This window comes from Triticum urartu, chromosome 7A, assembly GCF_056163025.1.
Source record: "Triticum urartu cultivar PI428250 chromosome 7A, HENAU_Tu73, whole genome shotgun sequence".
In the NCBI taxonomy this organism is placed as follows: Eukaryota; Viridiplantae; Streptophyta; class Magnoliopsida; order Poales; family Poaceae; genus Triticum; species Triticum urartu.
Genome location: NC_141879.1, coordinates 55635905 through 55780083, shown reverse-complemented (window position 1 = coordinate 55780083; position 144179 = coordinate 55635905). Strand labels below are relative to the sequence as shown.

The window sequence follows — 144179 nt, the reverse complement described above, 5'->3', positions numbered from 1 at the left end:
TTCCAACAGTCTCCCACTTGCACTAGAGTCAATAATCTAGTTCACATCGCCATGTGATTAACACTCACAGGTCACATCACCATGTGACCAACATCCAAGAGTTTACTAGAGTCAATAATCTAGTTCACATCACTATGTGATTAACACTCAATGAGTTCTGGGTTTGATCATGTTGCTTGTGAGAGAGGTTTTAGTCAACGGGTCTGAACCTTTCAGATCCGTGTGTGCTTTACAAATCTCTATGTCATCTCCTAGATGCAGCTACCACGCTCTATTTGGAGCTATTCCAAATAACTGTTCTACTATACGAATCCAGTTTACTACTCAGAATAATCTGGATTAGTTTTAAAGTTTGCATCGGCGTAACCCTTTACGACGAACTCTTTTACCACCTCCATAATCGAGAAAATTCCTTAGTCCACTAGTTACTAAGGATAACTTTGACCGTTGTCCTGTGATCCATTCTTGGATCACTCTTGTACCCCTTGACTGACTCATGGCAAGGCACACTTCAGGTGCGGTACACAGCATAGCATACTGTAGAGCCTATGTCTTAAGCATAGGGGACGACCTTCGTCCTTTCTCTCTATTCTGCCGTGGTCGAGCTTTAAGTCTTAACTTCATACCTTACAACTCAGGCAAGAACTCCTTCTTTGACTGATCCATCTTGAACACCTTCAAGATCATGTCAAGGTATGTGCTCATTTGAAAGTACCATTAAGCGTTTTGATCTATCCTTATAGATCTTGATGCTCAATGTTCAAGTAGCTTAATCCAGGCTTTCCATTGAAAAACACTTTCCAAATAACCCTATATGCTTTCCAGAAATTCTACGTCATTTCTGATCAACAATATGTCAACAACATATATTTATCAGAAATTCTATAGTGCTCCCACTCACTTCTTTGGAAATACAAGTTTCTCATAAACTTTGTATACACCCAAAACTTTGATCATCTTATCAAAGCATACATTCCAACTCCGAGATGCTTACTCCAGTCCCTAGAAGGATTGCTGGAGCTTTGCATACTTATTAGCATCTTTCAGGATTGACAAAACCTTCCGGTTTGTATCACAGACAACCTTTCCTCAAAAAAACGTCGAGGAAACAATGTTTTGACATCCTATCTGCAAGATTTCATAAATAATGCAGTAATCGCTAATATAATTCCAACAGACTCTTAGCATCGCTACGAGTGAGAAAGTCTCATCATAGTCAACTCCTTGAACTTGTCGGAAAACATCTTAACGACAAGTCGAGCTTTCTTAATGGTGACATTTACCATCATTGTCCGTCTTCCTTTCAAAATCCATCTGCACTCAACAGCCTTACGACCATCGAGCTGTTCTGCCAAAGTCTACACTTTGTTTTCATACATGGATCCTCTCTCGGATTTTATGGCCTCGAGCCATTTATCGGAATCCGGGCCCACCATCGCTTCTCCATAGCTCGTAGGTTCATTGTTGTCTAGCAACATGACTTTCAAGACAGGATCACGTACCACTCTGAAGTAGTACGCATCCTTGTCATCCCACGAGGTTTGGTAGTGACTTGATCTGAAGTTTCATGATCACTATCATAAGCTTCCACTTCAATTGGTGTAGGTGCCACAGGAACAACTTCCTGTGCCCTGCCACACACTAGTTGAAGAGACGGTTCAATAACCTCATCAAGTCTCCACCATCCTCCCACTCAATTCTTTCGAGAGAAACTTTTTCTCGAGAAAGGACCCAATTCTAGAAACAATCCTTATTGCTTTCGAATCTGAGACAGGAGGTATACCCAACTGTTTTGGGTGTCCTATGAAGATGTATTTATCCGCTTTGGGTTCGAGCTTATCGGCCTGAAACTTTTTCACATAAGCGTCGCAGCCCCAAACTTTTAAGAAATGACAGCTTAGGTTTCTCTAAACCATAGTTCATACGGTGTCATCTCATCGGAATTACGTGGTGTCCTACTTAAAGTGAATGTGATTGTCTCTAATGCCTAACCCATAAACTATTGTGGTAATTTGATAAGAGACATCATGGTATGCATCATATCCAATAGGGTGCAGTTATGATGTTCGGACAAACCATCACACTATGGTGTTCCAGGCTGTATTAGTTGTGAAATAATTTTCACAATGTCTCAATTCTGTGCCAAACTCGTAATTCAGATATTCATCTCTATGATCATATCATAGATCTTTTATCCTCTTGTCACGACGATCTTTCAACTTCACCCTGAAATTACTTGAACCTTTCAATAATTCAGACTCGTGATTCATCAAGTAAATATACTCAACATCTACTCAAATCATCTGTGAAGTAAGAACATAATGATATCCACTACATGCCTCAGCACTCATTGGACTGCAGACATCAAAATGTATTACTTCCAACAAGTTGCTTTCTGGTTCCATTTTACTGAAACCGAGGCTTTCAGTCATCTTGCCCATGTGGTATGATTTGCATGTCTCAAGTGATTCAAAATCAAGTGAGTCCAAACGGTCCATTTGCATGGAGTTTCTTCATGCATATATACCAATAGACATGGTTCGCATGTCTCAAACTTTTCAAAAATGAGTGAGTCCAAAGATCCATCAACATGGAGTTTCTTCATGCGTTTTATACCAATATGACTTAAGTGGCAGTGCCACAAGTAGGTGGTACTATCATTACTATCTTTTGGCATGAACATGTGTATCACTACGATCGAGATTTCAATGAACCATTCATTTTAGGTGCAAGACCATTGAAGGTATTATTCAAATAAACAGAGTAACCATTATTCTTCTTAAATGAATTACCGTATTGCGATAGACATAATCCAATCATGTCTATGCTCAACGCAAACACCAATCTCGATGGTAGAGGGAGCATGCGATGCTTGATCATATCAACATTGGAAACACTTCCAACACATATCGTCAGCTCACCTTTAGCTAGTCTCCGTTTATTCCGTAGCTTTTATTTCGAGTTACTAACACTTAGCAACCGAACCGGTATCTAATACCCTGGTGCTACTAGGAGTACTAGTAAATTACACATCAACACAATGTATATCCAATATACTTCTATCGACCTTGCCAGCCTTCTCATCTACCAAGTATCTAGGGTAATTCTGCTCCAGTGGCTATTCCCCTTATTACAGAAGCACTCAGTCTCGGGTTTGGGTTCAACCTTGGGTTTCTTCACTAGAGCAGCAGCTGATTTGCCGTTTCATGAAGCATCCCTTTTTGCCCTTGCCTTTCTTGAAACTAGTGGTTTCACCAACCATCAACAATTGATGCTCCTTCTTGATCTCTACTTTTGTGGTGTCAAACATCGCGAATATCTCAAGGATCATCATATATGTCCCTGATATATTATAGTTCATCACGAAGCTCAAGCAGCTTGGTGGTAATGACTTCGGAGAACCATCACTATTTCATCTGGAAGATCAACTCCCACTCGATTCAAGCGATTGTTGTACTCAGACAATCTGAGCACAAGCTCAACAATTGAGCTTTTCTCCCTTAGTTTGCAGGCTAAGAAAGTCGTCGGAGGTCTTATACCTCTTGACGTGGGCACGAGCCTGAAATCCCAATTTCAGCCCTCGAAACATCTCATATGTTTCGCGACGTTTCAAAAACCGTCTTCGGTGCCTCAATTCTAAGCCGTTTAACTGAACTATCACGTAGTTATCAAAATGTGTATGTCAGATGTTCGCAACATCCACAGACGACGTTCGAGGTTCAGCACACTGAGCGGTGCATAAAGGACATAAGCCTTCTATGAAGCAATGAGGACAATCCTCAGTTTACGGACCTAGTCCGCATAATTGCTACTATCAACTTTCAACTAAATTTTCTCTAGGAACATATCTAAACAGTAGAACTAAAGCGCGAGCTACGACATAATTTGCAAAATCCTTTTGACTATGTTCAGGATAATTAAGTTCATCTTATGAACTCCCACTCAGATAGACATCCCTCTAGTCATCTAAGTGATTACATGATCCGAGTCAACTAGGCCGTGTCCGATCATCACGTGAGACGGACTAGCCAACGTCAGTGAACATCTTCATGTTGATCGTATCTTCTATACGACTCATGCTGGACCTTTCGGTCTTCTGTGTTCCGAGGCCATGTCTATGCACATGCTAGGCTCGTCAAGTTAACCCTAAGTGTTATGCATGTGTAAAACTGTCTTACACCCGTTGTATGTGAACGTAAGGATCTATCACACCCGATCATCACGTGGTGCTTCGAAACGACGAACTTTAGCAACGGTGCACAGTTAGGGGAGAACACTTCTTGAAATTTTAGTGAGGGATCATCTTATTTACTACCGTCGTTCTAAGCAAATAAGATGCATAAACATGATAAACATCACATGCAATCAAATAATAGTGACATGATATGGCCAATATCATATAGCTCCTTTGATCTCCATCTTGGGGCTCCATGATCATCTTGTCACCGACATGACACCATGATCTCCATCATCATGATCTCCATCATCGTGTCTCCATGAAGTTGTCACGTCATCTATTACTTCTACTACTACAGCTAACGCTTAGCAATAAAGTAAAGTAATTACATGACGTTTATGTTGACACGCAGGTCATAAATAAATTAAGACAACTCCTATGGCTCCTGCCGGTTGTCATACTCATCGACATGCATGTCGTGATTCCTATTACAAGAACATGATCAATCTCATACATCACATATATCATTCATCACATCCTTTTGGCCATATCACATCACATAGCACACCCTGCCAAAACAAGTTAGACGTCCTCTAATTGTTGTTTGCATGTTTTACGTGGCTGCTATGGGTTTCTAGCAAGAACGTTTCTTACCTACGCAAAGACCACAACGTGATATGCCAATTGCTATTTACCCTTCATAAGGACCCTTTTCATCGAATCCGATCCGACTAAAGTGGGAGAGACAGACACCCGCTAGCCACCTTATGCAACTAGTGCATGTCAGTTGGTGGAACCAGTCTCACGTAAGAGTACGTGTAAGGTCGGTCCGGGCCGCTTCATCCCACGATGCCGCCGAATCAATATAATACTAGTAACGGCAAGCATATTGAACAAAATCAACGCCCACAACTACTTTGTGTTCTACTCGTGCTTAGAAACTACGCATAAACCTAGCTCATGATGCCACTGTTGGGGAACGTAGCAGAAATTCAAAATTTTCCTACGTGTCACCAAGATCTATCTATGGAGTCATCTAGCAACGAGGGAGGAGTGGATCTACATACCCTTCTAGATCGCGCGCGGAAGCGTTCAAGGGAACGGGGTTGATGGAGTCGTACTCGTCATGATCCAAATCACCGATGATCCAAGCGCCGAACGGACGGCACCTCCGTGTTCAACACACATACGGAGCAGCGACGTCTCCTCCTTCTTGATCCAGCAAGGGGGAGGAGAGGTTGATGGAGATCCAACAACACGACGGCGTGGTGGTGGAAGTAGCGGGATTCCAACAGGGCTTCGCCAAGCGCTGCGGGAGGAGGGAGATGTGTCATGGGAGGGAGAGGGAGGCGCCAGGCCTTAGGTATGGTTGCCCTCCCTTCCCCCCACTATATATAGGGCCAAGGGAGAGGGGGGGGGCGCAGCCTTGCCCCTTCCTCCAAGGAAGGGTGCGGCCAAGGGGGGGAGGAGTCCATCCTCCCCAAGGCACCTCGGAGGTGCCTTCCCCCTTTAGGACTCTCCCTTTTCCTCTACTCTTGGCGCATGGGCCTCTTGGGGCTGGTGCCCTTGGCCCATGTAGGCCAAGGCGCACCCCCCTACAGCCCATGTGGCCCCCCGGGGCAGGTGGCCCCACCCGGTGGACCCCCGGGACCCTTCCGGTGGTCCTGATACAATACCGGTGACCCCGAAACTTGTCCCGATGGCCGAAATAGCACTTCCTATATATAATTCTTTACCTCCGGACCATTCCGGAACTCCTCGTGACGTCCGGGATCTCATCCGGGACTCCGAACAACTTTCAGGTTACCGCATACTAATATCTCTATAACCCTAGCGTCACCGAACCTTAAGTGTGTAGACCCTACGGGTTCGGGAGACATGCAGACATGATCGAGATGACTCTCCGGTCAATAACCAACAGCGGGATCTGGATACCCATGTTGGCTCCCACATGTTCCACGATGATCTCATCGGATGAACCACGATGTCAAGGACTTAATCAATCCCGTATACAATTCCCTTTGTCTATCGGTACGATACTTGCCCGAGATTCGATCGTCGGTATCCCGATACCTTGTTCAATCTCGTTACCGGCAAGTCTCTTTACTCGTTCCGTAACACATCATCCCATGATCAACTCCTTGATCACATTGTGCACATTATGATGATGTCCTACCGAGTGGGCCCAGAGATACCTCTTCGTTTACACGGAGTGAGAAATCCCAGTCTCGATTCGTGCCAACCCAACAGACACTTTCGGAGATACCTGTAGTGTACCTTTATAGCCACCCAGTTACGTTGTGACGTTTGGTACACCCAAAGCACTCCTACGGTATCCGGGAGTTGCACAATCTCATGGTCTAAGGAAATGATACTTGACATTAGAAAAGCTTTAGCATACGAACTACATGATCTAGTGCTATGCTTAGGATTGGGTCTTGTCCATCACATCATTCTCCTAATGATGTGATCCCGTTATCAATGACATCCAATGTCCATGGTCAGAAACCCGTAACCATCTATTGATCAACGAGCTAGTCAACTAGAGGCTTACTAGGGACATGGTGTTGTCTATGTATCCACACATGTATCTGAGTTTCCTATCAATACAATTATAGCATGGATAATAAACGATTATCATGAACAAGGAAATATAATAATAACTTATTTATTATTGCCTCTAGGGCATATTTCCAACAGCCCCTCCCTATATCTCTCTACCTCTCCCGAGCCCGTCACCATGGCGGAACGCTACCCCGGAGACGAGGCGGCGGCCAACGGCTTCGGCCGCCGTTCGCTCCGCGAACAGGAGTCCTGGCTCCTGTTCCAGGCGAACATCCCGGCGCCGCCGGACATGCGCGCCGGACCGACGGGGTGGAGGCTCAACGCCGGGGGAGTGCCCATTCCTCCGTTGCCCGACGCCGTGGCGAAGCCGAAGTACTTCGCCGAGGAAGTCGAGGTCGTGCGCGCCTCCCTCCCCGACGCCCAACTCTCCCTCCCCCAGTACGCCGCCGACAACCACGCGGCTTGGGCAGCGTATTTCGAGCGCCGCCAGCAGCAGCGCTTGGCTTCCACCAACGGCGCGCCGGTGGTCGGCGGCTGGCAGAACAGCGAGGGGCGCCACCTGTGGTGGGGCGTCCCCGGCCGCACACTCGAGGGCGTGCTGATGTACCTTGAGGGCGGCAACGACCCGCCGTTGGTGTACCCGGCGAGGGCGGCCGCCCCGGCGCAGCACCGACGCGCCGGGCCATGGGCGCCAAGGAGGTTCGGGTCCTCCTCCTCTTCTTCCTCCTCCCGATCTTCATCGCACTCCTCCGACACTCCGGCCCTGCTCGGCGTCAAGACCGAGCCCGCGGCGGAGACGCCGCTCGGCCAGCGCACTCGCAGCGCGGGCATCGTCATCAACGAGGGCGGCCGGCGCGCCTACTCGTCGGCTCCTCCTCCGCGCTTCGTCAAGCCAAAGACGGAGCCGGGGCTCGCGCCGGTGAAGAAGGAGCCGGCCGCGCCGGTGACGACGGAGCTCGACGACGACGATGCGGCCCTGGAATGGGCGCGCAGGGACTTCATAGCGATGGAGAAGGAGCGCCTGGAGAAGGCGAAGGAGCGCCAGCGCGCCGCCCTGCTTCGCTTCGCGGAGCGTCGACGCGGCCGCGACGAAGGCGGAGTCGTCGTCATCTGCGACAGCGACGACGACGACGACGATGCGCCGCCACCAGTCCGCCATGGCGACGCCGGGCAGGGGTTCAGCAGGGGGCGCCCGCGTCAAGGAGGAGAAGGCCGACGACGACGATGGCGGCGACGGCGGCGACTTCAGCCAGTTTTTCCTTTAGATTAGTTTATGTATATGTGCTATGTAATGAAAATCCACGAACTTCGCCGAAATGTACCGAAATTTATCGTGTTTGGCCGAATTTTATCGTGTTTAAGCCGAACTTCGCCGAACTTCTTTTATTTTAAAACGTGCCTGGGGGCGGCCCTGGGGCGGCGGCTGGGGACCAACTCGCCCCCAGGCCCAATTTTTACGCCGGCTCACCCCCAGGCGACGATTTTAGGCGCCCCCTGGGGGGCCAACGGCTGGAGATGCCCTCATAAACTGTTAATTGATTAATTGTTGAATACAACTTGATTGTAGATTTCAAAATTAAAAGAGGAAGACTATGAGCATGCATAATTTTTACTATGATAAAAACATATTCAAGAGCATTAATGAAGATCATTTTTTTCCTTGCAAAAAATGATGATACAATTCAAAAAAGAGAGGGATTCGTAGCGAAAATTTGCCTCATGGGTATAATGTGATTTTTTATTTGCTAGTTCTCTTTTTCTTTTAACCAAAGTAATTACTACTAAGTTTGAGTCCACCCTTCAGTTTCTTTCCATATTCGCCAATGTCCATGATGTGAGGACTCATCGGGCACGAGATTTCATGGGGCCTCCTGGGCCACCATGTGCGATTAGCGTATGCATATTTTCACCCTAACCATTTGCCATAGTGGCTGCTAATAGTGGCCGATATAGGGGGGCAGCGTTCGAGATGCCCTAACCATTTGCCATAGTGGCTGCTAATAGTCTGGTCTTGTACTAGTAGTGCTACTGTAATTTAATAATGTTCGACTAATAGACTTAATTTTTTTTTAAATACTGTAGGTGATAGGAAATTCTTCATGCTGCCACTGACACTCTTAGCCATCTTCCCACTCAATCTCAACTTCTTCGTCTACGTCTTCATTCTGGCATTTTAGTATACGCTTCTTCTTTTCTTCACTTGAGTTCATCTTTTTATCATCGTCAATACCTTCTGACTTTTCTGTTTGTCCACCGGTGTGTCTTGTATGATCCATGCCTTGTTTTAACATCCATGGAGGTAAGACTTTGGATCCTGAACCAAGCAATAATATCCCAACTTCAACATTTGTCTCTCTCCGACACGGAACTACAGCTTCCGTACTCTGGAACATCCAGTCCCTCCATCCTCTGGATCTGCGCCAACAATGGCTTTAACGGCTCTCATCCAACTCAGCAAAGATATAATATTTAAAGTCTGCCCGCCTACGTCACCTTATTATACTCGCTTTAATGTTTTGGTAGTACTAGCAAAAGGCCCATGCACTGTAATGGGAGAAAAAAAATCATAATATTCAATGGACATGATCATATCTTACTACATCATCGACATACACCACTCTAAATTTCGTGAAATCATGAACATTTTTGAAAACTCGTGCACATATTTGACATCATGAAGATTTTTCAAATTCCTGAACACTTTTACAAATTTTGAACATTTTCTAAAATCAAAAATATTTTTTGAATTCATGAACAGTTTATGCTATTTGCAAACATTTTTTAAAATTGTGAAATTTTTTAGACAATTTTCTTTAATCAATGAACATTTTTTTTGGAAATTGGTGGAACCATTTTTGAGATTCACAAACATTTTTTCAAATGCATAATCATTTTTTAATCAGCAAACAACTGACGAATGAATAAACTATTTTGTAAGTCATGAACAGTTTCTAAATTTTTAGGGTATTTTCACTTTCATCAACATTTTTTGAATTGGCAAAATTTTATTCAAGTTCATTAACATTATTTAATACATGAAATTTAAAAAAAATCATGAACATGTTTGGATTTTTCGAATTTATTTTCAAAATTGCGAACTTTTTTGAGTAAGTAAACATTTTTTGAATCCACAAAGATATACGACTTATTAAACATTTTATTTCAAATACAACGTGTATGTAAAAAATACAACGTGTATAAAAATGTTGATCATCTATTTAAAAAAGTAAACGTTATAAAAATTTAGCTGCTGTACACAAAAAATGTACATTGTGTGTGAAAAATATGTGTACTTCCACTAAAAAATGTTCGCCATGTATTAAAAAATATTAACCATGTATCCAAAAATTATAAGTCTTGCATTCTAAATAATATTAAACGTGTATATAAAAATGTAGATATATACCAAAAACAGTACAATGTGTATGAAAAAATTAGACATAAAAGAAATAGTTCTAGAAAAATGTTAATCATGTATAGAATTTTTTAGAAATGTATACATAAAATATGTTTCTTATCTATAGGAAAAATTTAGAATGTATATCGAAAAAAGTTGGGCTAGGGATACCACTAGTATACATCTACATTTTAATTTTATTCAATAATGCGAGCACCAGGATTTGAACCCTAGTGGGTTAGAGGTACCACTGTCCTCCTATCTATCCAACCATAGGCTATATTTTTGTGCGTGTGGCGTCCTTCCCTTTTCGCGACTCTCGATTCTGGTGCAGCCTTATCATTGGCCCAGAAAGAGCCAAACATAATCCGTAGGCTCTGCCATCGCGAGTTGCGCCAGTTACGGATCCCACAGACGCGCCTATGTCTCGCTTTTAGGCTATAACAAAGAAAAACCAATGAAATTCAGCAAAGAAACAAAGAAAACACCAATGAGAACCAGCAAAGAAACAAAAATAATGAAGAAAAATAAGAAAATGGGAAAGAAATAAAACAATTTATGTAACGGAGAGAGAAACAACAGAAAATCGAAGGAGAAAAACCCAGTCAAATCGGGAATAAAACAATGGAAAAACAATAAACTAGAGAAACCTGTGAAGAAAAAAAACAGAAATAAACAAGGAAAAGAAACCAAAAAAATAGAGCAAAAATGTACGCTACCAGCTAGTGAGTGCGCGCGCCTGGACGATTGATGAAGCACTAAAACCGGTCGACCCAGTACTATACAGAACAAGAAAACCCTTCAGGCGAGACAAATGCTAGTCTCGCCATAAGCGAGATATAGCCTTCATTTGTTCCCACTACCCACACACCAATAAAAATCTCAAAGTGGTGGTGGAACACGGATGAGGTGCACCCACACTGGCTTTAGCAGAGCATATCTTGTTCTGGCATCAATTTCTGATTATTCGGTATAGTATTTCTACAAAGGTGTGGCTAGGTCTCAGTCGACCGGAACTTAAAATAAAAACTGAAAAAAATTATGCATGGATCCCAATGTAAGATCGCACAAGCATAGCGTCGACAAGTCCAGATTTAGCAAGTTGTTTCTGCAAGTCCTTATCTTTTGAGAAGTACTGGATGAGCTTGTGCGCCAGGACATGTGACGACTTTGTCATTTCATAGAAGAGATGAGAATCCATCACTACGCGGAGTGGCCACATTAAAAGAAAAAAACACTTTGTAGTTGCAATCTAGCTAGGCTTGTTTCAGTGGACAAGATCGAGCAGAGGTTGTACTCCCGGTTGTTGTCGTCGCTGTCTTTTGTTTCCTCTGAAAAGGAGATTTAACCTTGTTTTTGTATCATGGTGATCACACAGCCATTTGTAGTTCGCTCTTGTAAGTAGCCACTAACAGTGAAGGTTAGCACCTTGAAAAAGGTTGAGTAATCCAAAGACGATGTGTGTCATGGATGTTTCCATCTAAAAGAGCAATAAATAGTCGTCAATAGTTAAAATCGCACAACCACGGACATAGTAAACTTTGCACATGAGCATGTAGAGCATGTCAGGCATTGACACGTAGAGTAGGCTCTGACGCTCCTAACACATCTGGGACGAAGCAGGTGAGGAAGTGAAAGCGAAAACGGACAACGAAAGCCGACGACTGTAGATCGATGTTCTGTTGTTGTCCACATAGCCATGCTTTGATCGACTCTAAAAGTTGAAAAAGGAACTAATGCGGATGGCCAAAACCCTCAAGCCAACAATGACAAAGAAAGGAGCGGTCGAAAGCTGGACGTCGTCAGCACCTGTAACCATGGTGGCAGAGCACAGTGATGTCGTCCATGGACACGAGGTAGTGTATCTCGTCGGTGGGCATGCTCATTCAACTTAACCAACATTTTTTATGCTCTAAGTTGGTGAGTTTGTGTGGCAAAATTTAATATGATATAAAATCAATTCCGTACATATAGCACCAATCTCATGTTAAAATTAGTTTAGTATGTAAAATGAAATATATATATATATATATATATATATATATATAATTACTCCATTGGGAAACATATCTCCATTTCCGCATACACAACTTTGTTGCCGTCTCGATCGTTAGGTACAACCTCAGCTAGCTCCCATGGCATTCTCCTCCCCGACCTCCTCATCCTGGTCACCGGAGCATGCCAAGCCCACCCGCGTCCGAGCTCCCCCAACAGAGCGCGCCCACGACGGAGGCGACGAGGAGGACGACGACGTCTCGCCCTGGCGGGACGCCTCGCGGGTGCGCACTGTCGAAGCCCTGAGAGCCATCTGCAGGAAGTACTCCATCCCCGACGGCTTCACCCCGCTCCTCGCCGGCGACCGGTCGGCGCGCGCGCCGCCGCCGCCAGGGTCCGTCTGCATGTTCGTCGACGCGCTGGAGGCCGGGATGCGCCTGCCCCTCCACCCTTTCTTCGGCGTGGTGCTCGACCACTTCGGGATCGCGCCGGCCCAGCTCGCCCCTAACGGCTGGCGCGCCCTGGCGGGCTTCGTCGTGCTCTCCCACTTCGCCGGCACGCCGCCGTCGCTGCCCGTGTTCCGGCACTTCTTCTCGCTGGTCGCGTTCCCGCACAGGCCCTACTCTCTCCGCGGCAAAGACGCCACCGGCGCCGGTTTGCTCTTCCGTCCGACGAAGGCCAAGAACGCGGGGTGGAAGGAGGAGTTCTTCTTCATGTCGTCGTCGTCGGCGCCGTGGCCGTGCCCCGTTCAGTGGGGGAGGCCATTCAGGTCCGCCACGTCTGATCCGTCGCTCACCGGCCCGGAGAAGGCCGTGGCGGCGAGCGTGCTGCGCGCTCGCGGTGGTTCCCCGATCGATCTCACGGCGTATCTCCGCGACAGCAACTTGGCCGCGGCCAAGATCATCGGGGCACTCTCACCGCCGACGGCGACGCCTACTCCTCAAGGTGAACTTCTGAAAAGAGCGGCGCACGCGCCAGCGGAGGAGTCCACGGTGAAGAGCGAGCCGGACTGCGATGCGCCGTCGCCCAGTGCGCCGTCGTGGTCCCGAAAAGAGAAGAAGCGGAAGCGGCCGGAGCACCATGCAAACGGCGAGAGCTCGGCGTCGGGATATCTCTCTTTCCCGCCGGGCTTCTCCCCGCATCTCCGGAAGGCACGGACCACCACCACGGCCAAACACGGGAAGCAACACCACGGCTGCGACGACGGGGACACGAGCGGCTGGAAGGCGGCGAGGCAGCTGCTGCAGGGCATCGTCACGCCGGAGCGGCAGCGCGAGCACGCGGCGTCCAGGCCGGCCGACGTCGTCGCCTCGAGCTACGTGTCGCTGCTCCAGGTGAGGTGAATTTACTTACGAATCATCCATGCGCTTGCTGAGCATTCGATTCCAGCATGATTTGTTTGTTGATCTGGAGTCTGGACTGACACACATGCATGCCGATGCCGGTCTGGACCTTGTCCTGTAGACAGCGAACGAGGTGGCGTTCTCGCTGGGCTACGCTCTGGAGCTCGAGGAGAGGCTGAGGGACGCCGACGAGCTGCGGGCGGAGCTGCGCAAGGTGAAGGCCGAGCTCGCCGAGACCAAGGCCAAGGCGGCGGCCGTGCGGGAGTCCCGGCGACCCAGGGCGCGCTGACGAGTGACGAAGAGCTCTTCCTGGACGCCACGCCATGGCTCCTGGTGTCTCCACGGTGATATGCAGGCTGATGGACCTATTTATTTATCTGTTGTTGTTTGAATGTTGACTAATTCATTCGGGTGTCTACACCATTTCACCAAATTACTATTAGAGTACTGATGTACCTATTTATTTATCTTCGAGCTGCGGATTGACATATTTAGGCCTGTCTGGATTGAATGTAAAATTTGTGTGCTGCCCCGGTATATATGCAGTTCAAACTTGAGCTAAATATCGGGGAGCACACGCTAATTTTAATTAAGTGTGATGTGTTGCGCTGCACGTCACTATATTCTCAATTCATTCCTATGTATTTATTATTCATGATTTTCTGCACACATTTAAATTAAATTTCCAAAAAAAAGTTCTGCTTTTTGGCAAAACTACAGATTTTAAAGATTTTTTTACTTACATAACTAATTCAAATGGAGTATTTATACCAACTTCACAGTCTTCGAAACACATTAACATACTGGGCTGGTACTTGTGGCTTTCTATAGGTGGGCACAACAGCTTGGAAACTTTTCACATGAATAATCCACGTGCAGAAAAATGTTGTTAGGTCGCTTATTCAAAGAAATTAGCTCAAAGTTCCATGTTTTTAGAAAAATATAAAAATCTTGCAAATCACAAATGTCAGTAATGAAATAGAAAAGTTTTGAGAGAAACAATTGTTTGAGTTGCTCATACATGTTTTCAACATAAAATTCAAAGTTTCTAAAAAATATCATAACTGTTCCCATTGGGGAAAGTCTTAGATCCTTTTGCCTAGTGGATAGGAGAAAACGACTTTTCAGGATTGGTTTATCATTTCTTCAGTTTAAAATCCAAATGTCCAAAAGTCATAAAATCTAGTAAAACCCTTAAATTTTCCTAGCGATGAATTGGGGGGGTTTATTAGCGTTTTGACCAATTGTTTGGACAAAACAACTTTTAAGATTGATGATTCATATTTTTAGTTCCATTCGAAGTTTCCAAAATGCAAATAATCGTAAATATTTGTGTTAGTGTACTGGGAAGAACAATCAGGCCTTCTTGACCTATGTTTGAGGGAAAACAACCGTTTAAGATTGGTGATTCGTATGTCAAATTCAAAATTTAAAATTTTATAATGAGCTATAGATATTATAATAAAATATAATACAACTATTACAGTGATTGGCGATTTTAGGGACCGTCCGTTCACTATGATCAAACGGTGGAGAAATAGGAGTTACCGGGAGTTACTAGACTAAAATTACATGAAATTACAAATAATTGTGGGACCATTACAAGATTATGGTGGGGCTAATCATTTTCTAAAAGGGTAAATCCGTCCAATTTAGTGTGCAGCGCTGGGAGAAAAGGAAAAGAAAATCTAGCCCTGCACGCTTCGTCCCCAATCTGTCGATCCCCTCTCCGCTCGCCTCCTCCTCTCCCAGGTCGCTGCGCCGCCGGCTCAGCCGCTTCTCCTGCGCCTTCTCCTCCTCGCTCCTCTCCTCATAGATGAGTCCTCGACCAGATCGGCGTCCAGCGCAGGAGGATCCGGATGGTCGTGGTGGTGGCATATTAAGCGGCGTCGCCGGACGAGCTCCAGGCGCGGGGAAGATATCTCCACGGGCCCGCGCAACCACGTCCCCTCGCTGACGTCGGCATGTAGTCCGCCCATGCCGTCGAGGAGAGGGAGCAGCCGCGCCCGGAGGAGGTCGTCCCCAACGTCTACATAATCCAGTCCGGATTTGTGGAGAGCCCGGCGCAGCACCGTCTACAGGTCCATATCTCTTACTCTACCTTCTTCCTTGCAAAGGCAAGGCTTCCATTGCTCTTCAATTCTGGTTACTAGTTGGAAACTGTAAAAATATCTGACGAAGCACATCAGCTTTCCACAGTGGCCATGTAACTAAATTCTGAATGTTGCTTCGTTATGACGCGTAGGAGCCCAAGCAGCACCAGGCACATTTGAGTTTCCTCTCCCAATGCCAGCAAGTCCATCAGCTGCTCCTCTTACGTTAACACGCACAGGACTAAACATACCATTCCCATCGCCTTGGCATCTGCAAGGCAGATACTACCTTCAGTTCCTGAAGCACTTGTCCTATCATGCTCCTGCCTGTAGTCACAAGAATTACTTGTAAGGCAACAATTTCTGCAAGTATCAGGAACTATTGCTTGCACTCTGTGGCACAGGAGCATCTGCATTAACAAATCAGCAAAGTTTCAGAGATGGTCTTACAGGGAAAAAAGCATTTATAGGGGAAAATCCCATTTTACAGGGATAGACTAACCTGAAGCCAAAGACCATCATTTATAGCTTTGCAAGGAAATTCAAATTCTTCAAGTTGCTTTCGAACACTTAACAGTGCATCAAATGACATATTGTAATAGAGAAGAGAACCCCTTTCAAATATATTCATGAAAGTATTATGCTTGATGGAGCAGGTGGGCAACTCCCTTTTGTCTATGCTTTTATAAATATTATTAATTGACTTGATTATTTGCAAGTGTGTGATATCTGTATTCTGTAAAACAGGTCATGATTGATTCTGTAGTTGCTGATTTGTTTTTTTTGCTTCCAATGCTTTGTTACATTGATAAGGGTCGGAGCTTCAATGACGAATCCACTATTCGCAGACAGCCCAACTCGACAGGCACAAGCCATGTCGACAGCCGAGGTGGCACTCGGGGGCATGCTCGCCTCGGCAGTCATCAAGGTGGCGAGATCAATTCTACCATTTCAGGCAAGATCAAGCTGCACAGGAAATTGAGGAACGATCTGGAGAACATGAAGATGATGCCAGAGTCGGTGGAGGTTGTGCTCGGCGACGTTGAGAGGGAGTCTATCAAGCATAAGTGAAGGAAATATGCCCTAGAGGCAATAATAAAGTTATTATTTATTTCCTTATATCATGATAAAAGTTTATTATTCATGCTAGAATTGTATTAACCGGAAACATAATACATGTGTGAATACATAGACAAACAGAGTGTCACTAGTATGCCTCTACTTGACTAGCTCGTTAATCAAAGATGGTTATGTTTCCTAACCATGGACAAAGAGTTGTCATTTGATTAACGGGATCACATCATTAGTTGAATGATCTGATTGACATGACCCATTCCATTAGCTTAGCACCCGATCGTTTAGTATGTTGCTATTGCTTTCTTCATGACTTATACATGTTCCTATGACTATGAGATTATGCAACTCCCGTTTGCCGGAGGAACACTTTGTGTGCTACCAAACGTCACAACGTAACTGGGTGATTATAAAGAAGCTCTACAGGTGTCTCCAAAGGTACATGTTGGGTTGGCGTATTTCGAGATTAGGATTTGTCACTCCGATTGTCGGGGAGGTATCTCTGGGCCCTCTCGGTAATGCACATCACTTAAGCCTTGCAAGCATTGCAACTAATGAGTTAGTTGCGGGATGATGTATTACGGAACGAGTAAAGAGACTTGCCGGTAATGAGATTGAACTAGGTATGGGATACCGACGATCGAATCTCGGGCAAGTAACATACCGATGACAAAGGGAACAACATATGTTGTTATGCGGTCTGACCGATAAAAGATCTTCGTAGAATATGTAGGAGCCAATATGAGCATCCAGGTTCCGCTATTGGTTATTGACCGGAGACATGTCTCGATCATGTCTACATTGTTCTCGAACCCGTAGGGTCCGCACGCTTAAGGTTACGATGACTGTTATATTATGAGTTTATGCATTTTGATGTACCGAAGGTTGTTCAGAGTCCCGAATGTGATCACGGACATGACGAGGAGTCTCGAAATGGTCGAGACATAAAGATTGATATATTGGAAGCCTATGTTTGGATATCAGAAGTGTTCCGGGTGAAATCGGGATTTTACCGGAGTACCGGGAGGTTACCGGAACCCCCCGGGAGGTATATGGGCCTTAGTGGGCCTTAGTGGAAGAGAGGAGAGGTGGCCAGAGATGGGCCACGCGCCCCTCCCCCCCTTTGGTCCGAATAGGACAAGGAGAGGGGGCCGGCCCCCCTTCCTCCTCTCTCTCCTCTTTTCCTCCCTCCGCGAATCCTATTCCAACTAGGAAAGGGGGGGAGTCCTACTCCCGGAAGGAGTAGGACTCCTCCTGGCGCGCCACCTCTTGGCCGGCCAGCCCCCCCCCCTTTGAGCCTTTATATACGGAGGCACGGGGCACCCCTAGAGACACAAGTTGATCCACGTGATCATATTCTTAGCCGTGTGCGGTGCCCCCTTCCACCATAGTCCTTGATAATATTGTAGCAGTGCTTAGGCGAAGCCCTGCGACGGTAGTACATCAAGATCGTCACCACGCCGTCGTGCTGACGGAACTCTTCCCGACACTTTGCTGGATCGGAGTCCGGGGATCGTCATCGAGCTGAACGTGTGCTAGAACTCGGAGGTGTCGTAGTTTCGGTGCTTGATCGGTCGGGCCGTGGAGACGTACGACTACATCAACCAAGTTAACGCTTCCGTTGTCGATCTACAAGGGTACGTAGATCATACTCTCCCCTTCTCGTTGCTATGCATCACCATGATCTTGCGTGTGCGTAGGAAATTTTTTGAAATTACTACGAAACCCAACAGTGACATCCGAGCCTAGGTTTTATGTGTTGATGTTATATGCACGAGTAGAACACAAGTGAGTTGTGGGCGATATAAGTCATACTGCTTACCAGCATGTCATACTTTGGTTCGGCGGTATTGTTGGACGAAGCGGCCCGGACCGACATTACGCGTACGCTTACGCGAGACCGGTTCTCCCGACGTGCTTTGCACAAAGGTGGCTAGCGGGTGACAGTTTCTCCAACTTTAGTTGAACCGAGTGTGGCTACGCCCGGTCCTTGCGAAGGTTAAAACAGCACCAACTTGACAAACTATCGTTGTGGTTTTGATGCGTAGGTAAGATTGGTTCTTGCTTAAGCCCGTAGCAGCCACGTAAAACTTGCAACAACAAAGTAGAGGACGTCTAACTTGTTTTTGCAGGGCATGTTGTGATGTGATATGGTCAAGACATGATGCTAAATTTTATTGTATGAGATGATCATGTTTTGTAACCGAGTTATCGGCAACTGGCAGGAACCATATGGTTGTCGCTTTATTGTATGCAATGCAATCGCGTTGTAATGCTTTACTTTATCACTAAGCGGTAGCGATAGTCGTGAAAGCATGAGATTGGCGAGACGACAACGATGCTACGATGGAGATCAAGGTGTCGCGCCGGTGACGATGGTGATCACGACGATGCTTCGAGGATGGAGATCACAAGCACAAGATGATGATGGCCATATCATATCACTTATATTGATTGCATGTGATGTTTATCTTTTATGCATCTTATCTTGCTTTGATTGACGGTAGCATTATAAGATGATCTCTCACTAAATTATCAAGAAGTGTTCTCCCTGAGTATGCACCGTTGCGAAAGTTCTTCGTGCTGAGACACCACGTGATGATCGGGTGTGATAGGCTCTACGTTCAAATACAACGGGTGCAAAACAGTTGCACACGCGGAATACTCAGGTTATACTTGACGAGCCAAGCATATACAGATATGGCCTCGGAACACGGAGACCGAAAGGTCGAGCGTGAATCATATAGTAGATATGATCAACATAGTGATGTTCACCAATGAAACTACTCCATCTCACGTGATGATCGGACATGGTTTAGTTGATTTGGATCACGTAATCACTTAGAGGATTAGAGGGATATCTATCTAAGTGGGAGTTCTTTAAGTAATATGATTAATTGAACCTAAATTTATCATGAACTTAGTACCTGATAGTATCTTGCTTATGTATGTTTGATTGTAGATAGATGGCCCGTGTTGTTGTTCCGTTGAATTTTAATGCGTTCCTTGAGAAAGCAAAGTTGAAAGATGATGGTAGCAATTACACGGATCGGGTCCGTAACTTGAGGATTATCCTCATTGCTGCACAGAAGAATTACGTCCTGGAAGCACCGCTGGGTGCCAGGCCTGCTGCTGGAGCAACACCAGATGTTATGAACGTCTGGCAGAGCAAAGCTGATGACTACTCGATAGTTCAATGTGCCATGCTTTACGTCTTAGAACCGGGACTTCAACGACGTTTTGAACGTCATGGGGCATATGAGATGTTCCAGGAGTTGAAGTTAATATTTCAAGCAAATGCCCAGATTGAGAGATATGAAGTCTCCAATAAGTTCTATAGCTGCAAGATGGAGGAGAACAGTTCTGACAGTGAGCATATACTCAAGATGTCTGGGTATTGTAATCACTTGATTCAACTGGGAGTTAATCTTCCGGATGATAGCGTCATTGACAGAATTCTCCAATCACTTCCACCAAGCTACAAGAGCTTCGTGATGAACTATAATATGCAAGGGATGAATAAGACTATTCCCGAGCTCTTCGCAATGCTGAAAGCTGTGGAGGTAGAAATCAAGAAAGAGCATCAAGTGTTGATGGTCAACAAGACCACTAGTTTCAAGAAAAAGGGCAAAGGGAAGAAGAAGGGGAACTTCAAGAAGAACAGCAAGCAAGTTGCTGCTCGAGAGAAGAAACCCAAGTCTGGACCTAAGCCTGAAACTGAGTGCTTTTACTGCAAGCAGACTGGTCACTGGAAGCGGAACTGCCCCAAGTATTTGGCTGATAAGAAGGATGGCAAGGTGAACAAAGGTATATGTGATATACATGTTATTGATGTGTACCTTACTAATGCTCGCAGCAGCACCTGGGTATTTGATACTGGTTCTGTTGCTAATATTTGCAACTCGAGATAGGGACTACGGATTAAGCGAAGATTGGCTAAGGACGAGGTGACGATGCGTGTGGGAAACGGTTCCAAAGTCGATGTGATCGCGGTCGGCACGCTACCTCTACATCTACCTTCGGGATTAATATTAGACCTAAATAATTGTTATTTGGTGCCAGCGTTAAGCATGAACATTATATCTGGATCTTGTTTGATGCGAGACGGTTATTCATTTAAATCAGAGAATAATGGTTGTTCTATTTATATGAGTAATATCTTTTATGGTCATGCACCCTTGAAGAGTGGTCTATTCTTATTGAATCTCGATAGTAGTAACACACATATTCATAATGTTGAAGCCAAAAGATGCAGAGTTGATAATGATAGTGCAACTTATTTGTGGCACTGCCGTTTAGGTCATATCGGTGTAAAGCGCATGAAGAAACTCCATACTGATGGACTTTGGAACCACTTGATTATGAATCACTTGGTACTTGCGAACCGTGCCTCATGGGCAAGATGACTAAAACGCCGTTCTCCGGTACTATGGAGAGAGCAACAGATTTGTTGGAAATCATACATACAGATGTATGTGCTCCGATGAATATTGAGGCTCGTGGCGGATATCGTTATTTTCTCACCTTCACAGATGACTTAAGCAGATATGGGTATATCTACTTAATGAAACATAAGTCTGAAACATTTGAAAAGTTCAAAGAATTTCAGAGTGAAGTTGAAAATCATCGTAACAAGAAAATAAAGTTTCTACGATCTGATCATGGAGGAGAATATTTGAGTTACGAGTTTGGTGTACATTTGAAACAATGCGGAATAGTTTCGCAACTCACGCCACCCGGAACACCACAGCGTAATGGTGTGTCTGAACGTCGTAATCGTACTTTACTAGATATGGTGCGATCCATGATGTCTCTTACTGATTTACTGCTATCGTTTTGGGGTTATGCTTTGGAGACGGCCGCATTCACGTTAAATAGGGCACCATCAAAATCCGTTGAGACGACGCCTTATGAACTATGGTTTGGCAAGAAACCAAAGTTGTCGTTTCTGAAAGTTTGGGGCTGCGATGCTTATGTGAAAAAGCTTCAACCTGATAAGCTTGAACCCAAATCGGAGAAATGTGTCTTCATAGGATATCCAAAGGAGACTATTGGATACACCTTCTATCACAGATCCGAAGGCAAGACTTTTGTTGCTAAGTTCAGAAACTTTCTGAAGAAGGAGTTTCTCTCGAAAGAAGTGAGTGGGAGGAAAGTAGAACTTGACGAGGTAACTGTACCTGCTCCCTCATTGGAAAGTAGTGCATCACAGAAAACTGTTTCTATGACACCTACACCAATTAGTGAGGAAGCTAATGATAATGATCATGAAACTTCAGAACAAGATACTACTGAACCTCGTAGATCAACCAGAGTAAGATCCGCGCCAGAGTGGTACGGTAATCCTGTTCTGGAAGTCATGCTACTAGATCATGATGAACCTACGAACTATGAAAAAGCGATGGTGAGCCCAGATTCCGCAAAATGGCTTGAAGCCATGAAATCTGAGATGAGATCCATGTATGAGAACAAAGTGTGGACTTTGGTTGACTTGCCCAATGATCGGCAAGCAATTGAGAATAAATGGATCTTCAAGAAGAAGACTGACGCCGACGGTAATGTTACTGTCTACAAAGCTCGACTTGTCGCAGAAGGGTTTCGGCAAGTTCAAGGGATTGACTACGATGAGACCTTCTCACCCGTAACGATGCTTAAGTCTGTCCGAATCATGTTAGCAATTGCCACATTTTATGATTATGAAATTTGGCAGATGGATGTCAAAACTGCATTCCTGAATGGATTTCTGGAAGAAGAGTTGTATATGATGCAACCAGAGGGTTTTGTCGATCCAAAGGGAGCTAACAAAGTGTGCAAGCTCCAGCGATCCATTTATGGACTGGTGCAAGCCTCTTGGAGTTGGAATAAATGCTTTGATAGTGTGATCAAAGCATTTGGTTTTATACAGACTTTCGGAGAAGCCTGTATTTACAAGAAAGTGAGTGGGAGCTCTGTAGCATTACTGATATTATATGTGGATGACATATTACTGATTGGAAATGATATAGAATTTCTGGATAGCATAAAGGGATACTTGAATAAGAGTTTTTCAATGAAAGACCTCGGTGAAGCTGCTTACATATTAGGCATTAAGATCTATAGAGATAGATCAAGACGCTTAATTGGACTTTCACAAAGCACATACCTTGACAAAGTTTTGAAGAAGTTCAAAATGGATCAAGCAAAGAAAGGGTTCTTGCCTGTGTTACAAGGTGTGAAGTTGAATCAGACTCAATGCCCGACCACTGCAAAAGATAGAGAGAAAATGAAAGATGTTCCCTATGCTTCAACCATAGGCTCTATCATGTATGCAATGCTGTGTACCAGACCTGATGTGTGCCTTGCTATAAGTCTAGCAGGGAGGTACCAAAGTAATCCAGGAGTGGATCACTGGACAGCAGTCAAGAACATCCTGAAGTACCTTAAAAGGACTAAGGATATGTTTCTCGTATATGGAGGTGACAAAGAGCTCATCGTAAACGGTTACGTTGATGCAAGCTTTGACACTGATCCGGACGATTCTAAATCGCAAACCGGATACGTGTTTACATTAAACGGTGGAGCTGTCAGTTGGTGCAGTTCTAAACAAAGCGTCGTTGCGGGATCTACATGTGAAGCAGAATACATAGCTGCTTCGGAAGCAGCAAACGAAGGAGTCTGGATGAAGGAGTTCATATCCGATCTAGGTGTCATACCTAGTGCATCGGGTCCAATGAAAATCTTTTGTGACAATACTGGTGCAATTGCCTTGGCGAAGGAATCTAGATTTCACAAGAGAACCAAGCACATCAAGAGACGCTTCAATTCCATCCGGGATCTAGTCCAGGTGGGAGACATAGAGATTTGCAAGATACATACAGATCTGAATGTAGCAGACCCGTTGACTAAGCCTCTTCCACGAGCAAAACATGATCAGCACCAAGGCTCCATGGGTGTTAGAATCATTACAGTATAATCTAGATTATTGACTCTAGTGCAAGTGGGAGACTGAAGGAAATATGCCCTAGAGGCAATAATAAAGTTATTATTTATTTCCTTATATCATGATAAAAGTTTATTATTCATGCTAGAATTGTATTAACCGGAAACATAATACATGTGTGAATACATAGACAAACAGAGTGTCACTAGTATGCCTCTACTTGACTAGCTCGTTAATCAAAGATGGTTATCTTTCCTAACCATGGACAAAGAGTTGTCATTTGATTAACGGGATCACATCATTAGTTGAATGATCTGATTGACATGACCCATTCCATTAGCTTAGCACCCGATCGTTTAGTATGTTGCTATTGCTTTCTTCATGACTTATACATGTTCCTATGACTATGAGATTATGCAACTCCAGTTTGCCGGAGGAACACTTTGTGTGCTACCAAACGTCACAACGTAACTGGGTGATTATAAAGGAGCTCTACATGTGTCTCCAAAGGTACATGTTGGGTTGGCGTATTTCGAGATTAGGATTTGTCACTCCGATTGTCGGAGAGGTATCTCTGGGCCCTCTCGGTAATGCACATCACTTAAGCCTTGCAAGCATTGCAACTAATGAGTTAGTTGCGGGATGATGTATTACGGAACGAGTAAAGAGACTTGCCGGTAACGAGATTGAACTAGGTATGGGATACCGACGATCGAATCTCGGGCAAGTAACATACCGATGACAAAGGGAACAACGTATGTTGTTATGCGGTCTGACCGATAAAAGATCTTCGTAGAATATGTAGGAGCCAATATGAGCATCCAGGTTCCGCTATTTTTTATTGACCGGAGACGTGTCTCGATCATGTCTACATTGTTCTCGAACCCGTAGGGTCCGCACGCTTAAGGTTACGGTGACTGTTATATTATGAGTTTATGCATTTTGATGTACCGAAGGTTGTTCAGAGTCCCGGATGTGATCACGGACATGACGAGGAGTCTCGAAATGGTCGAGACATAAAGATTGATATATTGGAAGCCTATGTTTGGATATCGGAAGTGTTCCGGGTGAAATCGGGATTTTACCGGAGTACCGGGAGGTTACCGAAACCCCCCGGGAGGTATATGGGCCTTAGTGGGCCTTAGTGGAAGAGAGGAGAGGTGGCCAGAGATGGGCCACGCGCCCCTCCCCCCCTTTGGTCCGAATAGGACAAGGAGAGGGGGCCGGCCCCCCTTCCTCCTCTCTCTCCTCTTTTCCCCCCTCCGCGAATCCTATTCCAACTAGGAAAGGGGGGGGGGGGTCCTACTCCCGGAAGGAGTAGGACTCCTCCTGGCGCGCCACCTCTTGGCCGGCCAGCCCCCCCCCCCTTTGAGCCTTTATATACGGAGGCACGGGGTACCCCTAGAGACACAAGTTGATCCACGTGATCATATTCTTAGCCGTGTGCGGTGCCCCCTTCCACCATAGTCCTCGATAATATTGTAGCAGTGCTTAGGCGAAGCCCTGCGACGGTAGTACATCAAGATCGTCACCACGCCGTCATGCTGACGGAACTCTTCCCCGACACTTTGCTGGATCGGAGTCCGGGGATCGTCATCGAGCTGAACGTGTGCTAGAACTCGGAGGTGTCGTAGTTTCGGTGCTTGATCGGTCGGGCCGTGGAGACGTACGACTACATCAACCAAGTTAACGCTTCCGTTGTCGATCTACAAGGGCACATAGATCATACTCTCCCCTTCTCGTTGCTATGCATCACCATGATCTTGCGTGTGCGTAGGAAATTTTTTGAAATTACTACGAAACCCAACAATAAGTCCATGCTTCTGTGGCTGAATCGGCTTAAGGATGCCGCGAACGACATCTCCGACATGCTTGAAGATTTTGAAGATGAAACGGACTTCAACCTGCTATGCAAGATTCTGTCGATTTGGTCACTATCAATCTTGATCTGAATGATGTTGTTTAATAATAGATGAATATTTTGAGATAATGAACTACATCTAAAACTTTTTTATGTAGTGAAGTAGATCTGAACCTCACTGTTGGAGTTGATCTTTGAGTCGATGTTAAGTAAAAGCTACTTCTGCTTGTTGATGCAAGACCACCTTTAGATTCGAAAATGTCCCTGCCTTCTTTTGTTTGACCAATAGTAAGCTATGTCCACAAATACCATGATTTGATTGAGGGGAAAGTGAAGTAGAACTAGTCTGGTATCCCAAGTGTAATATCAGTTTCTGCATTGTTTTTCTCAACCACCTGATTGAAACTAGTTTGTAATGCCATTTCCGCCCCTTTCAAGCCTTCCATGGTACTGATACACCGCATTGTACCTCTTGCAGTGGGCAGCCACGATGAAGAAGATTAAGATGCCACATAAGATGAGATCGATGCAAAAGCGCCTACAAAAGATGGACTGTGATAGTTATGGTGTTCAGCCAGAAATTCACTGCAAGGAGCGGCAAGTTCCTGACATCCAGGAAACAGCAGGATATGTGGAGGAGGCAGAAATCATCCGCATGACTGATGATGAAAGGAAAATCTTGGATTGCATATCTGGGAGCAATAGTTATTTCCCCCTGCTTTTGATTACAGTGATTGGAGTCAGTAGGTAGTGATTAGAGTCAGTAGGTAATACAGGACATGGTAAATTTCATTGGAATATAACTTGCAAGTTGATGGGTTCAGAACCTTTGTGCTGTGAAAAGGAGTTACATTCTTCTGATTATGCCACTGGACTATGGCCATTTTCCCTTCAAATTAGCTAGGAATCTGTCTATTTAGGCAGTGTATGGCGCCGTATAGAATGGACAGTAATTATGTATAGTATTTCTTCGAAAACCAGAATTGGCTCAATTTGGAAGAATGGCTGCTTTATGTGAATTTGTTACCCTCTTTGCACGTGTTGCTACAAGTGCATTACCATGCGACACATCATTTGCATGATGATCTAAATACCTTTCGTATGCTTCTGGGCAGGACATGTCCGAAGAAGACATATATGCATGTCCAAAGAAGACATATATGCATGTGGGTACATGGATATCGGCGAGAGGGACTTGGGAGAATATGGGTCATCGCCCAAAAGGAAGAAACTTGCAGATAACAATTCGGCAGCAGTGACGAGCCTCTTCAGTAGGCTTTTGGTTTTTCTACAATTTCAAGCTTTAGAGCTGAATTATTGTCCCAAGTAGTGTTTACATTATTTTCGAACCAACAATCACTTCATTGAAGAGACAATTGTGAGACTATGTTTACAATAATAGGCTTTCAAATTTGAGTTGTTGCTCATTTTTTAGATGAAAGGTTCCTTTAATGCCCGCGCACTTAATTATGGCTTTTACTATTTTTGTATTGCATATGCTGCACTAGTCCAAACCAGTTTTATGTTCATAACGTCAATTAAATGACCAGTTGTACTAAGAATGTCACTACATTTTGGATTGATGCAAATTTGCACAGGCACATTTCACGAGACAGGCAAAGAGTATTTGCTTAAAAATTTGGTGCAATTTGTCAAAATGCATATTTTCCATCATATATCTGTACATGTACCTGGGTATAACCAATCAAGATAGCACATTGGTTGAATCAGTTTCAGAGTTCAGGGTCAGTACATGACAAGCCAGTACTGAAATGATCACCTATCAACAAGCTTAGGATAAGAAACAACATTTGAAAAATGAGCAGGACTCGACCAACTCCAGTTGAAATAGTGCTACATAAGACCAATTCCACAAATAATGTATAGAAGTAGTAGAGCAAGCGCAACAAAGTATCACTAATAAACATATAAATGGGAGTCTTCTTCACAGAATGCAGACCTTGGTCGCAATCAGTCATGATACATATGATAGGGTACGTACTCTGATTACATAGCATCCCAATTAATCCATCACACTCTACAAGTTTTTTTTGCAGGTACACTCTATAAGTTATAACAACGATAGTTACTAGAATTGCAAGTAGGGAATGCAGCTCTCTTCTCTTCATTGCTGGAGCCTTTGTCCATCCAAAAGCTCCCACATATCCTTTTTCTTCACATGGCAAACCTGTTTCAGAGAAAGCAGAGGAGGTTCAGGATAGCGGCACACAAATTTCCTTGCTGGAATCTGAACATTACATAGCAGGTTCACAAATGTACTACTCATATTGCGGCACACAACTCCAAAACAGCAGCTTCTTAAGCTCATGATTTAGATGCTGTGTAAATTAAGCATGCTAGGTCAGTTCTGAACTACATATGGCAATCTCACTCCAAATATGTGCATATTTTAACTACTGAAATTAATACTCCAAATATATGCAATGCAACCTCGAGAAATGTGAGAACACAACACCTAGGCATGACATCTGCAATTACAACTCACTGGCTACGAATACATCGGTTCACGGTAATAGTAAATCACAGAAGAAATCTTATCACAAATAACAAAACCACTCAATCTACTAGACGTGACAAATACATCTGCAATGGGTGTGACATCTGCTTTATAACTACCGTAAACTGAATCTAATCTTACCAAAACCGCAATGGGTGTGATATCTACTTGGACACTTGGAGGTGTTTGGACCATCGATCAGCATTATTGACTTGTTGATTTTCAGAAACTAGATGATTTTTAGATCATTAATTCAGAAACTTGTTGATTTTTATATAAGTGATTTCAGATCATAGCAAACAAATTCAGAAACTGCAAAGCGATCAGGCCGGTTCCACTATCACCTACACCTACACGCGTGCGGAATGTGACTTTGAATGTCTGAATGGAACAAATTCAGACATTCAGTGATGGATGACTATGTGGTTTACTGTGCACATGCAATGCAAAAGAGAGAACAAAGAAAGAATGGCATGAAATACAGAAGTACAGAACCTGAATATTCTGACGGATGAATATCTTTGAATGTCTGAATTTGTTCCATTGTCGCCTACACGCGTGTGGAATCGTCAGAGGCAGACGGCGGCGCAGGGGGCTGGGAGGGATACTCGTCCTGGGCGAGAATCGACGGTTATAGATAACGGGGTCAGAGGATGTACATGAAAAAACAGGGCCGTCCTCGGCGGCGGCGGAAGATTAAGCCCCGGAGTTTACCTTCCTATGGATTGGGTCGCGGGCGTTGATGGCCGTCAGTGGCTGATCCAGGGAGGAGGCGCTGCCGTGGGGAGCGCCTATTCGACGGGGCGATGCTCGGGGCGCTGGGGCAGCAGAGGAGAGCAGGCGGCTGCGGCTGTGCGAGGGTCGGCGACGGCGGCGGCACGAGCGACAGGAGGGACGCCGGCGGCGCCATGATCGAGGGCAGGGTTGGCGGCGGCGCCTGTGCGAGGGGATTGAGGAGCCTAACAACGATGAAGGCTGTACCAGGGATTGACTAGCGACTAGATTGACCTGCTAATTTACAACTCTATCCTTTTCACACAAAAAACTCTTTAAATCATTTCTTAGATCCGACGGTTAGAAAAAAACAGATGCGGAGTTACACGAAATTACGAGTCGTAACTCGCCAATCACCGTAAAAGAGCTCAAAATATAAATGTTCCTGGTAGTGATTCGGGGGAACTCCACTAGAGTTTTATTGCTGACATTTTGTCCGTTCTAAAACAATCGTGATTGCTACTAGTGAAGGTGCATCCAACAATGCAGAATCAGCTACCAGTGGGCGCGTGTAGGCCTGCCACTGATAATTGTTATACTAGTGGCGATCACATTTTTCACGCTCACCATTGCTAACAATTTAAGAAAAAAAAATAGGTGGCACCTTTGGCGGCGGCTTTGCGTAGTGCAACTCTGCCGGCGGCCATGCCTGGGGCTTCCCCGTCACGTTGCCCACATGGATGCCTCTCCTAGCGCCGGTGACATGCTTCCCTGTCACTTTGCCCACGACGGCGTCCTCTCCTCACAGCGGAGGCCTCAACAAGGCATGGCCGGCACCTGTCCGTTGCATTGTGTGCCCATGGACTTGTCCTCTCCTGCTTGGTGACACTTGTGTGGGGGCTGCTCTCAACGGTGCTGACCCCTCCCCATGGCGTGGCAGACCCTGGTGGTGTCTGCTCCCCGGTGACCCGCAAAAGAAACATGGGAAGGATAAGAGAAGGAGAAACGGGCACATGTGTGACTGGAGAACAATAAGGAAAGAGAAGAGAAGGAGGAGAAGAAATGACTTTTACGGTTAATTTAGTTCTTTATCACAAATTGTGCCAAGCTTTATTGTATTCATTTCATTTTGACATGCAGTTTCTACCAACTTAATTTAAATATGTCAGGAAAAAATTATGAAAGTGTGTTGTATTGAGATTTGATATTATTACCTAAATCTTACTTTGTATTCCCTTCATCTAAATCATTTTTCCAATTTAGTATATGCTATTTGACAATTGCTTCATTCATGCGTGTGTGTGTGTGTGTGTGTGTGCACGCGTGCACACACGCGTGCGTGTGCTTTCTTTACCTATCTGTAATAGCCAATCTGCGACTTCACAATTGGGCTCAGCTTTACTACTCCATGCTTTCAATTTGATGCACATTGACTAATGCTTACATGATCTGCCTATACTTTTCATTTTACACATAATCTGCCCATTGACTTGCTCTGAAGCGCAAGAAGAAAAATCGCGAGAAAGACGACGGCATTAAGAATCTAAGAGGTCAGGTGGAGCAATAGCTAAGGGACACTATCAGTGCACTGGAGGGTCAAGTGCACTAGCCAGCTGAAGCAGCAACTTGCCCAGGCAGCTCAGGTGGAGTTGCTGGCATTGTTGCCGGTGTTAATCAGATTGTATAGGGCGGCAGATGGCATCGCCTTCCTCACGTGTAGCCAGAGAAGCGGCAGAGAAGCATGGGATCTGTGGAGAAGCTTTATGCAGTCCCGAGGGGAGGGGGCCAATGCCCCCCCCCCCCTCTTAAAATTTGGTGAAGAATTTTCTATGCATCATAGATTGGTGAAAATAGAGGCCCTCACCCTAGAGTGGAGTTCAACGTGATTTTGTATGAACCTAAGTAAAAATATGCATGGTAATAAAAATATAGAGAAGATGAATAAAAATATTTTTTTTGACATTGTGGCTTTCTTTATTTTCAACTCAAATATAGATGCACCGTCCACAATCAAACTACGAATGAGAGAGGAGGGTTCTCTGTCCACATACCTAGAGGTTCAACCCTAGCCCTACTAGCTAGTTCATGAGCTACGCGATTCGTCTCTCACGCACAAAGCTAAAAAATAACTTGTAGAAATCATTTCCTACATTGGTCGTTTGAGTCGTAGAATTGAATCCTATAGGAATTTTTTCTATGGAATCGTCTGTACTACATTTCATTGAAAATCTAGCATCCACTTCAATCTCTTTTTTGCTTCCCTTGTTTTTCTGTGTCATTTCTATGAGATTCAAGTGGGCATGCCACTCCAATCCTTTATTTTCCCTATTCCCGCGTTTTGAGAATTGGAATGTGATACTAAGTGGTGGTGGGCTGGCTATGTTAGGGAGCGATTTTTTTAGCAGGAATTGGCATAGTGATCGATTGATCCATACATGCGTTCATCGCTTGCAGCGGCGGCGCATTTAGTTCAACCCTAAAAGCGCGATGGCAGAGAGGTAGGAGTCGCATGCCCGGCTAACGACGGTCTTCCAGCCTGGTGTGCGACGTGGTGAAAGCCAAGCATGGATGGGTTGGTTCTGTTGTTTCCGTCGCTTTGGATCAGGTACTAATTCTTTGTTTTCCGATAATTATCAGGTACTAAGTCTTTTTTTATAAAAGGTACCCCGCCCTTTGCATCTGGAGGATGCATGCAGCCATATTATTAATTATTCATAAAGACAATACAAGGTGATATATCAATAAGTCCGAAGCCACCATCTTGACAACACCGTTGCTACTCCTATCCCCTTGATGAAGGCGTGCTGAATGTTCGGGACTAATACCAAACAGACAACGCACGAAAGCCTAACATCTAAAGCCGGGTGTCCTATTCAAGCCACTACCTGGATTGGGTCCCACACCGATCTAGCACGCTCCCAGTGAGCACCGCACACTGCAAGGGCCGTCACCTTCATCTTCCCTCGGTCCATCCCTAGAGCAGAACTGATGCACCGATCTTGCCAAGCCTCTCTGCCATCAACGCCACCATGACGCCAAACAGCTTCCTCCTCCAGCGCGAGTCCATCTCTAATACGCGCCCATCGCCGAACCTCCGCGGCGCCATGCCGCCGGGATCCGCCGCCGGCCTTGCGGTAGATGCAACACCGCTCCTTCTCTTGTCCCCTCCAGCCAGCACGTGCTCCAAAATGATGCCCCCAGGAGGGACAACAGCATCGAAGGTGCCATCATCGTCCGATCCGGTAGACCCAGATCTAGGGTTTTCCCCGAAGCATCACGAGTGGGGCGCCATGACCTACAAGAACGATGACTCTAGAAGGGAACGACATCGTAGACACGGCCATCATCCGCCATGACCGTAGTCGGCACGGTTTTCATCGGAAATCCCCCCCCCCCCCCCCCCGATCTCGCAGTTGACTGAAAGCTAACGGAGTTTCACCGTGAAGACCAAAGCCCCCGTCGGCACGCCGGCAGGAAGCCTCCAGCCGCCCCTCACCAGTCCTCCACGCGCCACCGGTTGCCACGCCGGGGGGGATCTGGACAGGACGCCAGATCCGCAGCTTCCAACGCCCATCTCCAGACATAGACTATACCGAGGGGAAGAGAACCATGCCGACCATGGATCTGGCCGCCGCCGCACAGGCAAGGGACGCCGCCCTACTTGCTGCTCGCGGATCCATCACCGGCGTCGCCCATGTCGCCTCCGGGTGATCCCGCAGCCCCCGCCGTGTCCGGCCCTCCACGCGCAGGATGAGGCACCGCAGCACCGCCGCCAGACCTGCCCACACGCAGGACAAGGTACTAAGTCTTTTAGTATGGAAAAGATGATTCCATGTAATGAGTTACATCTAATTGTTTCGTAACCAATGTTTAGTGTTCTAACATCTTACTTTGGTTTTGGTATTTTTGTATAGGTTGAGTTTAGTTGTGATCTGGCCAATTTTATATTTTTTTGTGATACAATTTCTTGCACGCTATCATTTTGTACATCAAACATTAGGTCCATCATCCACTAGAGCATGTTAGCGCAATTTCGCTTGCTTGATGGTAAATGCAATTTGGCTTGATCTCCTCTGCAATCACCCATGTTGACTTGTATTTAATCAATGCTTGATTTCTTGTGCATTATGGCCCCTTCGGCCACGCCAAGAGGCGAGTCGTTGAGATGACACCTCTCCTAATTGGGTGATTTTTTGGTTGCGTCTAGGAATGCTAGCGTCCCGTGTCCTAGTTTCGTCCCGGGCCCCCAAAATCTTAGGACCGGGCTTGTGTACAAATATTTTTCGCGTCTTCGTGCATACATACATGGATCAAAGAGCGTTCATAAGTGTGTAGGGAGTAGGGCTATGCTAGTAATATCATGCACAAGCTCAAAAAATTATGCATGTGCGCATACGTGCACGCCTCTTTGGTTGATGTACTAGTCTTCATGATTCATGACTAGGTGACCAGATGAAGAGCGGTCCAGAGAATCATCCGAAAAAATTGGCAGGGCCAGCTATAGACGAGTTCGACTGCACAATGAAAGGTATGTTATGACAGGTAGTCCTACACCTAATGAGGTTGCTTCGGGTGGTGGTGGCCAAACCTTGATCCAGATGCAGAAACAAAAACAGAGCCGAGAAGACGAGGGTGTGTGTTTAATTGTAGTGCAATCAAACACACTCGTATAACTGATCGACAACGAATTAACGAGTAGTATTTCGTCTCAATGTGCTGGAAATAAACATCATCACGGGGGAAAACGACATCAATCGATCACATCAAACGTACGTGTGGATCCTATACAACATTACAGCACCGACTGAATTTGAGAAATCAAATCGATGTTATTCATAAAGTGAATAGTTAAATCAGCCAAAAAGCCACGACGGTATTGTCGATCTAGATACGTACAGAGATATTACAAGTACACGGGAAAATCAGCCGGTAAGATCAATCATGGTTGATCATCAACTAGTTAATTTCCTGCTGAATCCTATATCGAGGAGAAAATCCGATCTGTTGATCACGCCAGAACCACATGCACGGTGGAGCGGTGCAGCCCGAGATCGCGGAACGAGGCCGAGCCGGCGCGCACCTCGTCGGATGCACCGCCGGCGAGCTTCACGAGCCGGAACGGCCTGCGCCCCGCGCCGCCTTCCCCGAGCAGCACCGAGCGGCAGTACCGGAACAGCGCCGCGACGGGGCGCCCGGCGCCGAAGCTCCTGCACGTGACGCGGCCGTCCGGGAACCGCACGCGCAGGACGCACGCCTCCTCCCCCTTGGCCGGCTCGCGGTCTTCTTCTTCCGTCTTCATCGTCGTCGTAGCATGGGAGGGCACGGTCGCCGGCGCATTGGGTGGCGGGGCGGCGAGGCCGACCGAGGCGGCGGCGAAGGCGGCGACGAGCTCCTCCATGTTGAGCACCATCTTCATCTCCGGGCTGGTGGACGTCGACGTCGAAGCTGTGGCAGCAGGGCGCGGCGCGGGGAGGCTGTTGTTGCTGCTGCCGCCGCCGGACATGGTGAGGGAGGCGGAGAAGGCGGCGACGAGATCCTCCATCTTGGGCATCGTCTCAAGGCTGGTCTCCATCGCCATCGATCGCTGCTGAGTTATGCAATAGGTTACGTCGGTGCACACGTGCTGCCGGCCCTTTTGTAGACTCTGTATAGGGGGAGTCCGAGACGGGGTTCGACTTGGGGAGAAGCCTACATGCACACGGTCTCTTTTTTCCGTGGCTAGGGAGGCGTACGCGTACGTGTCACCATGGATCGTGTGAGTCGGAGCTCCACTCGGAGACGGACTTTCTTTCGCGTTCATTACTTCTTCCTCAAGCAACGATCCGACCCAGCCCTTGTGCAACCGTCAGCCTGCCCCGGCCATTCAGCTTGCCTGCATCCCCTGCGGCTAGCTGACGGGGGCAGGCCACATGCCGCCGCCCCGCCCTTTCCTTGACATCTTCCCATCGTGGTATTTGTCGCCGCTCCCATACAGAAGCCGGCCTGACCTTGTCTTAATTTCACGAAGTGTATACTAAAGACCCTACCTTGTTAGCTAATGATGTGCTGGAACTAATTGTTCCGAAGATTACAGATGCTATGAATGAAAGGCTGAATGCACCCTTCTCCGCGGAGGAAATTTCAGATGCATTGTTTCAAATAGGACCTCTAAAAGCTCCAGGCCCGGATGGTTTTCCATCAAGATTTTATCAGAGGAATTGGTCCTGTTTAAAAGTGGAGATTGTTGACGTTGTCAAGTTATTTTTTGTGACAGGATTTATGCCAAGTGGGGTGAATGATACAGCTATTGTTTTGATCCCAAAAATAGCTCATCCGATATCTTTGAAGGATTTCAGGCCTATATCTTTGTGTAATGTAATTTATAAAATATTCTTGAAGTGTATGGTGAATCGTTTGCGGCCGCTACTTATGGATTTAATTTCAGAAAATCAAAGTGCATTCATTCCCGGACGGCTTATTTTTGATAATTCTATCATCGCCTTCGAATGTATTCATCATATTCAGCAAGGGAATAGTGGAGGTAATTCCTTTTGTGCATATAAGTTGGATTTATCTAAAGCTTATGATCGTGTTGACTGGGATTTCTTGGAGGGAGCTCTTATTAAGTGGGGTTTCTCTAATCTCTGGATCTCGCGGGTAATGGAGTGTGTTCGCTCTGTCAAGTATTCAGTAAAGTTTAATGGAAGATTACTTCAACAATTTTCTCCTACCCGGGGTCTCCGTCAAGGTGATCCTTTATCACCGTTCTTATTTCTCTTTGTTGTTGATGCTCTATCTGCTTTATTACATGATGTTGTACAAGAGAAGGGTTTACAAGCTATTAAGATTTGTCGAAGAGCTCCTCCTATTTCTCATCTTTTGTTTGCGGATGATTCACTATTATTTTTCCGTGCGGAGCCGGATCAAGCGGCAATTGTCAAAGATGTTTTGAGCACTTATGCTACAGCTACGGGTCAACTTATTAACCCATCCAAGTGTTCCATCTTATTTAATGATGATTGTCCTGATACGGTTTCTGTGGAGATCAAAAGGTTTCTTGGTGTGACTCAGGAAGTTTTTGATGCAAAATATCTGGGTCTTCCTATACCAGACGGGCGAATGCATAAAGGGAGGTTCGAATTCTTACAATCACGTATGAGCAAGAGACTTGTGGATTGGAGTGAAAGATACTCATCTTCGGCGAGTAAAGAAGTTTTGATCAAACCTGTAGCCCAGGCCATCCCCACCTATGTAATGAGTGTTTTCAAACTTCCTTTCTCGGTATGTGATGATTTGTCCAAGTTGATGAGACATTATTGGTGGGGCGTGCAAAATGGTAAGAAAAAAGATGGCTTGGGATAAATTGGTTCTACCTAAATCCAAAGGAGGGATGTGGTTCAGGGATATGAGGGCGTTTAATCAAGATTTGCTTGCTAAACAAGCCTGGCGACTCCTTGTTGCACCTGAATCGCTTTGTGCAAGACTACTATGGGCTAAATATTATCCAAATGGGAATCTACTGGATAGTTTTTCCGAGTAACTCGTCAGCAGTTTGGAAGGGTATCGAACATGGATTGAACTTGGTGAAAAAAGGTATGATCTGGCGAGTCGGCAATGGTAATCTTATTCGAACTTGGCGAGATCCATGGATTCCTAGGGGTATGCCTTTTACGCCTATTTCCCCTAAAAGAATTTGTCGTCTAAATAAAGTTGCTGATTTTCTGGATGCTAATGGTGAATGGAAGGTAAATTTATTGGAACAATTTTTCTGTCATGTTGATGTTGAAGCTATTTTGAAAATTCGTATGTCGCCAAGACAGCGGGAAGATTTTATTGCTTGGCCTTTTGAGAAGTCGGAATCTTTCACAGTTAGGAGCGCCTATCATTTAGCTATGGGTGAGCACATGGACCGTTTCTCGCAAGGAGCAAGCAGCACATGTCCTGGTGGTGAACGTGGTATGTGGAATATTGTATGGCGTGCCTTGGTTCCTCCTAAGATGAAAGTTTTTGCATGGAGGGTAATTACTGGTACACTAGCAACTAACTTAGAGAGGAATCGACGTCATATTGGTATAAGGGCAACATGCGGAATGTGTGGGCGAGAAGATGAATCGTCATTTCATGCTTTACTAGTCTTCCCCAATGCGGCAAGCTTATGGGACGCAATGAAGGACCGTTGGCCATTGCCAAACAGGTATGATATTGCATGTACGGGTGATGAATGGTTTCTTCACTTGCTTGCTGGTCAGCAGAGCAATGTCCGGGATATGATCATTATGGTGCTCTGGAGGGTTTGGCATTTACGTAATGAAGTCATGCATGCCAAATCTATTCCACCGATGGAGGTGTCTTGTGATTATCTATGCAGCTATCTTAGCTCTTTGCTACAATTAGGTAGTATGGGTGTGGAAGAGGTGATCAAAGGTAAAGCTCCAATCTTGATGGAACCAGTGATTGAAAAAACTCGGTCATCATCGTCATGCCTTCCTTGGCCGGCTCCTCCGCCGGGCTGGGTAGCTCTCTCTGTTGATGGTTCTTATTGTGCGAAAGACGGAGCTGCAGGATCAGGTATGGTTTTACGTGATGACAAGGGTGGTGTTATTTTTGCGGCTTACCGACGCATTTATCACTGTAATGAGGCGCTGGAAGCGGAGTTACATGCGATTATGGAAGGAGTGAGTCTCGCAATTCAACGGTCGAATCGACCAGTTCAGCTACAATCTGATTGTTTGGCAGCTTTGTCAGCACTATCTAATGATTCACTGGATAGATCAGCATATGGTCATCTTTTGGCAAAAATCAAAGGTTTAGTGGAGAATAGGGTGTTTGTTCGTGTTAAAGTTTCTCGTGATCAAAACAAAGTTGCACATTGCTTAGCAAATTATGGTAGATCTGGGGATAGCACTGCGTGCTGGCTTAACCAATCCCTTCCTTTTATTTCTGAACTTGTTGCTAAGGATTGTAATTCTGTGAGTTTGGAATAAAACACCCTATTTCCATCGCAAAAAAAATGACAGTCGGGGAGTCTTCGTGCATGGCCCCTAAGGACCAGCGCCCTGGAGCTGCAGTTGTCATTGTTGAATCCTTGAATCGATTTGAAGAACCTCACACCAAATATCGCCATTGCGTACATACGTACGATGAGCCCTAACCTTGCCGCCCCGAGGAGCTGGCAGGAATCAACGTTGAAGCTCTGTCTAATCTGTCCCAATGGGCGAATTTTATGAGGATTAGAGCCTGGAAGACTGACTCAAAGAAGAAACGCCGCCCCTGGGAGAATTAAAACCCTATATATCTACTAGTTAGATCCGATGCACCAGAATTCCCCTCCCCGCCACCGGCCGCTAGAGCGACGGGCGAATAGAAGGCGAATCCACGGGCTTGCCGGTGAAGATCGATGGGAGGAAGGTTTTCCCTAGCTAGTCGCCTTCTAGAAGGAAAAGAAAAGCTCTCGTTGCCTGTAGGACGTGCTAACAATGAATTGAACGTCTTGCCTCCTACTACATGTGGGAATTGCTCCATGAATCTTCTCTTGGTGGATGCTTATCGTGTAACTGTTTGGGATTTTTCCTTTAAATTAAGTACAGATGGCCCTGAATATCCATTTTTGAGCCCAGGCTCATCTGCCCAATCAAGAAATGATTCACAAAAAATACAAAACAAATTTAAAAAATCAAATTATTTTTTGCATGGTAGATAATTTGGTACATGAGGTACACTTCAAATTTAAGATTATATGGACATATGAGTAGCTCTCAGCAAAAAAAACAAATTGGGTCATAACAATACATGAACAGTAAAAAATTACAGATCCCAAATTTGTCTTTTATGCCGAGAGCTAATCAGATGTCCAAATGGTCTGAAATTTGAAGCACACCTCACGCATCAAGTTATGTACCATGCAAAACAAATTGAATTTGTTTGAATTTTTCTAGTGTTTGTTTAAAAAAATCTTCACCGCGGGTGCAGATGAGTCGCTGCTCTCTAGTTGGTTCCTCCTAGTTTACACATTTTTGTCCTACTAGATCTGAAATAACTTGAAGTGACAATTTGAACCATGAACTGTGAAATATTTATCTCCGTTGATTGATTCCCTTGTCAAGCATATGCTCATTTGGTTGGTGTCAGTCTTGGTGACACGAATTCGATATTTGGTGACGCGAATTCAATATTTGGGTGTAGTTTTAGCTGTTGACCCAAAGGATAACATGCTGATGGGAGGCCTGCATCAAAACTAGAGGGGCTTGGCTTGAATTATTTCGGACGTGTTTAGATCAATATTTTGTTTTTAGTTGATGGTGGTCAACTACAGTATAGCACTTTTCTTTTTGAACCTACGGTTTGCAAGAAACAAATGTTCTCACCATTGTAATAGTAGTAGAAAATTGGCATGTCCCCAGTACATAAAAGATCCCACTTTTTTAATAAGAAAACAGCATAAGTGAGTCATAGCATAAACAGTTATATAGCATAAGTCCAACAGATCCAATATCCACCCACAACGTTAACTTACAACACAACATTTCCCTCCAGAGGGCAATTACTCGTATGAGATACACACTTTAACTACACCATGGTCGAAGTTGCAAATGGATTTTTCATACTGGTCGCGGTCGAAGGTAAGATCACCTTGGAAGGAGAAGGTATGACCATCAGGATCATGCTCAGGATTAGTTGAGACGCGGAGGCTCAACTTGATTATCAAGAGCGGATCTAAGTATATCGGAACAGCTGCCCAAGACCGTAACAGTGGAAGCTTGCCGCCAACAACCTCTGCTTTGTTCCCTTCTTCACAATAAAAGAGCATGGCATTCTTGTCGTCGTAGAATTGATGGTGTGCAGTGATTTCGCCGTAGACATAATAGATGGTGCCACCCGTGCTAGAGCCAGCACCAGCTATGAAATCAAAGTTGACGAACACCCTTGCTTGTATAGCACAGTAGAGCGGCACAAAAGTCACATCTATTTTGCGGCCACAAGCTGTCAGGATGGTGCGGGTTATAACTTTGTTGCACGCGTACGGGTTTACTCTGAAGACCAGGTACCCATCATCAATTCCATTATCTCCATCTGGGATTTTAATTTTAATTTGAAAGGCATCCTCAATGGCCTTGCCTTGTGCACGGAGTAACAAATTTCCCTGTGTATATATTGTCAACCGGATAAAACACGATTGAAAGGAGATACATAAAACAAGTACTCCCTCAGTCCCTAATTAACCGACTCAGATTTGTCTAGATACAGATGTACCTAGACAATAAAACGTGCCTAGATACATCCATATCTAGACAAATCCGAATCAGTTAATTTAGGACCGAAGGAGTAATAAAAAATATTAGTACATGAATGCATAGACAATACCTGAGAATCCACATCATGTTGTTGACCTTTCGGAGAGGAGTAGTAGTAGGCAGAATGATCGTTGAAGGCAGCGAAGGTGCCCGTAAAGGGAAAGCGAGGACGCACAGACAACAGCTCCACCAGGTCCCGGGAAAAATAGTAAGCCGCGCCCACATTAGGGCTATCTCCACCATAGTAAATTGCGAGACTCGGCGGAGGCCAATCTGAATCAACTTCTTCGTCGTCGGAGTCTTCATAGTTTCTGCGTTCATTATCGTCGGTGTCTTGGAGGTAATACTCAGCCTGTAGGTTGATGTAATAATCATAGTAATCGGCGTCAACAGATTCTTTTTGTTCGGTTCGCTCCTCAGCAGTATTGACAGTTTCTCTTTCCGCCCCCCTTGCACTTTCCCGTCCTCTTCCCATTCCTCTATTACAGAAAAGTCGTCGAACAGCGTAATGAATAACACTAAGGGGCTCAGAGATGCAAGCCTGTTTCAGTAGAGGATCGAGAATTGTAGATAATTAAGAAATAAAAATATAATACTCCCTGTCCGTAATTAGTTGTCTTCGATTTGTCGTCTAGATACATCCGTATCTAGACAAATCTGAGACAATTAATTCAGGACGAAGGCAGTAGTAATCAATAAACAGTCATGCTTCCATCGAGCTACATCGATGCGTTGAAAAACTATTTTGTCTAGCTACCAGGTTCATAATCAAAAGGACGGATACAGATGTCGCAATACCTGCAGATCACACAAGATGGTCCAAGAAGATGCTCTTTCGGGCCTCCCTCCGGCGGCAACCGTCTGCAGCATACTTCTCACGGAGTTGGCTAGGTTGTCGGCGGCTCTTGGCAGGTTATCAAACCCTAGATTGACCTTACAGTGCTGGCCGTCCTGATCCGTCCTGATCAACAATTTTAGTAGAAGCAACTAGTAATTATCAACAAGATTCGATCAATATACGTACTCGCCCCCCCCCCCTCCCAACGATCAACAATTTTAGTAGAAGCAACTAGTAATTATCAACAAGATTCGATCAATATACGTACTCGGCCCCCTCTATACTCGAATCCTAGCTCCGCCACTGCAAGCAGCAGCATCACCAGTACAAAAAATGATAAAAAAATTCTAACATACACAACACCATCGACAGTACAAAAAAAGTTGTTCATATACTAATACCATGCATCCATCCATCCAGCAAACAAGCTAATAGCAAACAGCAGAATCATGGTTGGTTCGAACACAGAGATGAAAGTGGCAACATACTAATAACATCCATCCATTCACAGTAAGCAGCAAGAATTCATCCATCCATACTTCCATAGTAAGAAGCAGCATACATCCATCCATCCATTCACAGTAAGCAGCACAAATTTCTTACACGCATCAAACAACATGCATCACACAGAGGAGAGACGAAAAGAGAGGAGGTAATGCTCGCTTGTGAACTGCTCGAAGCAGTCCACCGGTGATGGACGGGGGGTTGGCGTCGGCAGAGGGCCCAGGTGGGCGGCTTCGGCAGAGGGGCCAGAAGGGCGCGGGCGGCACAGAGGAAAAGGAGGAAGAGAGGCCGCGGCAGGAAGGCGACGACGGGGCCGTCGAGGCGGTTCCGGCGGCGGCGGCGCGGTTGCCTCCCGCAACCCTAGCGCTGGATGTGGAACGAGCGCCGACAGAACGACGAGTCGTGCGAGGCGTGGAGATGCCAGTGGCATTTAGGCCGTAATTACCTGCTCCGATTTTTTTTTTTAAGTGAACTAGTAGGGTCTTCATTCAAACTCAACAATGTTCAGAATACAAATAACGTCTGGTAATAACCCTAGTCACAGATGGCGACCAACTGGGAGCGAAACTGCGGCCTTAACTAAAGAATGAGCTTCATAGTTACATTCTCTATGCTCAAACAAGAAAGAGACATCTAAGAATTCACTTCGCCTGTGCTTGATTTCAGCTAGTACAGTTTGCATAAGCTGACGCTGCTCCTCTGTTGATGTTCGTCACGACCTCAAGGCAGTCCGACACTATTACTAACCGGTGGATATTCAGATCCTTAGCTAGAGCCAGTGCTTCATTACAAGCATGCGCCTCCAGAGATGCTGCAACAATGAGGCCATCAAACACAACAGCCGAGGCTCCCAAGAAACAACCGGGGCTGTCTCTACATATTACTGCTGCTGCACCACGATCCCCATGGCGAGAAAGACCACCATCCACATGAAATTTCGCCATTGTTCCTGCTGGAGGAAACCATTTGCAAGCACGTTGAGCTGGTCGGGCATTGAGAGCATTAGGTTGTCGAGCACTAGCGATCCCAAGGTCTTCAAGATATATGTTGATGAAGAACCAAGTTGTCACTGGACTTTGGAATCGATTGTCATGTTTGACTCTCCTCCTGGCCCACCAATGGCTCATAGTATCCAAACTCCTTTGAAAAATCCAACTCTTCCTCTTCCCCCCATGCAGCGTCATCCTTGCAAACCGGTCTGCAAGTACCGTCTCGGGCCCAACATAGTATCCAAACTCATATTCATCCGCCTTAGGTCGGTCCAGGCGAGCAGGATTTGTCTCGTAGGCCGCTGCCTCTCCGTTTGTCTCCTCAATCACGTCCTCCTTGTCATCCAGCACCGCAGGATCAACCTGCTCTGCCCCTACTTCCGTCGCCTCCCCACCTGCCGCCTCGCTCGTCCCATCCTTCGCCATCGGTACCAACAGCCATGGTTCAGCCATCCAAGAGATACCATGCATCGAATCTGGGTAGATCTCCCGTGCGCCCGGAGGGATCATGCAGCCGGCATGAGTTGACGTAGACTCTAGCGTGATCAGTAGAGGAGATAGTTGAACCTAGCGAACCCTAGGGGAAAACCGCCTCAGGACGGGAACTGGCTGGACCCTCCTCCTCCAATAGGGGTAGCTCTTTTCGTTTCCCGTCCAGTCTGCCTAGGGCCATCACTCTGGAATACCAAGGCATCTTTCTTACTCCACTGCCCGTGAGACAGGTGCTCTAGCCCGGTGGTGAGGGTTGGCAGTGGCCACCCCACCCGCCCGAGTTTGATCCCCGGCGGTGACGAATTTTCGGGTGTCTCATTGTGCTACACTGTAGCGTCATTGTTCATTGTTCATGATAAATAGTGTAATAAATTTCGCAAGTGCCTCACGACGTCTACGAGCCACAGGTGAGGACAACATGCCCCTTGTTCCTGGTCTCACTAGACGTATTAGAGATATAGGTTGTAGGTCTAGTTTAGGTGCATAGTCGAGGCGTGAGTTGTGGTGTGTGTGCGCGCGCGCGCATCCGAATAGATGCTACATCCTGTATACTCAGTTGAGGCTAAAAAAGAGAGGTTGAGACGGTAACCTCGCCACGAAACATGGTGCACGATACAGTTCCAGAGGGACTCGGCGTCGGAGTTGCGGCATCGTCCAAATCCAGTTAGTCAAATTGAGACCACATGTACGATGCCTGTGAGCATCAAGCGCCATAAAAGCGACCAGAAAAAACCCCAAAGAATGTGCTCCCGGCAATCAAACTCGCAGAAGACTTGATGTTCCTTACCACTTGAGCTCCCGAGTTTAAGCGATTTTTAGGTAGAGCAAACATCTATGAATTAAATGCAGTGGTAGATAAAAAATCCGAAATTTTCAACCATTTTTTGAAAACTTAGTGAACACTTTTTTAAAAAAGGAAAAATGTTTGGAATGGCGAACAAAATTTCAAAACATGAACAATTTTAATATATATTAAAAAAAACTTAATATACCCCGACCATTTTTAAATACAAACTAATCTTTTTTGTGATATACGCTGAACAATTTTAAGATACACGATGAAAATTTTTGTGATACAAGCTGAACAATATTTAAATACACATTGAACAATTTTTTATATATGCTGAATTTAAAAAAACACACACAAATGAACCTGTTTCTTAATATAGGGCGAACATTTCCTTAAATATACAATGAAGATTTTTGTATATAAACACACAATGAACTTGTATAATACACGAAAAAAGAAAAAAGAAGTAAAATGGAAAAACGTGAAAGAAAAGAAACGGAAAGAAATAAGACAGAAACAAAAACAGAAAAGAAACCGAAAAGAGAAGGAAAACAGCGCGACCATGGGCCAAAATAACCCAGAAGAGGCCCATGTCGGAGAATATGGGCAGTTTGCTCTTGTACAAATCCTTCCACCGCCAAATAGCTCCAGCCCATTCTTCTTTTTTTCTCGTTTTGAATGTCCAGCCCATTTCTGTTCTTATCATCGCCGTCATCACCTAACCATCCTCATGCCGGAGGAGAAGCAGGTTAAAGATTATTCTTTTTTTTAGGGAAAGCCATCATGGCTAGCTTTACTTAAATTTGAATAGGAAATACATCACCCATCAGTTTGAAAATAAGACAGCCGGGAGGCTCATCCGTCCAACTATAGGTAATTTTATTACAATAAGTGTAATCAGCTAGCACATGTGCCGCTTCATTGCAAGAACGATAGCAATGTTTAAATACGACCTTCCCAATAAGAGATCCAATGTCCACACATTCTGCGAAGATTGTTGCACTTGCATCCCACCATCTTGTCTGTCTTGTACAAGAATCAATGACTATCAAGGAATTTGATTCTGCTTCCACACGAGGGATACCTAGAGAACTTGCTAAGGCCAGTCCATCGCGCATTGCCGGAGCTTCAACATTTACCATGTACGGTGCATAGGAGATATATTTGCATTGCACAGCTAAAAAGTTACCTCTTGCATCTCGAAGCACTGCCGCAGTTGCACCAACACCTTCATTAAAAAAAAGTGATGGATTGTTCTGAACGTCAGCGTAAATCAGAGTATAATCCACCAAGCAAAAGGATAAAAAATGCGCATGACCATGAAGGTGAAGTGACACGTCATCATAGTGGAACGTAACCTAATATCTCTATGAATAAATCAGTACAAAAGCACAGACAGCTTCTTGCATCGTTGAACTAATAGTGTAGTGTCTGCACAATAATTGCAAAGACAGGCGTAGTCGAACTCGATACCGCCCTCTTATATATTTGCAAGGAAGTCGAATCCATTATTGCTGAGAAATAATGATAGTTAAGCTTGGACCTGAGGAGTCAGCCTGAGGATGATGACAGCTTCGCGTAACAGAGCATGCTGCAAGAAGTATATTTGGTAATAGAAAACGAAATGCAGCGCTGCGATGGACAGAACAACGAACCTATATATATATGAACACATGCAGATTGCTATAATTATATATGCTAGCCAGCCAATAATATAGCTTTGTTTTGTTTGCAAGCACTTACAAATTGAAGCCAGCCAGTATTTTCTAAATTAAGGCAGAGACCTCCGATCCCTATTGCATCGTTGAAACCAGTGGTGTTGTATAATTTCATAGGCAGGCAATAGTCATATTCGCTGTCGCCCTCAGCTAGCCCCTCGTATTTGCTAGGGTTTAAGTGGGAGTTATAATTAAGTATAGCTGCAAAACCTGTCCAGAGAATGGAAGTTCTTTTTTTTTTTGCGGAAATCAGAGGAAGGAAGTTGACACGAGCTAAACATGCAGATTATAATTACTAGAATTCCAAAACTGTTGGCTAGCCAACAGTAGCTGGCCAGCAGGTTTGACAAACGGACTGAAGTCGGCATCTATTATATTCGTGCATGCTCGTTGATTGAATTTTCGTTCGTTCTGTATATAGCTCCTTTAGCCAGGAGAGATGAACGGGAAACAAATTTTCGACGGCAGTAGAAAATAGAGGAAGTCGTAGTCAGCCGATGCATGTCTGTCCGGACCAAGGGTCGATATTCCGGCCCTGCGATGAGAGGAGCGGTTGATTATTACTACTCGTACGTACTTCGTCGACAGAGTTGCACTCCTCATTGGCTAACCGCGGCAGACGAGTCGAAGTTTCCATTGGCCTCGCTTCGATTAGCTTCCAAGAGGAGTGATCTGCCTAACCTAACCACAGTGGCCCCACCTCGCTGAAATGTCCACGCATCTGAAGACGACATTTTCTTCCATCCTTCTGCGCCGCGTCGGGAAAACAAATTGAAGTCAAAATGGGTTCACCTGAGCAGATTAACTTTCACGCTGTTTTTATTACTCCTTCCATGCATCCACTTTTGTAAGACGTAAATGTCTAAAACGTCTTACAAAAGTGACCTCGCCATTTTCGGGGCTGCTACTTTTCCGTCAGGCACTCTTGCAAAGTAGCAGCAGAATTACCTGTCAAACTAAAGTGGTAGCAGAATCATCATCATAGACTTGTTGAGCACGAAAGAAAAGAATCCCGGCGTGCATGCCAAACCTGCCGGGAAAGAAAAAATAACCGCGGGCTTGGGAATCAAGCAGACATGCCTAACTTAATTCCCAAGTCCATTGTACATTGCCCCCTCCTCCAAGCAAAGCAAACCCCGGCAAGGCACGTGTACGGACCACGGCTGGCAAGCGGGCCCCACGCCGCCCCTCCGCCCGCGCCTACAAGTAGCCAGGCCAGACCGCCTGCCTCAAGCTGCAACTGCATACATACAGCCAGGAACCAACGAGCAAACACGTACGCCAATTCAAGGTTTTGAGATAGCATCCATGGCGGCGGCGACGACGACGATCCAGTCGGTGAAGGCGCGGCAGATCTTCGACAGCCGCGGCAACCCCACCGTCGAGGTACCCCAGCCCGATGACCGCATCGACCGCTGGATCGATGAGGGAGCACTGCCGCTATTTGCTCTGTTCTGAACACGTTCCTTCCCCTGTCTCTCTGAATTTGATCTGGGTTTCGTTCAGGTGGACATTGGGCTCAGCGACGGGAGCTTCGCCAGGGGCGCCGTGCCCAGCGGCGCCTCCACCGGTACGCTCTGTTCAACCTTCTCCAGGGTGTTGTGACATTGTTCACTTTCCTCAACGTTGGCTTTTATCAATCAGGGATCTACGAGGCCCTGGAGCTGAGGGATGGAGGCTCTGATTACCTCGGCAAAGGTGTTCTCAAGGTCGGTACTTCACCAGCTACCAATCCTTCCAATCTAGTAGCTATTCCAGCCAATTATCGCATACTGAAGCGACGCTGATTGGACCGTGACATCTCTGAATTTCAGGCGGTGAACAATGTAAACGCCATCATCGGGCCGGCGCTGATCGGGAAGGATCCGACCGAGCAGACTGACATCGACAACTTCATGGTCCAGCAGCTCGACGGGACCTCCAACGAGTGGGGCTGGTGCAAACAAAAGGTACATATCATCATCGGTTTACTTCCCCCCACCTTGGCTATTTCCACTGTTCATACTGACAATTTCCTTTCTTTGGACGCGACGAAAAGCTCGGGGCAAACGCGATCCTCGCGGTGTCGCTCGCCGTGTGCAAGGCCGGTGCCATGGTCAAGAAGATCCCTCTTTACCAGGTCTGCAAAAGCTCAACTACCTACACAGGTCATCGGTTGAATTGCTACAGGATTTTGTACTGAAGTTAGTATCGTTTGCTTGCAGCACATTGCAAATCTTGCCGGGAACAAGACCCTCGTGCTGCCCGTGCCTGCTTTCAATGTGATCAACGGAGGCTCTCACGCAGGAAACAAGCTTGCCATGCAGGTAAGGATACTGCTTGCAGTTGCAGGTCATGAATGAATGAAGTTTTCACAACATGTTTCAGATAAATACGATGATTCTCATATAATTGTTGTATGTTGTATATACAGGAGTTCATGATCCTCCCAACTGGTGCCTCCTCGTTCAAGGAGGCCATGAAGATGGGAGTTGAGGTGTACCACCACCTCAAGGTGAACACAGCATCTAACCCTTTTGATGATGTCTCTGAACTTCAGAAAATATGCAGTTGGAATGAATGCTGACACATTTTGTATGCAGAGCATAATCAAGAAGAAGTATGGTCAGGATGCCACAAACGTTGGGGATGAAGGTGGCTTTGCGCCTAACATTCAGGTAAAGCCCATACGTTTCCCTGCTGCAAGTATAACAAGTTGTCTCAACTTATGTCGAATACGATGAATCCAAGTGCCGACAAACTTTTTTTTTATGTCAAATAATTATTCAGGAAAACAAGGAGGGCCTGGAACTGCTGAAGGCAGCTATAGCTAAGGCTGGCTACACTGGAAAGGTAAAAAAAATCTCTTTGCTTAGGTCATGGTTCAGCCATTTGATTTATTTATTGTTGCATAACATTAAATTTATCTACGTGTGGCAGGTTGTCATTGGAATGGATGTTGCTGCTTCTGAATTCTACAGTGAGAAGGACCAGACCTACGACCTTAATTTCAAGGAGGATGTAAGATTTCCAACTTGCTCCCCTGTTCTCATAATGCTCAACTGCCCTTTGTGCAACTGTAGATACCTATAAGTTTGTTCAAGTAAAAATCAGAGCAGGCTTAGCATATTGTCTTAACATCATATGACTGAACTGAACAGAACAACGATGGTTCCCACAAAATCTCAGGCGACAGCCTGAAAGATCTGTACAAGTCCTTCGTCTCGGAGTACCCCATCGTGTCGATCGAAGACCCGTTCGATCAGGATGACTGGACCACATACGCCAAGATGACCGGCGAGGTTGGGCAGCAGGTGCAGATTGTCGGAGACGACCTTCTTGTCACTAACCCCACGGTAAGCTACATATTATCAGTATATCACTGGGTTTACCAGAGAAAAATATTTCTACGAGCTTGACCGATGCCTGTTTGGATTCTGCAGAGGGTTGCCAAGGCGATCAGTGAGAAGACCTGCAATGCCCTTCTCCTGAAGGTAGCACCATCAATCTCTGCCTGAATCTGCTGATTCTTTTTTCCAAGGAATAATAATGCTAATAATACCAGTTGTTTATGGTAAACAGGTGAACCAGATAGGCTCGGTGACAGAGAGCATCGAGGCCGTCAGCATGTCCAAGCGCGCCGGGTGGGGAGTGATGGCGAGCCACAGGAGGTAATAAGCACTGCAAATTTGGAATGCTTTTCAATTTGCATTTGCCATATGATCTGTTTGCACTGAACATTCTTTCTGTCATTTGCAGTGGTGAGACAGAGGACACCTTCATCGCCGACCTCTCGGTCGGCCTGGCCACGGTACAGCACCGCCTTCGGCTGGACCAGAGCTTGAAATCCTTTCACTTTTTAGTGCATGAATTCATGGTTCAGTGGTGATGGTCATATCTTTCTCCACTTGCTTGTTGCAGGGCCAGATCAAGACTGGAGCTCCCTGCAGGTCTGAGCGTCTGGCCAAATACAACCAGGTATATACAGTGGCGAGCGACACCATAGTCATCTTTCCACATGCTGCATGTTCTGTGTTCTGAGGCTTCTTGCTTGTGCTCGCTGCAGCTTCTGAGGATCGAGGAGGAGCTCGGCGACGCGGCGGTGTACGCCGGAGCAAACTTCAGGGCGCCGGTGGAGCCCTACTGAAAAGGAGCCTGCTTGCTGCATAGGTCTGAAGGGAGATGGTCCACGAGTTCTTATGGTGCTGCTAGTTATACTATTATTACTGCTGTATTTTGATCCAAGCGTTCTCTACCCGAGAGCTAATAGTTGTGATTACTCGTACGCTTTTGCTGTTGGCCGATTAGTGGTGTGTTTCTGTTCATCTGAAATAAAACAGTTTATGCTCTTCTGACGAGTTTCGATAATTATTTATCAATAAACTGAAACAAACTGCATCCATAAATGAAAAACTATACCGCTTGGTACTTATCAATCAACTGAAACATGAACCGACAGTGCCTACTCTGCTTGCATACCCATCAATCAACAATACATATCGACCACGACATCAACATAATCAACCGCATTATAAAGGTGCAAGGCAACACAAGACATGAAAATGTCAGTTCCAACAAAACCATGCACAGTTGGGTGCAGCAATTCCTTTGCCCCATATGAACGGATGCACGATCAAATAAATACGGAATGGCTCCTAACTTACATGTTATGTTACACGCACAGCAGGAGATTTCGCACTAGGCGCGAGCAACAAGAAGCACCCTGGACACGTAGTCTTCGCCCTTCTGCTTGCATCGTTTCTCTAGACACCCTAAAGTTATCCAAAAGGCTTTCATATGAATAATAACGGCATCGGAGTAGGTGTTCAGCAGGCCACGAGGACACCGTCGTAATACCTAACTAATGGCTGCAGGACCAGGTTGAGCTATCACAGTGTTTCTCTCATTCTACTCGTGCTCCTCCAGTACACTCCAAATCATCCTGCAGACAAGCACAGAAACAAGAGGCAATTATGTTCCTTCTTTGCTGGTTGCACACTTGCAGTGATTATAGCAAATGATGTCTGTTATGTTTACCAGAACAAGGACAAGAATAGGAGGACGATAAGAGCAGCTATCTTAAAAAGACGGCGCTTCTTCTCCCGTGAAAGATGGTTAAATATCTCTGTCACATCTACAAGATGCTGCCGCCGCTGGTACCTGCAAAGACAAAAGGTTACACTTATACGCAACATATAAGACCAAGAATGGCACATGCAAAAACTTGCAGTGAGAACCTCCTAACCAAGTAGAGCTAATCATGAGTTCAAAAATGGATATAGTAAGGTTATATGTGACACCATGTGTTGTGGTAAAAAAGATATTCAGGTAGCACAAACAGTAAGTGCGCGAATTGACAGCAGGTCAGTGTCCTGAAGTCCCAAAGTCAATATATGGAGACAAAAGCAGAATTTTAAAGGTGCAACTCCTATTCTTAGCATCTCTGCAGAGCATGTATGGCCAATTTTAGGTTAGGTATAATTTACAGCTGTATATGCCTAGCAGCTTGTGATTCCAACCAGTGACGCCATATTTGCAAGCCCATTAAATAAATCTACCTTTCAGAGATTTTCACACCAACTTACATGACAATATTGTAGCACAGTACTTAGGTGCATCCAAATATCGTAGGAAAATAAAATAATTTCCAAGAACTTAGATCATGAAAACACCTTCAGAACATTATGTGTAAAGTACAAAGACTGGAGCAGGAGAAGACTTGGGTCCTTATCTCTAAATATTTCTATCAAAACTAACAGTCTAACAGAACATAAAAATAGATGTATCAGTCTTCAGCACCCATTTCCCCACTTTCTTCTGGTTCTCAATTCTCATGTACAATAAGAAATGAAGCATATTACTATTTCGAACTTTCAGTTAATCTGTTAAACTATGCATGGTACGTTATGTAGCAGCTAATGTTCAATAAACAATATACTGACCACAGCTTAGAGTAACCATATCAGTCGTTTAAAAAATGTAAGGCAAACAGAAGACAAGAGTCACTTACAATGTATAGTTATAGTACACCATTGGGGCAGAAAGCAAGAACATCGCCCAATGCCCAGATAAGAGGAATAATGCACTTAGAAGTGCTTGCACTATAAATTCTGGCATAACCACTTTATTGATTCGAGAGGATGAATCAAACGGGTTGATATAATCGAACTCCAGATCTGCCAAGCACATCAACTGTAAAAGAAACATAAACCGTCAGGAATAAGAATAACTTTCTGGCTAATCTTACTTATGGATGTTGTTGATTAACATTAAACATGAGTAACGAGCCATGCAGATTCCACCTAAAGCAATATGAGCAAGGATGAACGATCCACTTCACATGAAACAAAAACAGTCAGATTCTACGTTTAATGAGGAACATTAGGAAATACTAAATGCCAAAGCAATTCGGCAATCAAAATCAATGGAAATACTCCTTCCGTATCAAAATATAAGACGTTTTTGCAATATAATTTGAACTGCAAAAACATCTTATATTTTGATACAGAGGTAGTATATATCAATGACTTTCCCTCTGTCCTACAAGAAAATCAAAACTAGTTTGCTGAAATGTTCATCTCCCATGAATGGCGCATCTAAGCACTGAGGAAGTTGCAGCTAGAACCAACAATACAGTAGCAAAAGCTAGATAATGGAAGACAGAAAATGGAGTTGGGAAAAGTATACAGTAACAAAAGAAAGAAGAGTTGGGCAAAGGTAATACTCTGTTTATTCATTCCAGAGGATGAATCAAAGTAGTACAAAAGCTAAGATACTTCACCCAATTAAGGGCAAAGATCAGAAACCATTACCCGAGACTTAAACACGGGATGTTTGACATCAAGCAAGCTGCAAAGATATTCTAAGTTTATAACCATCCACTAGCTGATTCTGATCTCTAGAGGTATCATGATAGACCAACAAGTAGCAGGACAGAGGGTGGAACTCGTATAGCCCTACCAAACTGGGACAAGAGCATTGATTGCACATTTGGTGAACAAACAGCACCACAACAAAACCTTCAGTACGACCTTACAAAAAGAGATTCATTTACTGAACATACTGTGTGCTAAGTACCTAACAGAGCACCTAATGCGTCTACCAACAAAACAAATGAAATCGATTTTAAGCACTGAAACTGATTTTCAGAGCTGCAAGACTAAAAACGACGGTTGCCGGGCGTTAATTCTGGGTTACTACAGGCTAACGCAGGACGAACATGTGGAGATCTGGACGCAGAAACCGCGCACGAACCAGCGCCAGCAGCAGAAGACGCAGCGGCACCCAATCCCCTGGCGCTCCTCCGCCAGCCAGAAGCTCCAAATCCGCAATCCGCGCCTCCCCAAACCCCGGATCGCCGGAGAATTCGGCTCGGAGAAGGCACAAATCCGCCGCCCTCCCCTTCCCAAAATCTCGCCAAAATCGCCAGGGGGTTAACAGACGCCAGGGCGGAGATCGCGTCGGGCCCAGGGGCTCCGTACAGCCCGAGGCAGCTGCGAGCGGAGACGAGACGGGGCGGGGCGGGGGGTCTCTCTCACCTGGAAGATGACGAGCACGATGAGCGCGACGACGAGGAAGAAGGCGGCGAGCCAGACGAAGACCATCTCGCCTGCCCTGGCCGCGCTCCGTCTGGTCGGGGGTCGGGGGCGGGGCCGTCGCGCGGCCGCCGGCGGGGTGAGCTGCGACGCGGGGGGGATGGGGGGGAGAGTGGGGGAGATCGCTGAGAGACCCGATGCGCGTGGCTTGCGAGCTGGGTCGGGAAAGCGAGGCCGAAACTTACTGCAAACGGTGGAAAGGGGCGAGATGAGATGGGACTGAGCTGAGCTCACGCCGTGCGTGCGTGCGCCGAGAAGAACATTTTCACCGCAGGGAATCCGCGTCGCTTCCTCTCGAGGGCAGATCTCGCTCTTTTGAGTGAAAGCGTGTCTCGCCGGTTTTACACCTGGATTTACTTTCCAAGACTACCAAGGGCATCTCCAACCGCGCCCCTAACAAGACCCCCAGGCCATTTTTTTGGCGCCGGCGTTGAAAAAACGGCCCAGTCGCGCCCCCAGAACGCCGAAAATCGCCGGTTCGGATCTTTTTTCCGCCCGACGATCACAGGCCGAACCCGATGATGAAGCTATGTGCCTAGGGTAGGGGGCACGGACCTGTTCAAAGGAGCCCTACCCTAGGACATCCCTAGGAGAAGTCGCCTTTCAATCGACTTCAAGGTATCCCACTCGACGGATTCAACACACTCGATCAAGAAGCTATCACTCGACCATGAAGGCAACCACTCGACCGCCAGGAGGCCTGTAGTCACTCCGCAGGCAAACGGTTAGCTGTTAAGTAGTCTTTATGGTCATTATAGCACTTTATTAGGGGCGTTACCAGTAACGCCCGACCTTAAATGTACCTTAAACCCTGCATTACTGAGGGCAGGAGGGGGCCGGCGAACTCTATATAAGCCACCCCCCTCCTCAGTATGAAGGGTTCGCACCCCCTGTTATTCACACGCCATTAATCCAATCGACCGCCTCCGGGCACCGAGATGTAGGGCTGTTACTTCCTCCGCGAAGGGCCTGAACTCGTACATCTTGGTGTGTTTACAACTTCCCAATAGCTGAGATCTAGCCTCTCCATACATACCCCCCTACATCACTGTCAGAGTTAGAACCACGACAATTGGCGCCCACCGTGGGGCCGGAATCTTAGCGCCTAATTGGAGAAGTTGCAATTTTTTCGATCCCTTTGATCATGGTTTCGTGCGGAGTTTTGGTGGAGGGCCGCGAGATCCGTCTCGGCGCACTCACGTTCATCGCCGACGACTCCGCCTGGCTCCAGGAGGCACCACTCGACATCGACGCGCTCCCCGTCCGCGGCGCGACGCATTTTCGCGCATGCGTTCGTGGCATCCTTCTGCGACAGTCGTCGACCCAGTATCGGTCGGCCCCCGTATCGTCCCCTCGCTCGGTCTCCCACCGGCGTAAGCGCTCCGGTCGGTCGAGACTTCAGAGGTGGGTGAGCCATGCCGTGGCTCGCCAGTCGGCCACCCCGCAAGTCGCGGCGATCGAGCCCGACGAATCCCTCTGCGGCCTGTTCGACCTGTCAACTGGCTCCGCGGAGACCGCATCCGAGTGCGACAGTAGCGACCTAGCGGCTGAGGTTCTGGCGGTCGATGGGACGCACAGTCCTCCTGGTTTCCCTTGCGCTGGTGGAGGCACGGGTGGGGGCGACCCGTCGCATCCCCACGATGAGTATCTCCCCGAACCTCTCACATCATCGCAGCGAGAGGAGCTCCGCCGTCGGAATATGGACGTGCTCCACACTCCTATTGTCGGAGAAACCCCCGAGCCCTGGGCCTTGGAGGACGCGCGCTTGGCTAACCTGGCAGAGCGCACTCGACTGGAGAATCTCCAGCGGACACTCGACGAGCAAGCGCGTCGGCGGGCTCCCGAGTCCAGTCGACGTCAGCCAGCTCCCGAGTCCAGTCGGCGTCAGCTCTTCCCGCCGCCACAGGTATACCGAACCCCAGTTCAGAATTTGGCCGCTGCGGCCCGTATAGCAGAATCAATTCAGCCCTCCCAGTCGGAGGCGGGCAAGGGCTTGTTGCAGATCAGAGCGCTGCTCCGGGCGGCGGGAAACCAGAATTCTGCTGTCTCTCAGTTGCGGAACAGGATCCACAGTCGATCCGTCGCGACGGATACAGTCGAGTCGGCTCACAGTCCGAGATCGCCCCCGAGGCGTGAGGGACGTGGTGACCGGCATGATCAGTACAGGAGGAATGAGCAGTATGATCACCGATTCGACCATGATCCATGATGATCGACGTCGAGTGCCAACCCCTCCCCCGAGGAGTGGGTCATATGCGCCTCGACGGCAAGATGACAGACGCCCTCATAGTGTGGGGCAGAGGGTTCCACTCGACCCCAGAGACCCGAGTTTTGATGCGAGATCCATCCTCGTTCAAGGTCTGGTTGACAGGAACAGAGCTCATCGAGAGGACCACAACAGAGATGCGCCTGCCAGCAGCAGAGCACGTGCTTCAGGGCCAGAGTGTTTCAGTCGAGCCATAAGAGCCGCAGTGATTCCTCCCAATTTCAGGCTGGCGACTGGAATCAGCAAGTTCACCGGCGAATCTAAGCCTGACACTTGGCTCGAAGATTACCGAGTGGCTGTCCAGATTGGCGGTGGCAATGATGAGGTGGCCATGAAGCATTTGCCTCTCATGTTAGAGGGCTCAGCCAGAGCGTGGCTAAATCAGTTGGTGCCCAGCAGTATTTACACCTGGGGGGACCTCTCCCGAGTGTTTATCACAACCTTTGAAGGAACATGCAAGCGACCCGCTGGCCTTACAGAGTTGCGGTCTTGCGTGCAGAAGCCGAATGAAACTCTGAGGGAATACATCCAGAGGTGGATCACACTGCATCACTCAGTGGAGAATGTGCCAGACCATCAAGCAGTTTGTGCCTTCAAGGAGGGCGTTAAATACAGAGAGTTGAATCTGAAGTTCGGTCGAACTGGAGAGATGTCTCTGAATCGGATGATGGAGATTGCCACCAAGTACGCTAACGGTGAAGACGAGGACCGACTCCGGAGCGGCAAGCACAAGGCAGTCGCCCAAGAAACCGGAGGAAACTCAAGTCGGAAACAGAAGCGGAAGGCCGAGCCAGCCGCTCCTGGGGAGGCCCTGGCCGTAGCCCAAGGAAACTTCAAGGGAAAACCCAAGGGCACCTGGAAGCCCAAGAAAGTCAAGGATCAGGATGGAAACGATGTTTTGGATCTACCATGTCACATCCACACCAAGAAAGATGAAGAGGGTAATTTTATTTACCCAAAGCATACCACTCGACAGTGTCGGCTCCTGATCCAGCAGTTTCAGAGCAAACAGTCCAAGGATAAGGAAAAAGAGTCGGACAGAGTCGGGGACAAGGAAGACAGTGACGATGGATACCCCCAAATCAATTCCACCCTGATGATTTTTGCTGATGTCGAGAGCAAAAGTCGACTGAAAGTCATTAACCGTGAGGTGAACATGGTTGCTCCGGCGACACCCAGTTATCTGAAATGGTCGCAGACTGCCATCACCTTTGACCAGTCCGATCACCCTATGCACATTGCCACCCCTGGGAGGCAAGCTTTGGTGGTCGACCCAGTCGTCGAAGGCACTCGACTGACCAAAATCCTGATGGATGGTGGCAGCGGCTTGAACATACTATATGCTGAAACATTGAAAGGGATGGGCATTCCGATGTCCAGACTCAGTACCAATAACATGAGCTTCCACGGAGTTATTCCTGGGAAGAAGGCCGTGTCACTCGGACAGATTGCTCTCGATGTGGTTTTCGGCGATTCAAAGAATTACCGCAAGGAAAAGTTGACATTCGAGGTTGTTGACTTCCAAAGTGCCTATCATGCCATTCTGGGCAGGCCAGCTTACGCACGCTTCATGGCTCGGCCATGTTACGTGTAACTCAAACTGAAGATGCCTGGCCCCAAAGGCGTGATCACCGTTACCGGCAATAGGAAGAAAGCTGAGGAGTGTTTTCAAAAAGGATCGAAGATTGCTGACGCTCAGATGGCAGTTGTTGAGCCGCAAGAGTATCAGAAGACTGTTGATCCGAATGAATTGCTAAGAGCCAAGAAGCCTGCTTCAGAATCTGCTTTTCAGTCGGCCGGTGAAACTAAGACAGCTCACATTCACCCGACCGACCCCGACGCTGCTCCGACTCACATCTCGACGACGCTCGGCTCCAAATAGGAAGAAGCGCTCATCCAGTTCCTCCGTGAGAACTGGGACGTCTTCGCATGGAAGCCTTCTGACATGCCTGGAGTTCCCAGGGGGCTGGCTGAGCACCGTCTACGAGTCGACCCGAAGTTCAAGCCCGTGAAAGAACATCTACGACGGTCCGCGTCCAGAAGAGGAAAGCTATTGGCGAGGAGGTGGCTCGGCTCTTAGCAGCGGAGTTCATCCGAGAGATTTACCATTCCGAGTGGCTCGCCAATGTTGTCATGGTCCCCAAGAAGGACAAGTCACTTCGCATGTGCATTGATTTCAAACATATCAATCGGGCCTGCCCGAAAGATCATTTCCCCCTCCCTCGCATCGACCAAATAGTCGACTCGACTGCGGGATGCGAGAGATTGTCTTTTCTAGATGTCTATTCCGGGTACCATCAGATCCGTCTGTATGGACCCGACGAGATCAAAACAGCTTTCATCACTCCATTCGGATGCTTCTGTTACGTCACCATGCCGTTCGGCCTCAAGAACGCCGGAGCCACGTTCATGAGAATGATTCAGAAGTGTCTACTCACTCAAATCAGTCGGAATGTGGAGGCATACATGGATGATATTGTGGTCAAGTCACGGAAAGGTTCCGACCTGCGGGCTGACCTTGCTGAAACCTTTGGCAACCTCAGGAGGTATGATATCAAGCTCAACCCATCAAAGTGCACGTTCGGAGTTCCAGGTGGAAAGTTACTCGGTTTTCTCGTTTTCGAACAGGGGATCGATGCCAATCCTGAAAATGTTGGCACCATACTCCGGATGAAGCGTCCTGTACGCGTGCACGATGTCCAAAAGCTTACAGGCTGCTTGGCCGCTCTAAGTCGATTCATTTCTCGTCTCGGTGAAAAGGCGTTGCCTCTTTACCGACTGATGAAGAAGTCTGACAAGTTCGAGTGGACTCCAGAAGCTGACACAGCATTTGCAGAGCTCAAAGCTCTGCTCACCACCCAGCCGGTGCTCGCTGCCCCAATCAGCAAAGAGCCTCTGCTGCTTTACATTGCAGCCACAGGACAAGTTGTCAGTACAGTACTCACGGTCGAGCGGGAAGAAGAAGGAAAGGCCTTCAGAGTTCAGCGCCCAGTCTATTATCTGTCTGAAGTTTTGACCCCTTCAAAACAAAGATACCCTCACTACCAGAAGCTTGTATATGGGATTTACATGACCACGAAGAAGGTTGCACATTACTTCTCTTACCACTCCATTACATTCGTCAGCGACGCCCCATTGTCAGAGATTCTGCATAACAGAGATGCAACTGGTCGAGTGGCCAAGTGGGCGATTGAACTCCTTCCCTTAGATATCAAGTTTGAAGCAAAGAAGGCTATCAAGTCCCAAGCAATTGCAGATTTCGTCGCCGAGTGGATTGAACAGCAACTTCCGACTCAAGTTCACTCGGAGCACTGGACCATGTTCTTCGATGGATCTAAGATGCTGAATGGTTCCGGTGCTGGGGTAGTTCTAGTCTCCCCCCGAGGAGATAAGCTCAGATATGTTCTCCAGATTCACTTCGATTCCTCCAATAATGAAGCAGAGTATGAAGCACTTTTGTATGGGTTGCGCATGGCCATTTCACTCAGCGTTCGTCGCCTCATGGTCTATGGCGACTCAGATTTGGTGGTTAATCAGGTGATGAAAGAGTGGGACGTCAGAAGTCCGGCTATGACTGGTTATTGCAACGCAGTGAGAAATCTAGAAAAGAAATTCGAGGGGTTAGAGCTTCATCACATCCCCCGACTGAAAAATCAAGCAGCTGATGATCTGGCGAAGATAGGCTCCAAGAGAGAAGCCATTCCCAGCAATGTGTTTTTGGAGCACATCCGCTCGCCGTCAGTCCAGGAGGATCCCTTCACAGAAGAAGCCCCACAACCGAAAAGTGCCACAGATCCGACTGAAGTCGAAGTTCCTGCTGTGGTCGACCTAATCATGGAATTCTTGGCAATCACTCCCGACTGGACGATACCGTACATCGCGTATATCCTAAGGAAAGAGCTCCTAGAGGACGAGGAAGAGGCTCGACAGATCGTCCGCCGATCCAAGGCCTTCACAGTCATAAAGGGGCAGTTGTATAGAGAAAGCGCGACTGGAATCGGTCAGAAGTGCATAACACCAGAAGAAGGTCAGGTAATCCTTGACGATATCCACTCGGGGACCTGTGGTCACCATGCGTCCTCTCGGGCCATTGTGGCTAAAGCATACCGAGCGGGATTTTACTGGCCTAGAGCAAACGAGATGGCAAAAGAGATAGTCGACAAGTGTGGAGGGTGCCAGTTCTACTCCAACATGTCACACAAGCCCGCGTCAGCCCTGAAGACCATTCCACTCGTCTGGCCCTTTGCTGTTTGGGGACTAGACATGGTTGGTCCACTGAAAACAGGCAGAAGTGGATTCACTCATGTGCTTGTGGCAGTCGACAAGTTTACCAAATGGATTGAAGCTAAGCCTATCAAGAATCTTGATGCTTGCACTGCTATCAGTTTCGTCAGAGGGCTAACATTCAGATATGGAGTCCCGCATAGCATCATCACTGACAATGGGTCAAACTTCGATTCGGACAAGTTCAGAGCTTTTTGCGCCTCTCAAGGCACTCGAGTCGACTACGCATCGGTCGCCCATCCCCAGTCGAATGGACAAGCTGAAAGAGCAAATGGTCTGATTCTCAAAGGACTAAAGCCTCGACTGATGCGTGATCTCAAGCACGCGGCAGGTGCTTGGGTCGACGAGCTTCCGTCTGTTCTGTGGGGATTGAGGACCACCCCTAACCGGTCGACTGGAAGAACTCCATTCTTTCTGGTTTATGGAGCCGAAGCGGTTCTGCCAAGTGATCTTCTTCACAACGCGCCCCGAGTCGAGCTTTACACCGAAGATGAAGCAAAACAGGCCCGGCAAGATGCAGTCGACCTCCTAGAAAAAGAGAGGGAGATGGCCATGATCAGATCGACCATTTATCAGCAAGACTTGCGTCAATTCCATGCCCGGAATGTGAAGAGTCGAGCCTTCCAAGAAGGAGATTTGGTCCTCTGAGTGGATCAACAGAAACCACACAAGCTTGCTCCTACTTGGGAAGGCCCCTTCATCATCACCAGAGTCCTCCACAATGGAGCGTATCACCTCTACAATGTTGATCGCCAGGTCGACGAGCCACGAGCTTGGAATGCGGAACTACTCCGCCCCTTGTACACTTGAGCTCTCCATTGGACGAGATGTAATAAGAAAAATTGCTGCAGTTTATTTTTATCAAAGGCAAGAGTGTTTCAATAATTGCTGTCACTCTTGTTTGCTTACGAAATCCCCCAGTGGGTGACTTAGCTGCGAATCCGCTTCGCCTAAGTTTGAAAAAATCCTACCGAGTGGAGAGCGATCCTCCCACTCGGGGGCTTAGCTGCAGTCCAGCACTCGCCTAAGTTCTCCCACTTAGAGACTTAGCTGCAGTCCGACACTCGCCTAAGTTTGAAAAAATCCTACCGAGTGGAGAGCGATCCTCCCACTCGGGGGCTTAGCTGCAGTCCAGCACTCGCCTAAATTCTCCCACTTAGAGACTTAGCTGCAGTCCGGCACTCGCCTAAGTTTGAAAAAAATCCTACCGAGTGGAGAGCGATCCTCCCACTCGGGGGCTTAGCTGCAGTCCAGCACTCGCCTAAGTTCTCCCTCCTAGAGACTTAGCTGCAGTCCGGCACTCGCCTAAGTTTGAAAAAATCCTACCGAGTGGAGAGCGATCCTCCCACTCGGGGGCTTAGCTGCAGTCCAGCACTCGCCTAAGTTCTCCCACTTAGAGACTTAGCTGCAGTCCGGCACTCGCCTAAGTTTGAAAAAATCCTACCGAGTGGAGAGCGATCCTCCCACTCGGGGGCTTAGCCGCAGTCCAGCACTCGCCTAAGTTCTCTCACCTAGAGACTTAGCTGCAGTCCGGCACTCGCCTAAGTTTGAAAAAATCCTACCGAGTGGAGAGCGATCCTCCCACTCGGGGGCTTAGCTGCAGTCCAGCACTCGCCTAAGTTCTCCCACTTAGAGACTTAGCTGCAGTCCGGCACTCGCCTAAGTTTGAAAAAATCCTACCGAGTGGAGAGCGATCCTCCCACTCGGGGGGCTTAGCTGCAGTCCAGCACTCGCCTAAGTTCTCTCACCTAGAGACTTAGCTGCAGTCCGGCACTCGCCTAAGTTTGGAAAAATCCTACCGAGTGAAGAGCGATCCTCCCACTCGGGGGCTTAGCTGCAGTCCAGCACTCGCCTAAGTTCTCTCACCTAGAGACTTAGCTGCAGTCTGGCACTCGCCTAAGTTTGAAAAAATCCTACCGAGTGGAGAGCGATCCTCCCACTCGGGGGCTTAGCTACAGTCCAGCACTCGCCTAAGTTCTCTCACCTAGAGACTTAGCTGCAGTCCGGCACTCGCCTAAGTTTGAAAAAATCCTACCGAGTGGGGAGCGATCCTCCCACTCAGGGGCTTAGCTACGGTCCAGCACTCGCCTAAGTTCTCTCACTTAGAGACTTAGCTGCAGTCAGGCACTCGCCTAAGTTTGAAAAAATTCTACCGAGTGGAGAGCAAACCTCCCACTCGGGGGCTTAGCTGCAGCCCAGCGCTCGCCTAAGTGTTTAAAAACCCTACCGAGTGGAGAGCAAACCTCCCACTCGGAGGATTAGCTACAGCCTAGTGCTCGCCTAAGTACAAGACTCAACCCAATCCGCGAGTCGACTACTAACTCCGAGTGAAGATCAAGTTCCACTCGACGAATCAAACCATGATGATGACCAACGAGAAATCAATTTCAGATAAAGCTTAAAAGGTCCCAGACCTCAAAGTACTCGAGCCCTCGGCTCAGCAAAGTATAACTGTTACAAGTCCACTCGGCATCCCGAGGCAATTTAAAGTTTTTTCACTCCTCAGGAGGAGGACTGGAAGGGCGACGAACTCGTCCAAGTCAATCCCGTCGGCAATGCGGGTGGCAGCAGCGATGAAGGTCTCCATGAAGTCTTGAAAGCTGTGCTTCCTGGTATTGGCGACTTGGATGGCCGCCAGCTTTTCTTCTCGTGCCTCCTTGCAATGGACGCGGACCAGGGACAGAGCGACATCAGCACCACATCTAGCTGAAGATTTCTTCCACTCCGCCACTCGACCTGGGACTTCGTTAAGTCGAGCCATCAGAGACTCGAGGTCGTTTTGAAGCGTCGTCCCAGGCCAGAGGGATGCGTCGGTCCGCGACATCGCAACTTTCAGCCGAGCCAGATAGTCAATGACGTTGGCAGTACGAGACTCCAGACGGAGCACGTTCATTGCAGCCTCGTCCTTCACGAGAGAGTTAACAGGGTCCAATCCTGGTTCCACTCGACTGGTCTCCTCTTCAAAGTTCTGGCAGAATTCTGCAAACACGATTCAAGGGTAAGACAGTGGCCGTACGCAGGCTCGACAACTACAAGACAGCCGGGTTGGAATGAGTACCTTCGAGCATGACAAACAGCTTCTTGGCGAGTCCACCAAGATAAGCCTCCAGATCTTTTACCTTCCCCGACAGCTCACCCGCCTTGTCGTGCAGCGCCATCTTCTCTTTCTTCAGTCGACTGGCGTCCCGATTAGCTGCCTCGAGAGCAGTCTTCAGTCTGGAGTTTTCCTGTTCAAGAGCTCCGACCGAAGCCAGTTTCTCTTCCGCGAGCTTCGTTTTGCTCAAGGCCTCCTTCTGTGCCTCTGCAAGATCTTGGTCCTTCTTCTTCAGAGCTTCCTCCAGTTTATCTGCGGCACGTCGAGTGGAACCAACATCAAGAATGGACGAGAAAGAAAAGTTACCCGTTAAGAATGGAGAACCTCACCAGCCATACCTTTTGCTTCTTCTTGCGCCTTCTTCAAGTTCTCCTGAGCAAGCTTCAAGTTAAGGTTGAGCTGGACCTGCTGATTCTCCAACTCAGTGTAGCGAGCTACAAGTTCGCAAGATTTCTGCAAAAGAAAAATCACTCGACAGACGTCCAAGATAAGTTGCTTCCGAGTAACTAAGAGACAATGGTGACGTTTCTAAGACCACAGCCGAATCAAAAACATTCGACAGTAGTCTCGGGGACTACACCCAGTGGGTGCACTCAGCGTGCCCCCACTGGTTTTTAAAAAAAAAGAGAGAAAGAGAGAAAAAGTCGACTGCCCGCAGTCGACCGGATACAGTCCCACTCGACCTGGACCGACCAAACCTAGTGAAGAAATACAGCTAGAACAACACAATGTAAAGACTACAGTCGACTGCCAGCAGTCCACCGTAGTCTCGGGGACTACACCCAGTGGGTGCACTTAGCGTGCCCCCACTCGTCCAAAGATTGGCAGACACACCCAGTGGGTGTACAGATACAAAAGATCTCCGGAAAAGAGACTCTTCAAACAACATATCATAACAGACCAAGTGTTGAGTCGACTGACCTGGACGTTGCTCTGAAGAGCCGAACTCACGTCATAGGCTGCTTGGCTGGCCTCCCGAGCCATCTTCACTTGCTCCATCATGATCCCCGCCTGGCGTATAGCCTCCTTTGCAGCAGCCGCTTGGTCCTCAGGGACAGGGTATGCGGCAAAAAGTGAAGACGGATCCGCAGTCGACAACGAGGGCCGCGCACTCGCCAGAGGAACGGCGAAGGTCACAGAAGCCCGAGCGGCGTCACCACCATCCCGAGCCACGGCCTCGGACGCCGGAGCGGATTGGGGGGTCTTGTCAGCCGACGCCCTCTTGTGCCTCCTCACTCTCAACGGACCGTCGTCGTCGTCATCCGGGAGGTCGATAACATGAGGAGGGGCTACAAAGGAAAAGTTCAGTCGACCAGAGTTGCAGTAAATGATCAGTCGACTCAATATAGAACGTCAGTAACCGTACCAGGGTTGGAGGTAACAGCATCCTCCATCTCTTGGTCGTCGCCCTTGGCGGAGACTTCAGAAGTAGCAGCACTGCAAAACTCAAAAGTCAGTCGGTTGGCTCAATGAATCGACCAAGGATCTGTCCATGGCCGATGAAGGAAAACAGGTCTTATTATTACCCAGAAATGGTAGGGACAGCTATCTTCATCTTGGGTAGAGCCGTGGGCGGCTTGGGCAGCGTCGTGCGTGGGAGCTTGGGGACCTTCCCAGTCGGCGTAGGAGAAGAGGTCCGAGGGCATTTCGACGACTTCCCAATAGAAGCAGTCGCCTTGCCACGTTCGCGCTGGGTCGTGTGTGTGCTTGGACCGCCCCTCTGGGCGAGGGGGTTCGGCCTCCTCCTCCTCCTCCTCTTCGCTGGAGTCGACATTGTCGGCTCCCTCTCCTTCACCGTCGGACTCCCACTCGGCTTGGTCGTCCCCGCTCTCACCTCCGCTCGCCTCCCCTTCCTCGGTTGGCCCCTGAGCCCCATTGGGCGTCGAGTACATCTTGGTGGTCGCCTGGAAAACAATGGACAAGACAAAAGTCAATCGACCAACTCAAAGAAGACCAATGCAGAAAGCAAGATTTCAGTCGGGAACATAAAGACATACCTGGTCCACTTCGTACGAATTGTCGAGTGGAACCACCCTCCTGGCTCCTCGGGGGTTGTCTTTGTTCCCCGTAATGCTCGACAGCCACCCCTCCAGCATCTCGTCGGTGACCTCCTCCGGGTGGACCCGAGTGGTGTCGTCAAGGCCCGCATACAGCCACATCGGGTGGTCACGGGCCTGGAGCGGTTGGATGCGCCTCCGGAGGAAGACCTCCAGCAGGTCCATACCAGTCACACCCTCTCGGACGAGCTCAACCACTCGACCCGCCAACACTTTGACCTGGGCCCTTTCCTCCGGCGACACTTTCAGAGAAGCGGGCTTTACAGCTCGGTCGAGAGAGAATGGAGGAAGTCCAGTCGACTGCCCTGGGGTCGCCTGGTCTTGACAGTAGAACCAGGTTGCCTGCCAACCGCGGACCGACTCCGGGAAAGTGATGGAAGGAAAACAACTCTTCCCCCTCGCCTGGATCGCCAGGCCCCCGCACAGCTGGATCACCTGCGTCCTCTCGTCACTCAACTTGGCCTTCTTGACCGATTGAGAGCGACAGGTAAAGATGTGCTTGAAGAGTCCCCAGTGGGGGCGGCAACCCAAGAAAGCCTCGCACATGGAAATGTAAGCGTCGAGGTATACGATGGAGTTGGGAGTGATGTGATGGAGCTGCGCTCCGAAGAAGTTCAGGAAACTCCGGAAAAAGGGATGGGGTGGCAGAGAAAACCCTCGGTCGATGTGGGTGGCTAGGAGCACGCACTCACCGTCACGGGGTTGAGGTTCGATCTCTCCCCCCGGAAGACGCGCGACTTGGTGGGGGATGATTCCCCCTCTCGACCATGTCGACGAGATCCTCTTGACGGAGCACCGACGGCATCAGTCGCCCTGAATCCAACCTTTGGGCAGGGCGGTCCTGGAGGAGGATCCGCCCCGAGCTGACCTCTTCCCTTTCCCCGCCGCCGCCGCCTTCTTCGCGCGCTCCAGAGCGGAGGTCTTGCTCTTCGTCATCGTCGCCGGCGAAGTCTCGCTCGGGCCTGCTGCGTTGGGGCGGGAACGGAGGTGGCGGAGGGACTTGCGAAGTGAGAGAGGCAGAAGAAAGGAGGAGAAGAGAGCGCACTGCTTGGAAACCCCGAGCCGGCGATTTATAAGGGACCGCTTCCGAGTGGCTGACTGGTAGGCCCAGGCTATCCAGTCAAATCCCGCAGCAGATGCGCGCGCAGTACGTGGCGAAAAAGGCGACGCGGGGATCGAGGAGCTTCCGCTTTATCGCTTCCGATTACTGCGGCCGCTCCCGCCCCGCGCGCTTCCCAAAATCCGAATCCTGCGACATCCGCGGGCCACAAAACTACTTGCCAAAACGGAAGACCCCGATCGCACCGGCGCTCAGTACGTCGCAAGCAAAGAAATTCACTCGACGAAAGGCCTGGAATGGATCAAGGCGACTGAAAAAGGTTGGCAACGTCAACCGTGACGATTGACCCAAAAACGAGGCGCTCACGTAGCCCGAAGAATCAGTCGGAAAGATCTCCAACTCTTTCCCCACTCTAACCTCGATCCATTCGGGGGCTAATGATGAAGCTATGTGCCTAGGGTAGGGGCACGGACCTGTCCAAAGGAGCCCTACCCTAGGACATCCCTAGGAGAAGTCGCTTTTCAATCGACTTCAAGGTATCCCACTCGACGGATTCAAGACACTCGACCAAGAAGCTATCACTCGACCATGAAGCCAACCACTCGACCGCCAGGAGGCCTGTAGTCACTCCGCAGGCAAACGGTTAGCTGTTAAGTAGTCTTTATGGTCATTATAGCACTTTATTAGGGGCGTTACCAGTAACGCCCGACCTTAAATGTACCTTAAACCCTGCATTACTGAGGGCAGGAGGGGGCCGGCGAACTCTATATAAGCCACCCCCCTCCTCAGTATGAAGGGTTCGCACCCCCTGTTATTCACACGCCAGTAATCCAATCGACCGCCTCCGGGCACCGAGACGTAGGGCTGTTACTTCCTCCGCGAAGGGCCTGAACTCGTACATCTTGGTGTGTTTACAACTTCCCAATAGCTGAGATCTAGCCTCTCCATACATACCCCCCTACATCACTGTTAGAGTTAGAACCACGACACCCGGCGCGCTGGGGAGCAGTTGGGGGCTCCGGCGCTAGGGAAAAGCACGCCTGGCCCACACCGACAGGGGAAAAGTCAAGGTTTTCTTCCCCCGACTCGCCTCGCACCCCCTGCGCCCTCGGCCACTACTAGCTATATCCCGGCGACGGCCGCCACCCTACTCCGCTAGATAGCCATTCCCCGCCGGAAAATAGCAGCGCTTCGCCGCGGCAGCCCCTCCCACAGCAGCTGGGCGTTTCCGGCCGCCGTTTCCGGCCGCGGAGGCGCGGTTAACGGCGGGTACACGCCCACCGAGCGCAAGGTGTTCGGCGTTTTGCCTGTCTCGGCGATGGACTCGGATGAGGAGGAAGAGCTCGCCGTGCTGCTGGAGGAGGAAGCCGCGGCCGACATCCAGGAAGAAGAGCATCTCATGGTGCTCGCCGCCCTCGCCCAGCTGCTGGCGAGCAATGAAAAGCCGCGGCGAGGTGGCTCGGCGCCGGGGCGGGTGAAAGCAAAGAATCAGCATCGTCTCCAAGGCTACTGCATGCTCTACTCCGACTACTTCGCCGATGCTCCACTTCATGGCAAGAGAACATTTCGGCGTCGTTATCGGATGAGCCGAAAGCTCTTCCTTAGGATTGTGAATTCCATCCGGGAGTTCGACAACTACTTCAAGTGCAAGATGGATTGCACTGGCACTCTTGGATTCACCTCCATCCAGAAGTGCACGACAGCGATGAGGATGCTTGCATATGGAGCTCCCAGTGATTCACTCGACGACTATGGGCGCATGGCCGAGTCCACCAGCATAGAGTGTTTCTACAAGTTCTGTCGGGCAGTGGTGGCAGTGTTTGGGCCACAATACTTGAGAACACCCAATGCGGAAGACACTGCTCGGATCCTAGCCCAGAATGCAGCAAGAGGATTTCCTGGGATGCTTGGAAGCATCGACTGCATGTATTGGAAATGGAAGAATTGCCCATTTGGTTGGCAGGAGATGTACAAAGGCGCCAAAGGCGGTTGCAGTGTGGTGCTTGAGGCGGTAGCCACACAGGACCTCTGGATTTGGCACTCCTTTGGTATGCCAGGAACTCACAATGACATCAACGTGCTGCAGTGCTCTCCTGTTTTTGCCAAGCTCGTTGAGGGCCATTCTCCTCCGGTGAACTTCGAGATCAATGGGCACCAATACAACAAGGGGTACTATCTAGCTGACGGCATCTATCCGAGATGGTCGACATTTGTGAAGACGATCTCAAACCCTGTGGCAGGAGGCAAGAACGCCTGGTTTGCGAAGCTTCAGGAGGCTTGCAGGAAGGATGTCGAGCGGGCATTTGGTGTGCTCCAATCTCGATTTGCTGTTGTTCGATACCCCGCCCAGACCTGGTCCAAAGATCAAATGTGGGAGATTATGACTTGCTGTGTCATCTTGCACAACATGATCATCGAGAGCGAGCAAGAAGACCCAGTGTTTGACACTGAACCATACTACAGGCAGGGTCCTATAGCCGAAGTTGATCACCAGCTACCGGCAACTTGGACTGACTATCTCAGTATGCGTCAGGAGATCCGAGACCCACAGGTGCATCATAAACTGCAGAAAGATCTGATTGAGCACCTATGGAGGCTCAAGGGGGACGCCGTGTGATGAAATACGAGTTTTTATTTGTTGAACTATATAATTTGTATTGAACTATTTGTTGTTGTACTATTTTGTTGAAGTATTTGATTTTTCTATGATGAAATATGTGATAAAAAATAATTGTGTTGATAATTGAACGCCGAGACACGGCGAAACCATGCCAAATATGGGCCTATTCTCGCCCATATGGGCCCTTTATTCGCCGAAATTGGGCTGCAAAGTGAGCCAATTTCGGCGCCTGGGGGCGAGCTGGGGGCGACGACTGGGCGCAAAACCGCCCCCAGCGCCGATTGTATCGCCGGCTCGCTCTCAGGGGGCGATTTTTATGTGTCCTTGGGGAGGGGGGGGGGGAGGGGCAACGGCTGGAGATGCCCTGAGAGCATCTCTAGCAGAGACCTGCAAACTGCCGTTCCTGAAAAATCATTTATGGTATCCCGTAAACGTTTTTTGCAGTATGTCGGCGCGCACTGCAGGAACTGATCCTACATATGATACAAATTTAAACAGACTACTTCGCGCTAAAAACATCTCACCGGAGTTCATCGGACCAACGTAGCATAGCCCGGCACACGGGAGTTCACACGCATGGAATAGGGGAGTTTTTAGTACAAATCATAATTAAACATAACCGAAGTTTAAAATCGCATAGCTTAAGATCTACTCTTCGCCAGAGCCGCTGTCACTGCCGTGGCTGGGCGCCGGCTCGTTGCCGTGGAGAGTGTTGTAGATCAGCATGGAGCGGAGGGTCGCCTGCAGCTGGAACTCCTCGAGGAGCGCCGGCACACGTGCGGCCGCAACTACATCTCCGGTTGTGGCGGCCTCCTTCGTGTTGAACCACGCGACCTCCGCCTCCCTACGACGCTGCAGCGTCGGGTCGAAGATGTCGCCGAGGCGACGGAAGTTGGCTCAAGCCGGAGCGTCGACACCGTGTAACTTGGCGTCGCGCTTGCGCGCCACCTCCTACTGCCTGTCCAACACGGGAGGGCGGAGGCTGGAGCCGCCTGCCTCATCGCCCTTCCTCCGCTTGCGGCGACGAAGTCACCACGGGCGTCGCCTCCATCGCGGCAACCGAAGTCCCCGCGGGTGCTGAAACCCCTACTGCTGCCAAGCCCCGCACCTGTCGTCGCCATCTCGTGAAGATCCGCTTGAACAAACCGTGGCAAAACGTTGTCGGATGGGGATCGATTTGTCGCCGGAGTGGATGATTCGTGGTGGAGATAGAAAGGGGAGAAAGAGGATCGATACGCTAATCGCCCCGGATCCAGCATATATACCGAAATCGCGGACGGTTTATAGGCCTCCCATAAACTTTATATGAGTTGGGCCGTTTTTGCGGTATCTACTCGAGCCGGTGGCTGTCCCGTAAAACGGCCGAAAAAGCGTATTTATCTGCTAGAGATGCTCTTAAATAGGTGGCACCCTCTCCTCCATCTCCATTGTCATCTTGGGGCATTTACAACACGCCGCAAAACGAAATCACAGTCCGTCCACAAACATGGATATGAGAACTGTCAATCCAAGCGCATGTCATAAACATTTCAGCGCATTTTGAACTTGAATTAAAAAATAAGATGAATTTTGTGCTAGCCGGACGATTCTCATTTAAACCAAATAAAGTTTGACATTTACAACTAAGTTGGACAAATTGACTAAAATTTTAAAAACCTAGAAAAAACTAAGCGAGATAACGGACGGTAACGTCATACGCATGCTCAGCCTGGCCAACAGGACCTCCGTCGCTGCCGCCTTCATCGTCGTTGTCGTCAGGGTCCTTCCAGGGGCGAAAGGGCTTCTGCAGGCCTGATTGGCCGCCACCTACCGCTCGCGGCGCTGCCGCTTGGCTTCCTCCTTCGCCGCCTGCATGTCCGCTTTGGCTAGCAGTAGATAAGTCACTGCTCACCCATACATCAAATCTTCAACTACTCAAAAATTTAAGAAGTGACTGCTCAAACATGCCCCTCCATGCTTAGGGCTCCTTTGATTCAAAGGATATCTTTAGGATTTTTGAAGGATTGAAATCCTTAGGAATTTTTCCTATGTCGGCCCTTTGATTCATAGGATTGGATCCCATAGGAATTTATCCTATGGAATCTTTTGTACTACATTTTATAAAAAATCTAACATCCACTCCAACCTCTTTTTACATTTCCTTTGTTTTTCATGTGGCATCAAACACTCTTTGCTAATTTTATAGGATTCAAGTTGACATGCCAGTGTAATCCTATACTTTTCATATTCCTACATTTTCAAAATCCTGTGAATCAAAGAGGCCCTTAATTTTAAGCAAAAAATGCATTCTTTCTGAGCTCTCCCTCCTCCCATTGCCCTCTCCTCTGCAATCAATCTTCTCCGAGCACCACCTTGGTCTTGTCGCCGCATGTTGCAGTGTCCACCAGTCGCGCCAACCTTCACCAGAGGCACTAGATGCTTCGCCTCTCTCGTTTCCCATCCCTGCTCCATGCAGTGCTGCAGGAGACGGATGCCTAGCCACACAAAACAAAAGCCGTCGACCGCCCCCCTGCCGCTTGCAACCAACAATGAGCAGAAGCCCGCAGCCACCTCAAAGCACCGTTGTTAGTCGCTGATGCCACGTTCGACAAATCAGATCGTCTCAGACCACACCATTGTGCCACCAGGAGAATGGAGGAAGAACCAATTCATACGAAGAAATGCTAAGAATGGAGAGGATAAGAACCCATTCATATGAAGAAATGGCCAAACCGTTGGCCGTGGATGACGGTTTTCTCTACACCTTCCTCACACGATGTTAGGGCATATCTCTCTCTAGTTGGTTTTGGTGTTGATGACAATGTGCTTTGCGGACTAACCATGTGCATTGAGCATTTCAGGTATTCTTATATATGACATAAAACGGTTTATTTCCCCACAGTACAAGAAAGAGCAAAGACGGTTCAGTTTTTATGTTTCTTTTCGCTGATTTGAGTCGTAGGAAAATTGTACTATTAAGAGAGAGAGGGGGGGGGGGTGTCCACATTGAAAGGTTTCGATGGAATCAATAAGTACACAAACCAAATGCACCCACATACCCTTCCTAGCCTTTGGAGCATCCTTCTGTAGTGCCTAGTTCTACCAAGTGGAGGTTTAGCCGTAATACTACTTCGCTTGTAGTACTACGTGTACTACCACCACTCTTTCTGTATTGCAAAATATTGGTGGAGTACCTCTCTAGCGCGGTGCCGCAAAAACAGAATCGCTAGACACGGATACAGACCCGTCCATCCGACCACATGTTATAAACACCCATATGCATTTCAAACGTGCAAGCCTGACGATTTTCACTTAAAATTGGATAAACTTTGACATACTACAACTAAATTGGACAAATTCAACTGAAAATTTAAAAACCTAGAAAAAACTAAGCGAGGTACCAAACGATAACCTCGTACGCATGCCCAGCCTGGCCAGCGGGACCTCCGTTGTCACCCACTCCGTCGTTGTCCCCATCAGAGTCATTGGCGCCATGGTCCATCCAGCGGCGGAACTGGTAGGGGTCGCGATAGTCCTGATTGGCTGCCACCTAACGCTCGTTGCGCAACCGCTTGGCTTCCTCCGCATTGCTTGCATGTTGCCGCCGCCTCCATGGCTGTTTTTTTGCTAACAGGACTTAAGCCTCTGCTAGCCCAAAATCTTTAGCAACTCAAAATTTTAAGAAGTTACTCCTCAAATTTCGCGAATATGGAAAAATGTTCGCGACTTAAAAAAAGTTGGCGACTTAAAAAAAGTTTGCGACAATGAATTTGAAAAAAAGTTCGCAAACGATGAATTTAGAAAAAATGTTCGCACCTTTAAGAAAATGTTTGCGGACAATAAATTTTATTGGAAAAGAAAATATGTTCACGAACAAAAAAAACGCGAATATGAGATAAGTGTTCGCAACTTTGAAAAGTATTCACAAACAATAAATTTGGAAATATGTTTGTGAACCACAAATATTGTTTGTGAATATGGAAAAAATGCCCGCGGCTTTAAAAAAATGCTCGAACGATGAATTTGAGAAAATTTCGAGAACAATGAATTTGGAAAAAAAATTCAGACAATAAATTTTCAAAGAAAATAAAATATGTTCGCGAAGGATAAATTGGAAAATATGTTCAGGAACCACAAAAGATGTTCGCGAATATGGAAAAATGTTCACAACTTTAAAAATATTGTTAACATTTTCAAATTTACAGGTCGTGACTTTAAATGTTGGTTCACAAACACATTTTCAAATTTATCATCCCCGTACATTTTTTAAAGCCGTGAACATTTTTTCGATATCCGTGGACATTTTCTGAAACCATGAATTTGAATTTATTTGGCTTATCATGCCCTGGAATTTATTTGCATATTTTTCGTCACCAGCCGTTACCTTGCGGGGGCCCCTGTCCGTCATGTCACGGGCAACGGTGCTAGCTGGCTGGTCAGGTGGGGTCAGACGGGTTTTAGACGAGAATGACACATCTACCGCACTTTGATGACCTAAATGCCAATTTTCATAGTTTGATGACTTATATGATAACTTAAAATAGTTTAGAGACCTACAATGCACTTCACCCATTATCTTAACATGCTATCATGCATACCCCACTAAATTTAATCCTCTTATCATGCAACTATGCCACTTCGCCATGTCATCGTCCATGGAAAATATCCACCCTAACAAGCCGGTGCATGCCCTAACAAGCCGGTGCATGCTGCTCATATTTAATTAATACTCCCTCCGTTCTTAAATATTTGTTTTTCTAGAGATTTCAACAAATGACTACATACGGAGCAAAATAAGTGAATCTACACTCTAAAATATGTCTGTATACATCTGTATGTGGTAGTCCATTCGAAATCTCTAAAAAGACAAATATTTAGAAACGGAGGGAGTATTTTACAACTACTCCCTCCGTTCCTAAATATAAGTCTTTTAGACATTTCAAATGGACTACAACATACGGATGTATGTAGACATATTTTAGAGTGTAGATTCACTTATTTTGCTCTGTATGTAGTCACTTGTTGGAATCTCTAGAAAGACTTATATTTAGGAACGGAGGAAGTATAGAGTAATCCAATATAAAAAAATATATGTACTTTGGTTTCATTCTCATATTGCTAATACAAGTATTGTACTTTCCTACTGCAGGATCTCATAGAAACAACTGCATTCAATTCACACAACAACACGCAGTGTATCATCTTTGTAACAGTTTGGCCCCTGCGACTAAAAATTAAGCTCTTCTCTTCTCGTCTTGCTGTACCCAACTAGTATGAACTTGAACATAGCTTACATCCCTATCTGCCACAGGCCGTAGTTATGCTGAATGATGTGGTGCTACCGACTGTGTGACCATACTGCCATCAGAATTCGGAAGAGGAAAAAACATCACTGACAAATGCTGCCATCTGGTAATTAACAGCACATATTACAGTACCAGTTACACACTTAGTTGCCTGTGTGAGCCTCACAGACATTTCTTAAGCCTGAGTGGGTAATTGTCCCAATAGTAGGAAGAGAGGAGCAAATTCAGTTTGGTGAATTTTGTTTAGAAAACTTGCGAACGTTTCTTTTTCAGGAAACCCCTATCAAGTACGACGGATCTCAAACGAAAGAGTGAATTGCTAAAGAGAACACAGCAAGAACAACCAAATGACAGCAGCAAACATCTGAACTCAGGTGCTCAACTCACAGCAAGAACCACCAGATCGGTGTTGATATTAAAAGATGCTTCATCTAAGCGACGATTAAGCGGATAAGATGGCAACTATTACAAACCAATGCCACTGTATAATTGTTCACACAGGCTCTCAAGTTTAGAACCGCAAGTGCAGAACAGATAGGTTCCTCCTGTCCGGAGAATGAATCAAGTTTAGATAGCTGAAAGTCTGAAACACACGAGCTGCTGGGTTTTCAGGCGTTGTTCTGAATTCTCAACAATCTGTTGCTAAAACAAGACATTAGTAAAAGACAAAGGATGCAGCTGATGTACAAAACCTGAAAACAGGTGTAATGTGTACAGTATAAACTAGCTTTCATGGAGAACTCCTTGATAAAATCTGAATCTTGTTAACACATTAGAAATCCCTTTCCTGCCCCCTTGGCCGACACACAAAACAGCATAGCTAAAAACACCATCAATAGCTCACAGGAAGAACAGACCACGGTTTTCATTTACACGCGAAATGCATAGTCTAAAAGGAATGCAGGAAAGTTGCAGGATCATCCACTCATTGCAGGAAACCACTACCTTTTCCAGTTATGATAAAATGCATGATCTACAAAAAGTTGCAGGATCATCAACTCATTGCAGGAAACCCTTCAGTGAAATGCATCGTCTACTAAGCAGTGGCAATCACATCACAGGGATGAATGTCAGAAGAGCGACACTACAGCAGCGACTACTACGACGAGCATCACTACAAAATTGTTCAGCCATCGGAGGTCAAAAAATGACAGGGGTTACCCCTGCCCTGCCTGAGGAACAGAGAAAATTTAACAGGCAGAAGAAACACGAGTATTGCCGAGTTTTCTCAGCCTATATTATCTACCTATAGGCAAAAGTAGGTGTCCAGTTCTGCTGTCATTGTATCCGAGGCGGCGAAACTTGTGAACAGGTGAACTTTCAGGAGTCCTGTTTTGATCTTTCTCTACGCTGCGTCAACATCCGGGTGTCGCAGCTCATGATAGACTGGATCAGCAGAAATAATGAGGCAGTTAGGCGGCAGGCCAATAATCGATATAACAATATAATGAGAACATCAAGAAATGCAAGTAACTAAGCTTCTATGCACTATCTATTGTAGTAGGATACAAACTGAATTTTGTTCACAGGATAGAACCTTGGTATATTCTCTGCAAAGAAGGAATGAGATGACTAAACTTGGTTTGGCATTTTAGGTTCCATAATAATTTCTACCACCTTCAAAGTTGAGACAAACTGAATTATCTGAATCGAGAAAAGGAGCGTGGAACCATGCTACTAGGTTCAGAGTTCAGACTATCATTTACCAGGTGTACACTACAGACTGTCATACTGATAAATCCACATGACATCGACACCTACTACTATTCCCATTCAGGTACTTTTACCATTCTACAAGACTATATCAGTTTCATACAAGTCCGCAATCCTAACAGAAGATAATATCATGATCAGATTAGAACTCCACTAAAGTAAAGACTCTGAATGTCATGTTCATGTAGTTAGCAGTATCTACACCTACATCTGTGCATTGTGCACAACAGATTCGAGACCACCAGTGCATTTCTTGCCAAAGAAGATCAGTGTAGGAAGCAGATCAACAATCTAAATCTCAGAGTTTTCTAAAATAAAAGGCAAGACCAATAATACAGCTAAGAACCTAAGATACAAAACCTGAAAACAATACAGCTCATGTGCAGAAACGAACACTTTGAACATCTGAATCAAGGACAGAAGTTGTGCCGTGGAGAGAGAGAGAGAGAGAGGGAGGCTCTGCACCTTGGGTCCCGGAGAGCGCCACGATAATCTCGAGGGTCTCGCCGTCGCCGCCGCGGGGCAGGTCGATGACGAGCGGGGTGAGCCTCCCTTGGCGGCCGGCTCGGACGCACATGACGAAGCCGTCGGGCAGGTCCGCCTCTCCGAAAGAAGGCACCACATGACGAAGCCGCGGGGCAGGTCTCCCGTTGAGGACGCCGACGCGTATGTCCAGTTCCTCGTTCAGGTGGAAGACGGACCTCCCGAGGAACGGGAACACGTTCCAGCCGTTCTCCGGGTACAACCCCTGGGAAAAGCCGTTCTCGGTGAAGAACCGGATCGTCCGCCATGCCTCTCGCTCTGGCGGCCCGAAGATGATCCCGGAGAAGCGTCCCAGCACGCGGATCTGCGGCATTTGAGGAGATCAAAGAAGCCCAAATGCGACCAGGAATTGCAATCGAGAGGCGAGAAGAGTCATGGCGAGCGAGCGAGCTCACCGGAATCGGGGGTGGAAGGTCGGGAGCGGCCTCTCTGCGGGGAATGCGCTCGACGGCCCAGCGCGCCATGGTGCTGATGTAGTCGCCGTCGACGCTGACGCCGGTGTTCCAGCGGCGGTACCTGCCGTTGGCGCGGAGGTAGCGGCCACCGACGGTGCGGAGCAGGACGTCGCCCTGGGAGCCCGCCCTGACGACCTCCCACATGATGTCCGGAACCACCGGATGGTCGTAGTCGCGCTGCCCGGCGCGGGAGCCGCGGTGGCCGGGCGGCGCCGGCGCGGCCGTGCTGGCGAGGTAGCGGCCGTAGGCGGCGCTGTGAAGGAGCAGGTGCACGCCGCGGCCTCCGTCGGGGCGGAGGTGCACCGCCCACACCGCGTTCAGCGAGGCGCGCCCACGGCGGAGGACGACGCTCTCCCCGTCGTCGGCGGCGTGGAGGTACCCGCCGAGCGCGCGGTTCCGCAGCCGCACGTGGTGCCAGTCTGGGAACTGGTCCATCTGTCGATCTCCGGCGTTGGAGGGCGGTGGGGATGAGAGGTTCTTGGTTTGCTGGGGCTCCGGCGACGGCGAGGCGAAAGCTGTTGGTTGAGGCGGTTACGCTGGGCGCCAAAGCTAGGTATTTCAAGGTCGCCGTCCCGGGCTGTGGGCAGAAGGTGGGCCTGCAGGCCGTTTTCCCGGCCCGGCCCACACAGGCTCGCTACAGTAGCCCGGTGAGGCGACGACGACAGCTGCATCAGGGTATGTTTCCTTCGTCTCCGACCCTGTTGTTGCGGCATCTCCTCCGTCGTAATGGTGGAGTTAGTGAAGTTCGTTTCAGAAGCATGGCTGGCGATTGTCCTACTAGTTGATGGCAACGTTGGCTCGTGCAAGGTTCCGACCGTGCTGGAACTGGACAAGTGGTTGTTGGAAGGCGGATCCGGTGCCGTTCACCGATAAGATCAGTTTGTTCTGGCGGATACGGGATCGGGGAAGCACAGAAAATATTCATGTTCCACGCGCCACAAAGACATGGGCTTGGGTGTTCGTGCTGGCCCTCTTCATCGAGCCAGAAAGCCCATAGGTGATGGTGCATTCCGGTTCCAATGGATCTCCGGTGGACGTCTGGTCGTCGCTGGTTTTTCGGTGGTAGGCAGTTTTGGTTCCATATGCAGGGACTTTCAGATACTTAGTTATTTCTTGTTGGAGGTGTTTTCTGCAGAGTTTCAACAAGGTTGTATTCTCTCATGCTCTCCTGTTATTTCTGCGCGGATTAGTTGTAACCTTGTTGTTTTATTAATATAAGCATGTTGACCTAAAAAACATTTTGATGTTTGTCTTTCTTTGTCTTTGTGTAATTGACTGACATGAAATTATGTGATGTGATGATTGGAGCCTTATTGTTTGAGCAAGTTGGGCTCTCATGACCCCAGCAGCCAGCCCTCGCCCCCATTCGCCGCCCACCACCCATCACCCACCCTGGATCCATTGAGATGCGCCGCCGCTCTATGTCCCTCATGCCCATCTGCTTGTCGACATATGTTGAGCCCTACGGTGTGGGGCTCGAGGTTGTTTTGGGAGAAATATTTGACTTTGAACCCGTTGCGAAACGACCATGGATAGCAACGGGAAGCGCAGTCATTTGTCGACCGTCTGTTCCTAACGGGTCATTCGATGAAGCCAGATCAGGCATTGGATTGGGCGTCGTAGGAGGCGTCGTTGATCCCACGGGTTCAGCGGGAGAGGCCAGTGGGGCCTCCTGGTCAAGGGCGTCATGATCCTAGGTCGCAAAATTTGGGAAACGGTCTTGGAGCATCGCGCGATCTTCCAAGATAGTGCCCATTGCTGCATTGCCAGACCACTACACCTTGACTTGTTCCACCATCGAACCATCCTTCTGGTGCCACATCAACTATAGTTCTTCCACGGGAATTTCTAGTTCGTTGGAACATATATGAAGTTCAGGAGCAACAACCGTACCAGGGAGAAGTGCTTGTCAGAGTTGTGAGACATGAAAAACATGATGGACTAAAGCTTGTGGCGGCAGCTGTAGTTTATAGGCTACATTGTTGATCTTCTCGATGATGGGATAATGCCCCTAGAACTTGGAAAAGAGCTTATAGTTGGCGCGGGGGCAACCGATGTCTGCACATAGGGTTACAGCTTCAGGAAGACACTGTCAGCCAACGAAAACTTGTGGAATGAGCGTTTCTTCTAAGCATTGAGCTTCATGTATTGGCAAGCACGGTGGAGATGCTGCTGGAGCAAGTCTTGGACGACCGAACGCTCTTCGAGCCATGTGTGCAACAATGACACCGAACATGTTATATCTGTTGTAATTCCCCAGTGCTTAGGCTCATGACCAGCTTTGAAAGGAGTCATTTCAATAGCAAATTGGTGTGAGGAGTTATACCAGAACTATGTGAGAGGGACCCAGAAGCTCCAGCGGCGAGGACATGCATGAGTGAAACATCGCAAGAAAGTCTCTATACATTGGTTTACACACTCTATATGGCCGTCTTTCTGAGATGGTGTGATGGCAACATGGGGGTCTAGGAGTGAGAAAATAGAGTGGAGGAGGAGTGCTGAGATGCTTCTATACACCCTTTGGAACATCTGGAAAGAGCAGAACCATCGCATCTTTTGTGGCAGGTGCATGAACCACATCGAGGTGCCGACCCTGACTTCTCAGGATATCAACTAGAGGGCGATGGCTTTTCCTATGCCACAAGCCAGCAAGGGTATTGGTTAATTGCATGAGTGTGTGTCGGGGAGTTTTCATCAAGTTCCTTCCAAAACCATATCAACCATGTAAATAAACCATCTATTTTCTTCTTCTATATGAAAAGGCAGTGCTCTCACCGGTTCGGGAAACAAAAAAAATTCGCTTGTAAGGCCAGCTACGGTGTATTATATAAATAAATAAGTGTACAAAGTATTTACAATAGGTACAGAAGTCACCAAAGGCCTAAAAAAGTTTAAACATGTTTAGATCGATCTTCGTTCTTGCGATGGAAGGCCAATCACTCAGCAAGCCATCCAAAGTGTAGGTCGGTGCCCTCATCATCTATCCTATCTCTTGAGAGTAAAGCCATAACCTTACCTACTATACACAAACATGTGCTTGCAGCCGCACACACACAAACAAAAGCACGGTGCACCTGGTTACTGTTTGATACACATTTTGTGGGTAGCCATACACGTGTGTTGATAGTAAACAGTAATATTAGACATCTTAAAACCAGCAAACAAACCAAATATTTGCACACTATTGGTTACGTATACACATGTTCATGTACTCGTTAGATAGTCTGTATTTACAGGTTCAATTTCATACTTTACATCTTTCTATTTCAGTTTCATACTTTACATCTTGCTATTTCAGTTTCGTACTTTACAACCTGGTTTCAGTTTCTTACTTGTACTTCATAAGTTGATAAAGGAATTAATACATGCATGCAAATAGCAACAACAACAACTAAAATTGCATATACATGGAAGCCCAAAACTTTAGTTTACGTTAACTTTCAAGAAAGACAATCTTTTAAAGTGATCACTTTTTAGAAAAGTGTACTGAGCAACATACAACAAAAGTACAATTATCTAAATCAACATACTTTCTTGGTTGTGCTGAACATGCAAAATGAGGAGATATTCTCATCCACCAAGTATTTGTGACATGTGTGTTTCTTATATATATTTTGATTTGTATTTCTTTTATCAGTCGACTTAGCTATTCCAAAGTGCAAGATACAAAAAGAAGCATCTCACTTGAAACTTAATTATACAGTAGCATGCATATATGCCAATAAAGTCAATAATTTTATATTTTAAAAACATTATATATCACCCCTTTCAAAATTTTTAGTTATTTTGTTTACTTACGCTTCAATGCTTTCACTATTCTTCACATCAAACGCTTGACAATTAATTAGAAAACATGGAAAATATTGTTCGATATCATGTACCAGCACTTTTCATTAATTCATGGAATAACTTTAAGGTGATGGCTAATTATATTATTAACATAAAAATCTTTGTTTGAAAGCACTTACTAATCAGATGTTTGAATGTATGCTTATATCAACAACAACAACATATAATTTTCAATTTTACAAAACTATACTATTGTCTGTGAGAGGTGCAGTTTGCTAACATGTGCAAAACAATGTCAATGCCTCACATAGAGACAACTAGACCAATAACTATAAAAGAAAGAGAAAAGCAAGTGAAAGAAGCCATCTAAGGAAGAAAGAAACAAGCCACTAAAAGTAATATGAGTAACGGTTGATATTAGTATATATAAATAGCTATAGGTGTTACCCAAACACATATCAACAAGGACAACTTTAATACAATAGTGTCACTAAATTGATTGCACACCTATATTCAAGTCTTTCCATGGAGAAGGTCCAAGTTTTCATCGTCGGAGCGGGTCCTTCTGGGCTTGCCACAGCAGCATGCCTAAGCAAACTCTCTATACCATATATCATCGCTGAGCGTGAAGATTGTATTATGTCGTTATGGCAGAAATACACATATGATCGCCTCAAGCTCCACATCGCCAAAGAGTTTTGTGAGCTACCCCACATGGCATACCCAACTGATTGGCCGACCTACCTTCCCAAAGATCAATTTTTAAGGTATATGGAGGATTATGTCAAGCACTTCAATATATCCCCAAAGTTTAACACTTTAGTTGAGTCATGCATGTATGACGAGGTGAGGAAATGTTGGGTTGTCATGACACATAACAAGGTGGATGGCCCAACTATGTATGCATCCAAGTTCTTGGTTGTAGCAACAGGTGAAAATAGTATGGGATATGTTCCAGAGATCGTTGGCCTACAAAGCTTTCCTGGTGAAACAATCCACTCATCAAGTTACAAGTCCGGAAATGATTATGTTGGGAAAAGCGTGCTTGTTGTTGGATGTGGGAACTCTGGCTTTGAGATTGCCCATGATCTTGCAGTGCATGGAGCTAACACTTCCATCATTATCCGTAGTCCGGTACGTAGATTTCACGATCCCACTTCTATTGTTTTCTTAGTTTCTCAGAAAAATCATGGTTGACGTTGTACTAAACAAGTTCTTACATGGGTAATTGTGAAGTTGCATGTTATGACAAAGGAGTTGATCCACCTGGGCATGGCACTCTCAACGTGGCACCTTCCACTGAAGCTTGTAGATCTTATTCTTATGATCCTCGCATATATCTTATTAGGTGATTTATCAAAGTATGGAATTGTGAGGCCTAATATTGGTCCACTCACCCTAAAAGCAAAAACTGGTCGGTCTGCTGTCATAGACACTGGCACCACTAAGCTAATAAAAAAAGGTGATATCAAGGTGAGAGGAAAATCATGCTTATAAGTATAAATATATACATACTATATGGGGAATCTAACAGACTAATTTAAAAATATTTTGTGTGGCAGGTATTCGGTCCAATATCATGCATTCGAGGAAATCTCATAGAGTTTGCAGATGGGAATGAGAGGTACTATGACGCTATTGTGTTTGCCACAGGTTACAAAAGCACCACTAATATATGGCTCAAGGTATATAGACATTCATTTCAATTTATCTCAAAGAACACCATTATTATTATTATTATTAATATTATTTATATATAACATCATAGTAATATGAATAACGTATGATGGTAAATAAGTCAAACAAAATTTCTAGCTTAAAAGGACAATCGGTTTCAACTTATAGTCATACTAGTACACAGGTATGTGCACAACACGTCAAATCTCCAATTCACGGATACAAAGCTTGCTTGCTTCAAGCACTGCACCTTGGCATGGAAAGCTTCATCGAGTCAATTGTTGTAGCCGTTCGGTTTTGGATGTAAAGCTTTACATGCTTAGAATTAGTATCTTATACTACAACTAGCTTAAAGAAACTTCATCAGAACTTTCAATTCTCGTTGACACGATTAGTATGCACACTACAAATTCTCACGATCCAGCTACCAATACGTGTGCCATGACCAGCATGCATATATTTATTATAGCTGACAAGTGAACTTTATCTACACTAAAAATATAGCGATGGTTCTAGAAATCAGTAGTATCTTCGCTATATTGTATCCCGTACTGTAGCTTCAAATCCCAACATTTTGAGCCATACCATGGACTTTATGAATGACACGCTGCTTTTTGGTGTTGAGATTCAAAAGTTTAAAACTCATACACTATATATAGTAGTATAGAAATTTTCTCCAAACATTGTATCATATTTTTTGAAATATTCTTATAAAAATATTTTAATAAATGCAGAACGACATGAGTATGCTAAATAGTGATGGCATACCCAAAAAAGACTTCCCCAACCACTGGAAAGGTGCAAATGGACTCTACAATGTCGGATTTGCAAGGAGGGGGTTGGCTGGTATTGCACATGATGCCAATATTGTTGCAAGTGACATCCATACCAACATAGAAATGACATATTTTAATTAGACTCTCCTAGTACTTCATCACATTTTCTAGATCATTCATCCTAAAAAATGATCTCCGAAAATGTCATAGCTTGGTTTGTTGTTAAGTGTTTATTTTTGTGAAGTTGATTTTATTGAAAGGGATGCAATAATGTATTGTACTTGAAGTATTGTATTGTACTTTTATTATGCCAACTTTTTGTGTGGGGTTCTATCATGTTGACATGTGTTCAATAATTCAAATGTCTCCAGATATTTGTTTTGTGTTGAAATATATACAAATCTTTATAATGTTGTTTGAGCAACCTTATTAACCTCTACAGGAACTAGTACCAACCGCATGTAACAAGAAACAACAAACTCATAAGTCATAAGAGTGGATTTATTTAGAGATAAACTATTTTGTTGTATTTGCCACAAAAGTTCTCTTCAAAATACCCAAGGAGAAGTAAGAAGAAACCAATCACCATATTGTTTGGTACTTTCTCTATGATAACATGAGGTCGTCTTGAGAGGCATGTTACTTTTCCGTAGAACATGAACTACATGGCCGGTTTCAAAAGAAATCTGGGATGGCCGGTTTCAAAAGAATATATCTGAGGCTGCTATAGTGAAGGACCTCATTGAGAATCCCGCGGAAGGCATTTTCCTAGGCGAGATTGATTTCAGATTTTTTTTGCCTAGATGAGCTCAATATAGCGCCATTGTGGGTGCCAGCTATAGATTCATAATTTACACTGATCATGTATTAATGGCTATATGTGGTAGTACGAGGTAATCTGGGTGATATAAGGAACACACCCATGATACAAATGAGATTTAAAATACGCAAGAGTGATGTACCAGTGTTTAGGCCCACAATGCGGGTAGTAACCATAGTCTCTTACCCACACATATACATCATCATGTCCTGTATTTGTATTGTACAAATTTGATATTCATTTTAATGTAGGTATTTTTTTGTTAGAAGGCCATATGGGCATGAACATACCTTACGAACCTATGCGTGCCTAGGATCTCTCGGCCTGGCACATAGTCATAGCAAGGTATGTACTCGGAGGAGTTAATGGTGTACACTACTTCATATTCCTATCATATTCATACCTAGAAGATACACCTAGTTTGGTAGTGAAATCAGATAGTATGGTATGGTATTTTATTGTATTTAAGATTGTAAACTTATCAATGAAGAATGCACCTCTATATAAAAGGGTAATCGGTATTGAATCCTACGCCATTGCAACACAATCACAAGATCATCAACGATGTATCTCTAGAGCCCGAAAGTGAGATGTGCTTTCTCCAATAAACAGTGACAACAAAATGTATCAGGTTTGCGCAGACAAGTATAATGAATCATTCCATTCTATAAATTCTTATTAACTAAACTATTCTATTTATATTGGCAACAAAAAGGGTAGGTGTCGTGTGGATTATATGTAACATGCTTATTTTTTACCTTAGTGAAAACCTGGATTTGGCATGAACTCAAGGTGCCGCTCATAGTAAATAATCCACCACCTCAACACCTGCGTGTAACCAACCCAATGACTCTCGTCCCTCCTCTCACGATTCCACCAAATCATAACTAGCTGATATTTAGCATCTTCTTGTCACTAGTGGTTTCTAATCTGCATGTGAATCCATGGCGACAATGTCACACCGCCTTGACTTCCCTCCTGTTAGGGTATCTCCAACCCCAAACAGACAAGCCCATTTATCCGCGTACCTAACGCTAGCCCCGTTCCCAAATTTGCCTACTTTTTCCGCTAAGCCTCGAATTTCATCAATTTCCAACAACCAAAAGCAAATCGATGATACATATAGCACTTCCAAATGATGGGAAGATGAATTGTGCATGACAAACCATTCAACATGTTAGCAAATCAAGGAAAGTTCATACCCCGACATTCTAAGGCCTTCTTGTTGGTGCGGCACTTTTGGCGGTTGCATGCTCTGCGGGTTCGGCCCGGTGGCGGCGGCAGTCGTTGGCCGTAGCGATAACTCGAAGGTGTCCAACATGGACTATTCTGTGGGTCTAGGAAGATCTGTTGTAGCGGCGGCGGGGCATGAGGTGGGTGTGATGGCAACATCGGGGTCTAGGAGCAGGAAAAGAGAGTGGAGGGGTGGAGTGTGGGACAGGGAGGGGTCCGGAATTTTGTGTGTGTGGAACCGGGCTGTCAGATACAATGTGCCAGACTCGAAGAATCTAAGCGGCGACGGAGTGGGATGCGTCTATATACCCTTTGGAACATCTAGAAAGATTGGAACCGTCGCATTTTCTGTGGCACGTGCATGAACCACACCAAGGTGGCGGCCCTGACTTTTGAGGATATCAACGAGAGGGCAGCTTTTCCTAAGCCACAAGCCAGCAAGGGTATTGATTAATTTGAATGAGTGTGTGTCAGTGGTTTTCGCCAAGTTCCCTCCAAAAACATGTCACCCCTGTAAATAAACCGTCTATTTCTTCTTCTATACAAAAAGGCAGTGCTCCTGTCGGTTCGGGAAAGGAATAGGAGCAGAATGGAAGAGCCATTTGGATGCGTTTAGACCGATGTTTTTTTAACCATGAACTGTAGAAAAAATGTTCTATTATGTATTATATAAATAAATAAGTGTACACAATATTTACAATAATAGTGACAGCAGAAGTACAATAGTGACATAAGTCACCAAAGGCCTAAAAAGCTTAAAACATGTTTAGACCGATCTTCGTTCCTGTGATGGAAGGCCAATCACTTAACTAGCCATCCAAAGTGTAGGTAGGTGCCCTCCTCGTCTATCCTATCTCTTGAAAGTAAAATCCACCCTTTATAGAAAAAACCCTACTACACACAAACACGCGTGCGCAGCGGCACGCGCACACACACACAAGCACGACTCACCTAGTTACTATTATATACACATTTTTTGGGTAACCATACACGTGTGTTGATAGTAAATAGTAATAGTTGACATCTTAAAACTAACCAATGAATAGTGTGGCTACGACCTAGCTAGCTGCCGCCTCTAAAAAAAGCCAGCGTTCTCTACCTCCCGCCGGCGCCGGCGCCGGTCCGTCCCGTCTCCGTGGCCTTAGGGCCATGGAGGCGGAGTGGATCTCGACCCCTGCCGGTGGGAGGGCTCCGTTTTTAGATCTTTTTTCGAGCTTTGTTAGGGTTTGTGTTCTGCTCAGGAAGGCGAGACGGCGGCGGCTCCCTGAAGATAGAATAAAGGTCTTCCTGCCTAGCCCCCATTCTGATGATGCATCTAGCATCATCGGTGGGCATGTGAAGGTGTGTCTCCGGCAGATCTTTCTTTGGTGGATTTGCTCGGATCTGTTCATCTTTCGTCTTTGTTCGTATGTTTTCAGGTTGGATCCTTTTGATCTACACTCTTCATCCGCGGCGGTTGCTGTTCTGGTACGTTGGTTTTATGGGACCTTAACACGACGACTTCCCGACTGTGTACTACAACAAGGTTTGCCCGGCTCTGGCGAGGGAGGGGCGGTGACAGCGGTGCGCCTTCGGCTCGCTTCAGTGCTTGTAGTCGTCGCTAGGTGGTCTACGGATCTGGATGTAATTTTTATTATTTCTAGTGTTCGTTGTACTACCATGATTGAAGATGAATAGATTGGAAGTTTTTCTCGCAAAAAAAGACATCTTAAAACTAGCATACCAACAAATATTTGCACACTGTAGGCTGCGTAAACACCTGTCCATGTACTCATTAGATAGTCCGTATTTACAGGTTCAACTTCATACTTTACATCTTGCTATTTCAGTTTCATACTTTACATCTTGCTACTTCAGTTTCATACTTTACAACCTGGTTTCAGTTTCTTACTTGTACTTCATAAGTTGATAAAGGAATTAATACATGCGTGCAAATAGCAACAACAAAAGCTAAAATTGTTTATACATGGAAGCCCAAAAGTTTAATTTACGTTAACTTGCAAGAAAGACAATCTCTTCGTAAATTGATCACTTTTTAGAAAAATGTATTGAGCAACATACAACAAAAGTACCATTTTAATTATATAGTAGCATGTACGCATACCAATAAAGCCAAGAATTTTATATTTGAAATAACAGCATAGGCACATCTAGTGCATGAATTGATCTATAAAAACATTATATATCATCCCATTTTGTGAAATTCCAGTTCTTTTGTTTACTCATGATTCAATGCTTTCTATTCTTCACATTAAATACTTGACAATTAATTAGAAAAACATGGAAAATATTGTTCGATATCATGTATCAACAGTTCAACACTACTCATTAATTCATGGAATAACTTTAAGGCGGTGGTTAATTATCTTATTAACATAAGAAAATCTTTGTTTGAAAGCACTTACTAATCGGATGTTTGAACGTACGCTTATATTAACAACAACGTATATTTATCAATTTTAGGGAACTATACCACTATCCATGAGAGGCGCAGTTTGCTCACATGTGTAGAACAATGCCAATGCCTCACATAGTGACAACTAGACAAATAACGGTAAAAGAAAGAGACAAGCCAGTGAAAGAAGCAAGAAACAAGAGCCATCTAAGGAAGAACAAAATAAACCACTAAAAGTAATATATAGTAATGTCTAATATTTGTATATATAAATAGCTATAGGTGTTACCCCAACACATACCAACAAGGACAACTTCAACACAATAGTGTCACTAAATTGATTGCACACCTATATTCAAGTCTTTCCATGGAGAAGGTACAAGTTTTCATCGTCGGAGCAGGTCCATCTAGGCTTGCCACGACAGCATGCCTAAGCAAACTCTCTATACCATATACCATCGCTGAGCGTGAAGATTGTATTGCGTCATTGTGGCACAAACACACATATGATTGCCTCCAGCTCCACATCCCCAAAGAGTTTTGTGAGCTACCCCACATGGCATACCCAAATGATTTGCTACCTACCTTCCCAGAGATCAGTTTTAAAGGTATATGGAGGATTATGTCAAGCACTTAAATATATCCCCAAAGTTTAACACATCAGCTGAGTCATGCATGTATGGTGAGGTGAGGAAATGTTGGGTTGTGATGACGCATAACAAAGTGGATGTCCCAATTATGTATGCATCCAAGTTCTTAGTTTTAGCAACAAGTGAAAATGTTGTGGGATATGTTCCAGAGATCGTTGGCCTACAAAGCTTTCCTGGTGAAACAATCCACTCATCAAGTTACAAGTCCGGAAATGATTATGTTGGGAAAAGCGTGCTTATTGTTGGATGTGGGAACTCTGGCTTGGAGATTGCCCATGATCTTGCAGTGCACGGAGCTAACACTTCCATCATTATCCGTAGTCCGGTACGTACATACATTTAACGATCCCACTTCTACTATTTTCTTTGTTTTTCTGAGAAAAATCTTGGTTGACATTCTATTAAAGATGTTCTTACATTGGTAATTGTGAAGTTGCATGTTATGACAAAGGAGTTGATCCATGTGGGCATGGTACTCTCAACGTGGCACCTTCCACTGAAGCTTGTAGATTTTATTCTCATGATCCTCGCATATGTATTATTTGGTGATTTATCAAAGTAAGGAATGGTGAGGCGTAATATTGGCCCACTCACGCTAAAAGCAAAAAACTGATCGGTCTGCTGTCATAGACACCGGCACCACTGAGCTAATAAAAAATGGTGATATCAAGGTGAGAGCAAAATCATGCCTATAAATATAAATATATACATACCATATGGCGAATGTGATAGACTGATTTAAAAATATTTTTTATGGTAGGTATTCGGTCCAATATCTTGCATTCAAGGAAATCTCGTAGAGTTTGCGGATGGGAATGAGAGATACTATGTAGCGACCAGACCTCAAACAGTCTGATCTCTGTGCTCCGGTGTCATCCCTGGATCAGTAATGCTGACACCACACAGTACTCGAAGGATTTATAGCAGAATAGCAATCACACTTATTACATCGAATGTCTCAAAAGAGAACTTATTACAATAATTATAGCTTAAGGCCATCTAATAATGATAACAGCGGAAGGCTTGGAAGATAAGTGAGTCCATCAACTCCAACGGCATCACTGAGTATAGAATCACGACCTAAAACTCCTCAATCGTCGTCTGAAAAGTCTGCAACATTAACGTTGCAGCCCGAAAACGGGTCAGCACGTGGAATATGCTGGCAAGATAACACATAGAGAATAATGGAATGCAACAACTATACTATATGCATATTTGGCTGGTGGAAAGCTCTATGGTTACAGTTTTTGCGTAAAGCCAATTTTTCCCTACTTCAAAGGAATAAATTAATTACTATCAGGGTGGTTGTTAAACATTGAGAATGGTTGACAGCATTCTCAATCCCAATTAAGTAACATCATTAAAACCCAACAAAATTAATTTAGAGTAACATGTTGAGATTCACATGATAATCCAGGTACTAGATACTCAAGATATCCATAACCGGGGACACGGCTAACCATGATTAGTTTGTTACACTCTGCAGAGGTTTACGCACTTTTCCCCACAAGACTCGATCGCCTCCGTTTGGTTTCTCGCACTACAGGGTGTTTGAGAAGACGGATGACCGAGACATAGTCTTTCAGAAGCGCTAGCACCTTACGATCGGGTAGACCGTACCACCTACATCCCCTACATTTGCTAGTCTACCACTGTAAGAGTTCGCACAACTTAGTCAACTATGCCAGAGCCCATAATGGCTTGTGGCTGCACACGGAAGTTTCTAGTATGAATAATCTCATGATCCCTTTGACCCTGGGTGGCGGTCCAAAAGAAAAACAGGCAAGTCCTGGAAACCCCAGGTGTCTCAATCCACCCAGATGTGTGTTAGGTTGCCACCTTAGATAAACCATTAATTAACAATCTCACATCTGTCATGGATATCACTCATCCAATCCACGTCTACTAGCATAGCATGGCATAATAAGCAAACGTAGAAGTAACTCCCAAAGGTTTGATAATAAACAGGTAATAGGTACTACCTCATCTACTTCCCATCCCACAATTTAATTAGATCCTAATCATGCAATGTGTGAGGATTGATCTAATGCAATAAAACTGGGTTGTAGAAAAAGTATGATCAAAGTGTTACTTGCCTTGCTGATGATCCGCGAAACCTAGAGATTCGAAGTAACAGGCGGCGCACTCCGGGTATTCTATCGCAGAAAAACAAACAAGCATACAATAAGTACTCATCTAATGCACAGGTAAAACTCAAATAGAAGATCTAACCAGAAAGTTCAACTTAAGAACCCTGGTTTGCAAAAAGAATCAAATCGAACGAAGCAAAAGAAATCAAACGGCGAAAGAAAACAACTTCGTTCTAGTAATCTGGATCTAGGGCAAATTTTACAGTAGCAAAAACATGTTTAAGTTGATTATTCGGAAAGAGGGTTTCGAGACGAAACTCCAGGCGCTTGAATCTCCTGATTCCGATAACCGAGTGAAAAGTTATACTAAAACGAAAATCGCATCAGAAATCGCGATCAGAAAATAACCGCGGAAAAATCCGATGAAAAAGAAGAACGACGAACAGATTTTTTTTAAACAGCATGGAAAACGAGGCGGCGGCGAACCTCAGGCGGCGCGCAACTCCGGCGGCGGCGGCTGGGGCTGGGGCGCGCTAGGGTTAGGGAGGCGGTGGTGGGCTGGCTCGGCTCGGGCCTCGGGCGCGCCTTATAAAGGCCCCGGCCAGGCGGAGTCCTGGCCGAGTACGGCCCAAAGTCGGTTCCACGTTTTTTTTAAAAATAATTCCGCTCGGAAGAAAAATAAAAAGAAATACTAAACGGACTCCAAAAATCATGAAATAAATTTTCCTGGGTTTCTAAAATCAAGCCCGATAAAGTGAACATTTATCTGGGCCCAAACTACAACTTTGAAAAACACGCATTTTTCGTAAATTCAAATAAAAATACCGAAAAACTCCGAAATAAAACTTATTTGATTTTTTATTAAATCCTCAATATTTATATATTTTGGGAAAGTCATTTTATTCCCTCTCTCATATTTTTGTAATAGAAATAATTGATGATAAAATAAAAAAAATCAAATGATCCTGTTTACATAATTTGAGAAAACTCAAATATGTAAATAACGAAATCCCCAACTCTCTCCGTGGGTCCTTGAGTTGCTTAGGATTTTCTAGGATCAAAACCAAAAGCAAAATAAAATATGATATGCATGATGATCTAATGTATAACATTTCAAATTGAAAATTTGGGATGTTACAAACCTACCCCCCCTTAAGATAAATCTCGCCCTCGAGATTCGGGTTGGCTAGAAAATAGGTGAGGGTGGTCTTTGAGCAAATCTTCCTCTCGCTCCCAGGTGGCTTCATCCTCCGTGTGGTGGCTCCACTGAACTTTGCAAAACTTGATAACCTTGCTACGAGTAACTCGGCTGGCAAACTCAAGAATCTTGACTGGTTTCTCCTCATAGGTCAAATTGTTATCCAACTGAATTGCTTCCAATGGCACTGTGTCTCTCAAAGGTATGTCAGCCATCTCCGCGTGACACTTCTTCAACTGAGAAACGTGAAAAACATCATGAACTCCTGTTAATCCTTCTGGCAATTCCAACTTGTAAGCCACTTCTCCCATACGCTCCAAAACTCGATATGGTCCTACAAATCGTGGCGCTAACTTCCCCTTAACTCCAAAGCGCTTAATCCCTTGAAGTGGGGATACTCGAAGATAAGCTCTATCTCCGACTTCGTAAACTGTCTCCTTGCGTTTAGAATCTGCGTAGCTCTTTTGCCTGGACTGGGCTACCTTGAGCCTATCGCGAATCAACTTCACCTTCTGTTTAGACTCCTTAATCAGATCTGGTCCAAACAACCGGCGGTCTCCAACTTCGTCCCATGACAACGGTGTCCTGCACCTCCTTCCGTACAAAGCTTCGAAAGGGGCCATCTTCAAACTGGTCTGATAGCTATTATTGTAAGAGAACTCTGCATATGGCAAATTATCGTCCCAACTAGATCCATAATCTAGCGCACAAGCTCTCAACATATCCTCCAAAATCTGATTGACTCTCTCAGTCTGTCTATCTGTCTGCGGATGAAAAGCTATACTAAATTCTAACCTAGTACCCAAAGTCTCATGCAACTGCTTCCAGAACTTTGAGGTAAACTGGGTTCCTCTATCTGATACGATGCTCCTCGGAACTCCATGCAAACATACGATCCTGGTCATGTATATCTTTGCCAACTTAGCACTGGTGTAAGTGGTCTTTACTGGGATGAAATGTGCTACCTTCGTCAATCGATCGACTACAACCCAAATCGAGTCATAGCCTGAACGAGTCCTTGGTAATCCCGTGATAAAATCCATGCCTAGCTTATCCCACTTCCATTCGGGTATCGGCAATGGTTGCAACAATCCTGCTGACTTCTGATGCTCTGCCTTTATTCTCTGACATACGTCACAAACTGCTACATACTCCGCAATATCCTTCTTCATTCCGGTCCACCAGAAAATATCCTTCAAATCCAAATACATCTTGGTATTTCCTGGGTGAATCGAATACGGTGAATCATGTGCCTCTTGCAGAATCAACTTCCTGATTTCCGGGTTATTGGGCACGTAAACACGGTCTTCAAACCATAGGGTGTCGTGCTCATCCTCGCGAAATCCTTTAGCTTTTCCTTTGCTCAGTTTCTCCTTTATAGCGGCAATCTCTTTGTCAGTTTTCTGAGCTTCTCTGATTCTGTCCATCAAGGTTGACTGAATTTCTAGCGCTGCTACATAGCCTCTCCGAACTATTTCCACACATAGTTCACGAAGATTTTCTGCTAACTCCTTGGGTATTTCTCCCGTCATTAGTGTATTGACATGACTCTTACGGCTCAATGCGTCAGCTACTACATTAGCCTTCCCGGGATGATAATGCAATTTCATATCATAATCCTTGATGAGCTCCAACCATCTCCTTTGTCTGAGATTCAACTCCTTCTGCGTGAAAATGTACTTCAGACTCTTATGATCCGTGTACACCTCCTCACAATGATTTCCAATGAGGAAATGTCTCCATGTCTTCAATGCATGCACTACGGCTGCTAACTCCAAATCATGCGTAGCATAATTCAATTCGTGGGGCTTCAGTTGTCGTGAAGCATACGAAACAACTCTCCCTTCCTGCATAAGCACTGCTCCAAGTCCTCGACGTGAAGCGTCGCAATACACCTCATAGTCCTTGGTTTGATCTGGCAAAATCAACACTGGTGAGGTAACCAAACGTTTCTTCAACTCCTGGAAACTAGCCTCACACTCCTCAGTCCATTTGAACTTAGCATCCTTCTTCAGCAACTCCGTCATAGGTTTCGCGATCTTTGAGAAATTTTCAATAAACCTACGGTAGTATCCTGCGAGTCCAAGAAAACTCCGGATCTCTCCAACTGTTGTGGGTGCTTCCCACTTGGTCACGGTTTCAACTTTAGCGGGATCTACTACTATACCTTCTCCAGATATAACATGTCCGAGGAATCCTACTTCCTTCAACCAAAATTCACATTTGCTGAACTTGGCATATAATTGATGTTCTCTGAGCTTTCCAAGTACCAAACGCAAATGCTCCTTATGCTCCTCTTCATTCTTTGAATAAACCAGGATATCATCAATGAACACTACGACGAACTTATCCAAAAACTCCATAAACACTTTGTTCATCATGTTCATAAAATAGGCAGGCGCGTTAGTCAGTCCAAATGACATAACGGTATACTCATACAACCCATACCTAGTGGTAAAAGCTGTCTTCAGAATATCCTGTTCTCGAATCTTCAACTGATGGTATCCTGATCGCAAATCAATCTTGGAAAACACTTTAGCTCCTTGCAATCGATCAAACAGATCATTGATCATTGGTAGCGGGTACTTGTTCTTGATTGTTACTTCATTCAATCCTCGATAGTCAACAACCATCCTTAACGATCCATCCTTCTTCTCTACTAGAAGTAGTGGTGATCCCCAAGGCGAAGAACTTGGGCGAATGTAACCTTTATCCAGTAACTCCTTAATCTGCTTCTGAATTTCCACCAAATCTTTTGCTGGCATCCTATATGGTCTCTTCGATATTGGCCCAGTGCCTGGCAAAAGCTCAATCAAAAACTCAATGTCTCTATCCGGTGGCATGCCTGGCAACTCTTCGGGAAATACATCAGGAAAATCCTTTACCACTGGTACTTCCTCCTGCACAACTCCTGATAAGGAATTTACTTGTGTCCTGTTTGGCACATGCCGGGATACATACTTGATCCTTCTCCCTTCTGGTGTGGTAAGCAAAATTGACTTACTAGCGCGCTCAATATTCCCTTCATACTTTGATAACCAATCCATGCCTAATATCACATCCAATCCTTGATATTCCAATACTATTAGGTCTGAGGGAAAAACATAGTTACCAATCCTTAATGGTAACCGATCACACCATAGACTTGCCACATACTCTGCTCCTGGCGAGGTTACTAACATAGGTGACCTAAGGGCTTGGGTTGGTAGGTTATACTTATCCATAAATCCCCTTAATATGTAGGAATGCGATGCACCAGTATCAAAAAGAATGAGTGCAGTAAATGACTTAACCAAAAACTTACCTATTACTGCATCGGGCTGAGCTTCAACCTCCTCCACATTAACGTGGTTCACCTGTCCCCTGTTGAAAGGGTTCGGCTTCTTTCCAGAGCTTCCATTGCCGTTTTGGCCTTCAGGACATTCATTTGCATAATGTCCTGGCTTTGAACACTTATAGCAAGTGACGTGGCTCAAGTCCTTCTTGGCTGGGGTTGATGGGGTGCTGCGGTTATGGCCATTGCTTCCTCCATTCCCATTACCATTCTTGGTGCCATTGTGATTGTGCGAGCTACCTACTCCATGGGTATGCTGAAAATGTCCTCCCGGTCTAGGGGTAAAACGAGGCTTCTGCTGAGCTCCTGAATTATACTTTCCTTGTCCATACTTCCTCTTGCAGTTCTCAATTTGCTGCTGCTTCCCTTCAATCATAAGAGCACGATCTACCAACTCCTGGTAGTTGTTGAAGGTGGCTACCATCAACTGCATACTCAACTCATCATTCAATCCTTCCAGGAATTTCTCCTGCTTAGCTGCATCTGTAGCAACGTCATCTGGGGCATATCGTGCTAGCTTACTAAACTCCTCCACATACTGGCCAACTGTCCGTCCTCCTTGGCGCAAGTTACGAAACTCACGCTTCTTCATGGCCATTGCTCCTGCTGAAACATGGGCAGTACGAAAAGCCTGCTGAAACTGGTCCCATGTGACAGTGTCGACTGGGAAGGTGGCTGTGAAATTCTCCCACCAAGATGCTGCGGGTCCTTCTAACTGATGTGCGGCAAACTTCACCTTCTCCGCATCTGCGCATCCTTCTGTGGTCAACTCCCTAGCTATCTTGCGGAGCCAATCATCTGCTACTATCGGCTCGGTGCTACTGGAAAACACCGGCGGATTCAGCCTAAGAAAACGGGCTAAGTGGTCAACAGGTGGTGGTGGTGGGTTGTTGTTGTTGTTGTTCCCTTGATTCTGATTCTGAACTAGCAACTGCATCAAGGTGTTCTGCTGCTGGATCAACTAGGTGAGGTCCGGCGGAAAGGCAAATCCGGGGTCACGTCTCGGAGGCATCTGAGGGTTTAGAAAAGATGAGATATAAGAATAGAGGGGGTCTAAAGGGAAAACACTACCCATATGCACATGAGGCAAAAACAAACAATTCACTTCAATCAATCAAACAAAGGCATACAATCGATCTAACTATCGCAAAGTGCTCGGACTACTATATTTACATGGTGGACTACTACTACCGATGAGGTGGTCTACTAGAAATATTCTACGGTTGTAGACTCCATGATATCTGCTCCTGCTTCATCCACATAGTCATCATCGCTACTATCTTGTTCCGAGTCGGTGCCGTCAATGATGATGTAGTCTTCCAGGCTAATCTCCTTGGGTTCTTCGTCTTCATCTACTGGTGTCGGGCCTCCCATAAATATTCCAATCTTCTTAATCAGATCGTCATTCTTCTCCACCAATACTTCAATTTCTTCTTCATAATCTTCGTGTGTAGCCTTGAGTTCTTCCTCCAGTTCCTTGATTCTAGTCTTAGCCTTCTTCAGATCTATCATGTCGACGCACATCAGATTCTCCTGTCGTCGAATGTGCTGGTTTAACTCCTGAATAAAAGCTGCAATTGATCTATCTTTCCTGGTGCTGATCATCTCCCAGTGTTCATCTCGGCGCCCACAAATCTGGTAGATAGTATCCTTAAGATCCTTGCGGTAGACTTCTCCAATGCGTCCCATGGCGATGTGAGCTGCCATGCTCTTTCCTAGACTCCAAGTTGGTGCATCAAAAGAAAACTCTATGGGCTCAGCGACTGGCATGAACGTCCTTCCTGGAACTTGAACTTGAATCATCCAGCGCTCTTCTTCAGGTAAAGTGGCGTTGTAGATTCCCGTGAAGCTTGGTACTCCTATGTTCAGGTATCTAGTGACTTCCTTCAAGTGGCGTCCAAAGGGTGTATCTTCATCTGGTTGTGTGAACTTGTTCCTTGCATCCGCCATACTAAAGAGTAGAAAAGATGAGAATTCAAAAGAGAAGAGAGTGAGTAGTGATCTAGGTCTTTAGCTTAGTGGTCGTGTCCTACAGTCAGCGTGTGCTCTGATACCATCTCTGTAGCGACCAGACCTCAAACATTCTGATCTCTGTGCTCCGGTGTCATCCCTGGATCAGTAATGCTGACACCACACAGTACTCGAAGGATTTATAGCAGAGTAGCAATCACACTTATTACATCGAGTGTCTCAAAAGAGAACTTATTACAATAATTATGGCTTAAGGCCATCTAATAACGATAACAGCGGAAGGCTCGGAAGATAAGTGAGTCCATCAACTCCAACGGCATCACTGAGTATAGAACCACGACCTAAAACTCCTCAATCGTCGTCTGAAAAGTCTGCAACATTAACGTTGCAGCCCGAAAACGGGTCAGCACATGGAATATGCTGGCAAGATAACACATAGAGAATAATGGAATGCAACAGCTATACTATATGCATATTTGGCTGGTGGAAAGCTCTATGGTTACAGTTTTTGCGTAAAGCCAATTTTTCCCTACTTCAAAGGAATAAATTAATTACTATCAGGGTGGTTGTTAAACATTGAGAATGGTTGATAGCATTCTCAATCCCAATTAAGTAACATCATTAAAACCCAACAAAATTAATTTAGAGTAACATGTTGAGATTCACATGATAATCCAGGTACTAGATACTCAAGATGTCCATAACCGGGGACACAGCTAACCATGATTAGTTTGTTACACTCTGCAGAGGTTTGCGCACTTTTCCCCACAAGACTCGATCGCCTCCGTTTGGTTTCTCGCACTACAGGGTGTTTGAGAAGACGGATGACCGAGACATAGTCTTTCAGAAGCGCTAGCACCTTACGATCAGGTAGACCGTACCACCTACCACTAGTAGAAAACAGGGCTATGGTCCAGGCCGGCTCAGCCCATTAGTCCCGGTTCAGTGTAGAACCGGGAGTAATGTGGGCATTGGTCCCGGTTCGTGAGCCCAGGGGGCCGGCCGGGCCACGTGGGCCATTGGTCCCGGTTCGTCTAGACCTTTTGGTCCCGGTTGGTGGGATGAACCGGGACCAAAGGGCCTCCCTCCTGGCCCACCACCATTGGTCCCGGTTGGTGGCTTGAACCGGGACCAAAGGCTCCCCTTTAGTCCCGGTTCATGCCACGAACCGGGACCAATGAATTGCCTATATATACCCCTCGCCCGCGAGCAGAGCACAGTGCTCTGTTTTTTCTGGCCGAGGGGGAGAGGGCTTTGTGGTGCTCTAGCTCACCTTCTATGCACATGAGGTGTTCGATGGAATGCCCGAGCCACACTACTTAAGCTTTCTCCTCTCGAAGCTCGACCTCCAAGCTCCATTTTCCTCGAGATTTGTCTAGATTTAGCGGTCCGTCACGCCCCGTCCCCGTCTTCACCGCCGTCGATCACCCGCGCCGATCTCATCACCGACACCACCGTGGTGAGCCTCTTGTTCTTATCTTCTTTCTGAAAGGAAAAATATTCCTACTTGTATGTTTAGATAGATACTTGTATCATTTTCTTACATTTTTATTGCATCTTATATAGTGCGATGGTTTTGGTATCCGCCCCTGTCGGCCCTCGTCCTGTCTGTGATTCGGATTTGGTACGTATATTATCTTTATAACTATTGGTTCATTTATTGTTTACGAAAAATATGCCGACCAATGTGACATAGGTTTTATTTATCTAGGATGTATGTGAATCGAAAATGCCAGCCGACCTTGTCGAGAGGTTAAATTTTATAGTAAAGTTATTCATAAACTAGTGATTCACACAAATTTTTTAAAATTCAAATTTAAACTATTTAAAATTTAAAACTAATGGCACTAACAGAAAGTTTATAATTTTTGTGACCTAAAAGCAAAAAGAAATCACTAAAAAACTGTAAGTATTTAGTTTTAAGTAGAAATAAAAAATAAATAGAAAAAAAATTCTAATTTTATAGTAAAGTTATTCATAAACTAGTGATTCACACAAATTTTTAAAAATTCAAATTTAAACTATTTAAAATTTAAAACTAATGGCACTAACAGAAAGTTTATAATTTTTGTGACCTAAAAGCAAAAAGAAATCACTAAAAACTGTAAGTATTTAGTTTTAAGTAGAAATAAAAAAATAAAAAACCAAAAAAATATAGAAATAAAAAAGAAAAAACCAAAAAAAATGCCACCTACTGGGCCTCCACGGCCTGAATACGACTAGAAACCCTACATGGGCCAGGATTCAGGCCCGCAGAAGGCCCAATAGGCCCACAGGCAAAGCAGTGTCAAATTAGGCCCATAGGCCTGCTGTTCAGAGGAGTTCGAGAGGGAGGAGACAGCAGGGCTTATAAACCAGTGCCGGCGCCCTTCAGCTAGCGATGTGGGACTAAACTTATGGGCACTGGCAGCACAAGGGCATTGGTCCCGGTTGGTGGCACCAACCGGGACTAAAGGGGGCTTTGGTCCCGGTTCGTGGCACCAATCGTGACCATTGCCCCCCTTTAGTCCCGGTTGGTGCCACCAACCGGGACCAAAGGCCGCCGCTTCCCGCCCTTTGGGCTGCCGAAAATTGGCCTTTGGTCCCGGTTGGTGGCACCAACCGGGACTAAAGGGGGGCAATGGTCCCGGTTTGTGCCACGAACCGGGACCAAAGCCTTTTCTATATAAGCAGAGACTTAGCGTTTTTTCAGATTTCATCGCCAGTTCCCCGCCCCGACGACGCCGCCAGGCTGCCCGAGCTCGCCCCGACAACGCCGTCAGGCTGCCCCGCCGTCGCCGTCGCCTCGCCGTCGCCCGCGCCCTCGCCGTCGCCCGCCGTCGCCCGCGCCCTCGCCGTCGCCCGGGCCCCTGCCCCGGCCCGCCCCTGCCCCGACGCGGCCGCCCCGGCCCGCCCCCGTCGCCGTCGCCCGCGCGCCGCCCCGGCCCGCCCTTGCCGTCGCCCGCGCCCCTGCCCCGACGCCATCCTCGCCGCCGACCTCTCCTTAGCTTGGTCCGGCCGCCGGCGCCATCCCTTTGCAAATTTTTGTTCATAGATGATAGATAGATGATCAAATGATGTTTTTTTGTTCATAGATGCATGATAGATGATCAAATGATGTTTTTTTTGTTCATAGATGATCATATGATTTTTTTAGGTTATTTTCATTTGTAGAATTTTTTTATGTATCTAGGAATATTTTTGTTTATAGATGATAGATGATCAAATGATGAATATTTTTGTTCATAGATGATAGATGATCAAATGATGATTTTTTTGTTCATAGATGATAGATGATCAAATGATGTTTTTTTGTTCATAGATGATCATATGATTTTTATTAGGTTATTTTCATTTGTAGAAATTTTTTATGTATCTAGGAATATTTTTGTTCATAGATGATAGATGATATATATGATGATGATATATATGATGATGTTTTTTTTTTCATATATGCATTTTTTCATATATATGATGATGTTAGTGGAGAGGAAAAAGTAAAATAAGGAAAAGGAAAATAAGTAGAGAAAGAAGGAGAAGAAGAAGGAGAAGACGAGGAGAGGAAGAAAAGGAAGAGGAGAAGAAGAAAGGAATAGAAGAGAAGAAGAGAAAATTAGAATATATATTCTATTTTCTCTTTTCTCCTCTATTCCTTTCTTCTTCTCTTCTTTTTTTTCTTCTTTTTTTTCTTCGACACATGGGGGGGGGGTCGAGAACGTCGGACATTCATGAGAGAGGCGAGGAAGAAGGGGAAGAAGAGGGAGAAGAAGAGGAGAGGAAGAAGAGGAAGTCTTCTCCTCTATTCTTTATTTTCTTCTTTCTTCTTCTTCTTCTTCCTCTTTATTTTATCGGGAACGAGGGTTGTCGAGAGGTCGAGGAGCGGTAGAGGAGAAACCCTAAATAGAAAGTATCGTCGGTGTGAGATACATGTACCGTCGGTGTCGGACACTACACCCACATCCCACAAGTGGCGCGGGCTTCGACGCCCACGTCACTTGTGGGACGTGGATGTAGTGTCCCACACCGAAGGCCACATGTATCTCACACCCACGAAACTTGCTAGCTATTTAGGGTTTCCTCTACCGAAAAGAAGAGGAGAAATAAATAAGAAGAAGAAAAAAGAAGAAAAAGAAGAGGAGAAGAAGAAAGGAATAGTGGAGAAGAAGAGAAAATAGAATATATATTCTATTTTCTCTTTTCTCCACTATTCCTTTCTTCTTCTCCTCTTTTTTCTTCTTTTCTTCTTCTTATTCTTCTTCTTCTTCTTCTTCTTATTAGCCGGAAGTAGAGAGAGGTTTCCTAGTGTCAAAGTATTGAAGAAATCCATGCCTTCATCATTAGCCGGAAGTAACCAGGGCATGTTGGTACGAAGTTCTGCAAAGTTATTCTGGAATGGAGTCCCGGATAGAATAATCCGCTTTTTGGTACGAATTCAGCAAAGGCCTTCCAAATAGCGATATTCAGAAGGCTCTTGCTGAACTTTGTACCAAAAAGCGAATTATCCTATCTGGGACTCCGTTCCAGAACAACTTTGAAGAGCTTCGTACCATCATGCACATGTTACTTTCGCCTAATGATGAAGACAAGGTTTTGTTGAATCCTTTGACACTAGGCAACCTCCCGACCCCTCGGCGATCCTCTCGAACATGAGAGGAAGAAGAGGGTCGTCTAGGGGTCGAGGGTTCCAGGGTCGTCGAGGGTTCGAGGGGTCGAGGATCGCCGAGGGGTCGAGAGAGGTTTCCTAGTGTCAAAGTATTGAAGAAATCCATGCCTTCATCATTAGCCGGAAGTAACCAGGGCATGTTGGTACGAAGTTCTGCAAAGTTGTTTTGGAATGGAGTCCCGGATAGAATAATCCGCCTTTTGGTACCAATTCAGCAAAGGCCTTCCAAATAGCGATATTCGGAAGGCTCTTGCTGAACTTTGTACCAAAAAGCGAATTATCCTATCTGGGACTCCGTTCCAGAACAACTTTGAAGAGCTTCGTACCATCATGCACATGTTACTTTCGCCTAATGATGAAGACATGGTTTTGTTGAATCCTTTGACACTAGGCAACCTCCCGACCCCTCGGCGATCCTCTCGAACATGATGTAGTGTCGTCGTTGTCGATATATACCCCCTCCCGATAGCTTACTATGATTAGGTAGCTAGTTCTACGTTTGGCACTAATATATCCATCTGTCATGTTTGAATAATAATTGCCATGTTGTAAATATTTGTAGAAACTATGGACACCGCCCTAGACGAAGCAACAAAAGAAGCGTTGTTGAGGGACATAATCGCAGAAGGAAGTGATGCCATCTCGTTGTTTCTCAACGAAACCGATGGTCTGGAAGGAGAGGGTGAACAAGCTGGCTACGGTGACCTAATGCCGGTGCAAGAAGAAGAACATGAGGACGGCTCCGGTGACCCAATGCCGGTGCAAGAAGGAGACCGTGATGACGGCTCCGGTGACCGAACCGAGTCCGGCCAGGTATATATATTAGTTAAGCCTATGCTGACTAGCTGATTGATGCATTCATTGTTTTGGTATGTACACATATTAATTAAGTCTTTGTTCTTTTTTCTAGCCCTCCGAATCGAGCACAACTTCGGTAAAGAGACAAGGCCCGAAGAAAAAGTTGAGCTCGGATGAAAAGTTTGAGATCATAGCAATCGCGCCCGACGGCCAACCTATTGAACCCCTCCGGACAAAGAGCGCATTTGTTGCTCAGTGCGGGGTTCTGGTTAGGGACAAGATCCCGATAAGCATCCAGCAATGGTTTAAGCCAGCTACAGAAGACCCTGAGGTGTCTTATGTCAATGATATGCAGAAAAATGATCTTTGGACTGAGCTGAAGTCAAATTTCACCCTACCGCCTGAGGATAATCCAGAGAACCCAGTTAAAGAGAAATTAATCAAGTCTTTTGCTCTGAAGAGGATAGCAGAACTATTCAGGAGGTGGAAGAAAGAGCTGAATAAGTTTGTCGAAAATAATGAGACACCAGAATTCAAGGGCAGATATGAGAAGATCAGAGATCACTGGCCCGCATTTGTGGCCCACAAGACATCAGAAAAGAGTAAGAAGATGTCGGCGACAAACAAGCAAAATGCTGCGAAGAAGAAGCTTCACCATCGCACGGGGTCAGGTGGCTACCTCGTAGCCCAGCCTAAGTGGTCCAAGAGTGAGAATGATCTGGTTCATAAAGGGATCGAACCAGAGACAAATAATTGGCCAGACCGTTGCCGGACTTGGTTCTTCGGGGCTGGCGGAACCCTGGACCCTGAAACAGGGAAGTGCATTTGGACGAACGATCAAATGGACATACCAGTCAGTAAGCTTAAGCAGTATATCGAAGCAGTGCATGAAGGGACGTTCTTTCCAGACAGAGAGAACGGCGAGCTCACAATGGCCCTCGGGAATCCTGAGCACCCTGGACGGACACGAGGCACGCCAGGCTCCGTTCCGTGGAAGGTTGGGTTTCCGGACGCAGGCGGTTACAAATCCCATGATAGGAGGAAAAAAGTGCAGCAGACCCAAATGCAGGCGCTGAAAGCAAGGGTGGACGCGATAGAGGAACGAGAAGCAAATCGCAGCAAACGTACTGCCGAAGCCTCCCCCGAAGCTACCCCGCCATCTCAGCGCAGAAGCAGCGTGGCTTCCACCGAGCTGCTTCAGCCGGAGCATGCCTTGACGGCTCCTGCCAGCTATCCCGTGGATGCTATAACGGAGTCTCAAAATTGCCACCTTATGACGCAATGGATGAATTTGAAGGTCAAGGCGGCTATTGGCTCTGTTTTTCCTACTGAACCCGGCGCAACTTTTCACTGCCGGCCGATTCCAGAAGGATATGCTAGGGTGATGGTGGATGAGATAACGGAGGGATTTGAGGACCTCCAGCTTGACCACCCTACCGGTGAAGGGGAGACTCGGCTGGGGTCTGCTCTGAAGACTCCATGCCTATGGCGGAAGGAGCTCACCAACCTTCCGAACTGGACGCCACCGCCTCCTCCTCCTCCTCCGGCGAGTCAGGGCACTCCGCCTCCACCGCCTCCTCCTCCGGCGAGTGACGATCAGGGCCCTCGGCCGGCTCCTTCTCCGGCGCGCGGCGGCACTCCGCCTCCTTCTCCGCCTGCGCCGACGCGCCCGAGCAGCCAGCCTCCTCCTTCTCCGCCTCGTCAGCAAGGGCGGAAGAGACCTGCCGCCGCTCCAGCTGCTCCAGCGCGTCGTAGTCCTTCTCCTCCGCCTCTTAAGCAAGTAAAGAAGACAACCGCTACGTCTACTCGGTCGGCGTCTAGCAGTACAACCAGAGGCGGGAGGACATACATATTCGGTCCTTCTCTGAAGACTCCAGAGAAGTTACCATACGAGAGGACCCAGGAGGAGAACGCCGAGATCGCGCGAGAAGAAGTGAAGAAATTCTTTGAAGAGGTGAAAGCAAAGAAACATCCACCTCCAGAGGAGAAGGTAGATCGGGTGAAAGTGAAGCGCACTCTGGCTTCCCTGACAAAACCATCGAAGTCTGATTCGCCGAAAGGAAACTATGACCGCATTATTGGAAAGGAATTTGCCGAAGCGGAGCGGTCGGGAAGTACTGTCAGTGATCAAAGGCTGAAAGAACGACGAGCTGGGAAACAAATTGCCCAGCTCGGCGAACAAGCGAAGCAATCGTGCCCCCCGCTCAAGGTGCCTAGCCACAACATTGCTAATGATCCGAGGATGGTGCCCGGTTATAGCAATCTTGCAGATTACCTGCCCGACGAAGTACATTATGAACCCATGGAGATGCAGATACAAAGATACGAGTACGGGAAGCCTCTCGTCAAAGATGAAAGATCTCTATCAACGATGATGCGAAGATTGCATGATTGGTACTTGAAAATCTGCAGAGACTCTGGGGGGAGGAGTACTTTGTATTTTAAAGTTAAAAAGGAGCATGACCTCGTTGGAATTGATCTGTTGCCTGTTCCATTTGAGCAGTTCTATCAGTTTTTCAATCAATTGGCCCTCGATAAAGCAACGGTCACCTGCTACTATCTGTAAGTACTACTACTTCTGTCATTAAGTCTCTCCATATAGCTCAGCTCTTTCATTGCATGTATTTATAATCATCCTCACTATATTATGCAGATTGAAGATCGTCGAATTGAAGAAAAGACAAGTCGGTGATATTGGGTTCATTAACACATATCTCATAGATGCAACTCAGGTTAAATTTCATGCCGCAGAAACCGAGGCCAGCATGCTAGAATCGTTGATAATAAATCAAAACAAAGATATAATACTCTTTCCTTACAACTTCAAGTGAGTGTTACTGTCTTGTGCGTATTCGGTTTCCCTTATATATTAGTCAAGGTTATAGTAATGTAATTGATGAGTTATGCATGCGTGTGCAGTTTCCACTATATTCTCCTACATATTAAGCTTGAGCAGGGACTAGTAACCGTCTTAGACTCAAGATGAAAAGATCCCAAGGACTATGCCGACATGACTCAAATACTCGAGAAGTAAGTTAAATCGATCATTATCCACCATATCAGCAACTTTGTTCATTTCCTGATATATCAAGTAATTGTTTTCTTTGTCCGGCAGGGTTTGGAGAAAATTCACCAGAAAAGCTCCGGGACTGCCGAAGGAGCTGCAATTTAGACACCCAAAAGTAAGTACTAGCTATAGTAGCATTTTAAGCGCATCTACTAGTCATTCAAGCGCTAGTTTCATCAATACCATTTGGCATTCTTGCTTATCAGTTTGATTAACCTCTATTTCTTGTAAAGTGGTTGTGGCAGGAACAAGGGAATGATTTCTGTGGATACTATGTTTGCGAGTCCATCCGCCACACGACCTGTGAGCGGGGCTACACTGACGAACAATATGAAGTACGTAAATAACAACATTCACAATTTTATTTTATTACCATCATTTGTGTTGAGTTTCATTCATTCATATATATATGTGTATTGACCCCCTTCTTTAAATTAGATGTTTCGGAAGCGGGATGAACTCCTAGCAACAGCTCGCATGCGAGGAATTCAAGAGGAATTGGTGGCATTCTTTCTTGACCACGTGATCCCTGAAGACGGAGAATTCTATGTGGACCCTGAGTCCGTATGATTATATTTGTAAGAGATAATTATTGTATATATGTAGCCGGTAGTGTCAGATAGATATACGAGAACTTGTTGTTCGACCAATCTCTCGGAGAAGGAGAGGTGGTCGATATCACTTCTCTCTGTATATATGCATATATGTTCATGACGATCTTTCTGTTTCCTTCGTTTGCTTAATTACTAGCTAGCTAGCGTGTCTAGTCCTCTCTATATACGTATGTATAGTACGTAGCGTCGACCAAGACGGACATAACAGAGGACACTTCTCTCTATTAATTATAACTAGCTAACACAATATATGAAACACCTAAATTAACCCCCCAAAACCCCCAAAACCCCCCCTTTCAAAAAAAAAACAAAAACCCCAGCCACAAAAGTGCTGACGCGTGGATGCCTATTGGTCCCGGTTGGTGCCACCAACCGGGACCAAAGGGTCTCCTGGCTGGGCTCTGCGCACTGCCCACGTGGAGGGCCTTTAGTCCCAGTTCTGGACTGAACCGGGACTAAAGGGGGGAGGTATTAGTACCGACACTTTAGTCCCGGTTCCTGAACCGGGACTAAAGGCCCTTACGAACCGGGACTATAGGCCCTTTTTCTACCAGTGTACATCCCCTACATCTGCTAGTCTATCACTGTAAGAGTTCACACAACTTAGTCAACTATGCCAGAGCCCATAATGGCTTGTGGCTGCACACGGAAGTTTCTAGTATGAATAATCTCATGATCCTTTTGAGCCTGGGTGGCGGTCCAAAAGAAAAACAGGCAAGTCCTGGAAACCCCAGGTTCCTCAATCCACCCAGATGTGTGTTAGGTTGCCACCTTAGATAAACCATTAATTAAGAATCTCACATCTGTCATGGATATCACTCACCCAATCCAGTCTACTAGCATAGCATGGCATAATAAGCAAACGTAGAAGTAACTCCCAAAGGTTTGATAATAAACAGGTAATAGGTACTACCTCATCTACTTCCCATCCCACAATTTAATTAGATCCTAATCATGCAATGTGTGAGGATTGATCTAATGCAATAAAACTGGGTTGTAGAAATAGTATGATCAAAGTGTTACTTGCCTTGCTGATGATCCGCGAAACCTAGAGATTCGAAGTAACAGGCGACGCACTCCGGGTATTCTATCGCAGACAAACAAACAAGCATACAATAAGTACTCATCTAATGCACAGGTAAAACTCAAATAGAAGATCTAACCAGAAAGTTCAACTTAAGAACCCTGGTTTGCAAAAAGAATCAAATCGAACGAAGCAAAAGAAATCAAACGGCGAAAGAAAACAACTTCGTTCTAGTAATCTGGATCTAGGGCAAATTTTACAGTAGCAAAAACATGTTTAAGTTGATTATTCGGAAAGAGGGTTTCGAGACGAAACTCCAGGCGCTTGAATCGCCTGATTCCGATAAACGAGCGAAAAGTTATACTAAAACGAAAATCGGATCAGAAATCGCGATCAGAAAATAACCGCGGAAAAATCCAATGAAAAAGAAGAAGGACGAACATATTTTTTTTAAACGGCACGGAAAACGAGGCGGCGGCGAACCTCGGGCGGCGCGCAACTCCGGCGGCGGCGGCGGCTGGGGCTAGGGCGCGCTAGGGTTAGGGCGGCGGTGGTGGGCTGGCTCGGCTCGGGCCTCGGGCGCGCCTTATAAAGGCCCCGGCCAGGCGGAGTCCTGGCCGAGTACGGCCCAAAGTCGGTTCCGCGTTTTTTTTAAATAATTCCGCTCGGAAGAAAAATAAAAAGAAATACTAAACGGACTCCAAAAATCACGAAATAAATTTTCCCGGGTTTCTAAAATCAAGCCCGATAAAGTGAACATTTATCTGGGCCCAAACTACAAATTTGAAAAACACGCATTTTTCCTAAATTCAAATAAAAATACCGAAAAACTCCGAAATAAAACTTATTTGATTTTTTTATTAAATCGTCAATATTTCTATATTTTGGGAAAGTCATTTTATTCCCTCTCTCATATTTTTGTAATAGAAATAATTGATGATAAAATAAATAAAATCAAATGATCCCGTTTACATAATTTGAGAAAACTCAAATATGTAAATAACGAAATCCCCAACTCTCTCCATGGGTCCTTGAGTTGCTTAGGATTTTCTAGGATCAAAACCAAAAGCAAAATAAAATATGATATGCATGATGATCTAATGTATAACATTCCAAATTGAAAATTTGGGATGTTACATACTATTACGCCATTGTGTTTGCCACAGGTTACAAAAGCACCGCTAATATGTGGCTCAAGGTATATAGACATTTATTATTATTTACATATAACATCATAGTAATATGAATATCATATGATTGTAAAAGTCAACCAAATTCCTTGCATAAAGGAACAATCGGTTTCAACTTATAGTTATACTAGTACATGGGTATGTGCACAACACGTGCACATTTCGGTTCATGGATACAAAGCTTGCTTGCTTCAAGCACTGCACCTTGGCATGTAAAGCTTCATCAAGTCCATTGTTGTAGCCGTTCAGTTTTGTATGTAAAGCTTTAGATTCTTAGAATTAGTATCTTACACTACAACTAGCTTAAAGAAACTCCACCAGAACTTCCAACTCTGTCTACCAGTGTGTGTGCCATGACCAGCTACATGCATGAATGGATTACAATTGATGAGTGAACTTTACCTACATTGGCATATAGTGATGGTTCTAGAAATCAGTAGTACCTTTGCTAGAATTGTATCCCGTACTGTAGCTGCAAATCCCATCATTTTGAGCCATACCATGGACTCCGTCAATGCTTTTTTGTGGTGAGATTCAAAAGTTTTAAACTTGTACACTATATATAGTAGTATAGAAATTTTCTCCAAACATTGTATAACATTTTTAAAAATAATCTTATAAAATATTTTTATAAATGTAGAACGACATGAGTATGCTAAGTAGTGATGGCATACCCAGAAATGACTTCCCCAACCATTGGAAAGGTGCAAATGGACTCTATTGCATCGGATTTGGAAGGAGGGGATTGGCCGGTATTGCACATGATGCCAATATCGTTGCAAGTGACATCCATGCCAACATGAAAATGGCATATTTTAATTAGGCTCTCCTAGTACTTCATCACATTTTCTAGATCATTCATTTTGAAAAATGATCTTTGAAAATGTCATAGCTTGGTTTGTTGTTAAGTGTTTATTTGGGTGAAGTTGATTTTATTGAAAGGGACGCAGTAATGTATTATGCTTGAAGTATTGTATTGTACTTTTATTATGCCAACTTCTTGTGTGGGGCTGCTATCATGTTGACATGTGTTCACTAATTCAAATGTCTTCAGAGATTTGTTCTGTGTTGATTCAAATATATGCAAAATCTTAATAATGTTGTTTGACGAAGCTTATTAACCTCTAGAGGAACTAGTACCAACCGCACATAACGAGAAACAACAAACTAGTAACTCATAAGAGTGGATTTATTTAGAGACAACCTATTTTGTTGCACTCACCATAAAAATTCTCCTCAAAATACCCAAAGAGAAGTAAGAAGAAACTAATCACCATATTGTTTGGTACTTTCCCTATGATAACACGAGGTCATCTTGGGAAGTATCTCAGTTTTCCGTGGAATATGAGCTACATGGCCGGTTTCAAGAAATTCTGTGATAGTCTATAAGTCTACATATCACCCATGTTTTTTGTTCCGAGCCTTGTCTGATATGAGCTCTGTTGCATAATTTTATTTGAAACTACATTCAAAGTAATATTAATTAAGAATTACAATAATACTTCTTAGAAAAAGGTGGTATTGTACTATTGAAACACATGTTTCTATCATTACCTAGCTTAAAGAAAATATTTCTTCTGGTTTGACCACTCCCCTTGTCCAGAATTGTGCTCCTTGCCTTCAGTTTGCAGCATACCGTGAGGCGTCTCCAACGTTAGGCTTTGAGTAGCTTTATTGGTTCAAGTGCAGTGTCGATTCTTCTCCTATTTTGTAATCCATTTTGAGCAGAGTGGCTGCCGTTTGGAAACAACCTTTTTTTGTGCATGGCTAGACAGTCCACGCACACGGCGGTACACAACATCATCTGCCCAGCTAGTACTGAAATTGAAATGATAGCTTCTGTCACTAGTACCATGAAAGGTACAGAGATTGCATTCCTATTTGTCATGCTGAATGTTGTAAACCTACCGTGTGTGACCTTACCTCATTAGAATCGGAAGAAACAAGACATCACAAACAAATGCAAGTCATCTGGTAATTAAGAGCACATATCATTACAGTATGAACTGCGGCTTCATTTTTCCTATAAAAGGACTTGTAATCCCTTCGTTGTAATCTACCACTCATAAAATACCCCTGTAGTCCAAAGCAGGACCCCTACCACATATAAGGTAGAACCTCTACCACCCATAGTACACCACTATCACAGTAGTTTGGGCTAACAATGACGGCGACACAAGGGATGTCGGCAACGGTGGCGTCGGTGGCCATCAGCACATGCACCAGCCATAGGCTCTGCTCCACCGTCATGTTCACCAGTAGCCGTGTTAGATGCGACACTGGCCTCTCCGACAGGGCTGCCACCGGGTGGCCTAGCAGCGCCTCTACCGTGGCTGGCATGTGCACAGAGCTCCTCATGGCCGGCCGAGATGATAGAGTGTTGGGGAACGTTGCATGGAAAACAAAAATTTTCTATGCACACGCAATGATCTATCCATGGAGATGCATAACAACGAGGGGGAAGAGTGTGTCTACGTACCCTAGTAGACCGTAAGCGGAAGCGTTTCACAACGCGGTTGATGTAGTCGAACTTTCTTCGCACTCCACCGTTCGAGTACCGAACGTACGACATCTCCGAGTTCTGCACACCTTCAGCTTGGTGACGTCCCTCGCCTTCTTGATCCAGCAAGACGTCGATGTAGTAGATGAGTACCGTCAGCACGACGGTGTGGTGACGGTGATGGTGAAGTGATCCTCGCAGGGCTTCGCCTAAGCACCGCGAAAATATGACCGGGGGTGTAAACTATGAGGGGGGCGCCGCACACGGCTAGGCAATTGTCTGGTCTGTGCTAGGCGCCCCCTCTCCACATATATATAGGCGGGAGGGAGGGAGGAGCAACCATAGGAGGCGCCCAAGTAGGAGGAATCCTACTTGGAGTCCCTCCCAAGCTGCGCGCGCCCCCTGCCATATATAACCGAGGGGGAAGAAAAGAGGGGGGGGGAGGGAAGGAAGTCGGAATCCTAATCCACTCTTTCCTTGCCCTCCCCTCTTTCCTTCTCCTCCTCATAGGGCTGGCCTTTGTAGGGGTGCAACTATCCGGTACCCTCCGGAACACTTCTGGTGTCCGAATACCATCGTCCTATATATATCAATCTTTACCTCTCGACCATTTCGAGACTCCTCGTCATGTTCTTGGTCTCATCCGAGACTTAGAACAACATTCGGTCACCAAATCACATAACTCATATAATACTATATCGTAAACGAACGTTAAGCGTGCGGACCCTACGGGTTCGAGAACTATGTAGACTTAAGGAAATATGCCCTAGAGGCAATAATAAAGTTATTATTTATTTCCTTATATCATGATAAATGTTTATTTTTCATGCTAGAATTGTTTTAACCGGAAACTTAGTACATGTGTGAATACATAGACAAACAGAGTGTCACTTGTATGCCTCTACTTGACTAGCTCGTTGAATCAAAGATGGTTAAGTTTCCTAGCCATAGACATGAGTTGTCATTTGATTAACGGGATCACATCATTAGAGAATGATGTGATTGACTCGACCCATTCCATTAGCTTAGCACGATGATCGTTTAGTTTGTTACTACTGCTTTCTTCATGACTTATACATGTTCCTCTGACTATGAGATTATGCAACTCCCGAATATCGGAGGAACACTTTGTGTGCTACCAAACGTCACAACCTAATTGGGTGATTATAAAGGTGCTCTACAGGTGTCTCCGGTGGTACTTGTAGAGTTGGCATAGATCGAGATTAGGATTTGTCACTCCGGCCCTCTCCTTAATGCACATCACTATAAGTGAGGGAGTCCTGGATTAGGGGGTCTCCGGACAGCTGGACTATATCCTCTGGCCGGACTGTTGGACTATGAAGATACAAGATTGAAGACTTTGTCTCGTGTCCGGATGGGAATCTACTTGGCGTGGAAGGCAAGCTAGGCACTACGGATATGGATATCTCCTCCTTCGTAACCGACCTTGCGTAACCCTAGCCCCCTTCGGTGTCTATATAAACCGGAGGGTTTTAGTCCATAGGACAACATACAATCATACCATAGGCTAGCTTCTAGGGTTTAGCCTCTTTGATCTCGTGGTAGATCAACTCTTGTAATACTCATCTCATCAAGAATAAATCAAGCAGGACGTAGGGTTTTACCTCCATCAAGAGGGCTCGAACCTGGGTAAAACATCATGTCCCCTGCCTCCTGTTACCATCCGCCTTAGACGCACAGTTCGGGACCCCCTACCCGAGATCCACCGGTTTTGACACCGACATTGGTGCTTTCATTGAGAGTTCCTCTGTGTCGTCGCCGTTAGGCTTGATGGCTCCTACTATCATCGATAGCGATGCAGTCTAGGGTGAGACTTCTCTCCCCGGACAGATCTTTGTGTTCGGCGGCTTCACACTGCGGGCCAACTCGCTTGGCCATCTGGAGCAGATCGAAGTTATGCCCCTGGCCACCAGGTCAGGTTTGGAAGCTTAAACTACACGACCGATATCCGTGGAGACTTGATCTTCGACGGATTCGAGCCCCTGCCTTGTGCGCCGTGCGGTCACGATGAGTACGATTTAGCTCTACCATCGGACCGTATTCAGGAGATCGCACCGGCAGCCGCTCCGAGCCTCAATTCGGAGCTAGTTGCACCATCCATGGACGGGTGGATGGACCCCGTCATGGAGGCCGTATCCTCAGCGGCAATCGAGCCAAATATCGACCTTACCCTTCATGAGAGCCGTGTTGCCAAACTGCTGGATCCTTCTCCGGCCACGGACTCCGAACCGCCTGCGCCCGTTCCTGTCGAATCCGATTGGGCGCCGATCATGGAGTTTACCTCCATGGATATTCTTTAGCACTCACCCTTTGGCGACATACTGAACTCATTAAGGTCTCTCTCCTTGTCAGGAGAGGCCTGGCCGAACTACGTCCGGCAGGATTGGGATGCGGATGACGAAGAAATTCGCCGCCCACCCACCACCCACTTAGTAGCCACTGTCGATGACTTAACCGACATGCTCGACTTCGACTCTGAAGACATCGACGGTATGGACGACGATGCGGGAGTCTAAGAGGAACCACTGCCCACAGGGCACTGGGCAGCCACCTCATCATACGATACATACATGGTGGACACACCCAAAGAAGGCAATGGCGATGAGACAACGGAGGATGACCCCTCCAAGAAGCAACCCAAGCGCCGGCGTCAGCGGCGCCGCTCTAAGTCCCGCCAAGGCAAAAGTGGTGATACCGGCACCAAAGATAATAGCACTCCGGACAGTGCCGAAGACAAAAACAATCCCCTCCAGCAAGATTTAGAGCAGGAGGATGGAGGAGCCATCCCTCCTGAGAGAGCGGCAGATGGAGATGCAGAGGACGATAATTACATGCCTCCCTCTGAAGACGAGGCAAGCCTCGACGATGACGAATTCGTCATGCCGGACGATCCCGTCGAACAAGAGCGCTTCAAGCACCGGGTTATAGCCACGGCAAATAGCCTTAAGAAAAAGCAGCAGCAGCTTCAAGCTGATCAAGATTTGCTAGCCGACAGATGGACTGAAGTCCTGGCGGCCGAGGAATATAAACTCGAACGCCCCTCCAAGAGTTACCCAAAGTGCAGGTTGCTACCCTGACTAGAGGAGGAAGCACCGAAACCTACATCCCCGGCGTACGACGCGGCTGATCGGCCACCTCGTGGCCGCGACAGAGAAACATTCCAGCCAAAAGCTCAGCCCGCACCCCGACACCATTCAAATAAAAAGGCATGGGGAAATACGCCAGACCCACGAGACGTACTGGAGGACAAAGCAAAACGTGCAAGATCGATCTACGGATCATGAGGGCGCGCCACTATGCGAGACGATAATCGTCACGCCGGATACAGTAAAAGTAAGTCCGGACGGGCCGAACACAGCGGGCAAGACTCATTCGAGCTGCGTCGCGATATAGCCCAGTACAGAGGCGCCGCACACCCCTTATGCTTCACAGACGAAGTAATGGATCATCAAATCCCAGAGGGTTTCAAACCCGTAAATATAGAATCATACGACGACACAACAGATCCTGCGGTATGGATATAGGATTTCCTCCTACACATCCACATGGCCCACGGTGATGACCTACACGCCATCAAATACCTCCCACTAAAACTCAAAGGACCAACGCGTCATTGGCTCAACAGCTTGCCAGCAGAGTCCATAGGCTGTTGGGAAGATCTGGAAGCCGCATTCCTCGACAACTTTCAGGGAACTTATGTGCGACCACCAGATGCCGATGACTTGAGCCACATAATTCAGCAGCCAGAGGAATCGGCCAGGCAATTCTGGACTCGGTTCCTAACAAAGAAAAATCAAATCGTCGACTGTCCGGATGCAGACGCCCTAGCAGCTTTCAAGCACAACATCCGTGACAAGTGGCTAGCCCGGCACCTTGGTCAGGAAAAGCCAAAATTTATGGCAGCCCTCACGACACTCATGACCCGCTTTTGTGCGGGAGAAGACAACTGGCTGGCTCGCAGCAATAACATATCAAAAAACCATGGTACTTCGGATACCAAGGACGGCAATGGCAGTTCACGTCGCAACAAGCATAAGCGCCACATTAACAGCGACAATACCGAGGATACGACAGTCAATGCCGGATTCAAGGGCTCTAAACCCGGTCAGCGGAAAAAACCATTCAAAATAAGCACTCCGGGCCCATCCAGTTTGGACCATATACTCGATCGCTCGTGTCAAATACACGGAACCCCCGACAAGCCAGCCAACCACACCAACAGGGATTGTTGGGTGTTCAAGTAGGCCGGCAAGTTAAATGCCGAAAACAAAGATAAGGGGTCACATAGCAATGACGAGGAGGAGCCCCGGCAGCCGAACACTGGAGGACAGAAGAGGTTCCCCCCACAAGTGCGGACGGTGAACATGATATACGCAACCCACATCCCCAAGAGGGAGCGGAAGCGTGCGCTCAGGGACGTATATGCGTTGGAGCCAGTCGCCCCAAAATTCAACCCATGGTCTTCCTGTCCGATCATCTTCGATCGCAGGGACCACCCCTCTAGTATCCGTCATGGCGGATTCGCCGCACTGGTCCTAGACCCAATCATTGACGGATTTCACCTCACTCGAGTCCTTATGGATGGCGGCAGCAGCCTGAACCTGCTTTATCAGGACACAGTGCGCAAAATGGGTATCGACCCCTCAAGGATCAAACCCACAAAACGACCTTTAAAGGCATCATACCAGGTGTAGAGGCCCATTACACAGGCTCAGTCACACTGGAAGTGGTCTTCGGATCCCCGGATAACTTCCGAAGCGAAGAGTTAATCTTCAACATAGTCCCGTTCCGCAGTGGCTACCATGCACTGCTCAGGCGAACCGCATTCGCAAGATTCAATGCGGTACCGCATTATGCATATCTCAAGCTCAAGATGCCAGGACCTCGGGGGGTCATCACAGTCAATGGAAACATAGAGCGCTCTCTCCGCACGGAGGAGCACACTGCGGCCCTCGCAGCAGAAGCACAAAGCAGCCTCTTAAGGCAATCCACTAGTTCAGCAATTAAGGACCCGGACAACTTCAAGCGCGCCCAGAGTAATCGGCAACTGGACCACCTGGCACGTTTCGAACTCGCATAGCAATGCGGCCCCCACCCAGGTCCCAGCCAAACGGCGAAATCCGTGCCATGTGTACATAATTACGCATTAAAAATACCATGGGCACAGGCGGGGAAGGGGGCACAACTACGGCACGCCCCAAGACGCGGCTTAAACCGCACTAGGGGCTTCCCGCTTTGTTATTTTTTCTCTTTCAGGACTTTAATCTCTGGAAACCCTATCCGGCAGCATGATTGCCGAACACATGATGCAACAACCAACGAGGCAGAAAGCTACGTCACACCATGGAACTCCCAGGTGGATTACGATAACGAGTTAAATATTTGCTTTAATACTATTCCTCAGCTTGCCCTTGGAAGGGACATGTCGAATAGTCCTACTTTTTGCTTATCGCTCTACTTGTATAATTCTGCTTTAACACACCCTTTTGAATAAAACAATGCATAGCATTATGACTATTATTGCATTCTTCCTTTCTATACATATATGTTCATTCATGACATCTAGCACCCGTACACTATGGTACGGCCAATACGCTAGGGGCTTAAGCATACCCCATAATACGACGTGAGAAGTCCGAACACTTTCGACAGTGCGGCACCCCGAACTTATAGCATTATATGCATCATCTCCGAATCATGTCTTGGGTCAATAGTTGGGTTTGCCCGGCTCCCATGTTTTGGTACCTTACGTTCCGCTCTATCGGCTAAGGTAGCATTGGGAGAACTACTGCGATTGTGCCCCGGTTCTGCTGGGCTAAGCACCTCAGTAGAGAAAGCTAAAACTGATTGTCATGATAAGGCGAGAGACTGGTCGCTGTTCGAGAGGTTTCAAGTCCCTAAAGACTTATGCCGCTTAGAGCGAGGAGTCGGCCCTGTCCGGCTTAAGGCGTGTATCGCGCCCTGAATTCGGCCTTCCGAACACTAGGGGCTTCGCCGAAATTTAAAATTATAGAATTCTATGGCTAAGTGAGAGTGATAACGCATTATGGTCCGATTGCCTTGTTCGTTGTGCTGAGCACCTCCCTCGAAGGACCCAACAATGGGAACAAGAGTGCTCAGGTTTATCCCAAACACCCCAGCACTCGTGGCATGGGGGCAGAAGCCGACAACTAGCCATCTCTCAGATTTGATAAACAGCCGAACAGAAGGTAATATTTTAAATCCAGACAAGCATTGCATAGCGCATATGAACAAGTTTTCATAATACAGGATTACACGAGCAAGTTCATTCAAATATTACATCTTTTGCACACTCGTCCGCTATGAGACGGGCACCCTTCAGGACACCTTCATAGTACATCTTGGGGTGGCGATGCTCCTTGCCCTACAGCGGCCCTTCCTTCACCAGCTTCACGACGTCCATCTTGGCCCATTGCACCTTCACACGGGCGAAAGCCCGGCGTGCACCTTCGATGCAGACGGACCACTTGATGACTTCCAGCCGTGGGCAGGCATCCACAAGCCGCCTCACCAGGCCGAAGTAGCTGTTGGTAAGGGCATCGCCAGGCCACATCCGGACTATAAAGCCCTTCACGGCCTATTCGGCCGCCTTGTGCAGCTCTGTTGGAACACGCGGTATGCTACGCTAGTGCCAAATAAAATTTTCTACCGCGCACCCAAGATCATGCTGCTGGAAATAGATCACGGGATCAGGTTTACCACTAGACGCGCAGTCACCGCAGTGGATGTAGAGTTGGTGATGCGTGTAGCCGATCTCCCAGGCCGTCTCCTCCTCACGTTGCCGATCTCCTGCGAACAGCGAAGAACCGTGAATGGTGATCTCCCACGAACGACACCTCGCGGTTCCCTCGAACGGTTCGTCCAAGCACCGCAGATGCGATGCCTCCAAGGTATCTACACGTATGGGGAGCAACATTGAGCGGCGGACTGCTAGGTCCGGTCGCGCGGCATGGGCATGGGAAGTGGCGGTGGTTGACCAGGGTTCAATTCGATCAACCCTAAGTGGTGCGCCCACTCCCCTTTATATAGACCTCTGAGGTGGGCTCAAAACTTGAGCCCACTAGGAGCCCACATCCATTTTCCACTGAGATCCAATCCGAATGGGCTGCAGCCCCTTAAGTGTGCGGCCCTATAGGTTCACGTACACATGGACACGACTAGAGTCGATAGTTGGTAGCGGCTCCTAGCAGAACGTGCCAACTCCCATGTGGGAGTAAAGTCGTTTGACGAACCTCAACAATGTGGCATATGCAACATCCCTTTTGCCTCATGATATTTGTTGTCGAGCTCAAGGCGAGTACTTGTCACCCTTGTGTTAGCTCGACCTCTCTTCTCGAAACCATGATACAGATTCCCGAACTGGGTTAACACTTAACCCAAGTCACATGGCCATGCTTTCCGAATCTGATCACTCGAGAGGGCCCAGAGAATATCTCTCCAAATAGGAGGGGCAAATTCCATCTTGGTCAACCATGTCTCGCGGCATGTCTCACGACTCACCCGAAAGCTACCTTTATAACTACCCAGTTACGGAGTAGCGTTTGATAGACCCTAAGTGAGGCGATCCTCATCCCGAGAACATGCGAGGACCTCAGGTCTAGGACATGGCATAGACATTGCACTTGAGACTAACAGATGACTATATCTCGCCGCGTCTCAAAGTGGGTCTGTCCGGCTCGGTGATCTCCATCCACGAGCCCATACTATCGGTTTAGCATCTCCATGCACATGACTTGTGAAACATAGTCATCAACCGAGTCGTATACTAGTCAAGGATATGTGTCCGCATAACCTTATCAACTAGGGACCATTAAGACAATCATCATACAATACATAGTTCCACAAACAAGTCACATACTTACTGATACATATCATTGATGATGTTCAAGGACAATACAAGGACTCATGAATACATAGGGAAATATCATCATCACATGATTGCCTCTAGGGCATATCTCCAACAAGCTCGACCAGTTGCTTCAGCTGGTCGCTCAGAGGCATCGGGTGTTCGGTCCCAGTATACTGAGACCAGAACAACTTCTTCGTTGAGCTTCCCTCCTCGGCCTGGTAAAAACTGTGCGGCATCCGACACGCTGCGGGGCAAATCTGCGAATGCTCCTGGAGAGCTCCGGATTCGGGTAAGTAACAAGTAATTCACTTTCACATGCTTGCTTTGCATATAGAATGCCTTACCCGCCGCTATCTTCTTCATCGCATCAATCTCCTGGAGGGCCTTTTGGGCTTCGGCCTTGGCACTCTTTGCACTCTCAAGGGCCGTGGAAAGCTCAGACTCTCGCGTCTTCAAGTCAAGCTCCAACGCCTCGTGCTTCGTCACGAGAGCGTGGATCTCTTGCTGCACCTCGCCCACCCGTGCCTCATGCCTTTCCCGCTCGGTGCGCTCCTTGGCTGCTTTGTTTTCGGCCTCGGATAGCGCTTGCTTCAGGGTCGCCACCTCGGTCGTGGCCCCTGTCAAATTTACGATGATCCTGTCATTTTGCAATCGCATTCTTTTTATATATATCCATAGACTAGGCACTACTTACCTTTGTTCTCCTCGAGCTGCCTCTAGGCAAGGCTGAGCTCTTCCTTAGACCCTTCGAGGTCCTGCTTCAGTGCGGCGACCTCCGCAGTCAGTGCGGCAGAGGCCAGCAGCGAAGCCTGCATACGCATATAGACATACTTATATTAGACTCCTGCGATATTGTTTGATCCTCTGTTCGGCTTTTCTTTGTGAACATCGAACAGAGCATCAGGGGCTACTGTCTATGCGGTAATATTTTTCCTATATTTCAAATACTTACCTCAAAGCCTGTCAGAAGGCTGGCACAGGCTTCAGTCAGTCCGCTCTTGGCGGACTGAACCTTCTGGATCACCGCACTCATAATAGTGCGGTGTTCTTCGTCGATGAAAGCGTTGCGAAGCGCTCCCAGCAGACTGTCCGGTGCACTCATAATAGTTAATCTGCCCCGACGTCTCCACCCAGTCCTGTCAAAGGCATGGAGCTCACACCCCACACTTGGTTAAGCTACGGGAAATAAATATCCTACCAGATGTATAGAACTCACTGAATTCGCTAGGCGCTTCGCGCTTAGCCCGCGGTCCTCGGTGAGAGAGGGAGGGACCTCGACGCCCTTGAACAGCACCCTCCAGACGTCCTTGTGCGTCGTGTCGAAGAGCTCGCTCAGAGTCTGGTGCTGGGCCGGGTCGAACTCCCACAAGTTGAAATCTCGTTGTTGACACGGGAGGATCCGGCGGATGAACATGACCTGGACTATGTTGACGAGCTTGAGTTTCTTGCCTGCCATATTTCGGATACATTTCTGGTGTCCGTCCAGCTCCACCGATGAACCCCAGGACATGCCCTTCTCTTTCCAGGAGGTGAGCTGCGTGGGGATTTCAGATCGAAACTCGGGGGCAGCCACCCAGTTGGTGTCGCGCGGCTCGGTGATGTAGAACCACGCCGATTGCCACCCCTTTATGGTCTCCACGAAGGAGCCTTCAAGCCATATATCATTGGGCATCTTGCCCACCATGGCTCCGCCGCATTCTGCTTGTTGGCCTCCCACCACCTTCGGCTTGATATTGAAGGTCTTTAACCATAGGCCGAAGTGGGGCCGGATGCGGAGGAAAGCCTCACACACAACGATGAACGCCGAAATGTTGAGGATGAAGTTCGGGGCCAGATCATGGAAGTCCAGCCCGTAGCAGAACATGAGGCCGCGGACGAATGGATGGAGGGGAAACCCTAGTCCGCGGAGAAAGTGGTGGAGGAAAACTACCCTCTCGCGAGGTTCAGGGGTAGGAACGATCTGCCCCGCAGCAGGGAGCCGATGCACGATATTCGCGGCTAAGTATCCGGCTCCGCGCAGCTTCTTGATGTGTCCCTCCGTAACGGTGGAAGCCATCCATTTGCCTCCCGCTCCGGACATGATTGGAGAAGGTTGAGGGGAAGGATGTGGACTTGGGCGTTGGAGCTCAAGTGCGCAAGAATGGATGAGCAAGGAGGAAGAAGGTGTGGGTAGAAAAAGGTCAAACCTTGTCCCTTTATAAGGGCGGCCAAAACTATGTGTCCCCACTAGCCTGGTAAAACTCGCTTATCCCCCAAGCGCCGTAATCGATGGCGCGGTTGGGTTACCCACGCCCATATTGATGAGAATCCCGTAATAAGGGGGACACGATCTCTGCTTTGACAAGACATGTCAAGAAACTGCCTCGCGTTATGTGCGGGGCTAGTTAAAGGAAACGGTTCGAATAATCACCGGGCCATGGCATAATGTCATGTTGCCAAAACGTGTCAGCATATTAGATTTGTGGAAATATTATTCTCTCTACGGTGGTATGTGGAACTTATTTTGCAGGGTCGGACACTATCCTCGTATTCAAATTCTTCCGTGGTGTATTCGGAGGAGGAACCCGCCTTGCAATGCCGAAGACAATACTGTGTGCCGGACTCATTGTCATTGAAGCCTGGTTCAGGGGCTACTGAGGGAGTGCTGGATTAGGGGGTCTCCAGACAGCCGGACTATATCCTCTGGCCGGACTGTTGGCCTATGAAGATACAAGATTGAAGACTTCGTATCGTGTCCGGATGGGACTCTACATGGCGTGGAAGGCAAGCTAGGCAGTACGGATATGGATATCTCCTCCTTTGTAACCGACCTTGTGTAACCCTAGCCCCCTCCGGTGTCTATATAAACCGGAGGGTTTTAGTCCGTAGGACAACATACAATCATACCATATGCTAGCTTCTAGGGTTTAGCCTCTCCAATCTCGTGGTAGATCAACTCTTGTAATACTCATATCATCAAGAATAAATCAAGCAGGACGTAGGGTTTTACCTCCATCAAGAGGGCCCGAACCTGGGTAAAACATCGTGTCCCCTGCCTCCTGTTACCATCCGCCTTAAACGCACAGTTTGGGACCCCCTACCCGAGATCCACTGGTTTTGACACCGACAATAAGCCTTGCAAGCAATGCAACTAATGATTTAGTTGCGGGATGATGTATTACAGAACGAGTAAAGAGACTAGCCGGTAACGAGATTGAACTAGGTATTGAGATACCGACGATCGAATCTCATGCAAGTAACATAGCGATGACAAAGGGAACAACATATGTTGTTATGCGGTTTGACCGATAAAGATCTTTGTAGAATATGTAGGAACCAATATGAGCATCTAGGTTCCGATATTGGTTATTTACCGGACACGAGTCTCGGTCATGTCTACATAGTTCTCGAACCCATAGGGTCCGCACGCTTAACGTTCGGTGACGATCGGTAATATGAGCTTATGTGTTTTGATGTACCAAAGGTAGTTCGGAGTCCCGGATGAGATCGGGCACATGACGAGGAGTCTCAAAATGGTCGAGACGTAAAGATCGATATATTGGACGACTATATTCGGACATTGGAAAGGTTCCGAGTGATTCGGGTATTTTTCGGAGTACCGAAGAGTTACGGGAATTCGCCGGGGACTATATGGGCCTTATTGGGCTTTAGGGGAAAGAGAGAGGGGAGTCTGCACGCCCCCAAGGCTTAGTCCGAATTGGACTAGGGGGAGGGGCGGCGCCACCTCCTTCCTTCTCGTCTCTTTTCCCTTTCCTTCTCTCCTACTCCTACTACATGGAAGGGGGGAATCCTACTCCTAGTGGGAGTAGGACTCCCCTTGGGGCGCGCCTAGGAGGGACGGCCTCTCCCCCTCCTCCACTCCTTTATATACGTGGCCAGGGGGCACCCCATAGACACACAAGTTGATCAGTTGATCTTTTCGCCGTGTGCGGTGCCCCCCTCTACCATAATCCACCTCGGTCATATCGTAGCGGTGCTTAGGCGAAGCCCTGCGTCGGTAGCATCATCATCACCGTCATCATGCCATCGTGCTGACGGAATTCTCCCTCGAAGCTCTGCTGGATCGGAGTTCGTGGGACATCACCGAGATGAACGTGTGCTTAACTCGGAGGTGCCGTACATTCGGTACTTGGATCGGTCAGATCGTGAAGACGTATGACTACATCAACCGCGTTCTCACAACGCTTCCGCTTACGGTCTACGAGGGTACATAGACGATACTCTCCCCTCTCGTTGCTATGCATCACCATGATCTTGCGTGTGCGTAGGAAAATTTTGAAATTACTACGTTCCCCAACATAGACATGACCGAGACACCTCTCCGGTCAATAACCAATAGCGGAACCTGGATGCTCATATTGGCTTCTACATATTCTACGAAGATCTTTATTGGTCGATCCATTATGACAACATACGTAATTCTCTTTGTCCATCGGTATGTTACTTGCCGAGATTCGATCGTCAGTATCTTCATACCTAGTTCAATCTCGTTACCGGCAAGTCTGTTTACTCGTTCCATAATACATCACCTCATGACTAACTCCTTAGTTGGTTGCTTGCAAGCTTATGATGTGTATTACCGAGAGGGCCCAGAGATACCTCTCCGATACTCGGAGTGACAAATCCTAATATCAATCTATGTCAACTCAACAAACACCTTCGGAGATACCTGTAGAACATCTTTATGATCACCCAGTTACGTTGTGACGTTTGATAGCACATAAGGAATTCCTCCGATATCCGGGAGTTGCATAATCTCATAGTCGAAGGAATATGTATTTGACATGAAGAAAGCAATATCAGTAAAACTGAACGATCATTATGCTAAGCTAACAGATGGGTCTTATCCATCACATCATTATCCTAATAATGTGATCCCGTTATCAAATGACAACTCATGTCCATGGTTAGGGAACCTTAACCATCTTTGATCAATGAGCTAGTCTAGTAGAGGCTCACTAGGGACACAGTGTTTCTTTATGTATTCACACATGTATTTAGGTTTCCGATCAATACAATTCTAGCATGAATAATAAACCTTTATAGTGAATAAGGAAATATAAAATAACAACTGTATTATTGCCTCTAGGGCATATTTCCTTCAGAGAGAAATCAATCAAGATCTATATCGATGGTGTGTATGTATGTGGTTTCTAAAGTCACGAGAGATCAACTGTTTTCTGACTAACTGTTGTTTGTAGTGACACTGACAACCTACATATTTGTAGAGGCTTTGTGCGTGTAGTTGATAACCCACAAGTATAGGGGATCGCAACAGTTTTTGAGGGTAGAGTATTCAACCCAAATTTATTGATTCGACACAAGGGGAGCCAAAGAATATTCTCAAGTATTAGTGATGACCCACAAGTATATGGGATCTATCATAGTCCTTTCGATAAGTAAGAGTGTCGAACCCAACGAGGAGCAGAAAGAAATGATAACCGGTTTTCAGCAAGGTATTCTCTGCAAGCACTGAAATTATAGGTAACAAATAGTTTTGTGATAAGATAATTTGTAACAAGCAACAAGTAACAAAAGTAAATAAAGTGCAGTAAGGTGGCCCAATCCTTTTTGTAGCAAAGGACAAGCCTGGACAAATTCTTATACAGAGAAAAGCGCTCCCGAGGACACATGGGAATTATCGTCAAGCTAGGTTTCATCACGATCATATGATTCACGTTCGGTACTTTGATAATTTGGTATGTGGGTGGACCGGTGCTTGGGTGCTGTCCTTACTTGGACAAGCATCCCACTTATGATTAACCTCTATTGCAAGCATCCGCAACTACAACAAAAGTATTAAGGTAAACCTAACCATAGCATGAAACATGTGGATCCAAATCAGCCCCTTACGAAGCAACGCATAAACTAGGGTTTAAGCTTCTGTCACTCTAGCAACCCATCATCTACTTATTACTTCCCAATGCCTTCCTCTAGGCCCAAATAATGGTGAAGTGTCATGTAGTCGACGTTCACATAACACCACTAGAGGAGAGACAACATACATCTCATCAAAATATCGAACGAATACCAAATTCACATGACTACTAATAGCAAGACTTCTCCCATGTCCTCAGGAACAAACGTAACTACTCACAAAGCATATTCATGTTCATAATCAGAGGGGTATTAATATGCATATAGGATCTGAACATATGATCTTCCACCAAATAAACCAACTAGCATCAACTACAAGGAGTAATCAACACTACTAGCAACCCACATGTACCAATCCCAAACTTGGAGACAAGAATTGGATACAAGAGATGAACTAGGGTTTGACAGGAGATGGTGCTGGTGAAGATGTTGATGGAGATTGACCCCCTCCCGATGAGAGGATCATTGGTGATGACGATGGCGATGATTTCCCCCTTCCGGAGGGAAGTGTCCCCGGCAAAACAGCTCCACCGGAGCCCTAGATTGGTTCCCCCTCGTGGCGGCGAAGTCTCGTCCTGAAAGCTTGCTTATGATTTTTTCCTCATCGAAATACTACATGTAGCAGAAGATGGGCATCTGGGCGTGCCCCCCACCCTCGTGGGCAGGGTGTGGCCCACCTCTGGAACTTCTTGCGCTCAGTATTTTTTATATATTCTAAAAAGGACTTCCGTGAAGTTTCAGGACTTTTGGAGCTGTGCAGAATAGGTCTCCAATATTTGCTCCTTTTCCAGCATAGAATCCCAGCTGCCGGCATTCTCCCTCTTTATGTAAACCTTGTAAAATAAGAGAGAATAGGCATAAGTATTGTGACATAATGTGTAATAACATCCCATAATGCAATAAATGTCGATATAAAAGCATGATGCAAAATGGACGTATCAACTCCCCCAAGCTTAGACCTCGCTTGTCCTCAAGCGAAAGCCGAAATCGAAAAATATGTCCAGATGTTTAGAGATAGAGGTGTCGATAAAAATAAAATACGGACATGAGGGCATCATGATCATTCTTAGAACAACAACTTATATAATTCTTGTCATATGATCTCTTATGCTAGAGTAACAATTCAATCACAATTTCAAGTATGGATCAAAAACTTCATTCAAAACTAACAAACTATAATCTTAGTCATTGAAGCAATTGCAATTTATCATAACATAGGAAAGAGTCAATATAAGAGCTTTTCAGCAAGTCCACATACTCAACTATCATATAGTCTTTCACTCACCCTGGATCCATTGAGATGCGCCGCCGCTCTATGTACCTCATGCCCATCTGCTTATCGACATATGTTGAGCCCTATGGTGTGGGGCTCGAGGTCGTTTTGGGAGAAATATTTGACTTTGAACCCGTTGCGAAACGACCATGGATAGCAACGGGAAGCGCAGTCGTTTGTCGACCGTCTGTTCCTAAGGGGTCATTCGTTGGAGCCAGATCAGGCATTGGATTGGGCGGCGTAGGAGGCATCGTTGATCCCACGGGTTCAGCGGGAGAGGCCAGTGGGGCCTCCTGGTCAAGGGCATTAGCATCCCCCTTATTGAGTTGCGGCATGATCCTAGGTCGCAAAATTTGGGAAACGGTCTTGGAGCATCGCGCGATCTTCCAAGATAGTGCCCATTGCTGCATTGCCAGACCACTACACCTTGACTTGTTCCACCATCGAACCATCCTTCTGGTGCCACATCAACTACTATAGTTCTTCCACGGGAATTTCTAATTCGTTGGAACATATATGAAGTTCAGGAGCAACAACCGTACCAGGGAGAAGTGCTTGTCAGAGTTGTGGGACATGAAAAACATGATGGACTAAAGCTTGTGGCGGCAGCTTTAGTTTATAGGCCACATTGTTGATCTTCTCGATGATGGGATAATGCCCCTAGAACTTGGAAAAGAGCTTATAGTTGGCGCGGGGGCAACCGATGTCTGCACATAGGGTTACAACTTTAGGAAGACACTGTCAGCTAGCGAAAACTTGTGGAATGAGCGGTTCTTCTAAGCATTGAGCTTCATGTATTGGCAAGCACGGTGGAGATGCTGCTGGAGCAAGTCTTGGACGACCGAACGCTCTTTGAGCCATGTGTGCAACAATGACACCGAACATGTTATATCTGTTGTAATTCCCCAGTGCTTAGGCTCATGACCAGCTTTGAAAGGAGTCATTTCAATAGCAAATTGGTGTGAGGAGTTATACCAGAACTATGTGAGAGGGACCCAGAAGCTCCAGCGGCGAGGACATGCATGAGTGAAACATCGCAAGAAAGTCTCTATACATTGGTTTACACACTCTATATGGCTGTCTTTCTGAGATGGTGTGATGGCAACATCGGGGTCTAGGAGTGAGAAAATAGAGTGGAGGAGGAGGGGTGGAGTGTGGGATGGGAAGGGGTCAAGAATTTTTTGCGTGGGACCGGGCGGTCAAATCCAACATGCCAGACTCGAGGAATCTAAGCAATGACGGGCTGAGATGCTTCTATACACCCTTTGGAACATCTGGAAAGAGCAGAACCATCACATCTTTTGTGGCAGGTGCATGAACCACATCGAGGTGCCGACCCTGACTTCTCAGGATATCAACTAGAGGGCGATGGCTTTTCCTATGCCGCAAGCCAGCAAGGGTATTGGTTAATTGCATGAGTGTGTGTCAGGGAGTTTTCATCAAGTTCCTTCCAAAACCATATCACCCATGTAAATAAACCATCTATTTTCTTCTTCTATATGAAAAGGCAGTGCTCTCACCGGTTCGGGAAACAAAAACAGTTCGCTTGTAAGGCCAGCTAGTCTAGACAGATAGGAGCAGAATGGAAGAGCCGATGCATTTAGATCTTTCTTTGAACCATGAACTATAGAACAATTTTTCTACGGTGTATTATATAAATAAATAAGTGTACAAAGTATTTACAATAGGTACAGAAGTCACCAAAGGCCTAAAAAGTTTAAACATGTTTAGATCGATCTTGGTTCTTGCGATGGAAGGCCAATCACTCAGCAAGCCATCCAAAGTGTAGGTCGGTGCCCTCATCATCTACCCTATCTCTTGAGAGTAAAGCCATAACCTTACCTACTATACACAAACATGTGCTTGCAGCCGCACACACAAACAAAAGCACGGTGCACCTGGTTACTGTTTGATACACATTTTGTGGGTAGCCATACACGTGTGTTGATAGTAAATAGTAATATTAGACATCTTAAAACCAGCAAACAAACCAAATATTTGCACACTATTGGTTACATATACACATGTTCATGTACTCGTTAGATAGTCTGTATTTACAGGTTCAATTTGATACTTTACATCTTTCTATTTCAGTTTCATACGTTACATCTTGCTATTTCAGTTTCGTACTTTACGACCTGGTTTCAGTTTCTTACTTGTACTTCATAAGTTGATAAAGGAATTAATACATGCATGCAAATAGCAGCAACAACAACTAAAATTGTGTATACATGGAAGCCCAAAACTTTAGTTTACATTAACTTTCAAGAAAGACAATCTTTTAAGGTGATCACTTTTTAGAGAAGTGTATTGAGCAACATACAACAAAAGTACAATTTTCTAAATCAACATACTTTCTTGGTTGTGCTGAACATGCAAAATGAGGAGATATTCTCATCCACCAAGTATTTGTGACATGTGTGTTTCTTATATATTTTGATTTGTATTTCTTTTATCAGTCGACTTAGCTATTCCAAAGTGCAAGATACAAAAAGAAGCATCTCACTTGAAACTTAATTATACAGTAGCATGTATATATGCCAATAAAGTCAATAATTTTATATTTTAAAAACATTATATATCACCCCTTTCGAAAAATTTAGTTATTTTGTTTACTTACGCTTCAATGCTTTCACTATTCTTCACATCAAACGCTTGACAATTAATTAGAAAACATGGAAAATATTGTTCGATATCATGTACCAGCACTTTTCATTAATTCATGGAATAACTTTAAGGTGATGGCTAATTATCTTATTAACATAAAAATCTTTGTTTGAAAGCACTTACTAATCAGATGTTTGAATGCATGCTTATATCGACAACAACAACATATATTTTTCAATTTTACAAAACTATACTATTGTTTGTGAGAGGTGCAGTTTGCTAAAATGTGCAAAATATCAATGCCTCACATAGAGACAACTAGACCAATAACTATAAAAGAAAGAGAAAAGCAAGTGAAAGAAGCCATCTAAGGAAGAAAGAAACAAGCCACTAAAAGTAATATGAGTAAGGTTGAATTAGTATATATAAATAGCTATAGGTGTTACCCAAACACATATCAACAAGGACAACTTTAATACAATAGTGTCACTAAATTGATTGCACACCTATATTCAAGTCTTTCCATGGAGAAGGTACAAGTTTTCATCGTCGGAGCGGGTCCTTCTGGGCTTGCCACAGCAGCATGCCTAAGCAAACTCTCTATACCATATATCATCCACTACTAGGAAAAGGGCTATAGATGGAAATGACACTAATGGCGCACCAGACATGTGGTGCGCCATTAGTATATACTAATGGCGCACCATGTGTTGGTGCGCCATTAGTGTCCAAATAGTAATGGCGCACCACATCCACGGTGCGCCATTAGTAACAAATTTTTTTTCATTTTTTTTCAAAACTAGTAATGGCGCACTAGTGGATAGTGCGCCATTACTAGTTAAACTAGTAATGGCGCACCACATCCACGGTGCGCCACTAGTAAATTATTTTCAATTTCAGTTTAAAAAAATTAAAGAAAATGATGGAAATGTCAAAAAAATAAAAGAAAATAAGTTTCCCATGTGTCTAGTTGTTGGGAAAATTTACAAATATGAATTTTGACTTTATTTGCAAAATCTCTCTGAAATTTGTAAAATGGGCATAACTTTTGCATACGAACTCGTATTAAAAAGTTTTCTATATGAAAAATCATCTACTCGAAAAGTTACATCCGACGTTAAACATTTTCAAAATCCCCAAAAACCTAACAGAAAAAAATTACGGGGCTTTTAAGATCCAGAGGCAAAAAAATTCAAAAATTTCAAACATACTAGCGGCGCACCGTATGCTAGGTGCGCCAGTAGTAACAGAAAAAAAATTGGTTTCGAATTTTTTTTTGAATTATTTTTCAAAATATGATACGTAATATGATCGGGAAGTTTGAAATATTTTTTTCAAAATTTCATCATACTCATGAACATGAACAAAGTCCTAGACATCAGCAAGGTTTAATAGGATTGATATGATAGATATATCAACAAGTGCCTGTGAAGTGAGGTGGTGCTGGGGTTGAATAGAACTATGAATGTAAGCGTGCTTGGGCTGGAGTAGTGTGAGGATGGGTGACCTTCCAGGAAGTTTGATCACAGAGTGCGGTTTGACCTGAGAATAAGCCATAGTGACCCGAGATTAAGAAAAAAATAAAAAAGTTTGAATTTTCTTTAAAAAAAATTGAAAAAAATTTATTACTAATGGCACACTTCTATGTGGTGCGCCATTACTAAGTCAGATAGTAATGGCGCACCTCTAGGCATACTAATGGTGCACTACTGGTGCGCCGCGCACCAGTGGTGCGTCATTAGTAAAAAATACTAGTGGCGTGATACTAATGGCAAAACTGGTGCGCCATTAGTAGGCCTTTTCCTAGTAGTGATCGCTGAGCGTGAAGATTGTATTATGTCGTTATGGCAGAAATACACATATGATCGCCTCAAGCTCCACGTCGCCAAAGAGTTTTGTGAGCTACCCCACATGGCATACCCAACTGATTGGCAGACCTACCTTCCCAAAGATCAACTTTTAAGGTATATGGAGGATTATGTCAAGCACTTCAATATATCCCCAAAGCTTAACACTTTAGTTAAGTCATGCATGTATGACGAGCTGAGGAAATGTTGGGTTGTCATGACACATAACAAGGTGGATGGCCCAACTATGTATGCATCCAAGTTCTTGGTTGTAGCAACAGATGAAAATAGTATGGGATATGTTCCAGAGATCGTTGGCCTACAAAGCTTTCCTGGTGAAACAATCCACTCATCAAGTTACAAGTCCGGAAATGATTATGTTGGGAAAAGCGTGCTTGTTGTTGGATGTGGGAACTCTGGCTTTGAGATTGCCCATGATCTTGCAGTGCATGGAGCTAACACTTCCATCATTATCCGTAGTCTGGTACGTAGATTTCACGATCCCACTTCTATTGTTTTCTTAGTTTCTCAGAAAAATCATGGTTGACGTTGTACTAAACAAGTTCTTACATGGGTAATTGTGAAGTTGCATGTTATGACAAAGGAGTTGATCCACCTGGGCATGGTACTCTCAACGTGGCACCTTCCACTGAAGCTTGTAGATCTTATTCTTATGATCCTCGCATATATCTTATTAGGTGATTTATCAAAGTATGGTATTGTGAGGCCTAATATTGGTCCACTCACCCTAAAAGCAAAAACTGGCCGGTCTGCTGTCATAGACACTGGCACCACTAAGCTAATAAAAAAAGGTGATATCAAGGTGAGAGGAAAATCATGCTTATAAGTATAAATATATACATACTATATGGGGAATCTAACAGACTAATTTAAAAATATTTTGTGTGGCAGGTATTCGGTCCAATATCATGCATTCGAGGAAATCTCATAGAGTTTGCAGATGGGAATGAGAGGTACGATGACGCTATTGTGTTTGCCACAGGTTACAAAAGCACCGCTAATATATGGCTCAAGGTATATAGACATTCATTTCAATTTATCTCAAAGAACACCATTATTATTATTATTATTATTATTATTATTTATATATAACATCATAGTAATATGAATAACGTATGATGGTAAATAAGTCAAACAAAATTTCTAGCTTAAAAGGACAATCAGTTTCAACTTATAGTCATACTAGTACGCAGGTATGTGCACAACACGTCAAATCTCAATTCACGGATACAAAGCTTGCTTGCTTCAAGCACTGCACCTTGGCATGGAAAGCTTCATCGAGTCAATTGTTGTAGCCGTTCGGTTTTGGATGTAAAGCTTTACATGCTTAGAATTAGTATCTTATACTACAACTAGCTTAAAGAAACTTCACCAGAACTTTCAATTCTCGTTGACACGATTAGTATGCACACTACAAATTCTCACGATCCAGCTACCAATATGTGTGCCATGACCAGCATGCATATATTTATTATAGCTGACAAGTGAACTTTATCTACACTAAAAATATAGCGATGGTTCTAGAAATCAGTAGTATCTTCGCTATATTGTATCCCGTACTGTAGCTTCAAATCCCAACATTTTGAGCCTTACCATGGACTTTATGAATGACACACTGCTTTTTGGTGTTGAGATTCAAAAACTTAAAACTCATACACTATATATAGTAGTATAGAAATTTTCTCCAAACATTGTATCATATTTTTTGAAATATTCTTATAAAAATATTTTAATAAATGCAGAACGACATGAGTATGCTAAATAGTGATGGCATACCCAAAAAAGACTTCCCCAACCACTGGAAAGGTGCAAATGGACTCTACAATGTCGGATTTGCAAGGAGGGGATTGGCTGGTATTGCACATGATGCCAATATTGTTGCAAGTGACATCCATATCAATATAGAAATGACATATTTTAATTAGACTCTCCTAGTACTTCATCACATTTTCTAGATCATTCATCCTAAAAAATGATCTCTGAAAATGTCATAGCTTGGTTTGTTGTTAAGTGTTTATTTTTGTGAAGTTGATTTTACTGAAAGGGATGCAATAATGTATTGTACTTGAAGTATTGTATTGTACTTTTATTATGCCAACTTTTTGTGTGGGGGTTCTATCATGTTGACATGTGTTCAATAATTCAAATGTCTTCAGATATTTGTTTTGTGTTGAAATATATACAAATCTTTATAATGTTGTTTGAGCAACCTTATTAACCTCTACAGGAACTAGTACCAACCGCATGTAACGAGAAACAACAAACTCATGAGTCATAAGAGTGGATTTATTTAGAGATAAACTATTTTGTTGTATTTGCCACAAAAATTCTCTTCAAAATACCCAAGGAGAAGTAAGAAGAAACCAATCACCATATTGTTTGGTACTTTCTCTATGATAACATGAGGTCGTCTTGAGAGGCATGTTACTTTTCCGTAGAACATGAACCACATGGCCGGTTTCAAAAGAAATCTGGGATGGCCGGTTTCAAAAGAATATATCTAAGGCTGCTATAGTGAAGGACCTCATTGAGAATCCCGCGGAAGGCATTTTCCTAGGCGAGATTGATTTCAGATTTTTTTGCCTAGATGAGCTCAATATAGTGCCATTGTGGGTGCCAGCTATAGATTCATAATCTACACTGATCATGTATTAATGGCTATATGTGGTAGTACGAGGTAATCTGGGTGATATAAGGAACACACCCATGATACCAAATGAGATTTAAAATACGCGAGAGTGATGTACCAGTGTTTAGGCCCATAATGCGGGTAGTAACCATAGTCTCTTACCCACACATATACATCATCATGTCCTGTATTTGTATTGTACAAATTTGATATTCATTTGAATGTAGGTATTTTTTTGCTAGAAGTGCCATATGGGCATGAACATACCTTACGAACCTATGCGTGTATAGGATCTCTCGGCCTGGCACATAGTCATAGCAAGGTATGTACTTGGAGGAGTTAATGGTGTACAATACTTCATATTCCTATCGTATTCATACCTAGAAGATACACCTAGTTTGGTAGCGAGATCAGATAGTATGGTATGGTATTTTATTGTATTTAAGATTGTAAACTTATCGATGAAGAATGCACCTCTATATAAAAGGGTAATCGGTATTGAATCCTATGCCATTGCAACACAATCACAAGATCATCAACGATGTATCTCTAGAGCCCGAAAGTGAGATATGCTTTCTCCAATAAACAGTGACAACAAAATGTATCAGGTTTGCACAGACAAGTATAATGAATCATTCCATTCTATAAATTCTTGTTAACTAAACTATTGTATTTATATTAGCAACAAAAAAGGGTAGGTGTCGTGTGGATTATATGTAACATGCTCATTTTTAACTTAGTGAAAACCTAGATTTGGCATGAACTCAAGGTGCCGCTCATAGTAAATCATCCACCACCTCAATACCTGCGTGTAACCAACCCAATGACTCTCGTCCCTCCTCTCATGATTCCACCAAATCATAACTAGCTGATATTTAGCATCTTCTTGTCACGAGTGGTTTCTAATCTGCATGTGAATCCATGGAGACAATGTCACACCGCCTTGACTTCCCTCCTGTTAGGGTATCTCCAACCCCAAACAGACAAGCCCATTTATCCGCGTACCTAACGCTAGCCCCATTCCCAAATTCACCTACTTTTTCCGCTAAGCCTCGAATTTCATCAATTTCCAACAACCAAAAGCATATCGATGATACATATAGCACTTCCAAATGATGGGAAGACGAATTGTGCATGACAAACCATTCAACATGTTAGCAAATCAAGGAAAGTTCATACCCCGACATTCTAAGGCCTTCTTGTTGGTGCGGCACTTTTGGCGGTTGCATGCTCTGCGGGTTCGGCCCGGTGGTGGCGGCAGTCGTTGGCTGTAGCGGTAACTCGAAGGTGTCCAACATGGACTATTCTGTGGGTCTAGGAAGATCTGTTGTAGCGGCGGCGGGGCATGAGGTGGGTGTGATGGCAACATCGGGGTCTAGGAACAGGAAAAGAGAGTGGAGGGGTGGAGTGTGGGACAGGGAGGGGTCCGGAATTTTTTGTGTGTGGAACCGGGCTGTCAGATCCAATGTGCCAGACTTGAAGAATCTAAGAGGTGACGGAGTGGGATGCGTCTATATACCCTTTGGAACATCTAGAAAGATTGGAACCGTCGCATCTTCTGTGGCACGTGCATGAACCACACCAAGGTGGCGGCCCTGACTTTTGAGGATATCAACGAGAGGGCAGCTTTTCCTAAGCCACAAGCCAGCAAGGGTATTGATTAATTTGAATGAGTGTGTGTCAGGGGTTTTCGCCAAGTTCCCTCCAAAAACATGTCACCCCTGTAAATAAACCGTCTATTTCTTATTCTATACAAAAAGGCAGTGCTCCTGTTGGTTCAGGAAAGGAATATGAGCAGAATGGAAGAGCCATTTGGATGCGTTTAGACCGATGTTTTTTTAACCATAAACTGTAGAAAAAATGTTCTATTATGTATTATATAAATAAATAAGTGTACACAATATTTACAATAATAGTGGCAGCAGAAGTACAATAGTGACATAAGTCACCAAAGGCCTAAAAAGCTTAAAACATGTTTAGACCGATCTTCGTTCCTGTGATGGAAGGCCAATCACTTAACTAGCCATCCAAAGTGTAGGTAGGTGCCCTCCTCGTCTATCCTATCTCTTGAAAGTAAAATCCACCCTTTATAGAAAAAACCCTACTACACACAAACACGCGTGCGCAGCCGCACACACACAAACACAAGCACGACTCACCTAGTTACTGTTATATACACATTTTGTGGGTAACCATACACATGTGTTGATAGTAAATAGTAATGGTTGACATCTTAAAACTAACCAATGAATAGTGTGGCTACGACCTAGCCAGCCGCCGCCACTAAAAAAAGCCAGCGTTCTCTACCTCCCGCCGACACCGGCGCCGGTCCGTCCCGTCTCCGATGGCCTTAGGGCCATGGAGGCGGAGTGGATCTCGGCCCCTGCAGGTGGGAGGGCTCCGTTTTTAGATCTTTTTTCGAGCTTTGTTAGGGTTTGTGTTCTGCTCAGGAAGGCGAGACGACGGCGGCTCCCTGAAGATAGAATAAAGGTCTTCCTGCCTAGCCCCCATTCTGGTGATGCATCTAGCGTCATCGGTGGGCATGTGGAGGTGTGTCTCCGGTAGATATGTCTTTGATGGATTTGCTCGGATCTGTTCATCTTTCGTCTTTGTTCGTATGTTTTCAGGTTGGATCCTTTTGATCTACACTCTTCATCCGCGGCGGTTGCTGTTCTGGTACATTGGTTTTCTGGGACCTTAGCACGACGACTTCCCAATTGTCTACTACAACAAGGTTTGCCCGGCTCTGGCGAGGGAGGGGCGATGACAGCGGTGCGCCTTCGGCTCGCTTCAGTGCTTGTAGTCGTCGCTAGGTGGTCTACGGATCTGGATGTAATTTTTATTATTTATAGTGTTCGTTGTACTACCATGATTGAAGATGAATAGATTGGAAGTTTTTCTCGCAAAAAAAAGACACCTTAAAACTAGCATACCAACAAATATTTGCACACTATAGGCTGCGTAAACACCCGTCCATGTACTCATTAGATAGTCCGTATTTACAGGTTCAACTTCATACTTTACATCTTGCTATTTCAGTTTCATACTTTACATCTTGCTACTTCAGTTTCATACTTTACAACCTGGTTTCAGTTTCTTAATTGTACTTCATAAGTTGATAAAGGAATTAATACATGCGTGCAAATAGCAACAACAAAAGCTAAAATTGTTTATACATGGAAGCCCAAAAGTTTAGTTTACGTTAACTTGCAAGAAAGACAATCTCTTTGTAAAGTGATCACTTTTTAGAAAAATGTATTGAGCAACATACAACAAAAGTGCCATTTTAATTATATAGTAGCATGTACGCATGCCAATAAAGTCAAGAGTTTTATATTTGAAATAACAACATAGGCACATCTAGTGCATGAATTGATCTATAAAAACAATATATATCATCCCATTTTGTGAAATTCCAGTTCTTTTGTTTACTCATGATTCAATGCTTTCTATTCTTCACATTAAATACTTGACAATTAATTAGAAAAACATGGAAAATATTGTTCGATATCATGTATCAAAAGTTCAACACTACTCATTAATTCATTGAATAACTTTAAGGCGGTGGTTAATTATCTTATTAACATAAAAAAATCTTTGTTTGAAAGCACTTACTAATCGGATGTTTGAACGTATGCTTATATTAACAACAACGTATATTTATCAATTTTAGGGAACTATACCACTATCCATGAGAGGCGCAGTTTGCTCACATGTGTAGAACAATGCCAATGCCTCACATAGTGACAACTAGACAAATAACGGTAAAAGAAAGAGACAAGCCAGTGAAAGAAGCAAGAAACAAGAGCCATCTAAGGAAGAACGAAATAAACCACTAAAAGTAATATATACTAACGACTGATATTTGTATATATAAATAGCTATAGGTGTTTTTTTTGACCATGAAGACTGCAGGGCTTACACCCCACAACATTTTATTAAGAATAAAGCAAACGCATACAGGGTTTCCTCAAGGTGAGGAAAGAAAAAAAAATAACAAAGAAAAAAGAAATAAAGAGGAAGAAAAACTATACAGGGTAGGGGAGCACTATACCTATAAATTACAAATAAACAAAGGAGACAAACAGGAACTCTCCTCAGGGAGGAAGAAAATCAATCCACTTAAGAAGGGCGTCTCTAAATTTCCGTTTTATTCGGTGGGAGAGCAGAGTGATATCATGAATGAAGCTATTCCTCCATGCCCTGAAAGAGGGTTGAATGTTCCTGAAAGTTCTATCATTCCTGATCTTCCAAATATTCCACCAGGCCAAGAAAACCACCTCCCCAAAAAAAGGTTTGTTGAAATCCTTCCTTGCATGATGAGCAATATCCACCATATCGTCACCATTTTTCCATTCAATTTGTAGGTAGTTCCAGACTCGAGCACTAAAATTGCACTGGAAGAACAGGTGATTTCTGTCCTCCAGAGCTCCAGTCAGACAAAGAACACATTCAGGCCCTTCATTAATTCTCCAATGTCTCCTCTGAATCATGTCCTTGGTGTTAATCCTGTCCATGATGACAAGCCAAGCAAACATCTTGATCGACATAGTGCAGCAACTTTTCCATATCCATCCCAGGATGGGGTTTGAGACCATTGGCTGATAGACAAAATCATAGAACTTTTTTGCTGTATACTCTGATTTCTTGCCATGCCTCCATCCCCAGTGGTCATTAGATTGACTATCCAAATGGAAAGACCCCATTAATGAGGAGAGCTGTTGCATTTCTTGGAAGGCTTGTTCAGTCATAGGCAAGTAGAAAAGCTCCTGAAAAGAACTAGCCTGAAAAACTTCCTTGACTGAGAGGTTTTTGTGGAGACAAAAAGAAAATAGCTTAGGAAATCGCTCTTGCAGAGGAACCGAACTGTTCCCAATTTGCCAGTAGTCTGACCAGAACTGCACTGTATCTCCACTATGAACATCAACCGATGTAACGGCTCTGAAATTATCCATCAACTTGCATACATCTTTCCACCAAAAGGAGACACAGAGAACAGTATCATGTGGAATCCGTTCAAAGTAGTAAGAATCCCAAACTAATTGCACCCAGGGCACATCCATCTTATTATAAAATTTGCTGAGGTGTTTCAATACGAGAGCACCATTCTGCAGTCCAAGGTTTAAAATCCCAAGCCCCCCCTTTGACTTAGGTCTACAAACAAGTTGCCAAGCCGCCAGTGAATGACCCTTTTCCTGACCATATTTCCTCCATAAACACTGCCTTTGGATTCTTTCCAATTGTTTTAAAATACCCTGAGGAATGGACAAGCTACAAAGGAAAAAGATAGGCAAGGAAGAGATCACAAAATTGACTAATTGCAGTCTGCTCCCTTGTGGCAAGAACCATGAACTTGCTGTCAATCTTCTCTCCATACAATCCACAGGAGGAAGGAGGTCAACTATTTTAGGCCTGGTGGTCCCCACTGGCAGCCCCAGATATGTAAAAGGCATAGTGCCTAATTTGCAATAAAAAAAGGCAGCCAGGTCAGAAGCATCCTGCTCATCTACATTGATAGGATACATGGAGGATTTATGGAAATTGATCTGCAGTCCAGTGGCCTGTGAGAAGGAATGCAAAACTGATTTTAGAGCCCTTAATTGACTTAGATCAGAATTTAGGAATAGCAGTGTGTCATCTGCATATTGGACCACTGGGAAATCTGGATCATGGGTAAGCAGGGGCCTGCTTATTAAACCTTGTTGGATAAGATTGTTCACTAAAGTCTGTAAAAGATCAGCTGCAATAACAAATAGTAAGGGAGAAATTGGGTCCCCTTGCTTGACTCCACATTTGCATTTGAAATGATTACCAGGGACTCCATTCAGTAGTACAGAAGAAGTGCCAGAAGAGAGCAACTGCTTAATCCAAACAATCCACCTTTCATCAAAACCTTTTGCAATTAAGATCTTTATGATTGCCTCATGCTGGATAGAGTCAAAAGCCTTTTCAAAGTCCAACTTAAGCAAAAGGATGGGCCTTTTAGACTGATTGCACTGATGGATATACTCAAATGTCCAAGCAAGACAATCCTGGATTGTTCTTGATTTGATGAAACCATATTGGTTTTTATGCACACATTTGGTGATCTCCAGTTGGAATCTGTTAGCAGCAAGCTTTGTAAGAAACTTTAGGCCAACTGAGGTTAGAGAGATTGGTCGAAAATCTCCCACACCCTCAGGTGTCTGCTTCTTTGGGACCAGGGTAATGAATTCATCATTCAAATTTTCTAATTGCACTGTTCCAGCATGAAACTCCGTAACCAGCTGTATAAAATCAGCAGAAATTATATGCCAACACTTTTTTAAAAAGAGCCCGTTAAAGCCATCAGGTCCAGGGGCCTTATCAATAGGCAAGTCCTTGATAACCTGCTCAATTTCTTTTAATTCAAAAGGTTTTGTGAGCACCTCCAAACCCTGGACCCTGGGTATTAGAGACAATATGGTTGCATCCAAAGAAATTGACTTAACTGTCCCCATTCTGCTTTTGAAGGTTGTCAGGAATACTCTGGCCATTTCCTCATGGTTAGATGTTACTGTTCCATCTGACAGCAACAAGCTTGCCACAGAGTATTTTCTAAATCTTTCAGTTGCCATGGCCTGAAAGAATTTGGAGTTTTCCTCTCCCACTTTGATATACCTAATTGTACATCTTTTCCTCCAGTACAAGTATTGCATGTGAAGCAGGTGTTCATGGTGCATTTTAATTATTTTCCTGAAATTAAACTTAGGCCTGGATAAAGATCTCTTATCTTCAAGATTGTCCAACCAAAGAATTACCCAGTTACACTTCTCAATCAACCTTTTGATGTGTGATAAACCTTTCTGCCATTTCTTGAGAGCAAACCTCAAAGCTTTCAGTTTGTCCACAATTATTGCCGAAATATGGGTCTTACGACTAGGGCGAGCCCACACCTCCTGCGCACATTCCATAAAGCCTGCCTGATGAATCCAAAAGTTTTCAAACCTGAAGATATGTGCTTTGGGAATTGCTGTACTGATGGCCACCAGACAAGGAACATGATCAGACGCAGTCTTTGCCAAAGGGGTCAGTTGGGTCATGGGATATATGTTAATCCAACTTGCAGAAGTAAAAACCCAGTTCAACTGTTCCAGGAGTGGCCTGTCTTGCATGTTAGACCATGTGAATTTACGTCCTTTTAGAGGAAGTTCTAACAATCCCAAATGGCCAATTATTTCATTGAAAATGAACATATCATTAATATGACCCCCGGGGAGATTTCTATTATCAATGGAGCGGATGAAGTTGAAGTCCCCCATTAACATCCACATCTCATTCGGATCAATGTCCAAATTGTAAATCCAGGAGACAAACTCATCTCGCAACTCACCCTGGCATGGACCATACACATTAACCAGAAACCATTGTTCATTATTATGGACAGAGGTAAAATGCATAACAATAGCGTATGGTTTAACTGTGAGAAGGGTGCCACGGAACATATCAGATCGCCACGCTGTTAAGAGGCCCCCAGATGCTCCGCTAGAGGGAAACTCAACAAATTATAGCTATAGGTGTTACCCGAACACGTACCAACAAGGACAACTTCAACACAATAGTGTCACTAAATTGATTGCACACCTATATTCAAGTCTTTCCATGGAGAAGGTACAAGTTTTCATCGTCGGAGCAGGTCCATCTAGGCTTGCCACGACAGCATGCCTAAGCAAACTCTCTATACCATATACCATCGCTGAGCGTGAAGATTGTATTGTGTCATTGTGGCACAAACACACATATGATTGCCTCCAGCTCCACATCCCCAAAGAGTTTTGTGAGCTACCCCACATGGCATACCCAAATGATTTGCCTACCTACCTTCCCAGAGATCAGTTTTAAAGGTATATGGAGGATTATGTCAAGCACTTAAATATATCCCCAAAGTTTAACACATCAGCTGAGTCATGCATGTATGGTGAGGTGAGGAAATGTTGGGTTGTGATGACGCATAACAAAGTGGATGGCCCAATTATGTATGCATCCAAGTTCTTAGTTTTAGCAACAAGTGAAAATGTTGTGGGATATGTTCCAGAGATCGTTGGCCTACAAAGCTTTCCTAGTGAAACAATCCACTCATCAAGTTACAAGTCCGGAAATGATTATGTTGGGAAAAGCATGCTTATTGTTGGATGTGGGAACTCTGGCTTGGAGATTGCCCATGATCTTGTAGTGCACGGAGCTAACACTTCCATCATTATCGGTAGTCCGTTACGTACATACATTTAACGATCCCACTTCTACTATTTTCTTTGTTTTTCTGAGAAAAATCTTGGTTGACATTCCATTAAAGATGTTCTTACATTGGTAATTGTGAAGTTGCATGTTATGACAAAGGAGTTGATCCACGTGGGCATGGTACTCTCAACGTGGCACCTTCCACTGAAGCTTGTAGACTTTATTCTTATGATCCTCGCATATGTATTATTTGGTGATTTATCAAAGTAAGGAATTGTGAGGTCTAATATTGGCCCACTCACGCTAAAAGCAAAAAACTGGTCGGTCTGCTGTCATAGACACCGGCACCACTGAGCTAATAAAAAATGGTGATATCAAGGTGAGAGCAAAATCATGCCTATAAATATAAATATATACATACCATATGGCGAATGTGATAGACTGATTTAAAAATATTTTTTATGGTAGGTATTCGGTCCAATATCTTGCATTCAAGGAAATCTCGTAGAGTTTGCGGATGGGAATGAGAGATACTATTACGCCATTGTGTTTGCCACAGGTTACAAAAGCACCGCTAATATGTGGCTCAAGGTATATAGACATTTATTATTATTTATATATAACATCATAGTAATATGAATATCATATGATTGTAAAAGTCAACCAAATTCCTTGCATAAAGGAACAATCGGTTTCAACTTATAGTTAAACTAGTACACGGGTATGTGCACAACACGTGCACATTTTGGTTCATGGATACAAAGCTTGCTTACTTCAAGCACTGCACCTTGGCATGTAAAGCTTCATCCAGTCCATTGTTGTAGCTGTTCAGTTTTGTATGTAAAGCTTTAGATTCTTAGAATTAGTATCTTACACTACAACCAGCTTAAAGAAACTCCACCAGAACTTCCAACTCTGTCTACCAGTGTGTGTGCCATGACCAGCTACATGCATGAATGGATTACAACTGACGAGTGAACTTTACCTACATTGTCATATAGTGATGGTTCTAGAAATCAGTAGTACCTTTGCTGGAATTGTAGCCCGTACGGTAGCTGCAAATCCCATCATTTTGAGCCATACCATGGACTCCGTCAATGCTTTTTTGTGGTGAGATTCAAAAGTTTTAAACTTGTACACTATATATAGTAGTATAGAAATTTTCTCCAAACATTGTATAACATTTTTAAAAATAATCTTATAAAATATTTTTATAAATGTAGAACGACATGAGTATGCTAAGCATAGTGATGGCATACCCAGAAATGACTTCCCCAACCATTGGAAAGGTGCAAATGGACTCTATTGCATCGGATTTGGAAGGAGGGGATTGGCCGTATTGCACATGATGCCAATATCGTTGCAAGTGACATCCATGCCAACATGGAAATGGCATATTTTAATTAGGCTCTCCTAGTACTTCATCACATTTTCTAGATCATTCATCTTGAAAAATGATCTTTGAAAATGTCATAGCTTGGTTTGTTGTTAAGTGTTTATTTGGGTGAAGTTGATTTTATTGAAAGGGATGCAGTAATGTATTATGCTTGAAGTATTGTATTGTACTTTTATTATGCCAACTTCTTGTGTGGGGCTGCTATCATGTTGACATGTGTTCACTAATTCAAATGTCTTCAGGGATTTGTTCTGTGTTGATTCAAATATATGCAAAATCTTAATAATGTTGTTTGACGAAGCTTATTAACCTCTAGAGGAACTAGTACCGACCGCACATAACGAGAAACAACAAACTAGTAACTCATAAGAGTGGATTTATTTAGAGACAACCTATTTTGTTGCACTCACCATAAAAATTCTCCTCAAAATACCCAAAGAGAAGTAAGAAGAAACTAATCACCATATTGTTTGGTACTTTCCCTATGATAACACGAGGTCATCTTGGGAAGTATCTCAGTTTTTCGTGGAACATGAGCTACATGGCCGGTTTCAAGAAATTCTGTGATAGTCTATAAGTCTACATATCACCCATGTTTTTTGTCCCGAGCCTTGTCTGATATGAGCTCTGTTGCGTAATTTTATTTTGAAACTACATTCAAAGTAATATTAATCCAGAATTACAATAATACTTCTTTGAAAAAGGTGGTATTGTACTATTGAAACACATGTTTCTATCATTACCTAGCTTAAAGAAAATATTTCTTCTGGTTTGACCACTCCCCTTGTCCAGAATTGTGCTCCTTGCCTTCAGTTTGCAGCATACTGTGAGGCGTCTCCAACGTTAGGCTTTGAGTAGCGTTGTTGGTTCAAGTGCAGTGTCGATTCTTCTCCTATTTTGTAATCCATTTTGAGCAGAGTGGCTACCGTTTGGAAACCACCTTTTTTTGTGCACGGCTGGACAGTCCACGCACACGGTGGTACACAAGATCGTATGCCCAGCTAGTACTGAAATTGAAATGATAGCTTCTGTAAATGCAAGTCATCTGGTAATTAAGAGCACATATCATTACAGTATGAACCACAGCTTCATTTTTCCTATAAAAGGACTTGTAATCCCTTCGTTGTAATCTACCACTCATAAAATACCCCTGTAGTCCAAACCAGGACCCCTACCACATATAAGGTAGAACCTCTACCTCCCATAGTACACCACTATCATAGTAGTTTGGGCTAACAATGATGGCGACACAAGGGATGTCGGCAACGGTGGCGTCGGTGGCCATCAGCACATGCACCGGCCATAGGCTCTTCTCCACCGTCACGTTCACCAGTAGCCGTGTTAGACGCGACACTGGCCTCTCCGACAGGGCTGCCACCGGGTGGCCTAGCAGCGCCTCTACCGTGGCTGGCATGTGCACAGAGCTCCTCATGGACAGCCGAGATGATAGAGTGTTGGGGAACGTTGCATGGAAAACAAAAATTTTCTACGCACATGCAATGATCTATCCATGGAGATGCATAGCAACGAGGGGGAAGAGTGTGTCTACGTACCCTAGTAGACCGTAAGCGGAAGCGTTTCACAACGCGGTTGATGTAGTCGAACTTTCTTCGCGCTCCACCGTTCGAGTACCGAACGTACACATCTCCGAGTTCTGCACACCTTCAGCTCGGTGACGTCCCTCGCCTTCTTGATCCAGCAAGACGTCGAGGTAGTAGATGAGTACCGTCAGCACGACGGTGTGGTGACAGTGATGGTGAACTGATCCTCCCAGGGCTTTGCCTAAGCACCGCGAAAATATGACCAGGGGTGTAAACTATGAGGGGGGCGCCGCACACGGCTAGGCAATTGTCTGGTCTGTGCTAGGCGCCCCCTCTCCACACACACACACACACACACACACACACACACACACACACACATATATATATATATATATATATATATATATATATATATATATATATATATATATATATATATATATGTGGGAGGGAGGGAGGAGCAGCCATAGGAGGCGCCCAAGTAGGAGGAATCCTACTTGGAGTCCCTCCCAAGCCGCGCGCGCCCCCTGCCATATATAACCGAGGGGAAGAAAAGAGGGGGGGGGGGGGCGGAGGGAAGGAAGTCAGAATCCCAATCCACACTTTCCTTGCCTTCCCCTCTTTCCTTCTCCTCCTCATAGGGCTGGCCTCTGTAGGGGTGCAAGTACCCGGTACCCTCCGGAACACTTCTGGTGTCTGAATACCATCGTCCTATATATATCAATCATTACCTCTCGACCATTTTGAGACTCCCTGTCATGTTCGTGGTCTCATCCGAGACTTCGAACAACATTCAATCACAAAATCACATAACTCATATAATACTATGTCGTAAACGAACGTTAAGCATGCGGACCCTATGGGTTCGAGAACTATGTAGACTGAAGGAAATATGCCCTAGAGGCAATAATAAAGTTATTAT

The 144179-nt window shown here is 45.6% G+C and overlaps 7 protein-coding genes and 2 pseudogenes across 7 annotated transcripts; 6 read left to right on the top strand and 3 right to left on the bottom strand.

Moving 5' to 3' along the window:
* Window positions 1–12220: 12220 nt before the first annotated feature.
* On the top strand, window positions 12221–14006 carry LOC125524346 (uncharacterized). Its single transcript, XM_048689410.2, has 2 exons — window positions 12221–13468; window positions 13599–14006. The coding sequence occupies exons 1-2, from the start codon at window positions 12275–12277 to the stop codon at window positions 13764–13766; spliced, it is 1362 nt and encodes a 453-aa protein (XP_048545367.2). The 5' UTR covers window positions 12221–12274; the 3' UTR covers window positions 13767–14006.
* Window positions 14007–39175: 25169 nt separating this feature from the next.
* Window positions 39176–40401, bottom strand: LOC147957684 (uncharacterized). The gene is made up of 2 exons (XM_087531818.1): window positions 39997–40401; window positions 39176–39775 (listed from the first exon to the last, which is right to left on the bottom strand). Exons 1-2 carry the CDS (start codon window positions 40399–40401, stop codon window positions 39176–39178), a joined length of 1005 nt encoding a protein of 334 aa, XP_087387944.1.
* Window positions 40402–46475: 6074 nt separating this feature from the next.
* LOC125520339 (enolase 1) lies at window positions 46476–49586 on the top strand. Its single transcript, XM_048685233.2, has 16 exons — window positions 46476–46643; window positions 46764–46827; window positions 46902–46966; window positions 47072–47206; window positions 47296–47376; window positions 47462–47563; window positions 47671–47751; window positions 47840–47914; window positions 48027–48089; window positions 48177–48257; window positions 48398–48592; window positions 48680–48730; window positions 48819–48907; window positions 48996–49047; window positions 49158–49214; window positions 49303–49586. Exons 1-16 carry the CDS (start codon window positions 46566–46568, stop codon window positions 49381–49383), a joined length of 1350 nt encoding a protein of 449 aa, XP_048541190.2. The 5' UTR covers window positions 46476–46565; the 3' UTR covers window positions 49384–49586.
* A 161-nt stretch (window positions 49587–49747) lies between these two features.
* On the bottom strand, window positions 49748–53045 carry LOC125520340 (Cornichon family protein). The gene is made up of 4 exons (XM_048685234.2): window positions 52775–53045; window positions 51247–51428; window positions 50274–50396; window positions 49748–50178 (listed from the first exon to the last, which is right to left on the bottom strand). Exons 1-4 carry the CDS (start codon window positions 52838–52840, stop codon window positions 50145–50147), a joined length of 405 nt encoding a protein of 134 aa, XP_048541191.1. The 5' UTR covers window positions 52841–53045; the 3' UTR covers window positions 49748–50144.
* A 21626-nt stretch (window positions 53046–74671) lies between these two features.
* LOC125518283 (uncharacterized) lies at window positions 74672–76643 on the bottom strand. The gene is made up of 3 exons (XM_048683174.2): window positions 76149–76643; window positions 75676–76057; window positions 74672–74883 (listed from the first exon to the last, which is right to left on the bottom strand). Exons 1-3 carry the CDS (start codon window positions 76641–76643, stop codon window positions 74843–74845), a joined length of 918 nt encoding a protein of 305 aa, XP_048539131.2. The 3' UTR covers window positions 74672–74842.
* A 3815-nt stretch (window positions 76644–80458) lies between these two features.
* LOC125531538 (putative indole-3-pyruvate monooxygenase YUCCA11) lies at window positions 80459–82707 on the top strand. The gene is made up of 4 exons (XM_087536477.1): window positions 80459–81131; window positions 81234–81470; window positions 81560–81682; window positions 82409–82707. The coding sequence occupies exons 1-4, from the start codon at window positions 80523–80525 to the stop codon at window positions 82589–82591; spliced, it is 1152 nt and encodes a 383-aa protein (XP_087392603.1). The 5' UTR covers window positions 80459–80522; the 3' UTR covers window positions 82592–82707.
* Window positions 82708–87265: 4558 nt separating this feature from the next.
* LOC125531537 (putative indole-3-pyruvate monooxygenase YUCCA11) lies at window positions 87266–108299 on the top strand (annotated as a pseudogene).
* Window positions 108300–128148: 19849 nt separating this feature from the next.
* On the top strand, window positions 128149–131417 carry LOC125525880 (putative indole-3-pyruvate monooxygenase YUCCA11). Its single transcript, XM_087537578.1, has 5 exons — window positions 128149–128238; window positions 129437–129955; window positions 130058–130294; window positions 130384–130506; window positions 131235–131417. Exons 1-5 carry the CDS (start codon window positions 128149–128151, stop codon window positions 131415–131417), a joined length of 1152 nt encoding a protein of 383 aa, XP_087393704.1.
* Window positions 131418–139741: 8324 nt separating this feature from the next.
* Window positions 139742–141724, top strand: LOC125518766 (putative indole-3-pyruvate monooxygenase YUCCA11; annotated as a pseudogene).
* Window positions 141725–144179: the final 2455 nt, after the last annotated feature.

What these genes read in the sequence shown, in the direction of transcription:
- LOC125520340 (XM_048685234.2), bottom strand. Translation starts at nt 52,840, where the DNA reads ATGGTCTTCGTCTGGCTCGCCGCCTTCTTCCTCGTCGTCGCGCTCATC. An exon ending in TCGTGCTCGTCATCTTCCAG is followed by an intron (nt 51,429 to 52,774) that starts GTGAGAGAGACC and finishes TTTCTTTTACAG; the next exon opens with TTGATGTGCTTGGCAGATCT. An exon ending in CTATTCTTGTCCTTGTTCTG is followed by an intron (nt 50,179 to 50,273) that starts GTAAACATAACA and finishes GCTTGTCTGCAG; the next exon opens with GATGATTTGGAGTGTACTGG.
- LOC147957684 (XM_087531818.1), bottom strand. Translation starts at nt 40,401, where the DNA reads ATGGGAAGAGGACGGGAAAGTGCAAGGGGGGCGGAAAGAGAAACTGTC. An exon ending in AACATGATGTGGATTCTCAG is followed by an intron (nt 39,776 to 39,996) that starts GTATTGTCTATG and finishes ATATATACACAG; the next exon opens with GGAAATTTGTTACTCCGTGC.
- LOC125518283 (XM_048683174.2), bottom strand. Translation starts at nt 76,643, where the DNA reads ATGGACCAGTTCCCAGACTGGCACCACGTGCGGCTGCGGAACCGCGCG. An exon ending in ACCTTCCACCCCCGATTCCG is followed by an intron (nt 76,058 to 76,148) that starts GTGAGCTCGCTC and finishes CAAATGCCGCAG; the next exon opens with ATCCGCGTGCTGGGACGCTT. An exon ending in GGCGCTCTCCGGGACCCAAG is followed by an intron (nt 74,884 to 75,675) that starts GTGCAGAGCCTC and finishes CTGCTGATCCAG; the next exon opens with TCTATCATGAGCTGCGACAC.
- LOC125525880 (XM_087537578.1), top strand. Translation starts at nt 128,149, where the DNA reads ATGGAGAAGGTACAAGTTTTCATCGTCGGAGCGGGTCCTTCTGGGCTT. An exon ending in CCATCATTATCCGTAGTCTG is followed by an intron (nt 129,956 to 130,057) that starts GTACGTAGATTT and finishes GTAATTGTGAAG; the next exon opens with TTGCATGTTATGACAAAGGA. An exon ending in CCGCTAATATATGGCTCAAG is followed by an intron (nt 130,507 to 131,234) that starts GTATATAGACAT and finishes TAATAAATGCAG; the next exon opens with AACGACATGAGTATGCTAAA.
- LOC125524346 (XM_048689410.2), top strand. Translation starts at nt 12,275, where the DNA reads ATGGCATTCTCCTCCCCGACCTCCTCATCCTGGTCACCGGAGCATGCC. An exon ending in GCTACGTGTCGCTGCTCCAG is followed by an intron (nt 13,469 to 13,598) that starts GTGAGGTGAATT and finishes CTTGTCCTGTAG; the next exon opens with ACAGCGAACGAGGTGGCGTT.
- LOC125531538 (XM_087536477.1), top strand. Translation starts at nt 80,523, where the DNA reads ATGGAGAAGGTCCAAGTTTTCATCGTCGGAGCGGGTCCTTCTGGGCTT. An exon ending in CCATCATTATCCGTAGTCCG is followed by an intron (nt 81,132 to 81,233) that starts GTACGTAGATTT and finishes GTAATTGTGAAG; the next exon opens with TTGCATGTTATGACAAAGGA. An exon ending in TAAAAAAAGGTGATATCAAG is followed by an intron (nt 81,471 to 81,559) that starts GTGAGAGGAAAA and finishes TTTGTGTGGCAG; the next exon opens with GTATTCGGTCCAATATCATG.
- LOC125520339 (XM_048685233.2), top strand. Translation starts at nt 46,566, where the DNA reads ATGGCGGCGGCGACGACGACGATCCAGTCGGTGAAGGCGCGGCAGATC. An exon ending in AGGTGTACCACCACCTCAAG is followed by an intron (nt 47,752 to 47,839) that starts GTGAACACAGCA and finishes TTTTGTATGCAG; the next exon opens with AGCATAATCAAGAAGAAGTA. An exon ending in GCTTTGCGCCTAACATTCAG is followed by an intron (nt 47,915 to 48,026) that starts GTAAAGCCCATA and finishes ATAATTATTCAG; the next exon opens with GAAAACAAGGAGGGCCTGGA.